The sequence below is a fragment of the Marmota monax genome, unplaced genomic scaffold, assembly GCF_021218885.2.
Source record: "Marmota monax isolate L192 unplaced genomic scaffold, Marmota_monax_Labrador192_F-V1.1 WCK01_AAM20220418_F8-fsc00011, whole genome shotgun sequence".
In the NCBI taxonomy this organism is placed as follows: Eukaryota; Metazoa; Chordata; class Mammalia; order Rodentia; family Sciuridae; genus Marmota; species Marmota monax.
Window position 1 is genome coordinate 22,936,319 of NW_026693082.1, and position 144,179 is coordinate 23,080,497.

A 144,179-nucleotide genomic window follows, 5' to 3' on the forward strand; every position below is an offset into this window, starting at 1 on the left:
ATTAATGTTGGTGAGGATGTGGGGGAAAAGTATACTCATACATTATTGGTGCAAACACTATAAAAAGCAGTATGGAGCTTTCCTCAGAAAACTTGGAACAGAACCACCATTTGACCAGTTATCCCACTCTTCGGTTTATACTCAAAGGGCTTAAAAGCAGCAAACTACAGTGACACAGCCACATCAGTGTTTATAGCAGCTCAATTCACAATAGCAAAACTATGGAACCAACATAGGGACCCTCCACCAGATGAATAGATAAAGAAAATGTAGTATATAAATGGAATATTATTCAGCGTCAAAGAAGAATGAAATTATGGCATTTGCAGGTAAATGGATGGATCTGGAGACTATAATGCTAAGTGGAATAAGGTAATCCCCAAACATGAAATGCCAAAAAACTACCTTTCCACCACATATAGATGCTATAAATGTTAAATAAGATCATGGATTTAAAGTGGTCAGCACAGTACCCAGTATATGGAATCACTCAATAAATGAAGGAATATCATAATTATTTCTCTCTGATATCAGATGCTGAATTACAGTAAGTGAAGTGGTGGGAGATAGAAGTAAGTTGGATTACACAAAGAGGAATAAAGGGAAGGGAGAAGGAATGGGAATAGGAAAGATAGTAGAATGAATCAGACATTACTTTCCTATGTGTATATATGATTACATGATGACCAATGTAATTCTACATCATTTACAAGCAGAAGAATGAAAAGTTTCTCTCTCTCTCTCTCTCTCTCTCTCTCTCTCTCTCTATATATATATATATATATATATATATACACACACACACACATTATACTGTCATGTATAACTAATAAGAACACATTTTTAAAATACCACATACTTCGTAACTTAAGAAAATTATTGTTTTTTACAGCACCAGAAGCTGGGAAGTTCAATATCAAGTTGTCAGCATTTGGCAAGAATCCTCTTGCAGCGTTATCCCACAGCAGAAGGCAAGAAGGTGAGAAGATGAGAAAATAAGACACTGATTTTGCAGCCTCAAGCTCTTTTATAATCTGAATTAGTTAATTCATGAGGGTGAAGCCCCACCTTCCAACACTGTGGCATTAGGTTTAAGTTCCTAACACATATATTTTGGAACACTTTCAAACCACAGCAACTTTTCCAAACAAACATAGCCTCCAAGTTTTTAATGGTGGCAATTATCTCTATGGTCACTACTCAAGGATGTAGGATGGTTTGGTTGGTTGGTTTATTTGTTTATTTGTTTAATAGTATGAGGAAAGAGATCCAGAAGCTTCTACTGGTGCCTATAATAGTCTGCTCTAAAGCAGTGGTTCTCAAATTTTAGTGTATATTTTAATTACCTGGTAGGAGGGCTTTAAACAGAAATTGCTCATTCAGTAGACCTAGGAAGGTTTGAGAATTGGTACTTCTAAAAATTTCACAGATAGTACTGATACCAATGTAGACTGTGCCTGAGGATTACATAGTAAAGAAATAGAAATATATTTTTAAAGGAATGTAGAGCCTCAAGGATTCAGCATTATAAATTATTGGTCACTTACAGAGAATGAAATGGAGGCAAGTGATGAATATGGTTCTGTGACAACTGGTTAATACAACCACCTTTCCACCACATATTGATGCTGTAAATGTTAAATGAGATTATGAATTTAAAGTGGTCAGCATAGTACCCAGTATATGGAATCACTCAATAAATGAAGGAATGTCATAGTTACTTCATTACTATTTTACTTTTCTCTTTATTAACTTAAAAACTCACCCAACACAGCTGACAACACTTCTATGTCTATTATTTAACCACTTTGTCACTGAGTTTGTTCTCTGTAAAATAAGGTGCAAGATAATAGATGAGCTTTAGTATTTTTTCCTAAATTTAAAAACCTCTAGTTTTACATCCATAGGAATGCTTTTCAACTGCCCTAAGTTTTACATTTACTGAGAGTATAGAAGCTATTGATGACCATGGCTCTGATATCCTAAAATCTTGTTTTTTACTTATCTAAAGTTTTCATCCTGTGGAGGAAGTAAAGAATAGATTGAACTTTCAGTAAGTTTCTACCTCTATTTATTCTTGGAAACACAGAACTGAGGTACTATAAAGAGAAAAACCCAAACAGGAAAGGTTGAGTCTTCTGTCCATTAGGATCATACTTTTCCCAACTGGGTTTTCTCTGAGGTTTTATTTTAGAGAATTATAGCCCCATTTAGCAGAAGTTCCACAGAAACAGAAAGGAAGCTGTTATTTTTTTAACTATATAGGTCTGATTATAATAATGTGATAGATTACTTATCATATACTGATGAGTAAGAGTTTCGAGTTATTCTAGGATTAGAAATGGCCAATAAATCATTAAGACACCAATGACTTCACTGGAAGGCCATTAAAAATTCTTCATAATAATCTTATTATCAGTGTAATTTCAAATTATATTGATGAGAAAGCACAACAGACCAGAAATAAAATGTGCACTTGCCAAAATGGTTAGTTTACCACTGATTTTACCATTGATAATCTGCCTTCTTTTGAAATGTCAAAGCGCTGAACTTTTTTAGTTGTCAATGGATCATTATTTAAATTGTATATTTATGTGCGGTGCTGAGAATCCAATCCAGTGCCTCACACATGCTAGGCAAGCACTCTGCCACTGAGCCATGGCTTCTGCATTTTTATAGGAGAAATGTGGTTCACATAGGCTGGGGATGTGGCTCAGCAGTAGAGCACTTGCCTAGCACACATGAGGTCTTGGGTTCGATCCTCAGTGCCACATAAAAATGAACAAATAAAATAAAGGTATTATGTCCAACTATAACTAAAAAATAAATATTAAAAAAATGTAGTTCACATGCACACTGAATCCCACTGCCTCTTCTCCATACTGCAACCTCTCTCTTTTTTGCATCACCAGTTTTCCTTCTTAACTGAATCTTTGTTTGCACATAAAAATGCTGTGGTTTCTTCAAGCTTGGAAAAAATAAAAAATTCTCTTGGTCCCACAGCTCCCTGTGGGTACTGCTTCCTTTGAAGCAATGTGCCTCAAAGGCACAGTGCACTTGCATCTCTCCATTTCCTCCTCTCCCACTCAGTCTGAGGTGATTCCAATCAGGTCTCTTCCAAGTCAATACAACTGCTGTTGCCTTGATAACCATTAATTTCCATGCTGCCAATCGAAAGGTCAACCCTCTGTCAATTATTCTCCTTTTTATACTGCTTTCTCAATTTGTCTTCCAGAACAACTGCACTGTTCTGTAGATGATTCCAAAATGTCTCTCTGTCCAGGCCTTCCCTGGCCATCCTGTCTAAATTAGCAACTCCTCCTGTTACTTTCTACCCCCTTTCCTTGCTGCTTAATGTTTCATCACACTAATCACTAAATTTTAGCAGTGACTGAACATTACATATCTATCCATGTATTCATTTCTTGGTCTCTCCCTGACAAGAATGTAAATAAACCTCATAGGGGAAGGGATTTGGTTTTGTTCTCAGCTATATCCCCAGCATCCACAACAGCATCTGGTATGGGAGATGTTAGGTATTTAATAAATATTTGTCAAATGAATAATTAGTGTCCAAATTTATTTTTGAAAATAATTTAACAGCTCCCCTGCCCACTTATTTTATATAAAAGTGTTGGACAAGGAAGAGCTTCAGCTCTCAGTGGAATTACCCCTGATTGCCTAAGGTGTTTACCACAGGGCTTGCCAACAGGAGGGAGGGCTGAGCTGAGGAGCACAGTGTTGAAAGGTTGGAGAAAAGGCAGCTACTCTAACTTGAATCCAAACCAGGGATTAGCAAGTCTGGTCTAGTTCAAGGCAGTTGAGGCTGGGACTGGGAAAACAATGGGAAAGGTGGGCTTCAGCAGAGAGATGTAGCTTTGTAACTATCAGGCAAAGAATGAAGAGAGTAGGGCTCCAAACACTGAACAGGTTATCCACCTGAAACTACAGGTGTCCTGGAACAGAAGACAATCTGCCACATCTGAAGGAGACCTATCACCCTGATGCCTATTTCCTTGATTTCAGTGCAAGATCAGGGCTACCTGCATGATTCATGTTCAACTTCACAGCAGCTACTAGGAAAGAACTGGAGCAGGTACAATTGGGAATGAAAAGACAAATAAAACATAATCTCTTCCTTCAAAGTATCTGTAGACTTTCAGGAGATAAGACACAGCCAATAGATGTAAGAGCATTACATAACATGTAATATGCTCAGCAGAGCATAGAATCATAGCAAATTATATCAGAAAGGAGGGTATTTATGGATTGTGTTTAAATTTAGTACTAGCCTCTTAAGTACAAGAAAAAGAACAATCTACCAGTCACACATCTCTTCATCTGCACAAAGTAGGATTTAGGCAGAATTCATTTTTATATTTCCTTCCAATTTGGAGTTACTGATTCATAATTCACATATGTGAAATCCTATGTAGATACAGACATAGACACAGATAATAAAATATCCTTCATTGGGACTATGTTAATTTGAGAATTTATGATCAACCATCAAAGTGTGGCTCATTAAGTTACAATCTTGCTTTATCAGTGACATTAGTAGCTTGTTGAGAAACACTAAAACAAATCATAAAAGGATTACCAGCTTTAAAGAAAAAACTGTTTTCAAAACATTTTAAGTTCCTATTTGTAAACAAATAACAAAAGTGGAAGTCAGCCACTTGGTAAACAGAAGTCATGTTTTGATGTACTTCAGGCCCCCTAGAGAGAAGGGTCCCTGACCCTTAGAGGACCAGGAAGCTTGTTGTGACAGAAGAAGCCAAAGGAAATCAGATGCAGAAGCACCATGGCCTGGCAAATTATCCTCTGAGCCCCTCTTGTATATCTTGCTCTGGCAGTAAAACACATTTAATGAAGTTATGCAATGAAGAAGATGCAGTCTTCCTTATTTACAGGTTATTATGTGAAATTCAGTCTTTCAGAAAGATTTATTGAATGCCTCCTTGCAAGATTTGCTATTATGTATCCTTACCAAATGTTGAATTCATCTACTCCTTTTCAGGATATGTTATATGAGTACCTCATTATTACACAGTTAACTCTAATGGGAGTTTAGTTACATTGCTTCAAAAGGCTGCATGTGGACCTCACAGGCAAATGGGATGTTACCAAAAAAGAGAAACTAGGGCAGTTAGAGAATACTAAAATTTATTAAATGATTTTAACACTAAGGCCTGAAAATCTAAAATTCAGAATGAGATTCAGATTTAGAAAAAACAGGTAAATGATAGAAAAACAACCTGGAAAACATATAACCAAAAATTTTCATTACACCTTAGGAAAACTATCACAAAATGAATGCTGAAGAGAATGTGGATGCTGGAGAGCAGCAATAGGAGTCAGAGAACCTATCAGATTCATTAAGTTACTCTAGCTGATTGGCCAAGGCCTTTCATCCCCCTTGAACTCACTGACATGGACTCCTACCTGTCCCTCATAATGCTGTTCTCTTTGCCCCATCTGACTTTTCAGAATCTGCTCATACTTTAGAGATTTGCTCAGCTATCCCCACTGCAGTCCTCTCTGGTTCCTCCTTACTCAACATGAGGCCCACTTTCTGCATGTCCCACAAACATCTTTAAACATAGCCATTTACTGCTGAATGGTTCTCTATTGGGTATTGAGTTCTGGAAGTCATATCTTAAACCTTTTGATGATTTATGAGTTTACATGTGCACAAAAGTCTTACAGATATAAAAATTACATTGTATCAATTACAGAGTGAACAAATTGCATTTGTTAAAATAATAAAGATGTACGAGAATGACACTGTTTTAGATATTTGGGAATCTATGATCCACAATCCCCACTGTTCCTAACTACTACAAGAAAGAAGGAACACATTTAAATATTTTTGCCAAATTGAAGAATGGTATTAAGGAAGTTTTTCAATACTGAGAACTTTCATTCTAACCCATATATTAATGTATGAAGTTAATTAATACAAATAATCAGACCAAAATATTCCCAAATAAACTCAACACATTCATCATCACCATCTCTAAGAACTACTTAGTTTCTGTATCCTCTCTCCTAATTAGTGACATCAGCTAGGAACCTGGGGTCCACCCAATCCTATCTCCTACTCCCATATCTGATTATTCACCAAATTCTGTTGAACCTTTCAGATCCATTCTTGCCCCTCCTTCAGCACAGCTTTTACCTTTCTTCAGGGCTTAACATCCCCACCCATCCAGGCTCTATGGTCATTTCTAATTGGTTGCCTAGTTGGTCTTACCCCTTTCTAATCCACACCACAATCAGGAAGGATCTTTCTGAAAGGCAAATCCGTTCTTGTCATTCCCCTGTTCTAAGTCTTGTAATAACTTCTAATGCCTACAGGATAAAGCCTTAACTTCTTTGCAAGCCAATCGAGGGTCCTCATAATCTAGTCCCTGCCTCTATTTTTTCTCTTATTTGTTTTGGTACTAGAGATTGGACCCAGCAGCACTTAACCACTGAGCCACATTTCCAGCCATTTCTTTCTTTCTTTCTTCCTTCCTTCCTTTCTTTCTTTCTTTTTCTTTCTTTCTTTTTTTTTTTTTTTTTTTGAGACAGGGTCTTGCTAAGTGGCATAGGGTTTCACTAAGCTGCTGAAGCTGGCCTAGAACTTGTGATCTCCCGCCTCAGCCTCCCAAGCCACTGGGATTCCAGGTGGGCACCCCCACACCCAGCTGTACCTTCCTAAATTGCCTTTTCCCACTTGCCTATGTGCAGGATACCTTCTACCCACCCTACCACTGTTAGGTTTTGAAGTGCCAAACTATTTCACCTCACTGTGTAGAAACATTTTTGACCCTGTATCCTTTTAAATTATTTGAATCACCTTCAGACTCCACACAAGGACCAGTCTTTTTCTTGACCACCTCTGCAGGATTGATACCTGGGTAACCACACTGCCTGGTAAAATGCCTCTAAGATGGCACATAGCCATTTGATCTACTAGACTTTCTCAAGTAGGGAGAGCTGGGAAGAAGATAGATTCTGTGTGAGGGTAGAAAATAGAGTTGGGCCTTTCCTATATTACTATCACCCATGTTTTGATATACTAAGATAGCTCTTTTCAGTTACATCTTGTATTTTAGCTGAAAAATAACTACTCAAGTGCTTGCTGAACATTAGTGACTTTGGACTCAGCTAGAGTGAGGTGATGATGGAGAGAGTTTCAAAGAGAAGGAATTTCAGGGAAAATGAACAGCAAGAGCAAAACTCAGAAGCAGTAAAATTGAAATACGCTGAGAAATGCACACAAGGTATTTTTTTTCTTTTCTTTCTGATATGGCTACATTGGAGGGTTTTTACAAAAGGGCTAAAGATGAGGAAAGGAGCCAGTCTGTACTAGCAGTGACTCATTAAGTAAGAGATGAAATAAAACAAAAATAACTCAAAGACTTTTGCCTGGGAAGCTGGAAGAATTGTGGTATCCTGATAGAAAATGATAAGCCTCAATTGCACATTCAGACCTGTTCTTATCATTTGAACTTGAAATGACATCAAGGAGGAAAAATTGGAGGGTCACCTACAAATAACCTACAAATGTAATTACCTACCTGAAGTCTTATGCCACCTGGTGGTAGTTTACTCATATTTCTATTTAATTACTAAAAGTGGTGCAAATTTGTACTTGCGAACTCTAGCATAGTGTCAGGCATGAAACAGCTCTCATAAACATTCTGTGGAATAAATGAATGAGTCAGATGTACAAATGTTTAACAAAGCACAATTCTGTAGAAAAAAGCTCTGATTTGGGGCTAGGGTTGTGGCTCAGCAGTAGAGCACTCGCTTATCATGTGCGAGGCCCTAGGTTTGATCCTCAGCACCACATAAAAATAAGTGAAAAAAAGGTATTGTGTCCAACTACAATGAAAAAAGAAATATTTTTTAAAAAGCTCTGATCTGAAGTTCAAGAGAGTCAGTATTTAATTCCACACTATTGACTGTGGAGTGACCCAAAGGAATACACCAGACCTCTCTGAGTCTTGTCCTGGTATATATAGAATCATTATGTAAGTGATATCTAAGGTTATGTCCTCCTCTAATGTTCTTGACTTTATAATGGGAATTTAGTTTGAAAAAAATGATAGGTAACCATCCCTTATAGTCATGGAATTGTTTGATAAAAACACACAAACCATGGTTTTCCTTGAAAGTTATTACCTGAGTTCAAAGCTTCTGAGAGAGTCAGAGCATAAGAAGAACTGTCAGAAATGACAAGGAAGCTTGTGGCAATTGAATTTGAACTCATAACTGGAGGAATCTTTCTGGTTCTGATCTAGCTTTCTGCTGATTATGTCATCATCTTTCCTAGAAATGACAAGGAAGCTTGTGGCAATTGAATTTGAACTCATAACTGGAGGAATCTTTCTGGTTCTGATCTAGCTTTCTGCTGATTATGTCATCATCTTTCCTCCTTAGCAAGAAGTTTCTCAAAAAGGCTTCCTAGATGCCATTCCTTTTGGCTTGACAAACCCCAGGATCTTCTCTTATGCACAGTTGATGCCTTCCTCAAAAACAAGCTTCACTCATGGACAGTAGTTGAAAGGTAAACAAATACGACATGACTTTTTTTCATTTTTTAAAATATGTTCATATTTTTGTGGGTTTTTCATGGTTGTAATCATACTTGACATGCACTTTAGTCTCTTGTACATTTTTTCTCCCCTCATTGAAGATAAATATTAAGGTTAATAAATGAAACTGAGATTATATATATATATATATATATATATATATATATATATAATCTGAATTTGAAATGACATCTAGGAGTAAAAATTGGAAGGTCACCTAAAAACTACCTACAAATGTCATTACCTACTTGAAGTCTTATATTTGTGTAATTTTTTCAGCTAAAATACAAGATGTAACTGAAAAGAGATGTCTTAGTAAATTGTATTTCTGCTCTTCCTGTCAAAGGCCTGAAGTGCTCTATGAAATGGCTTGCTATTCCCTTAACCCAGAGAACCCCACAAATTCAAGCAAATCAAACTCTTCATGTTCAATTGTTTTTAAAGAATGGTATTCCTAATACAAGTTCTTATACACAACAGACACACAATACTTTTTTCCCCATTTTTTAATATTTATTAGTTTTTTTTTAGTTTTCGCACAACATCCTTGTTTGTATGTGGTGCTAAGGATCGAACCCCAGGCCCGCATGCATGCCAGGCGAGTGCACTACCGTTTGAGCCACATCCCCAGCCCCACTTTTTTTCCCTTTTATTGTGGTACTGAGCATTGAACCCGAGGGTGTTTATCACTGAACTATATCCATAGCCCATTTGCATTTGTTAAGCTCGAATTCGGGACCCTCAAAAGACCACCAGAGACCCAAGATCCATGTAAGCAGCAAAGAGGTGTTTATTGCAAGCTAGCTCGGTCCTCCGTGTGCACACACAGGAACTGGTGATGCTGAGAGGCCCCGAGCCCAGGGTTTGCAGCAGTTTTATACACTCTTTGGAGAAGGCAGGGACTCCCACATACATCATAGCATCTCTTAGCAAATCGTCACACCGCGGGAAAATCAAATAACAACTCTAAAACATGATTAGCACATTCACTGGCGGGAACAAGTTGGGTAGGGGTGATTGGTTACTACAAGAGGGGGATTCATTTGACCTGATTGGTTTCAGCCAAAAGGGGTGTACATGCTGAACTACATGGTTTCCCAACACGTTATCAACCACCATAAACTACTGGGAGGGTCATCTGGCATCCCAGGTATTTCCCTGTCTCATGCTGATTGGTGGCTGCTAGGGGGTTGCTATGGATCCCCACCTAGCCTGACTGAGTCAGGGACACCTGGCACAGCAGATCTCTCCTGTTATTTGTAGATAAACATCTTAGCAGGGTGGGAATGTGCCTAGGAGTGCTCTGTGGGTCTTTCCAAGGACAAAGGTGATGTCCCTTCCTTGAACAGGCTTTGTTCTGAGGTAGAGGCTGGTTTTTCACATTTATTTATTTTAAGACAGGGTCTTGTTCAATTGCTAAATCTGGGCTTAAACCTGCTATTCTCCTGTGTTGGCCTTCTTAATAGCTGGGATTACAGCATGCACCTCTGTGCCTGGATGATACTCAGTTCGTTTTAAATTTTAATCTTTATTATGATCATCATACAAGGTTCAGCAATAGTGCACTTGCCTAGGCTGGGCAAGACACTGCTTTCAGTCTTCAGCAGTAATGATAATGATTATGATGATGATAATAAATTAAATAATCCACAAATTCTAGGACTTGGGTAGGGACTATATAAGAAGAATTATATCCATGTAGTCTCAGAAGGAAGATCTATAGTGTCAGAAATTAATGGAATGCTGGGCTCCATGGGCATGCCTGTAATCCCAGGTACTCAGGAGGCTGAGATAGGAAGACTGCAAATCGAAAGCTAGCCTGGAAAATTTAGCAAGTCACTGTTTCAGAGTAAAAAGTACTGGGGAATAGATTGCTGGCAAAGTTCTTGCTTAGTATGCCTGAGGGCCTGGGATCAAACCTCAGAAGAGAGACAGAGAAAAAAAGAAAGAAATGAGAGAGAGAGAGAGAGAGAGAGAGAGAGAGAGAGAGAGAGAAGAAAAGACAGAAAAAAGGAAGGAAGGAAGGAAGGAAGGAAGGAAGGAAGGAAGGAAGGAAGGAAGGAAGGAAGGAAGGAAGAAATAAAAGGGCTTAAAAAGTATAAAGAAAAAAAAAGTTATGTCAAATATAAATAGTAACCCAACTGGATAAACTCCAAATGAATAATCTGAGCAACAAAAGTAAAGTAACACTGGATTAATATTAAAAATAGAAAATACATATCCACCCAAAGGACTTAAAAACAGCATACTACAGGGACACAGCCACATCAATGTTATAGCAGCACAATTCACAATAGCTAAACTGTAGAGCCAACCTATATGCGCTTCAGTGGATGAATGGATAAAAAAATGTGTCATATATACATAATGGAATTTTACTCAGCATTAAAATAGCATAAAATCATGGTATTTGCAGGTAAATAGATGGTGTTGGAGAACATAATGCTAAGTGAAGTTAGCCAATCCCCCAAAAAACAAATGCCAAATGTTTTCTCTGATATAAGGTGGCTGTCTCATTGTGGGGTATGAAGGGAGAGCATAGGAGGATTAGATGATTTCTAAATAGGGAAGAGGGGTGGGAGGGAAAGGGAGGGGGCAGGAGATTAGCAAGGGTGGTGGAATATGATGGACATCATTATCCAAAGCACATGTATGGAGACTTGAATTGCATATCAACATACTTTATATGTAAACAGATATGAAAAATTTTGGTATATATGTGTAATAAGAATTGTAATGCAAAAAAAACAAAGTACATGTATAAAGGCATGAATTGGCGTGAATATACTCTATATACAAAGATATGAAAAATTGTACTGTATATATATAATAAGAACTGTAATGCATTCTGCTGATGTCATGTATTTTAAAAAATCAATAAAACTAAAAAAATACATATCCAAAAGTCCATACTAATATAAATGATTAAACAATAAATGGAGGAAAGCAGACAACTCTCCTATACAGAAGCATTTCAAATAATTTATGTAGACATCACATTGAGGTAAAACATAACTCTCCACTTAGCAAGTCTGAGCTATGTATACACTTTCAAACAGTGAGGAACAAAAGGAAAATGAAAGAGTAACTTTCCAGTGGAGGAACCTTGGAAACACTACTTCAGGCAGGTGACCAACAACACTGTGTTCTGTGGGCAGGACATAGTCTTGATAAAAGGTTACGAGAATGACACTTTACTTTTGTGATCTTCTCTCCAAAGTCTAAAATTCCAGGCTAATTATGAGGAAAATATTAGAAAAATCCTAAATGAGGGTCAGTCAACTTAATACCTGGCCAGTACTCCTCAAAGCTGCCAAGATCTTTACTAGGACTGAGAAACTGCCCCAGCCAAGAAAGCCTAAGGAGACGTGATGATTGAATTCAACGTGCCTTCCTGGACAGCATCCTGGAAAAGAAAAAGGACTGGACATTAGGTAGGGGAGATGGCCATCAGTTGGAAACAAAGGAAGTCTGATAAAGAAAGGACTTTAGTTAACAATAAGGTATCATTATGGATTCATTAACTGTGACAAAGGAGACAACTAATGTTAGAGGCTAGTAATAGGGGAAACTGGGCCTGGGGTTTATGGAAATTGTACTGTTTTTGCAATTCTCTGTAAAACAAAAGCTAGTCAAAATAAGAAATTTATTTTTTGTAAAAAAATAAGTCAAAGCTATTACACTCAGCAATAACCAGTGCTATGTGGATATTCAAGGAAATGTCAAAATACTACTAAGGAACTATGGGAAAATTAGCAGAACATACAAAGGAAGCAGAAGTTTTTAATCTAGGTAAGAGAAAAATTAAAGATGATTTAAGTATATTTGTAAATATTTTTCATTAAGGATAATATAGGGAAAACCACAAGATAGCAGAAAGGGGAGATAAAAGCTTTCACAACTCCATCTAGAACAACTATTATTAGGAATTTTTTTTTCATATTTTAAAATATGTCCATATTTTTGTGGGTTTTTCATGGTTGTAATCATACTTGACATGTACTTTAATCTCTTGGACATTTTTGCCTCCCTTCATTGAAGATAAGTCTCACATAATCCAAGTCAATTGGCCTCATTGTTCATTATGAAAAAAAAAAAATTGGTTTTAGTAAAAGGGAACCATATGACTTTCCAAGACTATAGGTAATGAAACCAGAATCTGCTGTTTATCTAAGACACAGTGCAGAGTCAGAGGAGATACATATGATATTATATGGGAACTCACTGGTCTATCTCTTGATTTCACTGTGGAGGTGGTATGATATTTAAGAAACTAAACAGAAAGTGGGGGGAAGCCCTCTGGCAGGCAAGAGCCACAGAAATAAGAGGTAGGGTACAGAGAACACTGAAGATGGCAAGTGGGCTTGAGGGATTTGGAAAGGGCATGTGTCTATTTCAGATGTGAAAATCTATACAATGGTGATGAAACTGAAGAGCATGTGGGGAAATCTATTTTGTACATGTGTGGTGTGTGAATTTGATAACAGAAGGGAGAATGTGTTGAGAGTAAATGGCAAGAAGTATTAACACTATTAAAATTCCTGTAGTCTCCTCTGGGGAGGAGCTTACATTCAAGACAATACGTTTTCTTAAGATTTGATAAGATGGCTATTTTCCTAGTCAAAAAGTTTGATATCTGAAATTCTGTTAGAGTGAGACCAGAAACAGTAAACATTCTAGAGCACATACTGCCACCCAGTGGATGAATGTGCATGATGCACAAAGCATTTGCAAAGGAAAAGACAAAGGAAGACAGCAGGGGGTTGCCTGATGTGAGGTTGAAGCCTTGTGTTCAATGAAGGAGGCCTACCATGTGATTTAAAACTGATTATGCCACTCAGAATGCCAGGCCAGGTTTTACTGTGGGAGGCCATCCTCGCTCGTGATTTGAGTTACCTCCCTGGCTGGGTGAGAGGTGCTTAAACACAGCTGTGTTGAAAGCCTTCCCCACCCTTTCCCAGGTCTGAGGGCTTGTCCTTGCAGAGGCGTGCCTGGCCATTGACATGAACACCCAATCATTGTCCTTGACCTTGGGATGCTGTTCCCCTTAACCTTCATTGGATGGGATTTTCCCTTGAATTTTTTGTTCCCCAATAAAAGCTCACTCCCTGGCATGCTCTCCCTCTTTTGCTAGTCTCTTCTGTAAACCTCACCACCGCATTAGGTGGCTGGAGGTGGGAGCTAGGAGAAGCCATCTTGGAGCTGGTGTTAAGGTAATGAGAGTCTGTCTCTTTAATTTAAAACTCACTAGCAATTTCTTATGAACTGAACCTTCTTTCATGAAGCTCCCACTGGTTGCGTGGCAGATTTTACTATATGTTTTCAAAGTATCCTGATAAACATTATCAGAGGCTTTGGCAATGAAAGAGAAATATTTGGGGATGTGTGTTTACCACCACACTAAATACTAAAGTCTCATTGACCATATCTGATTCTATGTGCCCTCACCTTCAAAATTGCTTTCCTCTGAACTTGTTTAAGAGTTACTTTCCCAAATGGACTATGATACTCCCAATGATGGTACAATACATTTAGATCAGACTAGAAAAAGTACTTTTATTTTAGAAATATACTTCTTAATTTTTTATTTATTTTTATTTTTATCAAACTATGCTTTGATGAGATTTCTTGGCAGTTCTGTTAGTTCTCAAAGCAAAATCCTGGTTTTTACCATAAACTGCCACTAAGTCATATATTTCTCTATTCCTATGGCAGAGAATGGAAACTCCATGTAGTGTTTTATCAAAAGAATTATTATGCAAAAGGGATTCCATTCATCACAGTAAAAAAGTGTTAGAGTGAGCTCCTTCTTTCTTCATCATTCAGTAGATCTAGCAGGAAAGTATATCTACTGTTGTCTTTACTTTGTGAATTATGAAACTCTTCTATATAAATTATTGGTTCTTTGTGTTAATATATATGGCATATGACTCTCTTTATTTCAATAGGTATCCAACAGTCAGATGCTTTTACCTATTCCACCATACACATAGAAAAATATACACAATGTGCACCTGTTGCTTTAAAAAAGGAACTGATATATATGGATGTGTGTGTGTATATATATATATATATATATATATATATATATATATATATATATATATTTTTTTTTTAAGAGAGAGATGTTACCCTGTTACTACTAGGAGTATAAGTTTAATTTTAAAAACAATATAACAACTACAACACAGAAAAATTGAGAAAATAGTGCAATGGACCCCCAGATACCATCACTCAGATTCCACAATTATCAAGATTTTGTCACATTTGTATCATCTGTCCCTGTTTTCTTTCTTGTTATTAATAACATTGAAGCATGTAGTAGCAACACTTAGATAACATCATCTCTAAATAGGTCAATATGTAGCAACATGGGTGCTTTTTACATAACTGCCATGCCACTAGCATCTAACAAGATTGACAATAATTTCTTGATATCATTTAATAGCTAACTTTACTCAAATTTTCTGAATAAATCAGTCTTTAGAGTTGTTCCAATCACAATGCAAACTAGATTCACTCATTGTATGTGATTGACAAGCTTCCTAAATCTTTGAATCTAATAGTCCCTTTGTCATTTGTTTTTTAATTTCTTGACTTTGACCATCTGCAAAAAGTCAATCTTTAACTCACACTCTAAATATGTGGTATCCTTTAACTTAATCCTCCTCCTCCATATTTGTTATAAACTGCAAAATTATTTCAAAGTGTCTTATGTACTTCTTATTCCAGCAGATTGAGAAGCAGCAATGTCTGCTTGCCTTACATGTATGAAATCCTGTCAAGAAATTATTGACTCTTTTCTTGAGCTAGCCTTCCTCACTCATTACCTCCTTCACTTTTTCTTTCTGTCCTCCCTCTCCCTTCCTCCTTCCCTTCCTTCCTTCTTTTTGTCAAGCATATATGTTGAATTTTGTTAAGACTTTTAGATACCTATAAAGACAGTTACATGATTTTTCTTCTTAAAAAGTATGGTATGATGAGTAGATGAATTATCCTAATGATTTTTCTAATATTGAACTTGTGGCATTTCCATAATGAATGCCATGTGCTTATGATATATTCTTAATATTTTGCATTCTATTTGACATTACAGATCCTATTTAACAGTATTTTTAAAAGATTTTGCATTGATATTCATAAATCAGACAGGTCTTAATTTTTTAGTACTATTTATCAGGCCTTCATTTTGACACATAATTTATAAAAACAATTTGGAAGTTTTCTCTTTTCTTCACTCTATAACAATTTATATACCACAGGGTTTATTAAATCATCCAAACGCTAACAGAATTTCTTGGTAAAGTCAATTAGAATGATTATCTAGAATGATTATCATGGGAGGAGGACGGCCAGTAGCAGAATTTTGAAAACTTTTTGGAGTTTTCAGGTAATTTTGCACAGAATTATTCCAAGTAGACTTTTACTATTTTCTGTTTCAAACATTATTTCACTGTATCATTTTGTATTTTGTGAATTTGTATTTTCACCAATTAGGATGATTCACACTTTATGTCTCTTCATTCTTAATCACCTTTTTTAATGTTTTATTTTGCTAAGTTGACAATTTCTGCGTTTTTTCTCGATTTCTTCTGCTTTATTTTAGTTTTCATTTTTGTATTTTTGTATTCTTTTGAATTTAATATTGAATTCAGTATTTTCACCTTATAAAGGTTTTAATGTAATAAATGTTTCTAAAAACACTGCTTCAAATGTATCCCATGAGTTTTGATGTTTTTTTTTTTTTTTTTCATTTTTATTATTTTCCTGAAACTTTGTAGTTTCCTTTTACTGTTACTTTCAGCAACACTTACAATACTGCTGTTCATCTTCATCTTGTTTAAGTCCTGCTCTTTTTGGTGATTTGGTCACATTCACCCATAGTCTGAGATTTGGAGGGATTTCAAGTCACCAACTTTTCTTGAAGATGCTATCCATGTTTTTTGTTTTGTTTTTTTTCTCTCTGCTATCTTGTTAATCTGTTTGAATTTCACAGAAGGAGTTCTGAAGTGATGATTCAAGACTGCTACTATGATCACTGATCTGGAAGATCTCCCAGGAAGAAAACCAGTGAGAATTATAGATACTTTTATGAGACCAAGGGTACTGTCACAAAATGTACTAACAACTATAGAATCTGGGTGCCTTTACAGGGAGGTTGTTTGTTAGAAACAGCTTTTGAAAGGATAGTTTTACAACCCAGAATCATTTCTTTTTATGCATCTAGAGGAGAATAATGGAATTTTCCCTTCATCCTGTGATTTTTTTTTTATTTCCTTTGCTGGCAGGTTTAAGAATCTACAGTTTCAAGATCAAGCACAAGAATCACATTAGCAATGAGAAGCTAAAAACTTACAACATGGAAAGTGAACATTACAACAAAAATTTTAACAACTGAAACCTGGAGAATAAAATGCTCCAATTATATTCCTAAGACCATAGCTTTGGAAGGAAGTGAAAGTCAGGAAGAAAATGATGACCATTTATGGGGCTGGGATTGTGGCTCAGTGGTAGAGCCTCCTCTAACACATGCGAGGCCATGGATTCCATCCACAGCACCACATAAAAATAAATTAATAAAATAAAGGTATTGGTTAAAAAAAAAAGAAAAGAAAATGATGACCACTTAGACCTTCAAATGAGTAAGATCTGCAACTAACCACTGAGTATTATCAAGGCCAGATTTTCTTCGTAGTCTTTAAATAGAGGTACTATGTAGAAGGTTATGCATTTAAATGTACATAAATAAAATAATATGACTAAAAGGGGGAGAAGGAGAAAGGATAAAGCTGGTACAGATTCACTTCATATAAATCTTTTTACAAAACTTCATCTAGGTTGGAAAAGAAAAGATGTGATTTTCTATAAAGTTAACAAAATGTAATGGGAAAATGTTTTCCAACTGTCCAGCTCTTTTTGAGGGGCCAAAACTGAGAGCGACAGCTCCACACTCTATAAACAAATGAACAAGCATAAAAAGAATTTGCTAAGAGGTGGGTCCCCAAATATCATCTGAGATCTCTAAAGCATCCTCTACCTACAGAGATTAAGGCTTGGGATGGGGGAATTTGGTAGGGCTTTTCTTAGTATTGTCAAGGTCTTGTGCATTTTGCTTCTGTCCTCAAAAGAATCCCCACTTTCCACCCTCAGCAGAGACAGGTGACAAAAGGGAACTAAATAAATTGAAGAACTTTTGCTAAACTTGACCCATGCTTCCCATGTTTGGGGTGTGACCTATGTTTACTCTTCCCTGTTTTAAGTCTAAAGGAAGAGGTTGGCTAATGGTTAGAACTCTCTGCAGTAACAAAGAAAAGAAAGAGGGCTATATATGAAGAATAGTCTGCACATCCAGAATTTCTTGGGGGCCAAAAAGCCAGCTTTCCTGTAGGCTTAGGAACCATAGCTAGGCTAGAATCTTTGAAGACTTTGCCCAAGACTCTAGAAAGAGGCTGTGTAAAGTGCTCTATCAAAGTAAGAGCTGAGAGGTACATAGAATGGTTAGCTGAACACCTTGTCTGAACATGTGTGTGAAGAACGTAATTGGGGAGGCCTCCCACTAACCCAGCCTAACTCTTATCTTTCCCTATTATCAAAACTCTGGCATCATTGAGTAGAAGACATTGGCATCATATGGAAAACAAACATATTATGCCTTATTCCAGTCCCACCTGGTAAGGAAAGAAGCTTTAAATTGAGATTAGATTAGACTTGGTAATATTCCAAACTTTACCACAAATTGGAAATAATTTAATGATAGGTAAAGAAACATGACCAAATGCCTTAAAAAAAATCTCCTTTGGAAGCATTCTTTGTTTGGATTTCTTTTAACATGTTGTTATTATTTAAATAAATTCAACTAAATATTAAATATATAAAAGCACCTCATTAACAGTAGTCCTCAAAATTGATTACACACTAAATTTATCTATTAACTTTTAAAAACCACTGATGCTTGTCCTACCCCAGATTCTGATTTAATTAGACATCACAGTTTCTAATGCTTACTAGATGATTCTATCAGGCAGCCAAAGTAAGGAATGACTCTAAAAATAATCTACCAAAAAGTATACATATATATCCCTACATTACTCTCAAATATCAAGAGAAACTAATGAAAAGGTGGAATTTTTCATGGAAAAGATCTACATATTTGTTTTCTCTCTGGACACTCTCCTAGAGATCTGCTTAAATAGTTTGTATTCATTTCATTAAAGGCATATTAATGAGTAAGTGCTAAGGACAGGGTGTAATATAATATAAACACTCAAAATATATTATAGAGGAGTGGAAAGAAATATAATTTTATAAAAATTAATATTGGTTATTAACATACAGGAATCTATAGAAAGCATGTATCTTAAAGTGGTCTGTAAAAGTTTATATTGGTATAAAGATATAAAAATGTCTAAGGATATATAAAAAAAATAAAAATGTCTAAGGATAAATAAAGAAACATGGCTGAATATCCTAAAACAGACCTTCATTAAGAGTATTCTCTCCTGAGAGTGACCTTAATTTTTCCCTATCATTTGAATAATTTCACCTAATCACTGAGAATATGATAGTACCTGGTGAAAATTAATAAAGCATACATACGCCAAAATAAAGTTTACTTGTTTATTTTACCATTCCAGACTGTGGAAAGCTGTTCTTGCACGTGATTGGGCACCTCCCTAACTGGGTGTGAGGTGTTCCAGCTAAACTGTGTCAGAACTAATCCCCACCCTTTCTAGGTGCAAGAGCCCATCGTGTGAGGGGTGTGACTGACCATTTACGCTGAGACCAATCACTGACCCTGACCTTGGAATGCTGTCCCCCTCGACCTTCATTGGATGGAATTTTCCCCTGAATTTCTTGTTCCCCAATAAAAGGCCATTCTCTGGCGTGCTCTCTCTCTCTCTCTCCTGCTAGTCTCTTGTGTAAATCTCACTGCCCCACTGGGTGGCTTGAGGCAGGAGCCAGAGCGGGAGTCGTCTCAGACCTGGTCAAAGAAAAGGGTAAATTGTGTTTATGTGTGTTTATTTTGATCTCACTATTTAACTTCTGCTGAGAGCCATAGCCTAGTCGGAATGACACATAGCATTTTTACCAGAACCAGAGTGGTTGAGAGGTGATGGCAGCAAGCCATTGAGATGATAATGGTTATGTTAAGCTGTGTATTCAATTGTATATTAGACCCCTGCTGTCCGCCTCAGGCACTGGCTACTTTGGAGTTCTCGCTCTACTTTGTAGTTCTTGCGGGAATTCCTGGGGAGTTCTTGTTGGTTGGGGAAGTGCCAGAGGAGGGATTTCCGGTTGGTGTGTGGTGTGTCCCAGGAGAAGTCCGTGTGCGTGGCGTTCGCGGGAGTTCAGAAATAAAGTTTGTTCCTGCTTGAGTGGCTCATGATTTGTGCCCAGCCAGACTGCGGCATTTGGTGGCCCATGCGGGAACGCCTGAAGCTCTGAGGTAAGTGAAATTGCTCGCCCCTGAGGAAAGGTGAGAGAATGGGTGACCATTTCAAAAAACAATGTGTTCTTGTTTTGATTTGTTTTGTTTTTGTTTCAAGCTGCCTATCCCTAGAACTTTCTCAGGCAAACTGGGAAAAATGGTTGGCTCAAGGTTTGAAGTTCTTCGGCCCTGAGGAAGAGATAGAGATAGACCACGAATATACATTTCAAAAAAATAGGAAAATTGATACAACGATTTTTTGTTCTGTTTTTGTTTCATTTTGCTTCAGTTTTGTTTTGAGTTATCTGTTTGAGTTGCGTTATCTTTGTAGCAGAAATATGGGGTCAGAAATTAGCAAAAAACAAACCGAAAGAATGTTAAGTAAATTGTTAGAGGAAGGAGGCACCCTAGTAAAACCAAAAACAGTCAGGGCATATGTTGATACAATACAAAAATGTAGCCCATGGCTTTTTAAGGAGGAGTTGTTGAATATATCACAATGGGACCATCATGGTGAAGATTTAAGGGACAGGGAAAAGAAAAACCCAGGAACTCTGCCAGTTGGCACACTGCCATTGTGGATGATGATACGATTTTGTTTGCCTAGTCCAAAGCTTTCAGTTCAGATTATGGTAGAAGACATATTAGATCAGGAAAAAGAGGAGGCCTCTCGAGATAATCAGGGGAAGAAAGTTTAGAACAGAAAAAGCCATCAGGGGAAAAGTTACAACAGGAGGCTGCTACTAACACCTTTCTATCACCAGAGGGTGTAAGTGTCCAAACAACAGCTCCATCTATGGGGCCCCAACCCCCGTAGTTGATAGATGGGATCCTGAGACAGGACCTCAAAGATTAGCATGCTCTGTATTTGAGGCAGCAGGAGGGCAGCGAAATCACCATGTTTTAGATTTCAAAACAGTGAAGCAGCTAAAAGAGGCTGTAACAACCTATGGTCCTCAAGCACCCTTCACTATAAGCTTAGTCAAATCCATTACCAATTTGAACATGACGCCAACAGATTGGACTAGTATGTGTAAAGCTGTGCTAAATGGAGGACAATACTTGTTATGGAAGGTTGCCAATGAGGAATTTTGCACGGAGACAGCTAGGTGAAATGCAGCAGCTGGTTGTCCTCAGAGAAATCTAGATATGTTTTTAGGAAAAGGATCTTATGAGGGTCACCTGCAACAAATTGTATATGATCCCTCTATATACTCACAAATTACTGCAGATGCAGTTAGGGCATGGAAGACTTTACAAGGACATGGAGATTTACAAGGTCAATTATCTAAGGTAATACAAAGAGCTAATGAACCTTACACTGAATTTGTAGATAGGCTTATTCAAAGAGCTACCAGAGTTTTTGGGGATACAGAGCAAGCAATGCCATTAATTAAACAGCTAGCCTTTGAACAAGCAAATCGTTGGTGCAAGGAGGCCATTAGACCATGGAAACATGAAGATTTAAACACATATATTAAATTATGTAGAGACATTAATGAACAAGGACTAGTCTTGGCAGCTGCAGTACAACAGGCTTTATATGCCAGGCCAAAAACATGTTACAAAATTGTGAACAAACAGGACATTATAAAAGGAGTTGCCCCATAGGAGGAGGGTTTAACAAAACTAGGTATCAAAGAAGTAGAATACCGGGTATTTGCCCACGATGCCCTAGAGGGAGACATTGGGCTAATGAATGCCGTTCTCAAACCACCATAGAGGGTAGTCCATTATCAAAAAATGGACAAGGACCAGGTGTTTACCCATGTTATCGTGGAGAAAAGCATTGGGCTCTATTGCCAAAAAATGGACAGGGGGGCCCAATGCTCCGGGGCCCAAAACCACAAATATACGGGGCAATGGAGGAACCCAGTAATACCATCAGGGTAGTGCCCAGGACACATTATCCATTAGATCCCTCATCAGACAAACCAGAGGGAGTGCAGGGTTAGACATCTGCGCCTCTGCCAGAGCAGTACTAACTCCAGAGATGGGAGTTCAAATCATTCCCACAGGAGTAAAAGGACCTCTTCCTCAAGGAACAGTAGGCTTATTATTGGGATGCAGTTCTTCTACACTAAAAGGACTTATGATAAGTCCTGGGGTAATTGATCCTGATTATGAAGGTGAAATAAAAATTATAGCTAGTTCTCCAAGATGTATATCAGTAATTTCACCAGGAGATAGAATAGTACAGTTATTAATAATACCCAGCCTGCATGATAAATTTTCCAGTGGTACTGTAGAAAGAGGTTCCAGGGGATTAGGCTCCACAGGTGTAGATTGAGCTATGCTGTCTTTAAATTTAGATTCTAGCCCAATGCTAAAACTAAATATTCAAGGACATGAATTTAATGGGATACTGGACACAGGTACAGACCTTAGCATCATATCTCGTCAAGAATGGCTGAAACACTGGCCATTACAACAGGCCACTCAAACGCTTTGAGGCCTAGGAGTAGCAACTAATACCCATAGAAGTGCAATGGTATTAGATTGGAAGGATCCTGAAGAATGTGAAGGAACTATACAGCCATATGTATTGGATCATCTTCCTATAAATCTATGGGGACCAGATGTCCTAGATCAATTAGGTTTGACATTAACAAATAACATCAATCCAAATGCACTCACTATTAGGGCTAGACAAGGTTTTAGGAAAGAAAAAAGATTAGGAGAACAAGAACAAGGCATAGCAGCACCAATTCAAATAGATCAAGGAATAAATAGACATGGGTTGGGTTTTCAGAAGGGGTCACTGAGACAATAAAAATTACTTGGAAATCAGAAAGACCAGTATGGGTTCCTCAGTGGCCCCTGACTAAAGAAAAAATACAAGTAGCCCATGACTTGGTCAAACAACAATTTGCAGAGGGACATATACAATCTTCCGTATCTCCCCATAATACTCCCATTTTTGTCATCAAAAAGAAATCTGGTAAATGGAGATTATTGCAAGATTTAAGAGCCATTAATAATGAGATGGTTATTATGGGACCTGCTCAATCAGGGATTCCTCAATTGTCTGCTTTGCCAAAAACTTGGTATGTTTTAGTTATAGATATTAAAGATTGTTTTTTTTTTCAATTCCAATTCATCCTGCGGATAGTCCACGTTTTGCATTTACTATCCCTGCACTGAATCATGAAGGTCCTGATCATAGATATGAATGGAAAGTACTCCCTCAAGGGATGGCTAACAACCCAACTACGTGTCAAATTTCTGTTAACAAAGCAATCCAGCCACTTAGAAATCAAAATCCTGAACTACAAATATTTAACTATATGGATGATGTATTATTAGCACATAAAGATAAAAACATATTGCTAGAATGTTATGCCACACTTACAAACTTATTAAAAAAATTATAATCTAGAGATAGCAATAGATAAAGTACAATTAAATTTTCCAATTAATTATTTAGGAGTTCTATTATCCTCAACCATGGTCCATCCACCAAAAATTCAAATATGAGTAGATTAACTCAAATTACTTCATGACTTTCAAAAGTTATTAGGAGACATAAATTTGATAAGGCCTTATCTAGGCATACCAACAGGAGAGTTGAGACCTTTATTTGATATCCTAAAAGATCCATCAGATCCAAATTCACCCCACATGTTACCGCCTGAAGCAAGAAAGGCATTAAAAATTATTGAAACATATATGGAAAGTATGCATTTTGATAGAATTGATATAAGTTTGCCTTTATTATTTATTGTAATACCAACAAAAAATATTCCTACAAGAGTATTTTGGCAAGAAGGTCCATTATTATGGATACATTTATCTTATTCTCCTAACACTATTCTTACTAGGTATCCTGAGGCTGTAGGACAATTAATACTCAAAGGAATAAAGGCAGCAAAGGGAGTGTTTGGAATTTCTCCCAATAAAATTATTACTCCATATACTATGGATCAAATTGATGAGTTAGCTAATGAGTTAAATACTTGGGCAATAATCAGGTGTAAATCTAATGTTTCATTTGATAATCACTTACCATCTAATCCTTTATTGTCTTTTTGGTCTTTGCATCCTGTAGTTTTTCCAAAAATGACAAGAAAAACACCTGTCATGAATGCTTCAAATATATTCACTGATGAGTCAAATAATGGTACAGCAGCAGTAGTTACCCCTGATCAAACTTTTACATGTCTAGTACCCAAACAATCAGCTCAAAAGGTAGAGCTTAATGCAGTATTACAAGCTTTCGTGAAGTTTAAAGATTCTGAATTTAATTTATTTTCTGATAGTCAGTATATAGTTAATGCTATAGTATCCCTTGAAGATGCTGGTAGGATTTCTCCTTCCTCTACTGTTTTCTCTTTGTTTTCTACTATACAAAGTCTAATCTGGGACAGAAAAGATCCATTCTTTATAGGACATATCAGGGCACATACAGGATTGCCTGGAGCCCTTAGTTTGGGCAATGATTTAGCAGATAAAACTATACATGACATACATATTTTCTCTACACTAGAAGAAACTATAAATTTTCATAAAAGGTTCCATGTCAATGCTAATACTTTACAAAAGCGTTTTAAAATAACTAAGGAACAAGCTAGACAAATAATAAAACAATGTCAAAATTGTGTGACCTTTTTACCACAAGTTAATCTTGGAATCAATCCTAGAGGACTGATACCTAACCATATTTGGCAGATGGACATCACACACTTGCCAGAATTTGGAAAATTAAAATATTTGCATGTTACAGTTGATACTTCTTCTGGATTTTTGATGGGCACCCTTCATGCTGGAGAAAAAACTAAAGATATTATAGCTCATTGCTTACAAAATTTTGCCACTGTGGGCATTCCAAAACAGTTAAAAACAGATAATGCCCCTGGTTATACTTCTACCTCTTTTAAACAATTTTGCTCATCATTTGGCATTACTCATATAACAGGAATCCCATACAATCCACCAGGATAAGGCATAGTTGAAGGAGCTCATCAAACTATTAAAATGTACTTATTAAAGCAAAAAGAGGGAATTGGAAAGGGGTATATATCCCCCAAAGATAAACTTAATATAACCCTTTTTACTCTAAACTTTTAAAATTTGGATTCATCAGGGCTTAGTGCTATGGAAAGACTTATGTATCCAAAAAATGTTCATAAGCCTAAGGTACTTTGGAAGGATATTTTAACAGGACAATGGAAAGGTCCTGACCCAGTGATTGTCTGGAGTTGGGGTTCTGTTTGTGTGTTTCCACAGGAAGAACAGCAGCCAATTTGGATTCCAGAGAGACTAACCAAAGTGATTTTTACAGACCAAAAATAAGATGATTTGATTCAAATCCATAACAGCTGCTATCCAGAGCTCCAGCTTGGCTATTCTTACATCTGTAACAGTGGTTCTCCCATACCTGGAGGCTAATGAGTAATGAACACCATTAAAGCCTATTTCAAATGTAAAAAAACCTTGGGGCTTGCTTGTGGGAATACCTTCAGACCCATTATGCAAGTTACAGGAAAAAGGATGGGATATCCAAAAAAGAGTCAAACCCAGGTGGTAACCAGGATGTCTTTTTCAATATCTATTTTATTATTGCCCTTTCCCACATCATAAAGTTCTATTTTATTTTTTGAGCTCATACAGACCTAGATTAATGTTTTTCTGATCAGTTTTATTTTTTGACTGTGGAGTTTTTAAACATTGCAATGGAGATTTCACCTGTGTAAAGCTACAAGACCTTTACTATTGTCTTATGTGCTGTATGTTATGTGTGCACACTTGTGTTTTGTGATGTATGTCTGTATGTGCATATGTCCATATATCATATATGAGGAGCGCTCATGAAAAAATGGATCCAAATATTTTCATTATTCAAGTGATTTAAATGGTTTAATTTAAATTGGGTAAACAGCTGTTGAGGATTGTTTTAATATGTGAACAAATAAGGAGGTTAACAGATCTGTTTGTTTACTTTCACCTTTCCTTTTCATTATATCTAATTCTATTCAGGATACTAAATTGTTTAGAAAATTGCTTTCTTTTAGTGCCTGCTGGAATGTTACATAGTTTTTTTTTAGCCATCATTGCCAGAATTCCTATCTTCATCCCAGTGCCAGTGAAGACAAAGATAAAACCAAACTACAGCTTCTGTGATAGCTATCACAACAAACTGTATAAACTGATGCATCAATGAATAATGTAACTCAACAAGTGATGCTCAATCAAGGAGTCAATTTACTTTGGGAGGAAATGAACATATTAATAGATTCCTCCGCTTTGAACTGCTTGCAGAACTTGCCTGGACTATGTATCACTTGTATGCATTGTGAACTATCTGTTGGTACAGCGAATTGTGGTAGTGCTGGAGTATCTTTGCTGATGGTGTCACTGGTGGTACAATTTTTCCAAAGGAGCCGTCAATTGGCTTGGTGTTGTGGCATTTCTGTATCCTCCTCCCTTCTGCTTGTGATGGTTGTTCAGCTAAAATTTGGGGGCCAACAGAGGTGAGGCAAAGAACCTCACCCCCCCACTGGCTCCAAGGCCAAATTTGGGGGCCAAGAGGGGTGAGGCAAAGAAACTCACCCCCCCACACACTGGTGAAAAGGCCTATCCACAAGTATAGCTGTATGCTGAACCAGAAGTCAATGACGGGTATGATCCAATTGCAATGATACCAACCTAAGACAGGAGGCTGATGCCTTGAGGTCAGCTCATCTGATGACGGGTAAGGACCATATGTAGAATTGGACAACCTAAGACAGGCACGGCCCCTTAACCACATACTTGGTGTTTAATTAAACAGAAGGGGGGAGATGCTGAGAGCCACAGCTGAGTTGGAATGAAGCATGGCATTTTTACCAGAACAGAGTGGTTGAGAGGTGATGGCAGTAAGCCATTGAGATGAGGATGGTTATGTTAAGCTGTGTATTCAATTGTATATTAGACCCCTGCTGTCCGCCTCAGGCACTGGCTACTTTGGAGTTCTCGCTCTACTTTGTAGTTCTTGCGGGAATTCCTGGGGAGTTCTTGTTGGTTGGGGAAGTGCCAGAGGAGGGATTTTCAGTTGGTGTGTGGTGTGTCCCGGGAGAAGTCCGTGTGCGTGGCGTTTGCGGGAGTTCAGAAATAAAGTTTGTTCCTGCTTGAGTGGCTCGTGTTTTGTGCCCAGCCAGACTGTGGCAAACTTCTATGCTTAGAACCTCTAAAATGAAGCTAGCGTGCTGGTTGCGCGCGTTGACCAGACCTTACATTACATCATTAAAGGATTCTTTCTCCTCCCTTTCTTCACTTTTTCCTTCCATAGAGCTAAGATGATTGCAATGTGAAAATCTTTGCTAGATCATAAAAATATGAAGATAATTAAGACATGGTCCTTACTCTATGAAGGTTATATTTAGTAGTAGACAGGCAAACAGAACAATATTTACAAATCAATTCATTAGGAACTCTAAAAATTGATGCTCAGAATGTATAATAATGAGGCAAACAGCCAAACAAAATGCTCTGGTAGAAGTGATCTCTGATCTAAATCTTTTTTTTTTTTTTTTATACTGGAGAATGAACCCAGGCCTTACACATTCTAGGCAAGCACTCTACCATTGTGTTAAATCTCCACCTCTGATCTGACTCTTAAAGGGTGGTTATGAGTTCTTCAAGAGAGTGAGGACTCAAGATGGCAGATTAGCGGAAAACTGAATTTCCAGTTGGTTCACGGCTCAGAATTCAAGCAGTGGGAGTATTACTTCAGTACAAAGTAGGTGAAAGAAGGTATTAACCCAATGTCGGGCAGAGTTCCTTAGAGACTCAGAAATTTGGGTGCATTGAACAAAGAACAAGAAGGAGTATGTTGGAGCCAAGTAGGCTGCAGCAGTGGCAATGAAGCTGGTTCACCTCAGAGAGGAGGAGTAATACAAAGACAAACACAGTGGACAAATTTGGCACATACAAAAAACTGTGTATCAGTAAAGCAGCCTGAACTTAGCTGATCCAGAGGCTGCATATCAAACTGGTGTCTGCAAAGTGGAGAGAAAGCTGAGGCCAGAGCCTTCTTGGGCTACACTGCAGCTGACTGCTGTAGAAACCTGGGAGACCAGAGAAAATGTTGCCATATTGTCCCAGCAAGCCCCTACCATGTGGCATAGGGTGTATTTAGCAGAAAGTGAGTGGCATGGGCAAAGGGGGATTTAAGTCATACATACAGAAGAGAACACAACTAACCTTCCCTTTGAGTCTGGAAGATCACATGACCAGCTGAAGAGGGTCAAGGAAACTGAACAGATGGGTGCTGATACACTCAGGGACTAAGCCTCGTAAGGTAGTATTTTGGGGTGGCAGAGTGTGCAAGATCTGTGGAGGATTAACTCCTATGTCCCACCAATAGAATTCTTGGAAAGCACCTGAGATCCTTACTCCCAGCAGGAATTGGTATCTGCTAGGCCCTTGGGGTATGTTGATCTAATCTCCCCAGAGCAGACCAACAAAGCCCCTAGGGTCTGATTAGACCTATAAGCAACCCCCAAAACTTCCCTCCCAGAATTCTGCAGAAGTATCATCCTGGAGTGCATTGATCTGTTCTGTGCAGACAAAACTCCAATCAACAGTACTTCCCATTCCATCCTACATTATACTGGCAAGAAGAGAAACTGAGAGCTACTTCAATCAACTTCAGGCTTAGGCCACTCCTATTGGCAGCTCAGTAAGCAACACAAAAAGAGGAAGGGTTTAACGAGCCCTTGGGATGTGTGCTCTCTCTCTCTATCCCTCTTTCAACATAGTCCAAGAAAAAAATAGAACAATCAGGTAGAGGCAGTAACTATTCGTCCATGTTGACAGTTTTGATTACCTCAGTAAAAACAATTCTTTCATTTTTCATTGTGTGTGTGTGTGTGTGTGTGTGTTTTCTTGCTGTGCTGATCAGTTTATGGACATATTTCTCTCTCCTTTTTAAAAATAGTTATTTTTTATTGTGTTGTCTTTTGATAGTTTTTTGTATATTTTGTTTTGTTTGATTCTCTTGTTTTTCTCTCTCCTTCTCCCGTTTAACAGCCAAATTCTCTTGTTCGTTTTCTTTCATTTTTTCTCCTCCTTTTTACCCATCACATGCTGCATCTCTTCTGCATTCTCTTCATTCCAAACATCCTAAACTTTCTTTTACTTTCCTGTCACATTTTTTTTCTTTTAATAAACTGTAGTTTCACAATCTCTTAGAACTATTTGGTTTATATAATTATTGCCCCCACCATTCATGTTGTTGCAATTATTAGTACTGTGGATGGTATACTTGACACCTATTGCTTACTGTGATATCAGATGTAGTTCATGGCTATTTATTGTTTTTGCTGTTGGCAATTGCTGACTCATCTTTCCTGTTTTTGTGTTAATTATTGTTGTAGATGTCACAATAGGCAAGAGGCATTTATATTGATGCTGTACATTGTTAGCTTTGGTTTTTGCCATTGTATTGTATGTTTCCCCCATTTCTGTGAGATGCTGGGAATCTACGGGTACACTATGAGCTCACAGGACAGAGGGAGGCATCACAATACCTTAGTTCAAATTACACTACAGAGGTATAGTAACAAAAAACTGCATGGTACTGGCATAAAAACAGACACACACTAATGGTAATAACAGAAGACACAGAGACAAACACACACATCTACAGCCATCTGATCCTTGACAAAGGTGCCAAAAACCTACATTGGAGAAAAGATAGCTTTTTAAACAAATGGTGCTGTGAAAACTGGTTATCCATATGAGGAAGAATAAGACTAGATCCTTATCTCTCACCTGCACAAAAATCAACTCAAAATGAATCAAAGACCGAGGAATCAGACCAGAAACTATGCAACTCCTAGAAGAAAACACAGGGTCAATATCCAACACGCAGGCATAGGGAATGACTTTCTCAGTCAGACCGCTAAAGCTCAGGAAATAATGCCAAGTGCTAATAAACAGGACAGCATCAAATGAAAAAAGCTTCTGTACAGAAAAGGAAACAATTAGGAATGTGAAGAGAGAATGTACAGAATGGAAGAAAATCTTTGCTAGCACTCTTCTGATACAGGATTAATACCTAGAATATGTATATATAAAAACTTAACATCAAAAAGAAAAAAAACCAATTAATAAATGGATAAATGAATTAAACAGACACATCTTTGAAGAAGACATACAAACGGCCAATAAATAAATAAATAAATGTTCAACATCATTAGTTATTAGGGCCATACAAACTATAATGACACTGAGATTTCATCTGACACCAGTCACAATGGCAATCATCAAGAATACAAAGAACAATAAGTGTTGGAGAAAATGTTGAGAAAAAGAATACTTTTCCACTATTGGTGTAATTGTAAAGTAGTACAACCATCTTGAAAATCAGTAATGAGGTTCCACAAAAAGTAGAAAAGGAACCACCATATGACCCAGGTATAACACTCCTTGGAATTTATCCTGAAGAATTAAAGTCAGCATACTATAGCAATACATGGATACCGATGTTTATACCATCACAATTCACAATAGCCAAACCACAGAACCAAGTTAGATGTCCATCAATGGATGAAAGATAAAGAAAATGTGGCATACATACAATGGAGTTTTATTCACCATAAAGAACAATGAAATCATGTCATTTCCAGGAGATGTGCATATACTATATATTTAAAAAAAATTTTTTGTAAGTTGTAGATGGGCAGAATGCTGTTATTTGTTTATTTGTATGGAGTACTCAGGATCGAACCCAGTGCCTCACACATGCTAGGCAAGCGCTCTGCCATTGAGCCCCAGCCCCAGCCCATGCATATACTATATTGACAACTGAATGTTGGCCGTACCTCTACAAGAAACTAGGGACACACATTGTGTTCATTCCCTTACATGTTTACATTGTATATACATGTCATTGCTATTAAGATGCTAATTTAGTAGAAAGACTAAGTGAAAGGAATCTTGAACAAAGTCTTGATTTCTAGATGGTCTTGAATGCAAACCAACTTCTGTGGTCTGACCTAGCTTACTGGCCCATATTGTAGGAATTGGAAAAGTATAGAGTGACTAGAGTAGATGGTGTAGAAAAGGGAGTGCAAAGTGAAGAAGTAAGCAAGGGTGAGCTCATGACTACATTTGCACATTTTAGTCAGCATGTTCATTTTGCAGGTGGTGGGAAAACCATGAAGTAATTTAGAAAAATATCCCGGGGCGATATTTGGATTTCAAAATAATCAATAATGGCAGGGTTATATGCAATTAGAAAAAAAAAAAGGCTTATCTAGTGACACAGGTGAGCGATGATGACCTGAATGTCTGGTGGTTGAAACAGAAGCATAGGAACAGATGGTAGACATACCGAGTCATTAGTGTGAGAAAGGAAGGGGAAAGGAAAGGGAGACATTCAGAGGAACTCCAGGTCTTCTGGCTGGACAACAAAATGAATAATGGTTGAATTCTCTAAGATAACATAGAGCATCAGAGAGAAGCAGGTTTCAGTGAGATAGAGTTAAGTTTGGAGGATGTTGTAATTAAGCGGCCATATAATATGGCCAACAAGCAACAGAGTCAAGAGTGGATATGTGTTTAAAAATAGAAAACTCAAAGAATGAAGTTCCCTGTGACTATGAAATATCAAGGATGAAAACAAGGTGATGGAGATAAGGAAACACAACCTTAAAGCATGTGATTCAGGAAAGCAGTGGGAAAGCATGGTAATATATAACTGAAGCAATGTATGATGCAAAATTTTAATTAAGAAAATGAAAGCTATTATAAACTCCATTGCCACCATCAGCAAATCTGTTTTCTACATGAAATGGGAGTACTCATTTGGTGTGTGTCTTGGCCGGGGGTGGCTGGTTGAAAAGGAATGTGGTATTTTAAGCTATAGAGACTCATGGAAAATTTGATCACTTAATAAAATGTGGTAACTGGACACTCCAGCCTTCTGAGAATTTGATGAAACAAATGAGCCTGCTCCTGATATACAAGGGACATGGTTCACCTCAGGCATCTGGCACAAGCCACAGGTAATGTGATGTAAGCACTTCTTTCTCTGCAAAGAAAATTTATCTAAATAAAGTATGAAAAAACTGTCTCAACACAGTAGACATGTAATCACTGTGAGTTCAAATTAAATGCGTCAATCTGGAAAAAGCTGTACTGGCAGATTTCTTTTTCCTTCATTAAGCAATGACCTAGCGTAGAACAATGCACTGCTTACAGCAGCTGTCTCATTCTTGAAATCACAAGCAAAGTTTAAAAAACACTGTCTATAATGGAAATGTGCCCTAGACCAGGTTACTATAAACACATCCAGTAAGCATACCTGTCATGCTTCCTATTCTTTGCTGCACAATTTATTTTAAAAAAAATTTATAGAAAAATCTATGATTTCACTGCAGCTAACATGTTTGTGCATATGAACTGACATTAGGTATAGCAATGAGGCTACACACCACACTTAACACATGCACATTTCTTGTTTGTACTTCAAACACAGAGATCCATGCATAACACACACACACACACAAAAAAAAAAAAACATAGATAATTGAACAATGTTTGTTTAAAAGTTCTGGGATTCCTTAGATTGGTAGCATTCTCTAAGAGTTCACAAAAGAATTAAGATGGATACATTATAAATATAAATTTAGGAGGCTGGGGTTGGATGCTGGGTAGGAGCCTCAGCACCACATGAAAGTAAATAAACTAAATAGGGGTTTGTGTCCATCTACAACTAAAAAAAAGAAAAATCTTTTACATATAAATTTAGGATAAATAAGTGAAAACATTTGAAATCCACTTTGAGATTAAAATATTGTAACTCATGTAACTCATATATTGCTGTCCTCTTACATTCCAGATTTTGAATTCATCATTAGTTTCTGTTTTCGTTTTGTAACACAGTATAAGCTTCTGAATTCCCCCAAAATATCAACTCACATAAAAGTTGTTACTAACAATTGTGCAGAAGATTAAGGGTTCCTAAATGCTTTTATCAACTTCAAGTAAAATATGTTGTGCCTAAAGTAAGAACAATACACTCAGTCATTTTAAACACCATCCTCTCCCGCCTTTTTTTCCACAAGAAAATTATAAATTAAATAAGATTGGTTCAATTTCATGCAAAGAAACAGCAGAGATGTTCATAGAAATTCTGCCATCTAGTGCTCAAGCCCTCTCTTTGCTTTATAAAGCACTAAAGTACAGCCACTATGCAATTCATCACAATTTGAATAATTAGATAAAGAAGACAAGGTTGTCTTATGTGACCTATTAAAATTGCTTCATAATTAATTAGTACTTCCATAAAAGTCATGCCATGAATTCATTTTATTTACCAATTTAATTCCTCTTACTAATAAAATGGCAACCCAAATCACCTATGTATAGTTAGTAGCGGTGCTTAAACTAAAAACAAAATTTACTAGAAATAACCATTGTTTTGTACCCTAAAAGTCCCAGAAACCTATATATATATGCTTGAGAATTATAGGGTCTTTAGAGGCAATAAGATATGATTATTTAATAACCTAGTAGTTCTCTGAGTAGCTGAATCAATTCTTCTCACTCAGTAAAAACAAGAACACAATTTGGTACAGATAATCCAAAATAACAGATAATAAAAATAATTTTATTTGTATTTTGAATGTAGTCATACATAGTGAAATGTGGCTCATACTGCCTAATACTCTGAAACTATACATGTCAAATAAAATAACACACAGGGAAGAATTAGAAAATTATCAATCTTTCTCAACAGTAAAATTTTTCCTTGATCTATATTGTTACTATTAAACAAAAGAATATTTTGCATGAGTTTGAAATTTCTATCCTGTGCTTTGTGTTCAGTACCTTCCCTGAATTGGTAAGAAATGAGTGTTTTTTTTTTTAAACTTCACACTGGTCTATCAAATGCACCGAAAAATTAAACAAAACAAGGTACCCAGTTGTGGCAATCTCCAAACATAGTATTAAAACTGCTGATCTATTGGCCACCAGTTTTCACTATATGAAACATCTTGGGGGTTGCAACTATATGTGTTTTAACCTATCCTAGTAGTACCTCAACAAAATTTTGACTGAATGTATGAATAAATGATATTAACAGAAAGTTGAATATAAAATTTAGATATCTTTAATTAACTATAAAATCTGAATGGAGATTTGGAGACACAAAATATGTGTTCAAATCTTATCTTAGGGGAGGCACACACCCCTGTAATTCCAGTGGCTCAGGAGGCTGAGGAAGAGGGTCGCAAGTTCAAGGCCAGCCTCAGCAACTTAGTGAGGCCCTAAGCAACCTAGTGAGACCCTGTCTCAAAATTTAACAAACAAAATAAAAATTAAAATAGTTCTGAGAATGTGGCTCAGTGGTAAAAGCCCCTCTGAGTTCAATCTCTACTACCACACACACACACACACACACAAAATTTCACAAATTTCATGATTCTGAACCCCACCTGAGTGCAGTTTCCCATCTGAAAAAAAGGGTAAACACCTATAGTATCTGTAAAGGCAAAATGAGGTAATAAATATGAAAGTCCTTTGTATGTATTTAAAAAAATGATATCTGAGCTAGGTGTGATGGTGCATGCCTTTAGTCCCAGTGGCTTGGGAGGTTGAGGCAGAAGAATCTCGAGTTCAAAGCCAGATGCAGCAAAAGCAAGGCACTGAGCAACTCAGTGAGACCCTGTTTCTAAATAAAACATACAAAGTAGGGCTAGGGATGTGGCACAGTGGCCTACTGCCCCTGAGTTCAATCTCCAATACCAAAAAAAAAAAAAAAAAGATATCCGCTGTTATTATACTACATTAAATACATGTAGAAAATACACACATGAAATTTACAAAATCTTTTAAGATGCAACATGACATCTTACATTTAAAATATTTCCCCAAATTAAATGAATCTTAACATTTCTCTTTAGCCTACAAATACATTCAACCAAAAAATGTGTGTGTATATATATATATATATATATATATATATATATATATATATATATCTTCCTTCAAGATGTAGCTCCTAGATTTTTCTCTTTTCAAGCAAATATTGTCAAAGATTGGACACCTATGCCTCCTCTTCCTCAATGCACCAACATCTGACCTGGCCACCATTGCTTTATTTTACACCTGAAGATTTCTTTTTCAGCACCTCTCATAACTATGTTGACTTCTTCAAAACAGCAAAACCTTATTTATTTCTATAATTATTTTTTGTAACTGGCTCAGCTTCTTGTTCTTCAAATGCAGGTGTTCTATGAGGTTCCATCCTTGTACCTCTATATTGCTCACCCTATTTTTTTTCTTAGATGATCAACTTGCTCCAACAGACTCAGGCATCCTCTTGACATAGCCAACTTCTAAATCCATGTGTTTGTCTCAAGGTACCTTCGAAATATTTCCATCTGCATGGTCTTCATTCTGTTTGAAGTGAAACTCACTACCTTTCTCCCTTTTCCAAAACCTCCTCCCTTCCTTTGTTACAACTCATGGTAGTTAGTGGAACAAAAATTCTAGAGTCATCAGTGACTTTTCCACTCTTCCACCCTTCTCATTTCCATGATCTATTCACATAATCTATTGATTCCAACTCTGAAGTGTCTCTCTAATGCATCTACTCTCTTTTCCATTTTAATGTCTACTGTCTTCATTGGGGCTTAGTTATTTCTTTTTTGAAATATTTTCACTGCCTCTTATCTAATCTCTCTGGTTTAGGTATCTCAAAATTTGAATCCATCCTGTGAATGGATGACAAGGAAATTAAAACACTCTTCTACTTTTGATGCTCACACACTATCTGGAAAATAAAGTCCAAACTCTTCAACATGGCATTTGGGACCCTGCTAATCTATTTCAAACCTGTTTTTTTCACTCCTAACTCTGCCCACACTGCTCTCTCTCTAGAACATGTTATAAACTTTCACAATTTCTGCCCTGGATTATGATGTTCCCTCTACCTATTATGGTTGTTCTTCATTTTGGGTCTATGTATGTCATTTTCTCTGTAATACTGTCTGTGTCTTGCCTTCTCTCATACCCTTCCTTCTCCTGTTATTGAAAGTACAGTTTAGTTACAGAATGTATTCATCTCCTCTACTGCAGTAGGCCCAAAGGGAAAAGTCTTACTCATTTTGATTCACTTTGGGTAACACAATATCTGACAAAGAGAGTATCCACTAAAATACTAAACAGACCTATTCCTCATTTCAATAGGCTATACCAAAGAATCATTCTCATCTGTAAAACATCATACTGATATTTTGTCAGTTATCATTACAATGTCTTTATTTCTTGTACTGAGGATTGAACCCAGAGGTGCTTTACCACTAAACTATATCCCCAGTCTTTTTATTTTTCATTTTGAGACAGGGTCTTGCTGAGTTTCGAAAGACCTCACTTAATTGCTGAGGCTAACCTTGAACTTGTGCTCCTCCTGTCTCAGCCTCCCCAGTCACTGCAGTTAGCGTTTGAGTTAAATGAAAATCATTTGGCTTTGATAATAATAGGGAAAATGTACCCTAAAGATGAATTATCCAGGGGCTGGGGTTGTGGCTCAGCGGTAGGCACTCGCCTAGCACATGCGAGGCCCTGGGTTCTATCCTCAGCATCACATAAAAATAAATAAATAAAGACATTGTGTTCAACTAAAAAAATAAAATAAAATATTTAAAAAGATAAATTATCCATTGTAATATTCTTGGTTTTACATAAATCAACTAGCTAAATTTCTCTCTTGCAGTCAGTTTGGAAGGACACAGGGAAGTTATTGAAAAATCCAGTCAAATGTCTGCAAAATACACAGAAACAAAATATAAGACCTTTACTAGCACTATTAGAATATCAAGGTAGGAATCATAATGCCTATGAATTTTTTGCATATTAAAAAGCTAAAGATATTGTAAAGTGTAAACATATTATTACTTCAATGAAAAGTAAACTTAGAGAAATTGCATATATGCTAAAGGGGCAATGTTAAATCAATGTTATGAAATATTTTTGTATAACTCTTTAAAAAAATCGAATAAATACTATTTTAATGAAATTTCCTTCAATCTTGATCTATTACTGTGTGTGAGGTGTCAGTAAACTATATCCTGTGAGCAAAATGTGGCTCCTCACCTGTTTTTTGTTTTGGAAAAAAAAAAAAAGTTTAACTGGCACACAGACACACTCACTTCCGTTCTGTCAGAATATGATTTTGCTCCACATTGGCAAAGGTGAGTAATTGAGACAGAGACTGAATATCACACAAAACACAAAATATTTATTATATGGCCCTTTAAAAAAAATCTGGTCAACTCTACTATAGATAACAGTTGGAAATCTAGCTGAAAACTAATCTAATTTGTTATTGTGGATTTCTTTTTATTCTAGAATTCAGAATCTTTATGCAAAGATATCATTTCAACAAATTTTTTTAAAAGGCATAAAGATGATATGATAGAAATGTACAGATATCAAGTATATAGTAAACACAAAGAACATACAGGATTTTTTAAAAACTAAATCAGTTTATTTTAGTTCTTTTAATATAAGCCTGCCTGATTACTCACTAACTAGGAAAAGGAATGGCTCATTTTTATAATAGAATATGTTACTGAAAATGAAGTTTTCTACTACTATGGTCACAATAAAAAAGAAAGACCAATTCTTTTTATAGAAATAAAAGGGTAAAATTAAGTATACTTAATTATTTTTTTAAATGAGGGGAGAAAAAGGCTAGAAGAGGAAGAAGAAGAGAGGGAAAAAAAGAAGGAGAAAGAGAGGGAGTCAGATAAAGAGGCAAGAGAGACTGGAGAGAAAAGGGAGAACCCAGTACCTCATTCTCTAATCCATATGAAGCCAATCTGTGTGTCAAAATTAAGACCATCTCGGACATGGGAGAAAAATTTGTCAGGATGGCAAGATGTACAAAAGTTGAAATTCTGGTTCAGGTCATGAATATTCTATGGAAGAATTCCTTCTTGTTTTAGAAGAATACTTAGGATAAAGATTTTTCGAAAGAGAGCAAGCATTTATTTTACCAAATGCCAAAGAAATATGAAAACAGTATGTACAACGATGTAAAAGGGTTCTATATAAAATCTGGTAGGAATAATGCAAATTGTTACTTATGTACACAACAAAGAATAGCTAAGAAATGGTAGATTTTTATCACCTAAGTTTATAAATGAACTCTATGAACTTCCATACTGTCCTGTAGACATAATCTAGTTACAGAATTTTATAATCAAAATCAAGGGCTTACTTAAGAAGACATTTTTCAAATACAAGAGTATTTTTAACTAAGATTCATTTGGTTTAGACAGAGTGTGCTTTTTAGTCATCTAACCATCTGGTCTTCTTTCCTTTTAATTAGCCATATTTTCACTGAAAACTTGCTTCCCTATAAAACTTGAAATATGAATGAAAATTAGTGATATTATTTGACAAGTGAAATCAAGAATCAATTCCAATTCTTTATACTTAGGTATTAAATGAGTAAGGTTTTACTGACTGGAATAGGAACACAATTCAAATCAGCTATCAATTTTCCTTTGTAGAAATAACAAATATTTTCCAATAGATATTAAAAGCAAATTTTTTTAAATTCAAGATGCATGAGACCACAAAAAAAGAAAAGTGGCTGTGTATTTATGTTACCTAATATTTTTTTGAAGACATATATCCTTCCAATTAATTAGAAAATATGAACAATTTTAAAATATTAGCTTTCTAAATGTTTTTATATTCTAGAGAGTTACCCGAGGAATGACTGTAATGTCAAGTAAATGCTAGTTAAGTTTAAGTAGAAATTGAAACTTTTTCAAGGCCAACTGTTTCTTCCTTCACTTTCAAATTAATGAGAGATACCATACAAGAAATTTTATGTCATTTGCACATGTTGAGAATAGATTTTATATTTAAAATGAGTTTTTGTGTAGTGTATATTGCAGTGTATATATGCCACCTGTCTTCTTGGAGTTAGCAACTGGTCTCTAAAATAATTTTCATTTCAGAAGCAATAAACAATAATCAAACTTGCAGTTCCACAGTGAAAATCAAACATACCTGGTGGCTTTAGGGATGTCAATATGGGGACTGGGTGAGTTAAAAAGTCATAGGCATTCAGGATGAAGATTATGAAGTGTGTTTGCTGATTCCCTGGGAAGAGTAAAACAGCAAGGTCCTACTGAAGGGACATACAGCAATAATGTCTTCTAAGCTACAGCCATATTCTGCTATCATAGCATTCACTGTAGCTATTGCAAACCTAATATAGTACCTCTCAGGCCTGGAAAATAGGAAGAAAAAGAGATAAGGAAGATTAAAACATAAAATTTCAACTCAATTTGTGTCTAAGTTAAAAATGAATAGATTCAGTTTCTGATTCACATAATTATTACACATAATACTTTTTCCAATGTGAGATGTACTTTTACAAAATACATGACACAGAACAGCTATTTAATGGGAGTCACTATCCTCTTCCTTTAAAAACTGTTCTATATGCTTCATTTATACTATCTTAGTCTTCTCTCTTTACAAAATATTAATTGTGGTAAGAAACATATAAAATGTACCATTGTAAGTGTACAATTCAGTAGTATTAAGTATATGTACACTGTTGCATAACCAATCTCCTGCAGAACTTTTTCATTCTGCAAATATGAATCTCTATATCCATTAAATAACTAATTTCTCCCTTCCCTCAGTCTGTGGCATCACAATTCTTTGTTTCTACAAATTTTATCACTCTAGATACTCCTATAACTGAAATCACATAGTTTTTATCTTTTGGGAAGAGGCTTATTTTATTTAGCATAACTATCTCAACGATGCATTATGTCAGAATTTCCTACCTTTTTAAGGCTAGATAATATTCCATTGTGGTATACCACAATTTGTTCATTTATTCACCTGTTATTGGGTGTTTTGTTTGCTTCCAACTCTTAGGTATTATGAATAATGCTGCTATAAACATGGGGCGGGATATGTCTTTTAGATTGTGCTTTCAATTCTTTTAAATGTATATTCAGAAATATAGTTGATAAATCATATGGCAATTTTATTTTGAAATTTTGAGGAATGGCCATACTGTTTTTGGAGGTGTGAGTCATTCAACATTGTTCCTTTTTTTTTTTTCCCCTGAGATTGTTGTAACTATCAGAATCCCTTTGAGATTCCAATGAAATTTTGGGATGGATTTATTTAGAAAAAAGTGCCTTTGGGATTTTATATGGATTGCGTTAAATCTGTAGACCACTTTAGGTAATGACATCAATATTAAGTCCTCCAATCCATGAACATGGGATTTCTCACCATTTGTTTGTTTCTTCTTTCATTTCTTTCAGCAGTATTTTGTAGTTTTCATTTCTACCTCACTTTTTACACATAAAACAAGTCTACTTCCATTAACTTTCCCTTTTACAAACTTCCCTTCCTCTTTGTTGGATTCTGTGGAATTCTAAGATTAAACCATTTACTTCAATCCTGCTTTCATCTACTTCCTGAAGACAAAAACCAAACAATGTTGCTTTTTTCCTTTATTCCCTATATTGGGAGTTAGATTCAGCTGATTAAGCTGGAGAGTAAGGAGCCCCCTTACTCCTTTCTTCAGCACTCCATATGTATATGCTTCTAAAACTAAGCACTCAGGAGAAGAGACCAATCTTTCCAGATAAAGGAAGAAGATGCTGAAAAGCAACAAATATTTAGATGATAAATTAAACTTCTGCTGGGAACCCATGAGATATGTGGTTATGGGAAGAACAGAATGAAATATCAGATTCTAGGTAAGTAAGTGGATGGGATATCAGTAGCCAAAATAGAAAACCAATGTGGTAAAGAAGGCTGTAGAAAAAACATATTGCATTTTTAACATGATGATTTTGAGCTACCTCTGAAATTAAAGGCAGTGATTTCAAAAGAAAGCAAATAGAAAAAAGTATTCTGAGCTAAAAAGAGATATTGTCAAGACTTTTATATGGACTAGAGCATCTCTCTGCCTTGGAGGCCATCCTTAATTATTCACATACCTATAATGTATTCATCCCCTATTTGTTTCTTTCCTGAAGGACATGCATATGCAAATATATACATCTGGCTGAGGAATTTTTATTAAATTCATCATATAGACTGCTTCATCTTAGAGATCTTAAAAATAAACATTTCAAAACATTATTAGTAAATAGTATTTCCTTTTTAAAGCCAAGAACTGAAATCCAAAACTTAAACAACTTTTGACAATGTCATATGATAACCCTGAATTCTCAACCAATTCCATTAATTTAGCTAGGTCAGAAGAAAAATATGTCACTTTTTTCTTTATAGTCTAAATATCAAAGTAGTCACAGATTTACAAGTAAGAAGGAATTCAAAACATCAGTTCTCATTTCACATAGAATCATAATCACAGGATAATTTAAATATTATTTTCAAATACCTTCACCAAAAAAAATTCTGTAACCTTAGTATAGCATCTAAAAGTACATCTGTGCTCTTCGGCAACAGTTATCGTTAAACACATGTAGTCGTTTAAACTAAATGCAGTTTTGCAAACATGTCTTCCTTTTTTTAACTCCCTACTTTTACATGGGCTGCTGCATCTGTGTGAATTTCTTTGTATACCATGCCTGACATTCCTACTCCCTGGTGCCTGAATATCAAGGGTCCCCAAGCAGAGGTAGCATTGTGTCCCTAGGCAGTACTTAGACAAGAATGGAGGGTTGCTGTTTGATTATTGCAATGACTGGGGGTGCTACTGGCATTAAGAATTGCAAGGGCCAAAGATACTTTCAAGGGCACAGTAGAATTATCTTACCCCTTAATGTTAATAATATCCTTGCTTACCAAGTCAGTGAGACCCTGTCTCTACATAAAATACAAAATAGGACTGGGGATGTGGCTCAGTGGTTGAGTGCTTCTGAGTTCAATCCCTGGTACCAAAAAACAAATCAAACAAACAAAAGGACTAGGGATGTAGCTCAGAGATAAAGTATCCCTCTAAAATCTTCTCATCTTCTCAGCTTTTAGAAAACCTTATTCCATGCAAAGATATTCTAAGACTTTTCTACAAGCCACTGCCAATACTTCTCCATTATCAAATATACCAGTTATACCAATTTACCTGCCCACTACATGTGAGAAGCAGTTTCATGCATCCAGCAGCACCCAGAGGCAGTGAAGCACAGTGGTTAGCAGCATAGGCACAAAGCCACTTCTGAGCTTAGTCTGGCTCTACCAAATACTAGCCACATGATCTTGGGTTAAGTTACTTAAATTGCTGTTCTTCAGTTTCCTCATCTGTAAAATGGGGATAATGGTAGATTTGACTACTTTCCATTGTTGGAAGGCTGACAGATGTTAAACACTTAACACAGTGCAATATAATAATGCTTAGTATGTGCTACACATTATGCCTGTCGATAGGTGAAAATGGTTTCTGATGTGAATTCCTTCTATAATTCATAAATGTTAAGCATTAAAAAAATAATAATATCCTTGCTTACAAACACTGACACTGAGCCAAAACCTAAAGACTCCTCAGGAATCTACCTAGGCACCATCTCCTTTGGGAATTCTACTCTAATTCATATCATTTGACTTATATATTCCCTTTATCTGCTCCTATAATAAGAGTATAGTACACAGGCCCCACCCCTATCATTACATCGATCACAAAGTAATATAATTAACTGTCACGCCCACTAGAAAAATTCATTTTTTCCTGCATTAAAAATTTATGAGAATCCTCAATGCTTAATTAAATATATTTACCAGAGTGAGAAACCCCACATGCTTTTTTGACAGGATCTGTGAAAACTATAGGTATGCAGTCAGCACCAAGAGCTGCTATTGTGACTCCTCTCTGGTTCCAGGTGAGGTTATTCCATCAAAAATTCAGGCTCCTCCCTTCTCATAATCCACACTTCATTGGCATGATCAGTATAATATCAAAGATACATGATAAAAAGATTTTGAAAATGGGGTTTCTCATAACATAAGCTTTTCTGAAAGCACTTATTTCAGCGCAAAATTATGTAACCAGCATAAATTACTAGAATTCAATAGGTCTATAATTTCAATACAAAACACTACATGCAATATCTCTGCATGTTTTACTTAAAGGAAACTAGGTTTTAACACTTAAGAGTTCAATAAAGCTCATGATGAATACCTCATACTTGAAATGGGTACTAGTCTTCCAAAAATTAGAATTTAACATTTTCAAAAGAAATTAAAATTACTTATCAAATTAATATTGCATTTATTTTTCCTAGACTCAAATAAAGCTAGAATTTTATAAGGAATAAGATATTATTCCTTAATTATGACGCTAGTATTTAGAAAATAATGGCTTTTCTTTCTTATAATTCAGGAATCTTTCTTCTACCTCAAAAAACGACAGTGTTACTATATGAAGTATTAACCATACTTTTAGAATTGAAGAGCTCCAGATGAAAAAAAAAAATCTGTGTGTGTGTGTGTGTGTGTGTGTATATATATATATATATATATATATATATATATATATATAATGAGATTTATATAAATATGAGATTTATGTAAATATATATTTATGAGATTTATATATCTCATAAAATTGATTTTTAGGCTATGATATATAAATCTCAGAAAAAAAACCTACTAAATTTTTAGATAAAACACCAGAAGCAAAAGAGAAATAACTTAATTAAATTCCATGTAGTTAATGGTGTGGTCTAAAAACATGGCTCAAAATATGAAACAAAATTTTACCTTTATTTGATAAAATTTTTCCACACTAAATCCTGCAGTATTTGCCAACCTATGTAGATTTTCTTGAACAACTACCTTGGGATCTCTTCGTTTGGAACTACTGAAGAGATTGAAAGAACTAAGAGTTGGTATATAAGATATCCCACCTAGTCTTACAGTAAATCCATGTATGAAAATATCTGTTGAAGACAAGTAATGAAGATTAAAAAGACGCTCTCCAAAAGACTACAAAGCAAAAAAAAAAAAAAAAGCAAAAAAAAAAAAAAAAAAAGACTACAAAACATTACAAAAGCCAGTCTCTCCAGCAGACCTCCCTGATCACTTCAACCAGCTCTTATTTATCTGGCTTCTAATTCTGACAGCAGTTTGTACCTCCATATGTTCTTATTACCTACTGCTGTTTACCTTCCATGTGGGATTACTGCTCTTCAAAGGGTATCTTCTGTCTCACCTGTCTTTTTGGTACCAACAGCATATAGCTCACAGTAAATATTGTCTAACCAAGAAGGAAGATTGACTATTTTAAATTTCACTCTTCTGGGAAAGTATTAATGAGTTGATGTTTTAGAACTTCTAAATAAAAGATTTCTAGTGTTATAAATTGCATCATAAAGAAGGGCTGGGAAATTTGCTTAAAGCTAAATTGGTTTAGAACAAATTTGTATATTTAGTATGGCATTGAAGGAGTCTTCTCTTGTCACCCCTGACCCACAAGGCCATGCATAACACACATTGCAAATGATGCTAATGAACAATAAGTGAACATAAGAAAGGATGGGAAGAGGTGAGCAACCTCTGAAGACAGACTGGATTTTCACATATACAGAAAAACAACAGAGAATGTTAAATATACCTGGGATCAAAGGAGATGTGATAATAGTTAATTCTCCTTTCAGTGCTGGCAGACTTCTCAAATATGTTTCTATTTCACTCTGGATTTCTTCTAGTTCATGAGCTGTGATTGTGTTTATCTCAGTGGACTGTTTCAAAAGGCCATCTCTCAAAGTCACCTATAAATCTTCAATCTCAAAATTGTAAACCCCAATGAAGCGATCAATAAAAGCCTTCATTAAGGTTTTCCTGTGTGCAGGTACAATTACCTTAATGCTGCTTAGATTTTTTTCATCTATTTTTTGTTTAATGGTATACAAAGAGGCAGCCATGCTGGGATTACTAACAGTCTCAAATTCTCTCAAGAGAGCTAATAATCCATTTCTTGTTTCTAGTTCACAATTATCATGTTTACCATCCCTTTCATACCTCATGTTACTTGCAACCCATTATGCAAAGGAACTTGACCTTGGCAGCAAGGTGGTATTGGATGGCATTCAATGTCTTCAATAATATCTCATGGCAGTTTTCCTGACAGGTCAATTTCAAAACAAAAGATCAATCAAAACTGCTTCTGCCATCCTTCAATAATACACAAAGTTTTTCAAAGAAGACTTCTGTGCCAAACAAATTACCTGAAAAAAGAAAAATTGGCACAAGTAAGAATACAAAATGATATCAGTTTTCTTACACTTTACAACAGAAATGTGTGGCAAATTAAAAAAATAATTAATTGTCTTGATCTCAAAAAATAATCAAAATAGGGTTGGGGTTGTGGCTCAGTGGAAGAGTGCTTGCCTAGCAAGTGTGAGGCGTTCCATCTACAACACCACATAAAAATAAAACAATACAATCATTGTGTCCATCTACAACTAAACACACAAATATATATATATATATATATATATATATATATATATATATATATATTATTTTTTTTAAAGTAACCAAAGAGTACCTATACCCCTTCCAGAAAAGAAAGACCACTATTAATCACAGGAGAAACATGCCAAAGTCATCTTTTATTCTTTTTTTTGTGAACATGTGGGTACATCTTTCCAGAACAATAATTCTTCTGCTTTATTTTCTTTACACAGGAAATTTCAGTAGAAAATCACTTGTTGCCTTAGAAAGTCCTGTTTTTTAATTACAGGGTGTCAATCTACGTGCTCTACCATTGGTTCTGCATAATTGTTAAATTGGGTCACATCCCCTCATATGAAACATAGAGAGGCCTTAAGTTTAAGAGTTTAACCTGAAAATCGAATTTTTGTGGGATGGAAGCTGAGGGACTAAGGGACTTCCCTCAGTGTGTGCCTTCTGGGCAAGGATCACGGAAGCGGCCGCCACTTGGATCCCAGGCGCTTCCTACCTACCTGGTTATTCTGGTTGGCGCCCAACTCCTCACCTTCACGCGGGGTTAACGGTCCCTCCCTGGTGACGCTTTGGGTGACCCCTTTGCCCCGACCGTGTTCTCCCTCCGCCCCTCGTCCTCTCCGCTCCCGCCGAATTTCATTTCGACAGCTGTGAGAGGGTGGCCACCCGCCTTTGCTGGACACCAGGGATTCCCACGCGGCATGTCTGTCACCGCGGAGTCCCTGTCCACTGTGTGGCGCTCGGCTCCAGAGCACGGGCGGCAGCTCCGCACCCGCCCGGCTGCTCCACCGACCGCTCCCCGCCCACTTAGGGCTTTGGGACCTGCGGACAGACTCGCAGCAGCGCGGTTCCCCTTCTCGCGCCTCACCCTCGGCTGCTCGGCCTGTCTGCAGGCAGCTCGGCCACGACCCGCAGCCTCCCTCGCGAGCCCCGAGTCCGCCCGAAACCCGGAAGCCGCTAGCCCCACGCACCTTTGCCCCTCACCGCGCCCTGGCGCCCCAGCAACCTCCGCGTCCGCTCCGGGTGGAAACCCGATGGCAGAGGATGGGGGCCGGGGATTCCTGGGACCGGTCCGCGCCGAGCGCCCGCCGCCGCTCAGCAGTTCCCAGTCAGGAGCCGCAGCCGCGGAGGACCCTCTGGCGGAGCCAGGCGGATCAGCGGGCCCGAGGCGGGCAGGCCGGACCCAGAGAGGGGGCGGCGGGAGCGGGGGCGGTCGCGAGGAGGGAACGGCCGGTCCTGTGAGGGCCGGGCGGCGGGAATGGCTGTCGTGGGGCCGCTAGCGCGCGGGGGGCAGGAGTCCGGGCTGCGGGCGAGTCCTCTGAGTGGGCTGGAAGTCCCCGCAGCTGGCGCTTCCCCACGACCCGCTGAGCCAGCAGTGGGGCGGGGACACTTGGTTTAAGGAGCCCAGGCTCGATCCTGTCAAGTTAGCTCTTAGCGACTTGTCCCCTCCAGGTTCAAGGAACGGGCCTCTAGGGGGCGATTGGTTAGTGTAGTTTTGTTTGCCTTTTGGTGATTCTGCCTTTCTTGAGAACAAGCCAATCCTCATGACAGCTCCCTCACTTTTATTGACTACACAAGGGTCGCTTATGCCCCTACCCCTTTTTTGCCCTTCTTTAAAAATAGGTGCCTCTAATTGGCAGAAGGCACCGATTCTTAGAATAGTGTTAAAGGTACAATTCAGCGTCCCTTACCTTTCCGCCAAGATTATGATTTAACAAATATTGAGCAGCTAAGGTATGGAAGGCATGTGATATGATAGTAAAGGGGAAAAAAAAAAATCCAGCCTCCTCAGAATAAGAGTCTCTGTAGAACTGGCTAAGATGGAAGAAGAGGTCCCCCTATTATTGTTCAGATGATAAGTGCTGAAGAAGCTTTGCATGAATGACAGAGAATCTCTTGGAGGTGGACACCTGCTTTTTCTTGACCAGAGACTGGGAGCACCAGCCCAGAATAGGAGCCCATTCTCCATTATCCCTGGGAACTGTTCTTGTTAAATTGGTATTTTCATTGGACATTTTTTAAAGAACTTTGAGTGGTAAGTGGTATCCCTAATCGAAGGTACACTATTTACCTCAAGCAATATATAGGTCTTTTAGTTATTAAAGTAAGTTTAATATATTTACTCCTGCTTTTATAGGCAGTGTTGAGAATTCATATTTTTTCATGCAACAGTAGTGGCAGTAAAGGACAAAAAGAAAATATTTCCAAATAGTGAAATTGTTAGGGAAGAGAGTTTGTTAAATTGTGTTTACAGTCCTTTCACTTTCTGGTACTAACTTCATCTGTCATTTCATTCTTACTCATCCTACCCCAGTGATTTTCAGTCCTGGCTACACATCAGAATTAAATAGGAAATTAAAAAAAATAATAATGCAGGGAACCCCACCCCAGATAAACATTGAATCAAAATCTCCTAGAGTTAGTCCTGGCATATTTTGGTTTTCTTTCTTTTTTTAATCTTTATAGATGGTTCCGATGCATAATTAGGATTGAAAAACTGCCTTCTTCCCAAGCCATTCAAATAAAGGCTGTTCTGTGGATAGGCCACATGACTTCATCTTTACATTTGCTGTTTGTTCTACTTAGGACACCCTTCTTTTTGTATGTGTGGTTAGGTAGTAAATGCTCCTTATTCTATCTTCAGGCTCAAATATAGCCTTCTTTGAATTCCCATCATAGATGCAGAATAGTTTCTTTAGCATTTTGTTCACATACCAGAAGCCCTGTTGTAGATGCAATCCAGACCTCCATCCAAATAATAAATTGAAAAAATTGGTTAAATATTGAATTGTAGACTACCACTGGAGCCATGATCCAGCCCAGACTGCCCACACAAGCTCAGGTTCCAGGCTCTCAGTAGGCCCGGTTCAACCCTCCCCCAACAGGGCAGACACTGGATAGAGCCTACCCTCTGGCATAAGATTGCCCCTTCTGGTAAAAATGGGAGTTCATAACCCACTTGAATCAAAGTGTGAAATATGATATATCAAGAACTATATAATGTTTTGAACAACCAACAATAAAAAATTTAAAAAAAAAAGATTGCCCCTTCCGACTAGCAGACCACCACTGGAGATCAAGCCCAGCAGCCCAGACCCACCCACTCCAACTTATGCAGGTCCCAAATCCAGGATGCAGTAGCATCCATTGAGGGACACCAGCAGGGTCTGGAAACCCAACATCAATGTAAGGTACAGACAATCTGCACAGGTAGTACAAAAATATAGGGAAGCAACTGTAATATCTCTGTAAGAGATATAACTGTAACTCTAAGATCCATGCTGCAAGAAAGGAAGACACATGGACAACATGAAAAAACAAGGGAGGAAAGTGCTCCAAACAAACCAGGACAGTATAATAACAGAACCCATGGACAGTGAAGTTGATGAAATATTAGAGAAGGGGTTCAGAAGGTTTCATAAATAAAATGATATGTGAATTAAAGAATGACCTAAACGAGAAAACACAGGCAAAGATTGATCACTACAACAATGAGAGCAAATACAGGTAGCAAAAGATTACTTCAAGAGAGAGAGACTCTGAAAAAAAAACAAAAACCAGAAATCCTTGAAATGAAGGATACAATAAATTAATAAAAAACTCAATAGAAAGCATAACCTACAGACTAGATCACTTGGAAGAAAGAATATCAGATAATAAAGATAAAGTATACAATCTGGAAAATAAAGATGATCATACAGTGAAGAAAGTTAGAAACCATGAGCAGAACATTCAAGAATTATGGGACATCATCAAAACACCAAATCTAAGAGTTATTGGCATAGAGGAAGGCACAATCTCTCCTATGAGATAATATCAGAAAATTTCCCAAGCATGAAGAACGAATTGGAAAACCAAATATAAGACGCTTATAGGACTCCATATGTATAAAATTACAACAGATCTACACCAAAGCACATTATAATGAAAATCCCTAGCATACAGAATAAGGATAGAATCTTAAAAACCACAAGATAGAGGAATCAGATCACATAGGGGGGAGACCAAATCGTATCTCAGCAGATTTTTCAACTCAGACCCTCAAAGCCAGGAGATCGTGAAACAACATATACCAAGCTATGAAAGAAAATGGATGCCAACCAAGAATATTATATCCAGCAAAACTAACTTTTAAATTTGATTATGAAAGAAAAATCTTCCATGATAAACAACAGAACATCATCAGCAAAATATTCCAAGAAGAGGAAATGAAAAAATAAGGCTGAAAATCAGTAGAGGGAGGGATTACACTAAAGAAAATCTAATCAGAGGAGAAACCAAGTCACAACAAATACCAAACATAAACAAAAATGGCTGGGAATACAAACCACGTCTCAATAATAACCCTGAATGTTAATGGCCTAAACTCACCAATCAAAAGACATAGACTAGCAGATTGGATGAAAAAAAAAAAAAGACCCAACCATATGCTGCCTTCAAGAGACTCATCTCATAGAAAAAGACATTCACAGATTGAAGGTGAAGGGTTGGGAAAAATCATACCACTCACATGGTCTGCAGAAGCAAGCAAGGGTTTCTATCCTCATATCAAATAAAGTAGACTTCAAGCTAAAGTTAATCAAAAGGGATAAAGAAGTACACTACATACTGCTCAAGCGAACCATACACCAACAAGACTTGACAATTATAAATATATATGCCCCAAAACAATGGAGCATCTATATTCATCAAACAAATTCTTCTCAAGTTCAGGAGTCAAATAGATCACAACACAATAATTTTGGTGACTTTAACACACCTCTTTCATCAATAGATAGATCTTTAAAAAAAAAAAGCTGAACAAAGAAACTATAGAACTCAATAATACAATCAATAACTTATACTTAACAGACATATACAGAAAATTTCATCCTTCAACAAGTGAGTACACTTTCTTCTCAGCAGCATATGAATCCTTCTCTAAAACAGACCATATATAATGCCAAAAAACAACTCTTAGCAAATATAAAAAGGTAGAGCTACTACCCTGCATTCCATCAGATCATAATGAAATAAAATTAGAAATCAATGATAAAATAAGAAATGCTACTACAACACCTGGAAACTAAATAATATGTTAATGAATGAACAATGGATGGCAGAAGACATGAAGGAGGAAATTAAAAATATTTTAGTATTGAATGATAACACAGATATAACATATAGAAATCTCTTGGATGCTCTGAAAGCAGTTCTAAGAGGAAAGTTCATCACATGGAGTTCATTCCTTAAAATAAGAAAAAGTCAACAAACAATTGACTTAAAGTTACATCTCAAAGCCCAAGAAAAAGAGAACAAATCATCACCAAAAGCAGCAGAAGACAGAACATAATTAAAATCAGAACTGACATCAATGAAATTGAAACAAAAGAAACAATTGAAAATATTGACAGAATAAAAAGTTGGTTCTTTGAAAAAAAATAAATAAAATTGACAGACCCTTAGCCATGCTAACAAATTGAAGGGGAAAGAAAACTCATATTACTAACTTATATGATGAAAAAGGAAATATCACAACAAACACTACAGAAATACAGAAGATAATTAGAAATTATTTTGAAAACTTTTATTCCAATAAAATAGAAAATATTGAAGGCATTGACAAAATTTCTAGAGTCATATAATTTGCCTAAATTTAATGAGAATGATATATACAATTTAAACAGATCAATTTCAACCAATGAATTAGAAGACACCATCAAAAGTCTATAAACCAAGAAAAGCCCAGGACTGGATAGATACATAGCCAAGTTCTACAAGACCTTTAATGAAGAACTAATACCTTCAATTTATTTCAGGAAATAGAAGAAGAGACAGTACTTTTAAACTCATTCTATGAGGCCAATATCACTCTGATTCCAAAACCAGGCAAAGTCACATCAAAAAAGAAAACTTCAGACCAATATCTCTAATGAATATAGATGCAAAAATTCTCAATAAAATTCTGGCAAATCAAATACAAAATATAACAAAGATTGTGCACCATGATCAAGTGGGGTTCATCCCAGTGATGTAAGGTTGGTTCAACATATGGAACTCAATAAATGTACTTCATCACATCAGTGGATTTAAGAACCATATGATCGTCTCAATAGATGCAAAAAGAAGCATTTGACAAAATACAGCATCCCTTCATGTTCAAAACACTCGAAAAATGAGGGATAACAGGAACATATCTCCACATTGTAAAAGCTATCTATGCTAAGCCCCAGGCCAATATCATTCTAAATGGAGAAAAATTGAAAACATTCCCTCTAAAAACTGGAACAAGACAGGGATGCCCTCTTTGACCACTTCTGTTTAACATAGTTCTTGAAACACTGGCCAGAGCAGTTAGACAGATGAAAGAAATCAAAGGGATACACATAGGAAAAGAAGAACTCAAATTGGCACTATTTGCTGATGATATGATTCTATACCTAGAAGACCTTAAATGTTCCACCAGAAAACTTGTAGAACTAGTAAATGAATTCAGTGAAGTGGCAGGATCTAAAATCAACACTCATATATCAAAGGAATTTCTATATATCAGAGAAAAATCCTCTGAAAGGGAAACAAGGAAATCTACCCCATTCTCAAGAGCCTAAAATAAAATAAAATACATGGGAATCAACTTAATGAAAGAAGTGAACGATCTATATAATGAAAATTACAGAACCCTAAAGAAAGAAATCAAAGAAGACCTTAAAGATGGAAAGATCTACTTTGCTCTTTGATAGGCAGAATTAATGTCATCAAAATGACCAAACTTCCAAAAGCACTATACAGATTTAATGCAATTACAATGAACAAATGACATTCAAAATCACAATGACATTCCTCATAGAAATATAAAAAGCAATCATGAAATCAGTCTGGAAAAATAAGAGACCCAGAATAGCTAAAGCAATCCTTAGCAGGAAGAGTGAAGTTAGCCAATCCCCCCCAAAAAGAAATGCCGAATCTTTTCTCTGATACAAGGAGGCTTACTCATAATCGAGTAGGGAGGGGGAACATGAGAGGAATAGATGAATTCTAGATAGGGAAGATCAGAAGGAGGGAAAGGGTGGAGGCAGGGGATTAGCAAGGATGATGGAATGTGATGGACATCATTATCCAAAGAACATATATGACGACATAAATTGGGTGTCAACTTATTTTATATACAGAGATATGAAAAATTGTGGTATATATGTGTAATAAGAATTGTAATGCAAAAAAATAACAAAGTACATATGTAAAGACATGAATTGGCATGAACATACTTTATATACAAAGATGAAAAATTGTGCCTTATATGTGTAATAAGAATTATAATGCATTCCTCTGTCCTGTATTAAAAAAGATAAGATCAATTAGAAAAAAAACAAGAATAAAATGTTCCAACAGGTAAAAACAAACAAAACAAAACAAATATCCTTTGGAAGAGTGAAGCAGGTAGCATCACTATACCAGACCTTAAACTATACTACAGAGAAATAGTAACAAAAACAGCACGGTATTGGCACCAAAACAGAGTGGTAAACCAATGGTACAGAATAGAGGACACAGAGACTAACCCACAAAACTACAATTAGCTTTTATTAGACAAAGGGGCCAAGAACATGCATTGGAGAAAAGATAGCCTCTTCAACAAATGGTGCTGGGAAAACTGGAAATCCACATACAACAAAATGAAATGAAACCCCTATCTCTCACCATGCACAAAACTCAACTCAAAAAGGATCAAGGACCAAGGAACAAAACCAGAGACTCTGAATATAATAGAAGAAAAATACTTAATATCCATCATGTGGGATTAGGCCCAACTTCCTTAATAAGACTCCTGTGTGTGCATAAGAATTAAAACCAAGAATCAATAAATGGGATGTACTCAAACTAAAAAAAATTCTTCTCAGCAAAAGAAAAAAATCTGTGAGGGGAAAAGAGAACCTACATCTTGGGAGCAAATCTTTACCCCTCACACATCAGTTAGAGCACTAATCACTAGGGTATATAAAGAATTCAAAAAGCTAAACACCAAAAAAACAAATAACCCAATCTATAAATGGGCCAAGGACCTGAATAGATACTTCTCAGAATAGGATGGACAATCAATCAACAAATATATCAAAAAATGTTTATCATCACTAGCAATTAGAGAAATGCAAATCAAAACTACTCAAAGATATCATCTCACTCCAGTCAGAATGGCAGCTATTACGAAGACAATAAGTGTTGGCCAAGGTGTGAGGGAAAAGGTACACTCATATACTGCTGGTGGGATACTGCAAATTGGTGCAGCCAATATGGAAAGCAGAATGGAGATTCCTTGGAAAATTGGGAATGGAACCACCATTTGACCCAGCTATCCCTCTCCTTGGTCTATACCAAAGACTTAAAAACAGCATACTACAGGGACACAGCCATATCAATGTTTATAGCAGCACAATTCACAGTAGCTAAACTGTGGAACCAACCTATATGCCCTTCAGAAGATGAATGGATTAAAAAATGTGGCATGTATACACAATGAAATATTACTCAGCAAAAAGAGAGAATAAAATCATGGCATTTGCAGGTAAATGGATGGAGTTAGAGAAGATAATGCTAAGTGAAGTTAGCCAATCCCCAAAATCCAAATGCCGAATGTTTTCTCTGATATAAGGAGGCTGATTCATAGTGGGATAAGGAGCAGGAACATAGGAGGAATAGACAAATTCTAGATAGGGCAGAGGGGTTGGAGGGGAAGGGAGGAGGCATGGAATTATTAATGATGGTGGTATGTGCTGATCATTAATATCCAAATTACAGGTATGAAGACATGAATTGTTATGAATATACTACGTAAAAGACCAGAGATATGAAAAAAATTGTACTCTATATGTGTAATAATAATTGTATTTCATTCTGCTGTCAAATATAAATAAAAACCCCAATGTTGGCTAGCTAAATGTGCAATTAAAAAATTTAAAAAAGAAAACATTGAATTGTATACTTTATTAGGATTAACTTTGTGTTATATAAAGTATATCTAAGTGAAACTTTTTAAAAATAGAAACAGCAGTTAAACTAGAGAGTCATGAAAGAGTGTAACATAACAAACTTTTATTTTAACCTAAAACAGCTGTAAGCTCATTTTCCAATCTATTAAGAAAGCCCAGGGCCTTTTATTTGCACATGGTCTAATGATTGGAGTTCTGCATTTTATCTCTTGCATAAACCATACAGCTAACTCACTAGTTAGATTTCCCAAGATTTTGTTCCTTTAAGAGGAGAATAATTTAAAGGTACTTGTGAAGCAATCTGAGTGTAATTTTAATCGTTATAATCTTCAATAGTTATCGCACACAGCTTTATTGGATCTTTCCAAAATATTAAACATAGTTTTAAAGAAAAAACAAACGTTATTTCCATGCTATTTCATTTAATTATATAATTTTAAGTTATGTTATAAAATCACTATATCAAATACAAGTGGCATAAACAGATTGGAAACAAACACAAGTAACTCATAGGACCCTACATCTGGTAGTGCAGAAACAGGCAGCCTCGTTGGAGAGTACTTTGGTATCCATGAGCATTAAGCATGATATGGGAATTAGCCACTTAAGATTTACAAAAGAAATAGGGTTAATTGCTTAGAGATCAAATGTAGATAGGCTAGGAGAGCATCTACTCTGCTTCTCCATTTTAATTATTTGACTATATGTGTTCTTCCTCATAGAGATTTAGAACATTTATTCTGAAGACAGAGATTGGGCCTATCTTTTCAGGGGAACTGCTGGGGAAATCCCCAGACATTCTTGCCCTAACATGCAAATTTCATGAAAACAAGTGAAATTTTTAAAAATTATTAACAGTTTTTTAAGGCATTTGCACTACAGTTTATGAATCTTTAATGAAAAGGCCATGTAACAGATAAATTTTACCTTCTTAAAGCTTGAACTAGTTTCCTAGGACTGTCATACCAAATTACCACAAACTAGATGGTTTATAATAACAAAGTTCCCTCACAGTTATGGAGGCCAGGTTATAAAACAGAGGTGTTGACAGGACTGTGTACTCTTTGAAGCTTTCCTTGCCTCTTCTATTTTTTGGTGGCTCCAGACATTTCCAGCCTGGTGACTACCTGACTTAGGGGTCTGTGCCTCCATCTTCACTTGGTCTTTCTGTGTGTCTGAGTGTTAGAGTGTGTAAACAAGTCAGGATGGCGCCTGGCATTTTGCCAGAGGGAGTGCTTTGTGAAGTAATGCCAGCGAGCCATTAAGTGTGGTGATTCCTTATTGGTTGGCTGCTGTATCTATTTTATGTTAAATAAGATAAGCTGTGTGGAATGTATATATACCCCTCCTGTCCTACAATAAATGGCTCCTACTCCTGCTGTATCAATCTACACAAGTTCCTCGTCACCCCCCGGCAGATGGTGGCCCGTACGGGGAGCCCCGGGACACTCTGGGGTAAATGACGAAAAAAAGCTGCCCGTCCAAAGATAGGACGGGAGCAAATCTGCTCGTCCCTAGGCAGATAGGGCGAGAGGAAAAATGGCCATTTTGAGAAAATGGAGAAGATTGATACAGTATGTTTGTGTCTTGTTTTGTCTCAGTGTATTGTATTGTGTTTGTGATGAAAATATGGAAGGGGTGTTAAGTAAATTGATAATGGAAAGAGGCACCCCAGTGGAACCAAGAGCAATTAGGGCATGTGTTGATGGAAGCCCAGGAACTCTAGTCAGAAAGAAAAAGAAAGTTAAGAAGAAGAAGGATTATCAGAAAAAAAGTTGCAACAAAAGGCTATTACTGAATACTTTTTGTTACCGGAGGGTGCGTGAATCAGTGCAGTGGCCGCCACGTGCGCGAGCCAGTCATGGCGCAGCAAGGGCTTTCCAAGCAGCAGCAGCCGGCTCTTCCCTGCCCCCCACTCAGGGGAGTGGGACGCCATTGCAAGAGCCCAAATCTAGACCTGACCTGGAGGCACAGTCTTGCAGGCTCTTGCTCCCTGTGCCCAGTAGCAGTTTGAGTCCAGGACACTCTCCGGGGCCATCTGGGGCTGCCCAGGACACTACAGCCAGCAGAAGACGCTACCGGCATCCCTGGTGTTTGGTCATTTTCAGTGCCAATAACTAAGCTACAATAGTTCTCCCACACCTGGAAGCTAATGAATAATAAGCACTATTAAGGCTTATTTCAAATGTAAAAAACCTTGAGATAATGTACTAAATTGTTCAGAAGGTTGTTTTCTTAGTGGAATGCTACAGGATTGTCTTTAGCATCATTGCTGGAGTTCCTGCCTTCATCCCAGTGCCAGTGAGGATGAGGGTGGAAGAATTTCCAGTGTTGCTGAAAACTGGACGAAACTTCGGCTGAAAAACGGACGAGACTTCAGATCAAGCTAGCTGCCTGCAGAACTTACCTGGACTGTGATTTAAGCTAGCTGCCTGCAGAATTTACCTGGACTGTGATTTACCTGGACTGTGAGTTAATCTATTGAGACACTGCTTTACCTGGACTGAGACAACAAACTGTATCTTTGCTAATGGTGTCATTGCTGGTATAATTTTCCAAGGGCTTCTTGCATGGAGCCATCAAGTGGCTTGGTATTGTGACATTTTGTATCCTACCCTTCTGCTTGTAGCAGATTATTTATGGTGTTTGTGTAAAAACCACTATGGTCGTTATTTAAATTAAACAAAAGGGGGAAATGTTAGAGTCTGTAAACAAGTCAGGATGACGCCTGGCATTTTGCCAGAGGGAGTGATTTGTGAAGTAACGCCAGCGAGCCATTAAGTGTGGTGATTCCTTATTGGTTGACTGCTGTATTTTATGTTATTTAAGATAAGCTGTGTGGAATGTATATATACCCCTCCTGTCCTACAATAAATGGCTCCTACTCCTGCTGTATCAATCTACACAAGTTCCTCGTCACCCCCCGGCATCTGAGTATCAAATCTCTCTATATATTTCTCTTATAAGGACAGTTTGAAAATAAATGGAAGATCAACCAAATGAGAACAAGCAGAGACTAATTGTTCAGAGGTTGCAAGGAAGTCAGCTACCATCTGCATTTTAGCTGAATCAGAGGCAGGAAGTGGAGTGGGTATGACTTGATTGTAGGTATAGACATAGGGAAGCTACAGGCAGGCTAATTAGAAGTGAAGCATCCAATGTGATTCATCAGGGGTGTTTTGGTTTGGTGTTTTCTGGTTGGTCCCAAGTTGGAAGCAGAGATAAGAATTAGGGAAAATATCATCATTAATCAGGGAGTGACTATTTGGGGGCACTTGTTATATTTGGTTTCCTGGGTTGTTACTAGAGATAGTGTTCTGACTTCCTACATGTCTGATTTATAAATAACAAATTGGCTTCTTGACTGCTTACTATAGATAGTGAGTTGGCTTCCTGGGTAAGTTGCTGCAGATTGTTTCTCAGAGTTCTGATTTTTATTTTAATCGTCGGGCCATTGAATGGTTACATATTTATTCTTACACCTGCCATTGAATTTAGGGCCCACACAAAATCCCTTAACCAAATCACATTGGCAAAGATCTCTTCTTATTCTTCTTCTTTTTTTTCCACATAGGGTAACATTCGTGGGTTTTGAGCATTAGGACACGGACAGACATATCTTGGGAACCACCATTCAAACCACCAAAAACTCTTCTTGGGGCTGGGGATGTGGCTCAAGCGGTAACGCGCTCACCTGGCATGTGTGAGGCCCAGGTTGGATCCTCAGCACCACATACAAAACAAAAGATGTTGTGTCCACCGAAAACTAAAAAATAAATATTAAAATTCTCTCTCAATTCTCTCTCTCTCTCTCTTTTTTTTAAAAAAAACCCTTCTTGGTTTAGAAATGATGCTTACTTGTTCAGAGTTTTAAAACAGAACAAAACAAAAATCTTGTCCCTTAGTGTCCTAAATAGACAGGCAGGGGGGGTATGACTAGCTTTTACCAAAGACCTATTATTTCTGTCACAAAGGCAGGGATATTTAAATTGCAATGGTTGCCTGGGCATTCTTTAAAGCATGATTGGAGTTCCAGACCAGTGCCTTTATGTCAACACTCCCAAATGAGATGTTGGTAGATACTAACAAAACATGTCTATATACTGAGAGGAAACTGTACTTTTGGTAGAAAGCTTGAAGCAATGTGGATAACATATGAATACTGCCTGCATTATCTTAGAGAGCTAAGGAACAAAACAAACCTTTTCTGTTTCTTTCTGTTTACAATATCCTGAAATTGTAATTTCAGTGCTTGGTCATAAAAGGGAAAAAACACTAGTTTCAGTAAATCCTAACACTGGGATATAATAGCTATCTAATAAAATTTTAATGATTTGATTTATTAATTCCTTTTGGATGGCGGCTAGCTATGTTCTAACTTCACTTAAAAACATGTTTGAAAGTTCTGGTCTGGGGCTGTAGCTCAGTGACAGAGTGCTTGCCTAGCACATGTGAGGTGCCAGGTTCAATCCACAGCACCACATAAAGATAAATAAATAAAATTAAAGTATTGTGAAAAAAAAATTCTTTAAAAAAAAAGTCCTTTAGTCTTGGCTCTGAAGTTCAATTCCCATTGATTTATGCAATTCTAATGAATTATCAGTAGATGGCAGTACATTGTTTCCAATCTATTGTGTAGAGATTCTGAAAAAGCTCAAATACCCAATTTTACAGCATATATCCTTTTATGATTAGTTGGTTTAAATAAATGCCATGCAAGAGTCCTTCAGCTTACATTGCTTTAGAAATAGGGATCAAGAAGTACCAGTAATTTTATTATTTTCATTGAATAAATCTATTTGCTTCATTCTTTAAGTTACTTCATCAAATATTCTAGGGAATACAAAAATGAGTAACACATTGTATTTGCCTTTTTGCAGCTTATAGTCAAAGAGGAAAGATAGTATAAAATAATGAAATTAATAAGAACAAATATGTTAAATACTCACCATGTGGTGGGAATTTGCTGAGGGCTTTATATGCATTATTTAATTTCATACATTGTCCTTACAGTAACACTAATGAGGCAGGTACTATTGTTTCCATGAAGAGATAAGGAATCTGAGGCTAAGGTTAGAAATAATTTACCTAGTAAGCTATAAAGTGGCAGAACCTCGAATCAAAATAGCTTTATCCTACTCTAGAACCTGTAATGTTATCTATCATCATTGTGAGACAGAGAAACAATTGAGTTAAAGACAGAGATCATATATTCCCAGAAAGATTAAGAAAGGTCTCTTAAAATGCCACTCCAAGTAGAGTTAAAAGATTGGTTTTGATGTTGACATGACCAGAGAGTGTCATAGAGTAACACATACAATGTGTTACTCATTTTTGTATTCCCTAGAATATTTGATGAAGTAACTTAAAGAATGAAGCAAATAGATTTATTCAATGAAAATAATAAAATTACTATATTCTGTCAGAATAGGGTAAATTGGAATAGAGGTTGACCACAGTTAGACACCTATTCTGTGCCAGGAAGTAGTGGGTCTCAGTTCTCATGGAGCTTACATAAGTTGAAGGATAAAGAAAATATATAAATGTAAAAGATGTCAGTGGTAACGTAACAGATGTCAGTAATAATAAATGCTATTAAGCAAAGCAAGGAAACAGAAGATGAAAGAATAAGGTCATGTTTTTAAGAGCATTATCAGGAAAGACTTCTCTGCTAAGACAGTTATTTGGGGGTGGGTAAGGAAAGATTACATTCCAATAGAATTTAAAAATATAATCAATTAATGAAAAAAATTGCATGTATGGTAATAAAATAATCAAGATACTAGACTGTCTCAAGTATAAGACAATTGGGGCAACATCCTTAGACAGCTTACCTGTGGGGTGTCTTCAAATATTTCCCAAAGGGTCTATGAAATGACAACAATGATCTCTCCTTTATGACTATCTGGGGGCAGGTCTGGTTGAATTGCCCTGAAGTTTCTACCTTTCTAGATACCTCTTTGATAATTAATCTGGAGGTTTGGCTTTAACAAGAAAAATAAACTTGTAACTTACTGAGATGGAAAAAAAGTATGAAAGAGCAGCTTTAGTGGTGGTGATTGAGTGGAAAAAGGAACCAGAATTCAATTTGGAACATATTAATTTGAAATGCCTTTTAAATTCCAAGTGGAGATAACAAGTAGTCCATTTGGCCTGAGTCTGTACTTCAAGAAGGACATTCAGTCTACAGATACAAATTTTGGAGTTGTTAATCTACAAATGGATTTTAAAGCTGTAGAACTGGATAGTGGGTGGCACAACCAATAACATGTATATGAGAAAAGTAGATGAGAACTAAGCCCTGAAACATTCCAACAAGTGAGAAAGATGAGAAGGAATCAGCAAAAGAAGCTAAGTGTGGTTTTTCAGAGAAGGTGGTCAGATCAAATTTGTCAAATGATGCTATTAGGTCAAGGGAAAGGGAGATTGAACTTACCCTTTGGATGTTACAACATGGAAGTCAGATAAGAGCTTTAAAAATGTAGAGTGGAAACTGTTTGATTCTACTGGTTTCAAGTAGAAATGAAGGGAAAAGAATTGAACAGAATATTTGTTGCCTATACATGGAAACAAAAAATGGTTGATTAGCTGACAGGAGTTACAGAATCAAAGCAAGGGTGCTGGTGTTGGTAGGTGGGAGTCATTCAGGATGACACATATGGCCAAATAAAGAGGGGGATTATGTTGAGGGAACATTCAAACAATGTCCTTGAAAAGATGAGAAAATCCAAGAGCAGAGGACTGGCAAGGATGCTTTATTCATTGTAAGAAAAGGATAGACTAGTATGGGGGTACAGGTTCAGAAAGACTAGTAGATGAATAATTTAAAACTTCTGATATTTTCTATTATATGATATTTTTATTATCTGATATTTTCTATTATCTCAGTTAAATAGGAAGGTAGGTTATCAGCTGAAAAGGGAAAATAGATGTGGGAGGTTTGAAGTCAGAGGAGGAATGAAATAACCATCCATAAAATTCGATAAATTCTAAGGGTCTACAATCCAGGGCCCACTTGACATGAATTGCTTTGAATTTAAAAAGAGAACATAGCACATTTGTGTGTGTTTTTTTAAACATATTCAGCTACTTGAGCATAAGTGAAGCAATTGTTTGGATTTTTCCAGGAAGAAGGTCAAGGAAAGAGCTCTAAGGGAAGTGGCCGGGGTGAATGCAAAGGAATCTAACCCAGATAAGGAGGTAAGAATACACAAAGAGATGAAGGATCAGGCAAAGATAGAAGTGTTAATGGATTGGAAGTCTTGGTGTGATTCAACAACTCTTAAAATACTGAATGGAATGAATTAGAAAATTAATTTCAAATTGCATTTGAAATAATGTATGAGGTACTATTATAATCTGTGGGTGGCTGGGGAGAATGGATGAAAGAAGACATCAAGGAACTCAGGCCAGGGTATTTGATTTGCCATCTGTGTGACATGGAAACTCCAGGGAAATGTAAAGGGGAAAATGATGCAGAAACAGTCAGAAGTTATAATCTAGGAGTAAGGAGGAGAGAAGTAAATATCAATAACAACAATGCAAGTAAAGCTTAGTATGATGGCATGAACTTCAGAGAAACCAGAGGTTTTAAATAGAAGAGAAGGATACTAGTTTGGCAGTGCCTACAGGGAACAGGAACAATGCCTTACCTACAGATTTAGTAATGATTTGAGGATGAAGAAGCAATATCTTTAGATTTCAGTTAAAGCCAAAAGGTGAAGGGAAAGTTCACTGAAATTGTGAAAGATAGGATTTTTGCTGAAGATGGACCTTAATTTCAGAGACTACAATGAAAGCATTATAAAAAGGTTGGGGAGTAGGTAACACAACATCAAATTCAGGTACTTACCAAATGAATATGGATGGGTCTTCATGACCAGGAATGAGCCCTAGGGAAACAGAGTATAATGGGAACAGTGATCACAGTGTCTTTGATTATGGAAATGACACTGATTTGGAGGAAAGAGAAGGGACTCACAAGAAAGCAATTTAGGTAGCAAGAACTTAGGAGGAACATGCAGAACTCACTGGGTTCCCTCTTCAGTCATGGAAATTATGATATTGAGGCCAGGGAAAGTCTCCAGGAGCTGCAGCAGCTCCATCCCTGCACTTTATTGAAATATTTCCCCAAAGAAGAAAAAGGTGTAGGAAAGGGAATAGAAAAAAGGAAGTTGGGGACAGGGAATATATGGGGATGTAGCTCAGTGGTGGAGTTATGTTCTTACTAGGCACAGAGGCTGCAACTTCAATCCCCAGTAATGGAAAAAAAATTGATTAAAGAAAAACAGTGACTACAAAAGAGTAGTTCAATTTGATTCTGGAGGGATAAAGATATAATTCTGCCCTTAAAATATATTCCTGGTAGTTTAGTTTAAGAGCATAAACTTTGGAGCCCAAAATAACTGAATTTAAATCGCATCTCAATAGCTACCTGGATTCAATTAAGTTTCTTGATCTATTTGTGCCTCACTGTACATGTCTGTAAAATGAAATTATAATAACAATGATAATATCTACATCATAGAGCCAATTGAGTTAGTATTTGTAAAGTTCTTAGAATACTGCCAGGTACAACATAAACACTATGCAATATAGTTTTGTTGTCATTATTGTTGTTGTTGTTTTATCTAAACCACTCGTAACAATGTCTGGCATAAAGCAAGCATAATATAAATACTTATGGAGAGAACTGTCTGAAAGTATAAAGGTGCTGCAGTCTGGCTAGGCACAAAAATCACGAGCCACTCAAGCAGGAACAAACTTTATTTTTTGAAACTGCCGCCAATGTTGTGTACGCCCCCCCAGGAAGATTGCCGATCCACACACGCGGTGTTCTCCCCGAACCCCCAGAGGAAATTCCTCCCCCAGAAATCCCTCCTACTGTACTTCCCCAACCAATGGGAACTCTCCAGGAGTCCCATAGCAGGCTGAGGTGAACAGCAGGAGTCCAATATCCATATGAATGCAAATCTTAACATAATCATATCATCTCAATGGCTAGCTGGCGTCACCTTTCAACCAAAAATGCCATGCATCATATACTTGGCTGACTCTTAGCATCTCCCCCCTTCTGTTTAATTAAGCAACAAGCAATGTGGCTAGGGACCATGCCTGTTAGGTTTGTCCAATTCAACATATGGTTCTTACCCGTCATTGGAAAACTGACTTCTAGGCATCAGCCTCCTGTCTTAGGTTGATAACACTGCAATTGGATCATACCCGTCACTGACTACCAGTCCAGCATATAGCCATACTTGTGGATAGGCCTATGAACCAGTGGGGGGGGGTGAGGTTCTTTGCCTCACCTCTGTTGGCCCCCAAAATTAGACCATCACTAGTAGAAGGGAGGAGGATACAGAAATGCCATGACACCAAGTCAATTGATGGCTCCTAGGAAAAATTGCATCACTGGTGACACATCAGCAAAGATACGCTAGCACTACCATAATTCGCTGCATCAACAGATAGATCACAATGCATACAAGTGATACATAGTCCAGGCAAGTTCTGTAAGCAGTTCAAAGTGGAGGAATCTATCAATATGTCAATATCCTCTCAAAATAAATCGATTCATTGATTGAGCATTACTTGTTGAGTTATTAATCATTGATGTATCAGTTTATACAGTTTGTTGTGATAACTCTCGAAGAAGTTGTAGTTTGGTTTCATCTTTGTCTTCACCGGCACTGGGATGAAAATAGGAATTCTGACAATGATGCTAAAAAAAAATATGTAACATTTCAACAGGTACTAAGAAAACAATTTTTAGAACAATTTACATTATCCTGAACAGAATTATTAAATATAATGAAAAGGAAAGGTGAAAGTAAACAAACAGATCTGTTAACCTCCTATTTGTTCATATATTAAAACAATCCTCAACAGCTGTTTACCCAAATTAAATTAAACTATTAAAATCACGAGAATAATAAAAAAAATTCGGATCCATATTCATGAGTGCTCCTCATATATGATATATGGACATACGCACAAACAGACATATAACACAAAACAGAAGTGTGCACACGTAACATACAACACATAAGACAATAGTAAAGGCCTTGTAGCTTTACCTAGGTGAAATCTCCATTGCAATGTTTAAAAACTCCACAGTCAAAAAATAAAACTGATCAGAAAAACATTAACCTAGGTCTGTATGAGCTCAAAAATAAAATAGAACTTTATGATGTGGGAAAAAGCAATAATAAAATAGATATTGAAAAAAGCATCCTGGTTAATCACTGTCGCAGATGTAAGAATAGCCAAGCTGGAGTTCTGGATATCAGCTGTTATGGATTTGAGTCAAATCATCTTCCTTTTGGTCTGTAGAAATTGTTTTGGTTAATCTCTCTGGAATCCAAATCGGCTGCTGTTCTCCCTGTGGAAAAACACAAACAGAGCCCCGACTCCAGACAATCACTGGGTCAGGACCTTTCCATTGTCCTGTTAGAATATCCTTCCAAAGTACCTTAGTCTTATGTACATTTTTTGGATACAAATGTCTTTCCGCAGCACTAAGCCCTGATGAATCCAAATTTAAAAAGTTTAGAGTAAAAAGGGTTATTTTAAGTTTATCTTTGGGGGATATATACCCCTTTCCAATTCCCTCCTTTTGTTTTAATAAGTACATTTTAATATTTTGATGAGCTCTTTCAACTATGCCTTGTCCTTGTGGATTGTATGGAATTCCTGTTATGTGAGTAATGCCAAATGATGAGCAAAATTGTTTAAAAGGAGTCCCGTAGCAGAGGTGAACAGCAGGAGTCCAATATCCATATGAATGCAAATCTTAACATAATCATATCATCTCAATGGCTAGCTGGCGTCACCTTTCAACCAAAAGTGCCATGCATCATATACTTGGCTGACTATTAGCATAAAGGCATGCATTTTCACGTTAGGTAGGCAGAATTAAGGATGTTGTCTGTGAGCATGAGAGGCTAACTAAAGAGTTCAGGAGAAAATCAGATTTGGATTTGTTAGCACTGATCTGGGACAGTTCTGTGTGCTAGGAGGAAAGGACTTAGAATAATGACATGAATGGAGTAAATGGACTCAGCATCAGGAAAGACTTCAGTAAAGTGGTACATTTGAGGTGATATATGAAGGAAGTGACCTGAAGAGACAGGAAAGAATCATAAATTCTCAGGGGTGATTATAAAAATCTGCTAGTTAAGCTCTCAGACTTTCTTTTGCATGGTAGGATATTCTGAATAGACTTAAATCTCCCCAGGTAGGAAGCAATTTAACTATATTTTTCTCTCTTTTTGTTTATATATCATGTTTTAATCCTTTAAAACATGTGTGACTAATACATGAGTACTTTGTCTATAATTTTTAGAAAACATATTTAGTGATTTTAAACATTTACTAGCATGTTTCTTACTTTATGATATTTCTTTCTTTCTTTTTTTATTCTTGCAAAGCTTGTAATCACCTGAGTACAATTTGTGAAGATGCACAGTTTCTATATAAATCAATGAAGAGTTTTTTAAGAAGGATCAGTCATCTGAATAGAAAAACCCTTATGTTTAATGGGAGATGGCAACTTCCAATTTCAAAAGTACTTATTGACAGTGGATTCCATTTACATATCATAAAAAATTGAACCATTTTCTCTGAGTAGGAATGGACAGGCAGATTTGGAGACCTTTTGTCCTAAAGCCAATAATGCCCTTACTTCTGCCAACTCAGCATTGTTGTGTTGGAACAATTTTCTCTTCATCTTTCAATGGAGAAAAATATGTACTCCTTCATCTTATCAGTTATTCCTAACTCAAGTACACTGGCACATGATTTTCAACCTGCTTAGGTCTTACCCTGACCAAAATGACACTGGACAGGAGTGCTATTAGAACTGATTCTCACCAATTGTGTGTGTGTGTGTGTGTGTGTGTGTGCGTGCGCGTGTGTGGTAATTATTACAACAACCCTATGAGGGTGTAGAGATGAGGGCACTGTGAATCAAAGAAGAAAATTATTCCGAGTCATAACAGCTGAAAAGCAAGAGAACCAAGATTCAAATACGGTTCAACTTTCCTTCCCAAATCTCTCACTTAATCATTGTCTTTTAATTACTGGTACCAGGAGTGAAATGTCATTGCATTCCTGTGACATGTTTGACAATTTATAACATATAGATGTTTTTGTAGGAATAAAGAAGGTGAGCCAGACTGTGGAAAAGAGGAGATTACAGACAATGAGAATGTCAGGAAGTAAGGAAAGGAAGAGTGAAGGAATTCCTAAAGAAGGTAGTGAATCAATCTTAAGAAATAAATAATTAAAAGATCATCAACAAAAATTGTACAAAAGGATAATTATATTAGCAGGAATAATAAATTAAAGTAGAAGGAGGCAGTTATATTTCACCAGGAAGAAACATACTCAGTGTTTAGAAAAGGCATAACAACCTGAAAATACAGGCTTATGTTTAAAATCCATCAACTATAATTGCTATTGAGTTGTTGTGGTGGCGCTATAATTATAGTATATGTGCAAGTGGTCCAGATAAAAAAATATTAGGACAATCAAAATATTTATACTCTTCCATAAAAGAACAGTTATGGCATTTGCAGTAGGCAACTTTGAATTTCCTACTATTATTGTCTTTGATTTTTGTTTTGTCTAGAATCAGGGAGGATTACCAATCCTAAATGTACTTTTCTTATAAATCAGAAAAAAAACACCTAATTTTTCATGTTCCAGTAAAGAAATATAAGTGTCTTAAAATGTCTGTATTTAGTTCTTCTCATACATTTTATTCTTTTGTCTAACTGTGGGTAAACAAGATATACATCATCATTAACTGAAGTTGTAGAGCAAGTTGCAAAACAACAACAATCATAAACATCAGAAATAGAAAGAAACAAAAACGTTCTGTTTCATTTGCAGGTAACTTATTTCATATAATCTTTTAAATGTCTTCAAAATATTATTAGTTTCAGAAGGTTTTAAGAGAACTTCATATTGGGAATCAATTTCAAATTCCTACTCATTCTTTCAGTTTTTCTGTTCTAAGTAAAATCCATATGAGTATTCCAGGTTTATGGAATATTTTATATTTCCAATACAGTATAAAGATTCACCAATGTCATTGTAACTATAGAAAAGTGTATGAAACCTAACATGTCATATAGAATCATTTTAAATTCATTTAATTTGATAATTTTTCCTAAAATACTGAATTTAATGAAGCTTACATTGTAAGCCAGTGTTTTAAAAGGTATGGCTTGTGAAAAATTAGTTGTCAGTGAACATTTCAAGCACCCTCTCCCTATCCCTTGCCTTCTACAATATATTCAACAGCCCACTATCAGGAACATGGAAGCCATTCTTGGTCTTTGCATGCAGCATAACTAAATGTAACTGCATTTTGTGAATATGACTAAATAAATGAATATAAAACCATTGTCTTTCTATATATTGGCAGAAATATATAAAATTCTATAATTTTCAGAAATTAAAAATTTAGAATAAATGCCACTTACAATAATACCAAAACTATGAAATACTTAGCGATCATTTTGACATAAGGTTTATCAAATCTATATGTTGAAAATGCAAAATAATGATGAGAAAAATTAAACAACACTTAAATAAATGGAGACAGACAGTATGCTGTAAATCAGACACCACTGCGTTATGATGTCAGTTCTCCTAGGTTTACTTATAGATTAAAACTAATACTAGTCAAAATACCAAAAGGTTTTGTTGTTGTTTGCTGGCTCTTTGTGTAATTGACAGGCTGATTTCTAAAAGTTGTATGGAAATACAAAAGAGGACCTAGAACACCAAAATAATTTTGAAGAACAATGTTGGAAGTCTTATACTACTTTGGATATTTTCCAACACAACAAACAATTTTCTGATTCCCCCAATCCCAACTGCATATTGAACAGTTCAATTAAATTCTTATATTATTTGGGTTAGCATCAGATCTCACAAGTTAAAGGAATCATCCCCACAAGGCTTCCCGATTTCCAATGTCAATTATAATTCCCAGACTACTTATACACTCATCTGACCAACTGACTATAAATCAGGGGTATTTTAGTCAGTTTTTTTTTATCACTATCATAAATACTTGAAAAAAATAACTTAGAATAGGAAAGCTTTGTTTTGGCTCATGGTTTCAGAGGTTTCAATCCATGGTCAGCTGGCTCCAAGGCAGGAATGTCATGGAAGAAAGTGTGGCAGAGGAAAGGTCCTTATCCCATGGCAGTCAGAAAGCACAGAGAAAAGTAGGCGCCTAGGATGGATAGTCCCCAGGGCGTGCCCCAGTGATCTATATCCTCCCAAATGCCCCATCTTCCTTTAGTTTCTGCCACCTCCCAGTAGTCCATGCAGCTGTCTGTGGATTATTCCCTCCATGACATCAGAGCCCTCACCATCAATCATTTTCCAAAAGCCCACCTCTGAACCTTGCTGTACTGAGGACCAAGCCTTCAAGAAATGAGACTTCAGGGAAAATAAAGATCCAGACCACAACGAGGGTTTCTCATGTCTACCCCCCATCCATACTCAAGGCTTAATAATTTGCTAGAGTGAATCACAGAACTCAGGAAAGCACTTTACTTACTATTACTAGTTTATTATAAAAGATACAATTCAGGAACAGCCAAACCGAGAAGATGCACAGGACAAGGTGCTGGGAAGGGACTTGCATAGAGCTGCCATATGGAGCACACCACCTTCCCAGAACCTGGAGGTGTTCACCAACCTGGAAGGTCTCCAAAATTCATCATCATTTAAGAGATTTTTTTTTATGGAGTTTACATCATGTAAGCTTGATTTATTATTAGCTCAGCTTCTAGCCTCTCTCCTCTCCCAAGAGGTTGGAGCAGTGTAGATAAGGCTGAGTTCCAGAACTTTAATCAGGTCTTGGCCTTCCTGATAGCCAATCCCCATCCTGAAGCTATCTAGAATCCCATTGAGAGTTACCTCATTCCAAAAAAAAAAAAAAAAGAAAGAAAGAAAAAGAAAAAAGAAAGAAGAAAAGAAAAAAATTCTTTATCAGATACTAGAGGAACACTTGAATAACCTCATGCCAGGAAAATTCCTTGGAAGGAAAATTCCTAGGAAGGAAGGAAGTTAGGTAAGAAGGAAAACGAAAAGAAAAGGAAAAAAAAGGGAGAAAATGTTTGGGGGTAATGGATATGTTTATTTTCTTAATTGTCATGATGACTTCATGAACATAAAAAACTCATCAAATTCGAACTTCAGTATGTATGGTTTCTTTATAGCTATTTTGCCTCAAAAAGCTAAAGCAAAGGAGCAAATAAGAGTGAGAAAAAGGAGACGATAAAGCAAAAAGAAGAGGAGGAGAGGATGAAAAAGAAGAGCCTGATTAAGAGGAGGAAGAAGAGGAAGGAATAGTGGTAGTAGTTTAAGGATGGATGTATTGAAGGAAAAAGATCTTAAAGCTAGTAATAAAATTTAACAACCTGTAACATTAGTTCAGAAAAGAGAGAGTATGATGACCAAAGTAGTGTTCATCTCCTCTCCCTGTATTAATAAATAGAGTTGATATCCTAATGTGACTGACAGAACACTTGTCTCTTTCCTGACCATATGCATCACTCACTTAATAAACACTTACTGAGTACCTACTTTGTGCTAGTACTCTCTTAAGCATTGGAAACATGGTGATAAAGACAGAAAAGATTCCTACAGCTGGAGAGTTACTTTATAGTTAGGGGAGACAAAAAATAAAGAAGTTTTCTTAAAAAATATATATATATATATAAAATTTTAGAGACTGATGGGTTCCAAAGAAAATAAAATAGGGTAATGTGTAGAGAGTAACTTGGGGAGGAGAAAGGGTGGTTAATTTATATTTTTGAATCAAGGAAGACTATTTGGAGGAATAGTAATAAAGCTGAATTGTGACAAATACCCAGTAGGGTTAGAGAATTTTTTATAATGTGGTGCTAGGGATTGAACCCAGGGCCTCGTGCTTGCTAGGTAATTGTTCTACCACTGAGCTATATCCCCAGCCCAGGGTTGAGAATTTTAAGGTAGATGGATTAACAATTACAAATTCTCTTAGGAAGGAATTAGGCATATTTAATAAACATAAAGGGGGCTAAAAGAAGGGAAAATAATAGATGGGAAAGATAGCAAAGTAGATAGGTACTAGAGCATATAAGACCGTATAAGCCATTTCAGTGAAATTGAATTTTATTATTAATGCAATGGGACACCACTGGAGAATCTTGAGCACGGAAGTAGCGTCATATGATAAATGTCTTAAAAGATCCTTCTTCCTGATAAATGGAGCCTAAGAGAATGACAAGAATGAAAATAGGAAGATGAACTAGAAATTAGGCCATACTACAAAGATTGTCCAGAAGTAAATGTAGGGATTTATGTTAGAGAACCAATTCTCACATTTTGTTGGGAAGTAAATTGTGGAGTAAGGGAAATAGAAAAATTAAGAATAACTTTTTGGCTTTTGAGTATCCAGGTGGAAAATGGTGCAGTGTATTGGAATCAGAAGGACTAGAGAGGGAACTTGTTTGGTGTGTGGTGTGGTTTGTATATAAGGTGTTCCCTAAAAGCTCCTGTGTTAGTGCAGGAATGTTCTGAGGTGCAATGATTGGATTGTGAGAGCTTTAACCTTCTAATTGGTCCGTCCTAGTGTGAATGGATTGCATGGTAACTGTAGGCAGCTGGGGTTTGGCTGAAGGAGGTAGGTCACTGGGGAAGTGCCCTGGAAGGATTCATCTTCCCTGTGACTTCCTTCCTACTTTCCTCTGTCTCCTTCCTAGCCTCCATGTCTTCCACCACCCGCTTCTATGATGATTTGCTGCCTCAGTTGGGCCCAGAGGAATGGACTAGACCTCTGAGACCATGAGCCAAAATAAACTTTTACTCCTCTCCATTGTTATCTTTGGGTATTTTGGTCAAACCTAACACAGTGTGTACATTAAATATTTTCTGAATATATCTAACTGAAGTGTCTATTAGACACCTAAACAGAAATGTCAAGTGGGCATTTGAAATATTAGCACTGAAGACAAAAATTGAGTTTCACCAGTGTACTGTACTTTTCAGTGTACTTACCTTTTTTTGTCTCTGTCAGAAAAAGAATTGAAGGACATTGCCTTTTTAATACAATACCTTCCTCCCAACATTAAAACTTTATTTAAAGAGAATGAGCATCTAGACAGAAAAAAAGAATGCAGATGGCCTGCAATTATTTTGTTTGGAGGATCTATAGAATTTGATGAACAGTTAGATATAAAGTAAAGGAGAAATTAAGTACATCTCTCAAAGTCTTACTGTTAAGTACTTGAGGGACTATAAGGTTATGTTAATTTGCATTTTTGTTCCTAATTTTTATCCATACCCTTTCCTATATCATCATAATGCTCTTGGCTCATGGGTAGACATACTTCTACCCCTTGACTCTGAGTTTGATGATGTGACTAACTGGGGTATTAGCAGATACTATTCTAGCAAAAGCTTTTTTTTAAGTTTTTTAAAATGTATATATATGACATCAGAATACATAACAATTCTTATTACACATACATAGCACCATCTCTGGTTGTATATTCACATCAATTTGTGTCTTTCTACATGTACTTTGGATAATAATGATCATCACATTCCACCATCATTAATAACTCCATGCCCCCTCCCTTCCCCTCTAACCACTCTGCTCTATCTAGAGTTATTTTTATCCTCCTATCCTCCCTCTCCCTATCCCACTATGAATCAGCCTCCTTATATCAAAGAAAACATTCGGCTTTTGGTTTTTTGGGATTGGCTAACTTCACTTAGCATTATCTTCTTTAACTCCATCCATTTACCTACAAATGCCATGATTTTATTCTCTCTTATTGCTGAGTAATATTTCGTTGTGTATACGTGCTACATTCTTTAATCCATTCATCTACTGAAGGGCATCTGGGTTGGTTCCACAGTTTAGCTACTGTGAATTGTGCTGCTATAAACATCGATGTGGCTGTGTCCCTGTAATATGCTGTTTTTAAGTCCTTTGGATATAGACTAAGGAGAGGGATAGCAGGGTCAAATGGTGGTTCCATTCCCAATTTTCCAAGGAATGTCCGTTCTGTTTTCCATATTGGCTGCACCAATTTGCAGTCTCCCACCAGCAGTATATGAGTGTACCTTTTTCCCCACACCTTTGCCAATACTTATTGTTGTTTGTCTTCATAATAGCTGCCATTCTGACTGTAGTGAGATGAAATCTTTGAGTAGTTTTGATTTGCATTTCTCTAATAGCTAGTGATAATGAACATTTTTTCATATATTTGTTGATTGGTTGCCCATCATATTCTACGAAGTGTCTGTTCAGGTCCTTGGCCCATTTATAGATAGAGTTATTTGTTTTTTTAGTGTTTATCTTTTTGAGTTCTTTATGTATCCTAGAGATCAGTGCTCTATCTGATGTGTGAGGGGTAAAGGTTTGCTCCCAAGATATAGGCTCTGTATTCACCTCACAGATTGTTTCTTTTTCTGAGAAGAAAACTTTTAGTTTGAGTTCATCCCATTTATTGATTCATGATTTTGATTCTTATTTTTTTTAATTTTTTTATTGTTGGTTGTTCAAAACATTACAAATTTCTTGATATATCATATTTCACATTTTGATTCAAGTGGGTTATGAACTCCCATTTTTACCCCATATACAGATTGCAGAATCACATCAGTTACACATCCATTGATTTACATATTGCCATACTAGTGTCTGTTGTGTTCTGCTGCCTTTCCTATCCTCTACTATCCCCCCTCCCCTCCCCTCCCCACCCCTCTTCTCTCTCTACCCCCTCTACTGTCATTCATTTCTCCCCTTTGTATTATTTTTCCCTTTCCCCTCACTTCCTCTTGTATGAAATTTTGTATAACCCTGAGGGTCTCCTTCCATTTCCATGCAATTTCCCTTCTCTCTCCCTTTCCCTCCCACCTCTCATCCCTATTTAATGTTAATCTTCTTCTCCTGCTCTTCGTCCCTACTCTGTTCTTAGTTACTATCCTTATATCAAAGAAGACATTTGGCATTTGTTTTTTAGGGATTGGCTAGCTTCACTTAGCATAATCTGCTCTAATGCCATCCATTTCCCTGCAAATTCTATGATTTTGTCATTTTTTAATGCAGAGTAATACTCCATTGTGTATAAATGCCACATTTTTTTATCCATTCGTCTATTGAAGGGCATCTAGGTTGGTTCCACAGTCTTGCTATTGTGAATTGTGCTGCTATGAACATCGATGTAGCAGTGTCCCTGTAGCATGCTCTTTTTAGGTCTTTAGGGAATAGACCGAGAAGGGGAATAGCTGGGTCAAATGGTGGCTCCATTCCCAGCTTTCCAAGAAATCTCCATACTGCTTTCCAAATTGGCTGCACCAATTTGCAGTCCCACCAGCAATGTACAAGTGTACCCTTTTCCCCACATCCTCGCCAGCACTTGTTGTTGTTTGACTTCATAATGGCTGCCAATCTTACTGGAGTGAGATGGTATCTTAGGGTGGTTTTGATTTGCATTTCTCTGACAGCTAGAGATGGTGAGCATTTTTTCATGTACTTGTTGATTGATTGTATGTCCTCCTCTGAGAAGTGTCTGTTCAGGTCCTTGGCCCATTTGTTGATTGGGTTGTTTGTTATCTTATTGTCTAATTTTCTGAGTTCTTTGTATACTCTGGATATTAGGGCACTATCTGAAGTGTGAGGAGTAAGATTTGTTCCCAGGATGTAGGCTCCCTATTTACCTCTCTTATTGTTTCTTTTGCTGAGAAAAAACTTTTTAGTTTGAGTAAGTCCCATTTGTTGATTTTAGTTATTAACTTTTGTGCTATGGGTGTCCTACTGAGGAATTTGGAGCCCGACCCCACCATATGTAGATCGTAGCCAACTTTTTCTTCTATCAGACGGCGTGTCTCTGATTTGATATCAAGCTCCTTGATCCATTTTGAATTAACTTTTGTGCATGGCCAGAGAAAGAAATTCAGTTTCATTTTGTTGCATATGGATTTCCAGTTTTCCCAGCAACATTTGGTGAAGATGCTGTCCTTCCTCCATTGCATGCTTTTAGCCCCTTTATCAAATATAAGATAGCTGTAGTTTTGTGGATTGGTTTCTGTGTCCTCTATTCTGTACCATTGGTCCACCCGCCTGTTTTGGTACCAGTACCATGCTGTTTTCGTTACTATTGCTCTGTAGTATAGTTTGAAGTCTGGTATCGCTATACTGCCTGATTCACACTTCCTGCTTAGCATTGTTATTGCTATTCTGGGTCTTTTATTTTTCCATATGAATTTCATGATTGCTTTCTCGATTTCTACAAGAAATGCCGTTGGGATTTTGATTGGCATTGCATTAAGCCTATAGAGAACTTTTGGTAATATCGCCATTTTGATGATGTTAGTTCTGCCTATCCATGAACAGGGTATATTTTTCCATCTTCTAAGATCTTCTTCTATTTCTCTCTTTAGGGTTCTGTAGTTTTCATTGTATAAGTCTTTCACCTCTTTTGTTAGGTTGATTCCCAAGTATTTTATTTTTTTGAAGATATTGTGAATGGAGTGGTTGTCCTCATTTCGATTTCAGAGGGCTTGTCACTGATATACAGGAATGCCTTTGATTTATGCGTGTTGATTTTACAGTCTGCCACTTTGCTGAATTCATTTATTAGCTCTAATAGTTTCTTTGTAGACCCTTTTTGGGTCTGCTAGGTATAGAATCATGTCACCTGCAAATAGTGATAATTTAAGTTCTTCTTTTCCTATTTTTATGCCTTTTATTTCTTTCGTCTAATTGCTCTGGCCAGTGTTTCGAGAACTATGTTGAACAGAAGTGGTGAGAGAGGGCATCCCTGTCTTGTTCCAGATTTTAGAGGGAATGCCTTCAATTTTTCTCCATTCAGAATGATGCTAGTCTGAGCCTTAGCATAGATTGCTTTTACAATATTGAGGTATGTTCCTGTTATCCCTAGTTTTTCTAGAGTTTTGAACATAAAGGGATGCTGTACTTTGTCGAATGCTTTTTCCGCATCTATCGAGATGATCATATGGTTCTTATTTTTAAGTCTATTGATGTGGTGAATAACATTTATTGATTTCCATATATTGAACCAGCCTTGCATCCCATGGTGAAACTGTTGTGTTTTTGAAATTTTTTTTCCCCTATATATTTATATTGCTCTTGTATAGTTGAAAAGTCTCCCTTGCAGGGTCGGGGGGCGGTCTGCCTACCTTGCTGGCACGGGTGGCGGCTCTGCTCTGCCCTTACTCCAATTGGGGTGTTGTGACTACCACGCCGGCAGGTCACTGGGCCTGTCCCGGGCACGGGCGGTGTCTCTGCTCTGCCCCTACTCCAATTGGGGTGACGTGTGTACCATGCCAGCAGGCCACCGGGCCTGATCCGCCGGTCGGTCGCAGGTCTGCCTACCTTGCGGGCACGGGCGGCGGCTCTGCTCTGCCCCTACTCCAAATGGGGTGACGTGTCTACCACACCCGCAATCCGCTGGGCCTGTCCCGGGTGCGGGCGAAGGCTCTGCTCTGCTCCTACTCCAATTGGGGTGACGTGCCTACCACCCCGGCCGGCCACTGGGCCTGTTCCACTGGTCGGTCGCAGGTCTGCCTACCTTGCGGGCACGGGCGGCGGCTCTGCTCTGCCCCTACTCCAAATGGGGTGACGTGTCTGTCGCACCGGCAGGCCACTGGGCCTGTCCCGCTGGTTGGTCGCAGGTCTGCCCACCTTTTAGGCATGGGTGGTGGCTCTGCTCTGCCCCTACTCCAATTGGGGTGCCGTGACTACCACGCCAGCAGGTCACTGGGCCTGTTCCTGGTACGGGTGGCGACTCTGCTCTGCCCCTACTCCAATTGGGGTGACGTGTGTACCACGCCGGCAGGCTGCTGGGCCTGAACCGCCAGTCTCTCACAGGTCTGCCTACCTTGCAGGCACAGGCGGCGGCTCTGCCCTGCCCCTCCTACCATGCCCGCGGACCGCTGGGCCTGATCTGAAGGTTGGTCACAGGTCTGCCCACCCTGTGGGCACGGGTGGCGGTTCCGCTCCGCCCCCACTCCAATTGGGGTCACGTGACCACCACACCGGAGGGGCCTGATCCGGGCGCGGGCGAAGGCTCTGCTCTGCCCCTACTCCAGTTGGGGTGACGTGTGTACCACGCTGGCAGGCCGCTGGGCCTGACCCGCCAGTCTGTCACAGGTCTGCTTACCTTGCAGGCGCGGGCAGCGGCTCTGCCCTGCCCCTCCTACCACGCCCGTGTACCAGTGGGTCACAAGTCTGCCCACCTTGCGGGCGTGGGTGGCGGCTCCGCTCCGCCCCCTCTCCAATTGTGGTCACTCGACCACCATGCCGGCAAGCCGCTGGGCCTACTCCGGGCGTGGGCGGCGGCCGGGCTCCTCCCCTCTGGCTCGACAACAAAGCGAGAGAGACTCGGGTGTCTGTGACTCACCCTCCCTACCAGGAGACCAACTGTTTCTGTTGCCGCTGTTATTGATGAAGTTCTCTCCTCCGCCGCTTTCTGATGACATCAGATCTCTGCCATGTTGGTATCCTATGCGAATGGCAGCATTTCGTTCCCTTTGCCGGGTATCCAAAGCAAGGGTGAGTCCTGACCGGCCCTCACAGGCCCCGTCTCAGTCCTGTTGCCAATGCCCACAAAGGCTCGGTTGGTATTTACCTCCACAGTACTCAGCAGGACCTGGACCGAGAAGCAGTTTCCGCGGGCTCCTTAGCCCTGGGCCAGAGCAGTTCCGGGAGCCGGAACTCGGCCGCTCCGTGCTCGGTGTATGCTCTGATAAGAGCAGGCTCCAAGAAGCAGTTTCCGCGGGTTATTTAGCCCCAAGCCTGAGTAATCTGTCTGCAAGCCGCAGGCGAATGGCAGCCTGAAATTACCTGTTCTATGGCTGAATCTTGATTCTTTTTTTAATTGTATCTCTGATATTTTGATTAACAAATATTTTATATATTTTTAAAAATTTATTTATTTTGCATTACGATACTTTTTTTAAAGGAGAGAGAGAGAGAGAGAGAGAGAGAGAGAGAGAGAATCTCTTTTGTAGATGGACACAACACAATGCCTTTTTATTTATTTATTTATTTATTGTGTGGTGCTGAGAATTGAACCGGGGTCCCTCCCGTGCTAGGTGAGTGCTCTACTGCTGAACCACAATCCCATTCCAACATTACAATTCTTAATACACCATTATAAAATAATTTATTATATCTGATTATATATAAAGTATGTTGACATCAAATTCATATCTTCATACATGAATTTTGTATAATGATGAGAATCTCCTTTCACCATCCATGCTATTCTCCTTATCCCTCCCTTTCCCTCCCACCCCTATTCCCTATTTATAGGTAATCTTCTTGTGTTGCTCTCCCTCCCAACCCCATTTTGAGTCACCCCCCCTTATATCAGAGAAGACATTCGGCATTTGTTTTTTTGGGATTGGCTAACTTCACTTAGCATAATCTGCTCTAATGCCATGCATTTCCCTGCAAATGCCATGATCTTATTATTTTTTATTGCTGAGTAATATTCCATTGTGTATAATTTGCCACGTTTTTTCTCAATTCATCCACTGAAGGACATTAGATTGTCTCCACAGTTTAGCTATTGTGAATTGTGCTGCTATAAACATTGATGTGGCTGTGTCCCTGTAATATGCTGTTTTTAGGTCCTTTGGGTATAGTCTGAGAAGAGGAATAGCTGGGTCAAATGGTGGTTCCATTCCCAGTCTTCCAAGGAATCTCCATACTGTTTTCCAAATTGGCTGCACCAATTTGCAGTCCCACCAGCAAAGTATGAGTGTACCTTTTTCCCCGCATCCTCTCCAGCACTTGTTGTTGTTTGTCTTCATAATGGCTGCCACTCTTACTCGAGTGAGATGGTATCTTAGAGTAGTTTTAATTTGCATTTCTCTGATTGTTAGAGATGATGAGCATTTTTTGTATCTTTGTTGGTTGATTGTATATCATCTTCTGAGAAGTGTCTGTTCAGGTTCTTGGCCCATTTATTGTTTGTATTATTTGTTTTTTTTGGGGGGGTGAGGGGGGTGCTTATCTTGTTCAGCTCTTTATATACCCTAGAGATTAGAGCTCTATCTGATGTGTGAGGGGTAAAAATTTGTTCCCAGGATGTAGGCTCCCTATTCACCTCATATATTATTTCTTTTGCTGTGAAAAAAATTTTAGTTTGAATCTGTCCCATGTGTTGATTCTTGGTTTTAATTCTTGTGCTATAGGCATCTTATTAAGGAAGTTGCAGCCTAGCCCCACGTGATGGAGATTAGGGACTACTTTTTCTTCTATTATATGCAGAGTCTCTGGTTTAATCCCTAGATCCTTGATCCATTTTGAGTTAACTTTGTGCATGGTGAGAGATAGGGATTCAATTTCATTTTGTTGCATATGGATTTCCAGTTTTCCCAGTACCATTTGTTGAAGATACTATCTTTCCTCCAGTGCATGGTTTTGGCACCTAAGGTAGTTGTAATTTTGTGGGTTAGTCTCTGTGTCCTCTATTCTGTACCATTGGTTTACTAGCCTGTTTTGGTGCCAGTATCATGCTGTTTTTGTTACTATTGCTCTGTAATATTGTTTAAGGTCTGGTATAGTCATGCCACCTATTTCGCTTTTCCTGCTTAGAATTGCTTTAGCTATTCTGGGTCTCTTATTTTTCCAGATGAATTTCATGATTGATTTTTCTATTTGTATGAGGAATGCCATTGGGATTTTGATCAGAATTGCATTGAACCTGTATAGTGCTTTTGGTAGTAAGGTCATTCTAATAATATTAATTCTGCCTATCCATGAGCAAGGTAGATCTTTCCATCTTCTAAGGTCTTCTTCTATTTCTCTCTTTAGGGTTCTATAGTTTTCAGTGTAAGGATCTTTCACCTCTTTTGTTAGGTTGATTCCCAAGTTTTTTTTTGTTTTGTTTTGTTTTGTTTGTTTTTTTTTAGGATATTGTGAATGGGATAGTTTTCTTCATTTCCTTTTCAGAGGATTTGTCACTGATATACAGATATGCCTTTGATTTATGGTATTGATTTTATATCCTGCACTTTGCTGAATTCATTTACTAGTTTGAGAAGTTTCTTGGTAGAGTTTTTTGGGCCTTCTAGGTATAGAATCATATCATCAGCAAATAGTGCTAGTTTAAGTTCTTCTTTTCCTATAGTTATTCCTTTAATTTCTTTCATCTAATTTCTCTAGCCAGTGTTTCAAGAACTATGTTGAATAGAAGTGGTGAGAGAGGGCATCCCTGTCTTATTTCATATTTTACAGGGAATGCCTTCAGTTTTTCTCTGTTTAGAATGATGCTGGCCTGAGGCTTCTTATAGATAGCTTTTACAATACTGAGGGAAGTTCCTATTATCCCCAGTTTTTCTAGTGTTTTGAACATAAAGGGATGCTGTATTTTGTCAAATGTTTTTCCTGCATCTATTGAAATAATCATATGGTTCTTATCTTTAAGTCTATTGATGTGATGAATTACATTTATTGGTTTCTGTATGTTGAACCAACCTTGCATCCAGGTGTTGAATCCCACTTGATCATGGTGCACAATCTTTTTGATATGTTTTTGTATCCAATTTGCCTGAATTTTATTGAGGATTTTTGCATCTGTATTCATTAGAGATATTGGTCTGAAGTTTTCTTTCTTTGAGCTGTCTTTGTCTGGTTTTGGAATCAGGGTGATATTGGCCTCGTAGAATGAATTTTGGAATTTGAAATAGATTGTAGAGTATTGGAATTAGTTCTTCTTTAAAGGTATTGTAAAGCTTGGCTGTATATCCATCTGGTCCTGGGTTTTTCTTGGTTGGTAATCTTTTGATGTCTTCTTCTATTTCCTCTCTTGATATTGGTCTGTTTAAGTTGTGTATATCTTCCTGACTCAATCTGGGCAGATCATATGAATTAAGGAATTTATCAATGCCTTTACTATCTTCTATTTTATTAGAATATAAGGTTTCAAAATAATTTCTAATGATCTTCTGTATTTCTGTAGTGTCTGTTGTGGTATTTCCTTTTTCATCCCATATGCTAGTAATTTGGGTTCTCTCTCTCCTTCTCTTCGTTAGCATGGCTAAAGGTCTGTCAATCTTATTTATTTTTTCAAAGAACCAGCTTTTAGTTTTGTCAAATTTTTCAATTGTTTCTTTTGTTTCAATTTCATTGATTTCAGCTCTGATTTTAATTATTTCTTGCCTTCTATTGCATTTGCTACTGATTTGTTCTTCTTTTTCTAAGACTTTGAGATGTAGTGTGAGGTCATTTATTTTTTGGCTTTTTCTTTTTTTAAAGAATGAACTCCATGCAATGAATTTTCCTCTTACTACTGCTTTCATAGTGTCCCAGAGATTTTGATATGTTGTATCGGGGTTTTCATTTACGTCTAAGAATTTTTTAATTTCCTCTTTGATGTCTTCTGTAACCCATTGTTCATTCATTAGCATATTGCTCATTCTCCATGTGGTGCAGGAATTTTTCTTCCTTATTTTATCATTGATTTCTAATTTCATTCCATTATGATCAGATAAAATGCATGGTAGTATCTCTACTCCTTTGTATTTGCTAAGAGTTGCCCTGTGACATAATATATGGTCTATTTTTTGAGAAGGATCCATGTGCTGCTGAGAAAAAAAGTGTATCTGCTTCATGTTGGTTGATATATTCTATATATGTCAATTAAGTCTATGTTATTAATTGTGTTTATGAGTTCTATAGTTTCTTTACTCAACTTTTGTTTGTAAGATCTGTCCAGTGGTGAGAGTGGTGTGTTAAAATCACCCATGATTATTGTGTTGTGGTTGATTTGACTCTTGAACTTGAGAAGGGTTTGTTTGATGAACATAGCTGCACCATTGTTTGGGGCATATATTTTAATGATTGTTATGTCTTGTTGGTGTATGGTTCCCTTGAGCAGTATGTAGTGTCCTTCCTTATCTCTTTTGATTAACTTTGGCTTGAAGTCTATTTTATTTGATATGAGTATGGACACCCCTGCTTGCTTCTGAGGTCCATGTGAGTGGTATGATTTTTTTCCCAACCTTTCACCTTCAGTCTGTGTATATCATTTCCTATCAGATGACTCTCCTATAGGCAGCATATTGTTGGATCTTTTTTTAAAATCCAGTCTACTAGCTTATGTCTTTTGATTGTTGAGTTTAAGCCATTAACATTTAGGGTTATTATTGAGATATGGTTTGTATTTTCAGCCATATTTGTTTATTTTTGTTATTTAACTTGATTTGTTTTTCCTCTTTGATTAGTTTTTCCTTTACTGTACTACCTCCCACTGTTGTTTTTCATTGTTATTTTTCATTTCCTCTTCATGTAATGTTTTGCCAAGGATGTTTTGAAGTGCTGGTTTTTCTAGCTGCAAATTATTTTAACTTTTGTTTATCATGGAAGGTTTTTATTTCATCTTCAATCTTCAAGCTGAATTTTTCTGGATACAAGATTCTTGGTAGGAACCAATTAACTTTCAGCATTTGAAATTTGTTCCAGGATCTTCTAGCTTTCTGAGTCTGTGTTGAAAGATCAGCCATTAACCTAACCGGTTTACCCCTAAATGTAATCTGTTTCCTTTCTCTTGTGGCTTTTAAAATTATCTCCTTGTTTTGTATGTTGGACATCTTCATTATAATTGTCTTCGTGTGGATCTCTTGTGATTTTGCACATTCAGCCTCCTGTAGGCTTCTAGAATTTGGATTTCTGTTTCATTCTTCATGTCTGGGAAGTTTTCTAATACTATTTCATTGAACAGTTTGCTCATTCCTTTGGTTTGGACCTCTATACCTTCCTGTATCCCAATAACTCTTAAATTTGGTCTCTTTATGCTATCCCATATTTCTTAGATGTTCTGCTCGTGGTTTCTTATCAGTCTTACTGTGCTGTCTACAGTCTTTTTGAGATGATATACTTTGTCTTCATTGTCTGATATTCTATCTTCTAAGTGTTCTACTCTGCTGGTAATACTCTCATTTGAGTCTTTAATTTGGTTTATTATTTCCTTCATTTCTAAGATTTCTGTTCGGTTTTTTTTTATAACCTCTATCTCCCTGTATAGTTGATCTTTTGCTTCTTGGATTTATTTATGTAATTCATTGTCAAAGTGGTCGTTCGTTGTCTGCATTTGCAGTCTAATGTCTTCCTTGAGACTCCAGATCATCTGAACCATGTATATCCTGAAATCTTTATCTGACATTCCTTCTGCTGCAGATGTTACCTCTTCTAATACTGAATTGTCCTGCATCATTTGTGGTACTTTCTTTCCTTGTCTTTTCATATGGCTCATGCTTCTTTCCAGCTCTGTGTGACTGTTGTGTTAATGTTTTTCCCTTATATATTTATATTGCTCTTATATAGTTCAAAATCTCTCTGATCAGCTACAGAACCATGCTGGTAGCCCTGCCCACCAATAAATGGCAAGTAAGATTTTCCAAGATGGATTCTGTCTTTTTCCCGCCTAGGGTGTTTGATGTGGTGGGGGGTGCTGGGGTTACCTTGTTCTGTGTTCAGAGCTCAGTCTGGTGACCCAAAAGCAAAGTCTCTGCATTCTGCACTGCACCCTTGATTTTAATTATTGCACCACAAAATTGTTATTAAGGAAGGGGGCTAATCCCACATGATGGAGATTAGGGCCTACTTTTACTTCTATTAGATGCTGGGTCTCTGGTTTTGTTCCTAGGTACTTGATCCATTTTGAGTTGAGTTTTGTGCATGGTGAGAGATAGGGGTTTCATTTCATTTTGTTGCATGTGGATTTCCAGTTTTTCCAGCACCACTTGTTGAAGAGGCTATCTTTTCTCCAATGCATGTTCTTGGCCCCTTTGTCTAATAAAAGCTAATTGTAGTTTTGTGGGTTAGTCTCTGTGTCCTCTATTCTGTACCATTGGTTTACCACTCTGTTTTGGTGCCAATACCATGCTGGTTTTTTTACTATTTCTCTGTAGTATAGTTGAAGGTCTGGTATAGTGATGCCATTTTGACTGGAGTCAGATTAAATCTTAAGAGTAGTTTTGATTTGCATTTCTCTAATTGCTACTGATGATGAACATTTTTTCATATATTTGTTGATTGACTGTGTATCATTTTCTGAGAAGTGTCTCTGTAGGTCCTTGGCCCATTTTTTGATTAGGTTATTGTGTTTTTTTTTGTTGTTGTTGTTGTTGTTTGTTTGTTTTGTTTTTATTTTTATTTATTTATTTTTGATGTTTAGCTTTTGGAGTTCTTTATATACCCTAGAGATTAGTGCCCTTTCTGATGTGTGAGGGGTAAAGATTTGCTCCCAACATATAGGCTCTCTATTTATCTCACAGATTGTTCCTTTGGGCTGAGAAGATTGACTTTTGTTTGAAGTCTACTTTATTTGATATGAGGATGGAAACCCCTACTTGCTTCCGCAGTCCATGTGAGTGGTATGATTTTTCCCAAACCTTCACCTTCATTCTGTGGATGTCTTTTTCTTTGAGATGAGTCCCTTGGAGGCAACATTTTTTTTAGTACAATCTGCTAGTCTATGTTGTTTGGTGATTTTAGGCTACTAACATTCAGGGTTATTATTGAGACATGATTTGTATTCCCAGCCATTATTGTTTATGTTTGGTATTTAACATGACTTGTTTTCTCCTCTGATTAGATTTTCCTTTAGTGTAATACATCTCTCTGCTAATTTTTTCATTGTTTTTTTATTTCATCTTCTCGGAATATTTTGCTGACAATGTTCTGTAGTACAGGCTTTCTAGTTGTAAATTCTTTAAACTTTTGTTTATCATGGAAGGTTTTTCTTTCATCATCTATCTGATCCTGGGTTTTTCTTGGTTGGTAGGCTTTTGATGGCATTTGCTATTTCTTTACTTGAAATTGATCTATTTAAATCATGTATGACCTCATCCTAGGTTTGGGTAAGTCATATTTCTCAAGAAATTTGTTGATGTCTTTGATATTTCCTATTTTATTAGAGTATAAATTTTTAAAATAGTTTCTAATTATTTTCTGTATTTCAGATGTGTCTGTTGTGATGTTTCCTTCGTCATATTGTATTTTAGTAATTTGAGTTTTCTGTCTTTTTCTCTTCATTAGCATGGCAAGGGATTTATCTATTTTATTTATCTTTTCAAGGAACCAACTTTTTGTTTTGTCAGTTTTTTCAATTGTTACTGTGGTTTCAATTCATTAATTTCAGCTCTTATTTTAATTATTTCTTGTCTTCTACTGCTTTTGGTGTTGATTTGTTCTTCTTTTCTAGGGCTTTGAGATAAAGTTTTAGGTCATTTACTTGTTGACTTCTTATTCTTTTAATGAATTCACTCAATGCAATAAACTTCCTTCTTGGTTAATTGGGAGAAGATGGCCGCTGTGCACGGGGGTTGCTGAAGTGCTGAGCGTGGTGCTCAGAGCAGCGGCTTTAATCGAGATTTCGCACAGCGTGTAAGAGCTCCTTTCACCGTTAATCTGTAGTGGACCACTTTGCCAAGCAGCAGGAAGAACAAAGAGATCGAAAAAGAGACGCTTGGCTCCCGGACGCTTTGCCGCCCAGAGCCACGGGCGCTTTGCTCCCATCTGCTTTCTCTTTCGCTTCGCTCCAGGCAGAGAAGGTGAATGTGTAATCAGCAGTGGATTGTAAGTACCCTAGGCAAAGAAAGCTCAGTGCGCCCCGCATTTATTTTTTTTGGAATATTTTTTATACAGGGAGAGTTTGTGGATTGGGATTGTTGGCTGGGCTGCGGTTTCTGTGCCGAAAATCCACTCCGTGGGAGCTGCCATTTGCTCTCTGCTAGCTGTCTTGATGGCTATGTCTACATTGTCCGGCAACCGCACCTAGAGGTTGGAGCTGGGCTGCGTGCCGAGCCCTGTCCTCCAAAGGCTGGACTGCAGCCTTGAGCGCCTGGGTTGCCTGTTCGCCGCTGCACCCTCGGGCAGAGCCTGCTCTGGGGTCATTCTACATCCCCCTGCGAGGGGACCCGTGCACCAGAGGAGGGAGCCGGAGAGCTGCGGCGGCAGCCGCTTGGGCCCCGGGGGCTGGGCACCGGTCGGCGGCGCAGCTACGGTCGCGGACGAGCGCGGCGCCCCTGAGCATGGCCCCCGGGGAAGAGGCGACGGCGGCAGGGTTTAATTTCTAGAAATCTGGACTGGAAACAGAAGCACCAGTTTGTATAATCCCAAGAACTTGCTTATGCCAGGAAGCTATAAGGGCAACATGAATATCATTGAGGAGATCTAACATGGCAGCGGGCAGGGAGAGATCAAGTCTCTGACCTCTTCAACTGCGCGGGCATAGGGAGCTGTAAATTGTATAAATGCTGTTTGCTCAGGATCACTAGGCAATGCTGAGCTGACGTGGATCTGGGGTGTACAGTCTGGGCCCATCAGAACACACACACCGAGCCCGGATCGGTTGCATCCAAGCTCCGGTTCGACTGCTTCTCGTGACTCAGCACTAACAATCCCGCTGAAATAACTGGTTGGCCCTTAGGAACTTTCAGATGTAAAAACCAACCGAGCCTTCATAGGCAGTGGCCACAGGATAGAAACGGGGATTGGGAGAGACAGTCAGGACCCACCCATTGCATTGGTCACCCGGCAAAGGGAACGAACGGTCACCATTTGCATGTGATACCACCTTGGCAGAGAACTAACGTCACGGGCGGAGGAGATAACTGCATTGAAACCAGCGCAACAAGGCTCCCAGGAGCAGCAGACATGGCATGTAGCCAGTATTGTGGTGAGCGTCACAGGTGAGCGCGGCCTGGCTTGAGGAAACACAAGAGAAGGCCCTAGGCACTCAGGATTGGAGACCCGCCCAGTCTGTGAGGAAGAGCTGCTACACAGTGATTGGTTCCCACCTAGTGAGAGGAGAAGCTTGACCCAGTGGGCACAGCTCCACCTACTGGAAGAGAAATGAATCGAACTCTATGACTGCATTTATTATTATTATTATTATTATCATTTTTTTTTCTTTTTCTTTTTTTTTCTTTTTTTCTTTCATTTTCAATTTTTTTGTTGTTGTTCTTTAACTTTTTTTTAATGTTTCTAATTTTTTTTAATTTTTTTATTTTTATTATTATTATAATTTTTTAAATTTTAATTTTCATTATTTTTATTATCATTATTATTTTTGTAAAAAAATTTTTTTCTTTTCTTTCTTTCTTTCTTTTCTAACTTTTTTGTGTGTGTTTTGTTATTGTTTCTTTTGTCTTTTCATTTCTTTTCAATTTTCTTATTCCCCCTTCCTTGAATTCTACCTGCCTACTCTCATTCTCTTTAGTGACTTCTTCCCTTCCCTTCGAATATCTTTCCTACCAAGCATCAAATAAACTTATAAGAGTAAACAGTAACTCAGCAGTCAAACAGAACAAGAAGTAACATGAGCAGCATAAAAAAGCAAGGAAGAAAAGGGGTACAAAAAATGAAGGACAGCCTAAATATTCAGGAGGACCTAGACTCAGCAGAATAATGGTCATATAAAGAACTCAAGGAATACCTTAGACAGATGGAATGGAACCTTAAAGAGGATACGAGACAGCAAATCCAAACAGTGAAAGAACACTTTAAAAATGAATTACATAAACAGATAAAAGAGGAAGTTAAGCATCTTTATCAGGAGATAGAGATTATAAAAAAAAATCAAACAATAATTCTAGAAATGAAGGAAACGATAAACCAAATTAAAAACTCAATTGAGAGTATCACTAACAGAGTGGAGCAAGTAGAAGCCAGAACGTCAGATAATGAAGACAAAATATATCATCTTGAAAAGAGCCTAGCCAACTTAGAAAGGCTGGTTAAAAATCACGAGAGAAACATCCAACAGATATGGGATAACATAAAAAAACCAAACCTACGAGTCATCGGGATAGAAGAAGGTACAGAGATTCAAACCAAGGGAATGAGTAGCCTGCTGAATGAAATAATTACAGAAAACTTTCCAGAAATAAAAAAGGAAATGGATATACAAATTTTAGATGCATACAGGACACCGAGCACAAAAAAATCACAGTAGACCAATGCCAAGACACATTGTTATGAAGATATCCAATATACAGAACAAAGAGAAAATATTAAAAGCTACAAGAGAAAGGAGGCAGATTACATTCAGGGGTAAACCAATAAGATTAACAACGGATTTTTCATCACAGACTGAAAGCGAGAAGATCCTGGAACAATGTATTTCAAACACTGAAAGACAATGGGTGCCAACCAAGAATTCTGTATCCAGCAAAATTAAGCTTCAGGTACGACAACGAAATAAAAATCTTTCATGATAAACAAAAGCTAAAAGAATTTGCAGCCAGAAAACCAGCATTGCAAAGCATCTTGAGCAAAACACTACACGAGGAAGAAATGAAAAACAATAACCAAAACCATCAGTGGGAAGTGCCTCTATAAAAACAGAGGGCGGGGGGAAAGCTAACCATGGAGAAACAAACTAAATTAAATTAAAAAAAGAAGATAAATAATCAAACATGGCTGGAAGTACAAACCATATATCAATAGTAACTGTAAACGTTAATGGCTTAAACTCTCCAATAAAAAGACATAGGCTGGTAACATGGATTAAAAAAACAAATCCAACAATATGCTGCCTCCAGGAGACACATCTGATTGAAAAAGACATACACAGGCTGAAGGTAAAAGGTTGGGAAAAAATATACCACGCACACGGTCCTAGTAAGCAAGCAGGGGTGGCCATCCTCATATCGAATAAAATCGACTTCAAGACTAAGTTAATCAAAAGGGATAAGGAAGGACATTATATACTGTTAAAAGGAACCATTCACCAACAAGAAATAACAATTGTCAATATTTATGCACCAAAAAATGGTGCTGCAACATTCATAAAACAAATTCTCCTCAAGTTCAAGAATCAAATAGACCACAACACAATAATTATGGGTGACTTCAACACACCTCTCTCACCATTTGACAGATCCTCCAAACAAAAGTTGAATAAAGAAACTATAGAACTCAATATCACAATCAACAACCTAGACTTAACTGACATATATAGAATATATCAACCATCATCAAGTGGATATACTTTTTTCTCAGCAGCACATGGATCCTTCTCAAAAATAGACCATATATTATGCCATAGGGCAACCCTCAGTAAATATACAGGGGTGGAGATAATGCCATGCATTTTATCTGATCATAATGGAATGAAACTGGAAATCAATGATAAAAGAAGGAAGGAAAAATCCTACATCACATGGAAAATGAACAATATGTTACTGAATGATCAATGGGTTACAGAAGACATAAAGGAGGAAATCAAAAAATTCTTAGAGATAAATGAAAATACAGACACAACATATCGGAATCTATGGGACACAATGAAAGCAGTTTTAAGAGGGAAATTCATCGCCTGGAGGTCATTCCTCAAAAAAAGGAAAAACCAACAAATAAATGAGCTCACACTTCATCTCAAAGCCCTAGAAAAGGAAGAGCAAAACAACAGCAAATGTAGCAGAAGGCAAGAAATAATTAAAATCAGAGCAGAAATCAAGGAAATTGAAACAAAAGAAACTATTGAAAAAATTAAGAAAACTAAAAGTTGGTTCTTTGAAAAAATAAATAAGATCGACAGACCCTTAGCCATGCTAACAAAGAGAAGAAGAGAGAGAACTCAAATTACTAACATACGGGATGGAAAAGGAAATATCACAACAGACGCTACAGAAATACAGAAGACAATTAGAAATTATTTTGAAAACCTATATTCCAATAAAATAGAAGATAGTGCAGACATCGATAAATTCCTTAAGTCATATGATTTGCCCAGACTGAGTCAGGAGGATACTCACAACTTAAACAGACCTATAACAATGGATGAAATAGAAGAAGCAATCAAAAGACTACCAACCCAGAAAAGCCCAGGACCGGATGGGTATACAGCGGAGTTTTACAAAACCTTTAAGGAAGAATTAATACCAATACTTTTCAAGTTATTTCAGGAAATAGAAAAAGAGGGAGCTCTGCCAAATTCATTCTATGAGGCCAACATCACCCTGATTCCGAAACCAGACAAAGACACCTCAAAGAAAGAAAACTACAGACCAATATCTCTGATGAACCTAGATGCAAAAATCCTCAATAAAATTCTGGTGAATCGGATACAAAGGCACATCAAAAAAATTGTGCACCACGATCAAGTAGGATTCATCCCTGGGATGCAAGGATGGTTCAATATATGGAAATCAATAAATGTTATTCACCACATCAATAGACTTAAAGATAAGAACCATATGATCATCTCAATAGACGCAGAAAAAGCATTCGACAAAGTACAGCATCCCTTTATGTTCAAAACATTAGAAAAACTAGGAATAACAGGAACTTACCTCAACATAGTAAAAGCTATCTATGCTAAGCCCCAGGCTAGCACCATTCTCAATGGAGAAAAATTGAAGGCATTCCCCCTAAAATCTGGAACAAGACAGGGATGCCCTCTATCACCACTTCTATTCAATATAGTTCTCGAAATACTGGCCAGAGCAATTAGACAGACGAAAGAAATTAAAGGCACAAAAATAGGAAAGGAAGAACTTAAATTATCACTATTTTCGGGTGACATGATTCTATACCTAGAAGACCCAAAAGGGTCTACAAAAAAACTACTAGAACTAATAAATGAATTCAGCAAAGTGGCAGGATATAAAATCAACACGCATAAATCAAAGGCATTTCTGTATATCAGAGACAAAACTTCTGAAACGGAAATGAGGAAAAACACTCCATTCACAATATCCTCAAAAAAAATAAAATACTTGGGAATCAACCTAACAAAAGAGGTGAATGATTTATACAATGAAAACTACAAAACCCTAAAAAGAGAAGTAGAAGAAGATCTTAGAAGATGGAAAAATATACCCTGTTCATGGATAGGCAGAACTAACATCATCAAAATGGCGATATTACCAAAAGTTCTCTATAGGTTTAATGCAATGCCAATCAAAATCCCAATGGCATTTCTTGTAGAAATAGATAAAGCAATCATGAAATTCATATGGAAAAATAAAAGACCCAGAATAGCAAAAGCAATTCTAAGCAGGAAGTGTGAATCAGGTGGTATAGCGATACCGGATTTAAAACTATATTACAGAGCAATAGTAACAAAAACAGCATGGTACTGGTACCAAAACAGGCGGGTGGACCAATGGTACAGAATAGAGGACACAGAGACTAATCCACAAAGCTACAACTATCTTATATTTGATAAAGGAGCTAAAGCATGCAATGGAGGAAGGATAGCATCTTCAATAAATGGTGTTGGGAAAACTGGAAATCCATATGCAACAAAATGAAACTGAATCCCCTCCTCTCGCCATGCACAAAAGTTAACTCAAAGTGGATCAAGGAACTAGATATCAAATCAGAGACTCTACGTCTGATAGAAGAAAAAGTTGGCTCCGATCTACATATTGTGGGGTCGGGCTCCAAATTCCTTAATAGGACACCCATAGCACAAGAGTTAATAACAAGAATCAACAAATGGGACTTACTTAAACTGAAAAGTTTTTTCTCAGCAAGAGAAACAATAAGAGAGGTAAATAGGGAGCCTACATCATGGGAACAAATTTTTACTCCTCACACTTCAGATAGAGCCCTAATATCCAGAGTATACAAAGAACTCAAAAAATTAAACAATAAGAAAACAAATAACCCAATCAACAAATGGGCCAAAGACCTGAACAGACACTTCTCAGAGGAGAACATACAATCAATCAACAAGTACATGAAAAAATGCTCACCATCACTAGCAGTCAGAGAAATGCAAATCAAAACCACCCTAAGATACCATCTCACTCCAGTAAGATTGGCAGCCATTATGAAGTCAAACAACAACAAGTGCTGGAGAGGATGTGGGGAAAAGGATACTCTTGTACATTGCTGGTAGGACTGCAAACTGGTGCGGCCAATTTGGAAAGCAGTATGGAGATTCCTGGGAAAGCTGGGAATGGAACCACCATTTGACCCAGCTATTGCCCTTCTCAGAATATTCCCTGAAGACCTTAAAAGAGCGTACTACAGGGATACTGCTACATTGATGTTCATAGCAGCACAATTCACAATTGCTAGACTGTGGAACCAACCCAGATGCCCTTCAATAGATGAATGGATAAAAAAAATGTGGCATTTATACACAATGGAGTATTATACAGCACTAAAAAATGACAAAATAATGGAATTTGCAGGGAAATGGATGGCATTAGAGCAGATTATGCTTAGTGAAGCTAGCCAATCCCTAAAAAACAAATACCAAATGTCTTCTTTGATATAATGAGAGCAACTAAGAACAAAGCAGGGAGGAAGAGCAGGAAGAAAAGATTAACATTAAATAGATACATGAGGTGGGAGGGAAAGGGAGAGAAAAGGGAAATTGCATGGTAATGGAGGGAGATCCTCATTGTTGTACAAAATTACATATAAGAGGTTGTGAGGGGAATGGGAAAATAAACAAGGAGAGAAATGAATTACAGTAGACGGGGTAGAGAGAGAAGATGGGAGGGGAGGGGAGGGGAGGGGAGATAGTAGAGGATAGGAAAGGTAGCAGAATACAACAGTTACTAATAGGGCATTATGTAAAAATGTGGATGTGTAACCAACGTGATTCTGCAATCTGTATTTGGGTTAAAATTGGGAGTTCAAAACCCACTTGAATCAAATGTATGAAATATGATATGTCAAGAGCTTTGTAATGTTTTGAACAATCAATAAAAAATAAATAAACTTCCTTCTTAATACTGCCTTCATAGTGCCCCAGAGATTTTGCAATGTTGTATCAGTGTTCTCATTTACCTCTAAGAATTTTTTAAATTTCATCCTTGATTTCTTCTACTATCCATACATCATTCAATTGTGTATTATTTAGTTTACACTTGTTACAGTAGCTTCTATTTTTATTTTATCCTTGACTTCTAATTTCATTCCACTGTGGTCTGATAGAATGCAGCATATTATCTCTGTTTTTGTTTGTTTGTTTGTTTGTATTTACTAAGAGTTGCTGCTCTGTGGCATAAGATATGGTCTATTTTAGAGAAGGAGCCATGTGCTGCTGAGAAAAAAAGTATATTTGTTCATTGATAGATGAAATATTCTATATGTATCTGTTAAGTCTAAATTATTGATTGTATTATTTAGTTCTATTGTTTCTTTACTTAGTTTTTGTTTGGAAGATCTGTCCAGTAGTGAGATAGGTGTGTTAAAGTCACACAGTATTATTGTATTGTGGTCTATTTGACTCTTGAAATTGAGAAGGGTTTGTTTGATGTATATAGATGTTCCATTGTTTGGGGCATAAATATTTATAATTGTTATGTCCTGCTTATATATAATTCCCTTAAGAAGTATGAAATGTCCTTCTTTGTCTCTTCTGATTAACTTTGGTTTGAAGTCTACTTTATCTGAAATGAGAATGGAAACCCCCACTTGTTTACACAATCCATATGAGTGACAAGTTTTTCCCATCCTTTCACCTTCAGCCTGTGAATGGATGTCTTTGCCCATGAGGTGAATCTCTTGAAGACAGCATATTGTTGGGTTTTTCTTTTTAATCCAATCTTCCAGTCTGTCTTTTGATTGATGAGTTTAGGCTGTTAACATTCAAGGTTATTATTGAGATATAATTTGTATTCCCTCTCATTTTGATTTTTTTCTGGCTTTTGATTTGTCTTAGTTTCTCATTTGGTTGAATGTCACTTTAATGTAGATCTTCCCTTTGCTGGTTTTTACTTTTTTTTTTCACTTCATCCTCATGGAATATTTTGTTGAGAATGCTCTGTAGTGTAGGCTTTCTAGTTGTGAATTCATTTAATTTTTTTTATCATGGAATGTTTTAATTTCATCTTCAAATCTGAAACTTAATTTTGCTGGATATAAAATTCTTGGTTGCATTCATTTTCTTTCAGAGTGTGTAATATATTATTTCAGGACCTCCTAGCTTTGAGGGTCAGGGCTGAGAAATCAGTTGAGATCTGAATTGGTTTCCCCCTATAACATAATTTGATTTTTTTTCTCTCACAGCCTTTAAAATTTTATCTTTATTCTGTATTAGTCATTCTCATTACAATGTGTCTTGATGTGGGTCTGCTATAATTTGTACTTTTGGGGTACTGTAAGCCTCTTGTATTTGATTTTCCATTCCATTCTTTAGGTTTGGGGAATCTTCTGCTATTATATCATTGAAAAGCTTTTGCATTCCTTTGGTCTATATCTCTGCTCCTTAACCTATTCTGATAACTCTTAAATTTGGTCTTTTCATGTTATCCCATAATTCTTAGATGTTCTGTTCTTTTTTTTTTTTTTTTACCATCTTCTCCACATGTTCAACTCTTCTTTCAAGGTTATAAATTTTGTCTTTATTGTCTGAGGTTCTATATTCCAAGTGGTCTAATCTGTTGGTGATGCATTCTATTGAATTTATAATTTGGGTTACTGTTTCCTTCATTTCAAGGATTTCTGCTTGGTTTTTTTTCCCACAGTCTCATACACTTTATTGAAGTGGTCTTTCACTTCCTGTATTTTTTCTTTGATTTCACTCCTTATACTATCCTTTTCTTCACATATCAGTTTAACTATATACAATCTGAACTCCTTCTTGGACATTTCTTCTACTATGTTATCAGTGGCTTCTGTTGTTGAAGCATCTTTGGTTTGTTTGTGGTGCTTTATTCCCTTGTTTTTTCATGTTGTTAGTGTATTTTCCCACTAAAAGTATGGATTCAATGCAAGATAAATTCTATCCTGTAGACCTATAATGTCCCTGAAGGTTTCCAGTGCTTTGCCTTTACTGGTATATATTGTGTTCATTGGTAGTATCAATACCACCCAATGAACACAATATATAGCCTTAAACCTAATAGTTCCCACTAAGGTGTCTATTGATTTCTCACATTGAACCAAAATGATGAGTTCAATAACTATCTATAGTATAAGCAGAATATTTGTTAAAATGATTTACAATTCCAAATGTTGGATGAGAGAACAGAGGTAGTGTAGTATGCAATATTCCCAATGGAGAAAGGTAGAAACTAGAAGTAAAAATTCACAGGAAGAGTGGAACAGTAGCTGACAGAGATTGGCTGTTGGTTGGAGAAAAGTTGGAAAGAAAATCCTAGAAAATATACTAGAGAGAGGAAGAATATGAACAAAGAGAAAAGATTAAAGACATAAGAATACAACAAAAATGCAAAACACCAATCATATATCATTGTCCTCCATAAACTGATGCATAAAAAATTTTGTTTCAAATATGGTAGAGAGATTAGTGAATCAAAAAATAAAATAAGTCTTGCTGGAAAGTTGAACTGTCTCTGTCAGTGTTCAACAGTTTCTCAGCCTTGTCCCTGGCATCTCTTGGGATCACTAAACCCAGATGATCCCTCATAAACCCAGTCTCTGTCCTACTGATCTGGGATCTAGATACCTCAGGATTGGCCATGTTGCAGTCTCAAGATCTCAATGCTGCTCCTACTTGCAGAGAGACCACTAGGGATACACTCATGCAAAGAAGATGCAGCAGCAAGACAATGACCACCAGTGCTCTCAGCAGGAAGACCCTAGGCTCCCCCAAATCTGAGGAACCCCCACATTGGGCCTGCAGGTCCCATCTGGAGTCCCCAGACTGAAGCTCTTGTGGTGGTAAACCTGCTGGCATCCAGGCTCCAGGCCCTGGCTGGTGTCCCAAAATGGATACAGTCACATTCAACCAAACCTGGAGTGTTCCCCGAAGCAGTCCTCTAGGCCGTGGTAGCAATGGTAGTGGTGGTGTTGTTGGCATCAGGCAGTGGGTCAGCAGTAGCGTGACTGAGACAAAGCTACAATTGCAGCTGTGGGGCATTGTCTCCAGGCAATCTCCAAGGGTCAGCAGTAGTGTTGGCTTCAGTTGCATCCATGGCAGTGGTTTCTTCTGTGGGAGCAGCACTCAGAAAGAAGACCTCCAGGTGATCTCAGGCTGGCAGCAGCAGAATCAGAGGAAGCAGCAATGGCTGCAGCAGTGCAGGCAACAGTTGATTGACAGGAAACCTCCAGTTCAGCAGTGGCGACCACAGAGGTAGCTACAGAAGTGCCTCCGAAGTAATGGAGGCTGTGCCCAGAGAAGAGACCTGATGGCACTGCAGCAGGGTCTCTGGCAGCAGCCCAGTCTTTTAATTCTTAAGTCAGGGTTATATCATTTTTATTATATTGTCTTCCTTGACACCCATAAATATATTCTTTAAATGTATTATTAAATGATTTTAAGTATTTTTACAGGTAAAATGTTAAAACAAAATGATGAAATTTTAACATTTAGAATTAGATGAACATTAAAATGTAAGAAATATATAACTCTTGGTTCTTTCTTAGAAAGTAATTGTCACATTATTACATATTTCCTTCTATTATGCATCAGTTTTTTTTCTATATCTCATAAGTGTATTTTTTTATGTAAAGTGATTTTCCTACATGCATTATGGATCAAAACAATTACTTTCCTCTTATGCTAAATACCATGAATTAATAATGATAATGTTGAACTATATTACAGAATGAACTCATGAGCTTAAAAAACAAATAGCAGCTGTCTCTGCAGAAACTAAAGTAATGGAGAGGCAAATTTATTAGGAGGATGCTGCCATAGAGAATTCCAGACTTCAATGTGGAAACCCAGAATCTTAAAACAAGTCCTTATATACAGACAATGTGAAGCTTAAGTTTGGTATCAAAATCTCCCAAGAAGATTTTCAGGAGCACATGATAAAATATAAGATTTATTATGCAAAAATAAAAGCACATAAAGATAGTTTGGGGGAGATAGAAATCCAATGGTCATTTATAATTGAACTCTGTGAAAAACAAGATCTAGTTAAAAAACTAAAGACAATGAAAGAGGAACTTATGCAAGATCTCCAAAATCCAGGAGGGAACCAAATGACACAAGTACATGTTGAACTGTTACTTATCAAAACTTTTTCTATTATTCACATTATAAGAATATATTAAATAATACATTTATTATTAAGTTAGTAAAATGCTCTCTATTAACCTTCAGAAACTATTTTCACAATTTTTAAGTACTTCGATAAGTACATGAGTTAGATAACAACTATCTCAAATGTGCAAATGCATAAAGGAAATATTTACACTGTATTTCTAAAAATATATAGTCAAAATCACATTGAACACTTAATTCATTTGTTGCAGAAATTATAATTCAGAAAAAGTTGAATCTGAATTAATAATTGTACCTTAAGCATCTTTGTATTTCTCTTACTGTTATTTTAAGACCATAAAAAGTACAAACTTAAAGTATATATTTTTTGCTAGATAATTAAGTATCCTTTGCATTGTTGTCAGGCAAATGCCACCATAAATACCACTTTCTTTTGTCTTAATTTGTTTTTACTTCTGAGTTTTCAAAATAAGGTAGCTTTGTTTGAATAGCAGTTATTTGTCCAGTATACCTATAAAAGTAACATTCTAATCCAATGTATCAAAATTAAAATTTAATTTATCCAGCTTTCTTAAAATATGGCAACACTGAAAATTGTGGATTTATAGTATTGACCATTCTTTTATGACTTGTATATTTTAAATTTAATAAATATACAGGAAGATATTTCAAAGCTAAAGAATGAAATTATAATTGTAAAGGAATCATTGAAAAATGTGTTTTCTTGAAGAAGAAAAGAGGAGACATGAAAAATAAACAAAAGAAATAGAGGTATGTGTTAATGGTTGAGATTTCAATGTTCTATAAGATCATTTCTTAATTTTCTGCTATATTCATGTTTCCATAGTTTACTCTTCATTATCAAAATAGTTAGGGGACAAAAATTGTAAAATTCAGTAGATAAATACATATTATTAATAGATAGACCCCCTCATTCAAAGATGTTTAAATATGTAAATATATTCAAACAAAGCAAGTACTTCTATTTTAATATATCTTAGAATTCTTTCAGGTCTCATTGCACCAACAGCTTGATACCTGCTTAATGGCAAGACAGCAAAGGTTATAATCATAGAAGATGACAATTCCTAGACACCAGATACTCCTCAAAATAAAGTGAAACACAATGGAAATTATCCTCATTCTAAATCTCTCTGATTACATATTTGTAATTCTCAAGAGCCATGTTTAAAAAAAGCAAAATGCAAAACCAAAAATGAGACAAATTCTCATCAACTGCTGTGGTACCACCTACAGAATTTTATAGTCAATTATTATTTACATGAATGGAGAACAAATATGGAAAAGAACATGCTTTTAATAGTAAAAATAATTTCCACCATTAAAGCATTAATATGGAAACTAAGAAGATGCATATTTTCACTTGATTATAACTAATTTGACACAATATGAAAAGCATCTGAAGTATTAAAGATAAAAATCCCCACCTTTACATATTCTCTATCAAGAGATACCATGGAAGTACACCATAACAATAGAGAAGACAAGACTCAACTCTTAAATTTCTTATTGAAGCTGGTAAGGTGTAGAACACCTGAAGTTTTAAGCACTATTGGTGTGAGTATATGTTGTTAAAAGCATTTTGGAAAGGAATTTGAGATTACCTAGTACTATTCTTATGCTGAAATGCTTTATCAAGGCACAATTGTCATAAGTCCACAAATTGCAAATGTTTGACTTTTTTATTTTTATGTGTTTTTTTTAGTTATACATGACAATAGAATCCATTTTGATATATTTAGACAAGTACGGAATAGATCTTATTCTAATTAGGATACCGGTCTGGTGCATGTACAGGATGATGAGATTCATTATGGTATGTCCATATCTGTACATAAGAAAGTTACATCAGATTCATTCCAGTGTCTTTTCCATTTCCATCTCTCCCTCTCTTCACTTCATTCTCCTTTGTCTAATGCAATGAACTTCTTTCTTCCCCATCCCATTATTGTGGGTTAGCATCCACATATCAGAACATTCAACCTTAGGATTTGGGGGATTGGCTTATTTCACTTAGCTTGATAGTCTCCAGATCCATCCATTTACTGGCAAATGTCATCAAATAATTCTTCTTTATGGAGGAATCACATTCCCTTTTGTATATGTACCACAATTTCCTTATCTATTCTTTTTCTAATAAGCTTCTAGGTTGTTTCCATAGCTTAGGTATACTGAAATGTGCTGCTCTAAACATTGATGTAACTTGTCACTGTAGTATGCTGATTTTAACACCTTTGGGTAAAAACTGAAGAATGGACTAACTAGATCAAATAGTGGTTCCATTCCTAGTTTTTTGAGGAATCTCATTCTGTTTTCTAGAGTGTTTGCATTAATTTGCAGTCCCATCAATAATATATGTGTATAGCGTTTCCCCCACATCCCACCAACATTTGTTTTTACTTGTATTCTTGATAATTGCCATTCTGGTTGGAGTGAGGTGAAATCTTAGTGTTTCTTGTTTTTGAGTTTCAAAGTGTATTTTGACATTTTTTTCTCTTTGGTTTGCATTTCTCTAATGGCTAGAGATGCTCAACATTTTTTAAATATATTTTTTGACTATTTGTATTTCTTCTTTTGAGAATTGTCTTTTTAGTGCCTTTGCTCACTTATTGATTGTGTTATTTGAATGTTTTTGTTGTGGTTTTGGTTTTGGTGTTAAGCTGTTTTAGTTCTTTGTGTATCCTCATGTGAGGTGTGGTTGGCAAAGATTTTTCTCCCATTCATAGGCTCTCTCTTTACTCTCTTGATTGTTTCTTTTGCTGTGAAGAAACTTTTTTTGTGTGATACCAACCCATTTATTGATTTTTATTTTACTTCTTGTGCTTTAGCAGTCTTATTAAGGAACTTGATTCCTAAGATGACATGTTGGAGTGTTGGGCCTACATTTTCTTCTAGTAGGTGCAGTGTTTCTGGTCTAATACCTCCTAGGTCTTGATCCACTTTGAATTGAGTTTTGTGCAGGGGGAAATATAGGAATTCAATCTTATTTTACTCCATATGGATTTCCAGTTTGTTTGACCTGATTTTCATTTTGATTAATGTAAACTTGCATCTGTGTTACCATAATCTAGACCAAGACTTTCCCAGCATGTCCAGAAAGTTGTTTTGTGCCCCTTTCATAGCAAATGCAATTTCATCAGCTGAGTTTTGAAAGGAGATTTACTGAGAAATAACTCATGTTCCATTCACCAAAGCATTTAATTCAGTGGCCTTTAGTGTATTTATAGATCCATGTAACCATCATCCAAATTAATTTTAGGAGTTTTCTTCAACTCAAAAAGAAACCCATTACTTTCTCTATGACTTCTCCATCTGTCCCTGTTTTATACCTAATTTTGTTCCATCTTGCTTTTTCTTCCTTCCTGATAATTCTAAGATTCCTTCTTTTAGTTTCCTTTCTCACTAGAAAACTAGTTATCACTCTCCTAGGGTAGGTCAGCTGGTGACAAATTCTTTTATTTATTTATTTATTTTATCTGAGAATGTCTATATTTCCCCTTCTTTCCTGAAAAATGTTTTTTCCATATATAGGATATAGAACTGTGGGTTAACAGTTCTTTCCATAGTTGAAAAATACTGTGCTACTGGAACCCTTCTGACTTCCATGATTTCTGATGAGAAATCTTTGTAAGTAAACATTTCTTCCCACACCAGTGCTTGTTTCTTGTTTCTTCAGGATTTTTATGTCTCTGGTTTTCATAAATTTTATTACTATATGTTTAGACATACATCTATTTAAATTTAACTATTGTTGTTCTCTCACCTTTTTGATTTTAAAAGTTTATGTCTTTTGCCAAATTTGGGCTTTTCCATTCATTATTTATTGGAATATTTTTTAAGTTTCTCTTTGTCCTCTCTTGCAGGACTTGAATGACACAAAAGTTATATCTTTTGTTATAGTCTCATGGGCCCTTGAGACTCTGTTCCTTTCCCTTTTCAATCTATTTTCTATCTATTGCTCCAACTAAGTAGCTTTTAGTGCTCTTTTTTTCTAGTTTATTAAATTCTCTTGTTACCTCTAGTTACTGTTGAAATCCATGGACATTTTTCATTTTGTTTATTTTATCTTTAGTTCTTTAATTTTTATTTTGGTCTTTTATCTTCTATTCATCTGCCAAGACTTTCTCTTTTTCCACTTTTTTAGGCATGTTTGTAATTGCTTGTTGAAACATTTTTATGATGATTGATCTAAAAATGCTCATCAAGTAATTTTAACTTCTGTGTTATTCTGCTGTTAGTGCATGTTGATTGTCATTTCTTAGTGAGTCTGAGATCTTCCTGGTTTTTGGTATGATGAGTGGTTTTCTATTGAAATATGGACACGTTGAGTATTATGTTTCAAGATTCTGGATTCTCTAGGTAGTAAAGAAAGTCCACATTCTCCTATTAATGTCTGTTGACACCCTCAGAAGGGCAAGGGCTTCTTGTTACTGCTTAAGTGGGGGGTGTTGGCTGGGTTCTGGGCCTCTGCTCATAGCACCCTGGCTTACTATTCCCCAAATAACCTCCACCACACTCTTTGGCAGTGGTCTTTTTACCACCGAGTAGTGGTGAGAGCCCAGACTCTCTGGGCCTCCTCTGACATTTCTAAAGCAAGAAGAGGAATTATCACTATTGATGAGGGCAGAAGTCCAGGTTCTTCAGATGGGCTCTGCTGATTACCTGATGTGGCTTGCTACTGCCCATCAGAGGCTTGAAATTCCTGATTCCACAGTTAGCCCTCCAGTTCCACCCCAGAATCAGGATTTGGGAAGCTTGTTATAGTTAGCAATGATAGTTGTTTACACTTTCCACTGAGTCTTCACCAGTGTGAAGAGGTTTTTTGTTGTTGTTTGTTTTGTTTTGTTTTCTCCCTGTGGTATTTGACTGAAGGAGTTATTGACTAAATATTTTGTTTTACTAGGCTACCATTTTCCTCATCTGTTGGCTAGAGAAAGCAGGCTTTCCATGGAACTTTCATTATCTGCCTTCACTGGCATTTCCAGAATATTCTCTAGGATATGTAGGAAAAAAGGAAAACCCATGCTATTCCTTGTGTACTGAGGTCCCTAGGCAGTTTGCTTTCTTCTCTCCAACTTTCAGAAAGTTCTTATATTTGTATTATACATGATGTCTAGGGGGTTTAGTTGTACTTATCAGGAAAATAGATACATGAAGTAAATCTCTATTTGGCCATAAGCAGTAGTGTAAATTGGTATTTTTTTAGAGAAGAGGATCAGTTCAAATACCAGAAGATTTTTTATTACTTATTTCTTATTTTGAGTCCTTTTTTTCTGTCCTTTCTGAATATCTGATGGCCTTGGTACAGTTCAAAGGTCATGTTTTGCCTGTAAGATGGCATTCTTTTTTCCTAATTTTTAATGCTTTCAAATATGCACGGTTTTGTGCATTACATAATTTAGATTTTATGTCAATATTTCTTTTTTATTTTTTGGTTCAGAAAAATTAAAATGGTTTTTAGATTTCAGTGTTTTTTATATTCTGTCAAATAAATATTTTTAGTATTTCTACATCATTCCTAAATGAAAAAAAATTTTTTTCAAATATTTATCCCAAAATGTATTTTTTTTAGTTTCCTCTATAAATTTTCTTTCTTTTTTTTAAAATTTTTTATTGTTGGTTGTTCAAAACATTACATAGTTCTTGATATATCATATTTCACACTTTGATTCAAGTGGGTTATGAACTCCCATTTTTACCCCATATACAGATTGCAGAATCACATCAGTTACACATCCATTGATTTACATATTGCCATACTAGTGTCTGTTGTATTCTGCTGCCTTTCCTATCCTCTATTATCCCCCCTCCCCTCCCCTCCCCTCTTCTCTCTCTGCCCCCTTTACTGTCATTCATTTCTCCCCCTTGTATTATTTTTTCCCTTTCCCCTCACTTCCTCTTGTATGAAATTTTGTATAACCCTGAGGGTCTCCTTCCATTTCCATGCAATTTCCCTTCTCTCTCCCTTTCCCTCCCACCTCTCATCCCTGTTTAATGTTAATCTTCTTCTCCTGCTCTTCGTCCCTACTCTGTTCTTAGTTACTCTCCTTATATCAAAGAAGACATTTGGCATTTGTTTTTTAGGGATTGGCTAGCTTCACTTAGCATAATCTGCTCTAATGCCATCCATTTCCCTGCAAATTTTATGATTTTGTCATTTTTTAATGCAGAGTAATACTCCATTGTGTATAAATGCCACATTTTTTTTATCCATTCATCTATTGAAGGGCATCTAGGTTGGTTCCACAGTCTTGCTATTGTGAATTGTGCTGCTATGAACATCGATGTAGCAGTGTCCCTGTAGCATGCTCTTTTTAGGTCTTTAGGGAATAGACCGAGAAGGGGAATAGCTGGGTCAAATGGTGGCTCCATTCCCAGCTTTCCAAGAAATCTCCATACTGCTTTCCAAATTGGCTGCACCAATTTGCAGTCCCACCAGCAATGTACAAGTGTACCCTTTTCCCCACATCCTCGCCAGCACTTGTTGTTGTTTGACTTCATAATGGCTGCCAATCTTACTGGAGTGAGATGGTATCTTAGGGTGGTTTTGATTTGCATTTCTCTGACTGCTAGTGATGGTGAGCATTTTTTCATGTACTTGTTGATTGACTGTATGTCCTCCTCTGAGAAGTGTCTGTTCAGGTCCTTGGCCCATTTGTTGATTGGGTTGTTTGTTATCTTATTGTCTAATTTTCTGAGTTCTTTGTATACTCTGGATATTAGGGGTCTATCTGAAGTGTGAGGAGTAAAGATTTGTTCCCAGGGTGTAGGCTCCCTATTTACCTCTCTTATTGTTTCTTTTGCTGAGAAAAAACTTTTTAGTTTGAGTAAGTCCCATTTGTTGATTCTAGTTATTAACTTTTGTGCTATGGGTGTCCTATTGAGGAATTTGGAGCCCGACCCCACAGTATGTAGATCGTAGCCAACTTTTTCTTCTATCAGACGGCGTGTCTCTGATTTGATATCAAGCTCCTTGATCCATTTTGAATTAACTTTTGTGCATGGCCAGAGAAAGAAATTCAGTTTCATTTTGTTGCATATGGATTTCCAGTTTTCCCAGCACCATTTGTTGAAGATGCTATCCTTCCTCCATTGCATGCTTTTAGCCCCTTTATCAAATATAAGATAGCTGTAGTTTTGTGGATTGGTTTCTGTGTCCTCTATTCTGTACCATTGGTCCACCCGCCTGTTTTGGTACCAGTACCATGCTGTTTTTGTTACTATTGCTCTGTAGTATAATTTGAAGTCTGGTATCGCTATACCGCCTGATTCACACTTCCTGCTTAGCATGGTTTTTGCTATTCTGGGTCTTTTATTTTTCCATATGAATTTCATGATTGCTTTATCTGTTTCTAAAAGAAATGCCGTTGGGATTTTGATTGGCATTGCATTAAACCTATAGAGAACTTTTGGTAATATCGCCATTTTGATGATGTTGGTTCTGCCTATCCATGAACAGGGTATATTTTTCCATCTTCTAAGATCTTCTATTTCTCTCTTTAGGGTTCTGTAGTTTTCATTGTATAAGTCTTTCACCTCTTTTGTTAGGTTGGTTCCCAAGTATTTTATTTTTTTTTGAGGATATTGTGAATGGAGTGGTTGTCCTCATTTCCATTTCAGAGGATTTGTTGCTGATATACAGGAATGCCTTTGATTTATGCGTGTTGATTTTATATCCTGCCACTTTGCTGAATTCATTTATTAGCTCTAATAGTTTCTTTGTAGACCCTTTTGGGTCTGCTAGGTATAGAATCATGTCATCTGCAAATAGTGATAATTTAAGTTCTTCTTTTCCTATTTTGATGCCTTTTATTTCTTTAATCTGTCTAATTGCTCTGGCCAGTGTTTCGAGAACTATGTTGAACAGAAGTGGTGAGAGAGGGCATCCGTGTCTTGTTCAAGATTTTTAGAGGGAATGCCTTCAATTTTTCTCCATTCAGAATGATGCTAGCCTGAACCTTAGCATAGATTGCTTTTACAATATTGAGGTATGTTCCTGTTATCCCTAGTTTTTCTAGAGTTTTGAACATAAAGGGATGCTGTACTTTGTCAAATGCTTTTTCCGCATCTATCGAGATGATCATATGGTTCTTATTTTTAAGTCTATTGATGTGGTGAATAACATTTATTGATTTCCATATATTGAACCAGCCTTGCATCCCATGGATGAATCCTACTTGATCATGGTGCACAATTTTTTTGATATGTTTTTGTATCCGATTCGCCAGAATTTTATTGAGGATTTTTGCATCTAGGTTCATTAGAGATATTGGTCTGTTGTTTTCTTTCTTTGAAGTGTCTTTGTCTGGTTTAGGTATCAGAGTGATGTTGGCCTCGTAGAATGAATTTGGAAGTTCTCCCTCTTTTTCTATTTCCTGAAGTAGCTTGAAAATTATTGGTATTAGTTCCTCTTTAAAGGTTTTGTAAAACTCTGCTGTATACCCATCCGGTCCTGGGCTTTTCTTAGTTGGTAGTCTTTTGATGGTTTCTTCTATTTCCTCAATTGATATTGGTCTGTTTAGGTTGTCTATATCCTCCTGACTCAGTCTGGGCAGATCATATGACTTAAGAAATTTATCGATGCCTTCACTATCTTCTATTTTATTGGAGTATAAGGATTCAAAATAATTTCTGATTATCTTCTGTATTTCTGAAGTGTCTGTTGTGATATTGCCTTTTTCATCCCGTATGCTAGTAATTTGAGTTCTCTCTCTTCTTCTCTTCACTAGCATGGCTAAGGGTCTGTCGATTTTGTTTATTTTTTCAAAGAACCAACTTTTAGTTTTGTCAATTTTTTCAATTGTTTCTTTTGTTTCGATTTCATTAATTTCAGCTCTGATTTTCATTATTTCTTGCCTTCTACTTCTTTTGCTGTTGTTTTGCTCTTCTTTTTCTAGGATTTTGAGATGAAGTATGAGATCATTTATTTGTTGGATTTTTCTTTTTTTAAGGAATGAACTCCAAGCAATGAATTTTCCTCTTAGAACTGCTTTCAATGTGTCCCATAGATTCTGATATGTTGTGTCTGTGTTTTCATTTATCTCTAAGAATTTTTTAATTTCTTCCTTGATGTCTTCTATAACCCATTGATCATTCAGTAACCTATTGTTCATTCTCCAAGTGATGCATGATTTTTCCTTCCTTCTTTTATCGTTGATTTTCAGTTTCATTCCATTATGATCAGATAAGATGCATGGTATTATCTCTACTCCTTTATATTTTCTAAGAGTTGCCCTGTGACATAATATATGATCTGTTTTTGAGAAGGATCCATGTGCTGCTGAGAAAAAAGTGTAACTGCTTGATGTTGGGTGGTATATTCTATATATGTCAATTAAGTCTAGGTTATTAATTGTGTTATTGAGTTCTATAGTTTCCTTATTCAACTTTTGTTTGGAAGATCTGTCCAGTGGTGAGAGAGGTGTGTTGAAGTCTCCCATGATTATTCTATGGTGGTCTATTTGACTCTTGAACTTGAGAAGAGTTTGTTTGATGAACATAGCTGCACCATTGTTTGGGGCATATATATTTATGATTGTTATGTCTTGTTGGTGTATGGTTCCCTTGAGCAGTATGTAGTGTCCCTCTTTATCCCTTTTGATTAACTTTGGCTTGAAATCTATTTTATTTGATATGAGTATGGACACTCCTGCTTGTTTCTGAAGTCCATATGAGTGATATGATTTTTCCCAACCTTTCACCTTCAGCCTATGTATGTCGTTTCCTATCAAATGCGTCTCCTGTAGGCAGCATATTGTTGGGTCTTGTTTTGTGATCCATTCTACTAGCCTGTGTCTCTTAATTGGTGAGTTTAAGCCATTAACATTTAGGGTTATTATTGAGATATGGGTTGTTCTTCCAGCCATATTTGTTTATTTCTGTTACTAAACATGGTTTGTTTTCCTCTTTGATTATTTTCCCCCCCTTTACTGTCCTACCTCCCACTGTTGGTTTTCATTGTTATTTTCCATTTCCTCTTCCTGTAATGTTTTGCCGAGGATGTTTTGAAGAGATGGTTTTCTAGCTGCAAATTCTTTTAACTTTTGTTTATCGTGGAAGGTTTTAATTTCATCTTCCATCCTGAAGCTTAATTTCGCTGGATACACAATTGTTGGTTGGAACCCATTTTCTTTCAGTGTTTGAATATGTTATTCCAGGATCTTCTAGCTTTCAGAGTCTGTGTTGAAAGATCAGCTGTTATCCTGATTGGCTTACCCCTAAATGTAATCTGCTTCCTTTCTCTTGTAGCTTTTAAAATTCTCTCCTTATTCTGTATGTTGGGCATCTTCATTATAATGTGTCTAGGTGTGGATCTCTTATGATTTCAGCGTCCTGTAGGCTTCTAGGATTTGGGATTCTGTCTCATTCTTCAAGTCTGGGAAGTTTTCTCGTATTATTTCATTGAATAGATTGCTCATACCTTTGGTTTGGAGCTCTATACCTTCCTGTATTCCAATGACTCTTAAGTTTGGTCTCTTGATGTTATCCCATATTTCTTGGATGTTCTGCTCATGGTTTCTTAACAGTCTTGCTGAGCTGTCTATGTTCTTTTCAAGTTGAAATACTTTGTCTTCATTGTCTGATGTTCTATCTTCTAAGTGTTCTACTCTGCTGGTAGTATTCTCCATTGAGTTTTTAAGTTGGTTTATTGCTTCCAGCATTTCTAGGATTTCTGTTTGTTTGTTTTTTATAACATCTATCTCCCTGTATAGTTGATCCTTTGCTTCCTGGATTTGTTTGTGTAATTCATTGTCGAAGTGATCTTTCATTGTCTGATTTTGCTGTCTAATGTCTTCCTTGAGACTCCAGATCATCTGAAGCATGTATATCCTGAATTCTTTATCTGACATTCCATCTGCTGCAGCTGTTACCTCTTCTAACGTTGAGTTGACCTGCATTGCTTGTGGTCCTTTCTTTCCTTGTCTTTTCATACTGCTTGCATTTCTTTCTGCCTGGTGAAACTGTTGTGTTTTTGAAAAATTTTTCCCCCTATATATTTATATTGCTCTTGTATAGTTGAAAAGTCTCCCTTGCAGGGTCGGGCGGCGGTCTGCCTACCTTGCAGGTGCGGGCAGTGGCTCTGCTCTGCCCCTCCTCCAATTGATGTGATGTGTCTACCACACCCGCGGACCCCTGGGCCTGTTCTTCCGGTCGGTCGCAGGTCTGCCTACCTTGCAGGAGCGGGCGGTGGCTCTGCTCTGCCCCTCCTCCAATTGGTGTGACTTGTCTACCACACCCGCGGACCGCTGGGCCTGTTCTGGGCGCCGGCGAAGGCTCTGCTCTGCTCCTACTCCAATTGGGGTGACGTGCCTACCACCCCGGCCGGCCGCTGGGCCTGTTCCACCGGTCGGTCGCAGGTCTACCTACCTTTGGGCGCGGGTGGCGGCTCCGCTCTGCCCCTACTCCAATTGGGGTGTCGTGACTACCACACTGGCGGGCCGCTGGGCCTGATCCGGGTGCAGGCAAAGGCTCTGCTCTGCCCCTACTCCAGTTGGGGTGACGTGTGTACCACGCTAGCAGGCCGCTGGGCCTGATCCGCCGGTCTGTCGCAGGTCTGCCTACCTTGCAGGCGCGGGCGGCGGCTTTGCCCTGCCCCTCCTACCACGCCCGCGGACCCCTGGGCCTGTTCTGCTGGTCATTCGCAGGTCTGCCTACCTTGTGGGCGCGGGTGGCGGCTCTGCTCTGCCCCTACTCCAATTGGGGTTACGTGACTACCACGCCAGTGAGCCGCTGGGCCTGTTCCGGGCACAGGCGGCGGCTCTGCTCTGCCCCTCTGGCTTGATGACAAAGTGAGAGAGACTCGGGTGTTTGTGACTCACTTTCTTTACCAGGAGACCAACTGTTTCTGTCGCCGCTGGTATTTATGGAGTTCTCTCCTCCGCCGCTTTCTGATGACATCAGATCTCTGCCATGTTGGTATCCCATGCGAATGGCAGCATTTCGTTCCCTTTGCCAGGTGACCAAAGCAACGGGTGAGTCCTGACCGGCCCTCACAAGCCCCGTCTCAGTCCTGTTGCCACTGCCTATGAAGCCCAAAATGTATTTTTATTCCCCTGTCCATTGCCTGTCTTTATATATTTTGGGAAGAAGGGAATGGAAGATAAGAGAGAGGAGAATAAAAATAATCTTTGAGTCATTGAGGGAAAAAAATTGAGGAAGCAAAATACAAAGTATACAAACACAAAGATTAAAATACAAAGCATTGAACACAATCACTGATTTTTAGTTCAAAGTCAAAAAAAAAGAAAGAAAAAATAAAAGTGTTATTTGCCAAATTCAGGAAGAGACTGGAGCATTTCAGACATTTTTATCAAATAAGGAGTGCTGCAAGCAGTGTTTTGTGATAACACACATTGTGCAAAGCATTGATGGTTTACTCTTGCCTAAATTTTGTACAATCTGAGCTCAAAATTTGAAAAGATAGGGGGGAAAGTGATGCACTTTCAGAGCTCCTGGAGATCATGAACAAAGCTTGTATAACTTGAAGATACAACATGTAGCTGTACAGCTGACAAATGCATTCATGTATTAATGTCGGCTGCAGAATGACTACACAGCTAGACGCCAGTCCTATGAGAAAACCCCAGAGAAACAAGGGAGAAAAGGAGACCTAAAAGGCACCATAAGATTTGTTCCAGTAGATAGCTAGAAAACATGGTAAGAAATTATTCCGTTTTGTAGAAAGTAGAACAAATGTTAAGCATTATTATTTCTTGATATCCTGTATTTATCAAGCACTTTATTTCTAACTCATTTAAATCCTCATATCTTACAGAATTTCAAAAAATTTAAATAATGCATACAAAGTCATACAGCTAAACATAAGTGATAGAGCAACATATGAATTCAGATCTGTTTGGATTCTTTTTCTCCCAAGTTTACTTAAAAATGTTTTTTATTTCTAGGAATACATTCTTCTTGTTAAAAATTAAATATTAGAGGTAAGGCTATAGTTCCTTAAAAACTACTTCCTTTCCCATTACTCTTTCTCATCACCCTCCCCTCTTATTAGTGTACACACAAAAACATATACCTTCAGCACCACCCTATGGGTATGAGATTATATAAATGTGTGCGTGTATGTGTGTATGTGTGTATGTATGTGTGTGTGTGTGTGTGTGTGTGTATATATATATATATATATATATTTTTTGCCACTGATTAACTTAAGAATTTCTCTTGTAGATTTTTTCTAATTTTTTTAATTCTCTTTTATTGCTGAGTAATATTCCATTGTGTGAATATTTAAACAGTTTCCAGGTTTTCTTTATTAAGAGTTGTATTTTTCATTATTAATGTTGAGTGAATAAAACAGAATACACATTATTTTCACCAAAAATTAGAATTATAGTCATAATGGTTATATAGTCTAAGCTCTTTCTGTTATTTAAATTTTTATTCTATTGTCCCAGATGTGGAACACCTAGAAAAATTTACATTGAGCAATAAATAATAGCACTTATGATAACTCTGAAATAATGTCTGAATACTTACTATGTTGGCAGAATTGAAAATTTGGGAGCTAATGAGTTAATACTTGCTCTTAATGAAGACGAAAATAATATCTTGAATTTGAAATAATTTTATTCTGTTTTATCGATTCTTAGTCCTTTCTTGTGAAATTGATTGGGTGAATATTAATATTAGTCAATTTTAATATGGGGAATTTCAAGTATCCATATTAATTCCTTTCAAATCCTTGCCGGTAACTTGAACTTTATGTGCCTAGGTGATAAAACTCCAAGGAGCACAGTTAGGAAACAATAGTAAGAATGCTGATGAGCTGAGTAAAGTCTCAAAGTTCAGGATGATCCACCAGTCATTTAACTGTTCGAACAAAACATAACACTTTCAGAGGAAAATAACAAAATCCAGAGTTTACAATTCTGGTTATACACAAGGTTTAATTACTATTCCAACAGTACTAGATAAGTTAAGAAACTGAAAAATATTACCCATAGATACGAAAATAATAAAATAATCACTAGAGCACTATTTGACTCAGAAATTGTTAAAGACTGAATACAGGTAAAGATGGACATATTGATGGATATAAGGGGTAAAATTAAGAATGAAAATCTAAGCACTGAAAAATAATATGTTGAAATAAGTATTTTCTTTCCTTGAATTATTTGAAAGTCAATAGATGCTTCAGAATGTATTTTGAATTTTATAACCTACATACAGTAAGAGATATCTCAAACTTTTTTCATTATAGAGTGCTTACATTTATATGAATTGGTATAATTTTAATTGAAGACAGATTATGATATTTTAAGGGTTCACATTAAAATTCCTATAGTGACTTTTTAAAATGACTTTTTGTTTTACTTTTACTTTTATTTGATACATAATAATTACCCCTATACAGGGTACAATGTGATGTTTTAGTTCATGCATACATTTTTAATGATCAAATCATGGTGATTACACATTTAACATTTATTCATGATATGAACATTCAAAATCCTCTCTTCTAGCTATTTTTAAACATACAGTGTGTGTCATTAACTGTAGTCATCCTACACATTACTATACAATACTGCACAATAGAACACCAGAACTTATTCCTCCTAACTATAACATTGTACATATTGACTAACCTTTCCCCACCACCCCTCTCACTTTTCCCAGCCTCCAGTCACCACGATTATACTGTCAACTTCTATGAGGTCAATTCTTTCATATTACACATGAGTGAGATCGTGCGATATTTATCTTTCTATGCCTGGTTCATTTCACTTAATGTCCTTTGGGTTCATGCATATGGTTGCAAAAGGCAGGATTTTATCCTTTTTGTGGAAGCAAAGAACTTCATTGGATATATATTCAAATTTTCTTTCTTTTTTTAAGAGAGAGAGAGAGAGAGGGAATTTTTTATTTTTTTTTTTTTTTTTTAGTTTTCGGCGGACACAACATCTTTCTTTATATGTGGTGCTGAGGATCCAACCCGGGCCGCACGCATGCCAGGCGAGCGCACTACCGCTTGAGCCACATCCCCAGCCCCTCAAATTTTCTTTATCAATTCATACATTGATGGATAGTTAGGTTGATTCCATATCTTGGCTATTGTTAATTGTACCTAGAACAACTTATTTTTAAAAACATACATGGATATAGGCATAGCAAAACAGACAAAGGAAGAATCAGATGGAACAATAAAAAATATTAACTCAAAGAAGACAGAAAAAAAGGAGTAAAATGAAATAATGAAAGAAACTAATAGAAGACAAATATTAAGATGGTTGTGTTAAACCCCTCAAAACCAATATTTGTGTCATATGTAAATAGACTAAACCCTCCAACTAAAAGGGAGAAGTTTCAGTCTGGATTTTAAGAAATGAATTGCAAGCATAACCTCATAACCTCTTCAAAAAAGATGCACTGTTAATATAAAGGCACAGGATAGACTGAAAGTAAAAAATAAACTATAAAGCTACCAATCCTAAGAAACCTGGTGTGACTGTGTTAGTATCAAATCAATTGCAAGATATGAACTATGAGTTCAAGAGACTTGTAAATTCACCAAGAAGTCACACAATGCTAAAGGTGTATTCACAGTCTAATAACAGAGCTGGAAAATACATAAGCAAAAACTTCATAAAATTAAAGAAAAAAAAGAAAAACCTATAATAATACTAAGAGATCTTTACCTTTTGAATACTTGTGTGTGTGTCTGTGTGTGTATGTCTGTTTGTGTGTTTAAGTACCAGGGATTGAATTCAGGATCATTCAACCACTGAGCCATATTCCCAGCCCTATTTTGTATTTTATTTAGAGACAGGGTCTCACCAAGTTGCTTAGTGCCTTGTGGTTGCTGAGATTGGCTTTGAACTTTTGTTTCAGAAACAGCAAAAATAAAAATTCAACCCATTTATAGTAATGACTCTCAGAAAATTAAGAATAGAATGAATCTTCCTCATCACACTTATTCAACATACTATAATCCTAATCAGTGTTACAAGGAAAGAAAAAAAATAAAGTTATAAAGACCTGAATGAGAGAATTAAAATAATTTTCACATACAGCATAATGCTTTAAATAGAAAATCCTAAGGAATCTGCAAAATGATTATTAGAAATTAATAAGTGAAGTCAGTAAATTAGGAATTATACCTTAATATTAAAACGTTAGTATATACCTACAATACCTCACACCAATTCCTCTCCTAGCTGTTTCCTTAATAAAAAAAATGTAAACATACCTTAAATTTTTTTGTATGATCTTATAGCAGCTCTATTCTTAATACCTCCCAAATAGAAACATCCAAAATGCCCCTAAAAAGGAGAGGATAAATAAGTTGCACCATATTTATATATAGAATACACATATGCTATACATATTATACTACAATGAGCTATGGATACACACGTTATGGGTGTTTAAATTTGAAAGAAATCATTGAACTTCACACTTAAATGTCTGTGCATTTATATCTCCATCAAAACATTTAGTTGTACTTTTTTGATTTGACATCTGAAACAGAGATGTTAAATGATATTTTCAAATAATAGCAAAACTTACATTTTTTTTAAGTGCAGCATTTTCTCCATTGTAAATAATGATATTGTGTGTATGACATATATGAAGAAATTCTAAACAACATAAATTTCAGCCGTATATTTCTTGTAACATTCTACGAATTTTAGTGTAACAATTCCATTAACTTATAGGTCTTAAAGTAGTGCAATTCTTGATTTACAAGAACTGCCTTGTTTTATTCATTTACTTGTTAATTCATTCAACACATTTGTTGAGTGATTACCACATGCCAATTACTCTCTTAGATTCTGATGATAGAGTAGTGGAAAAAAATTAATAAAAATCTCTTTCCTCATGGAAACTGCACTGTAGTTGGAGAGATAGGCATAAATAAGTTATACAAAACATTTTAGATGAGAATAGGATTAAGGACAAAAATATGGAGAAGGTCTCTTGGGGGAATACCCTGAAATATGTGAAGGAGATAGGTATATAAACATCTAAGGAAGAGCTTTTTAGGCAAAAGGAAAGGTAAGTGCAAAGATTTAAATTGGGAACATGCCTGGGCTCAGGGCATAGAAGCACAGTGTGTCCAGAGAGGAGCAAATGAAGACCTAATTAATAGGAAATGAGATTGGAGTGTTATTCAAGTTATATACGTTCTTGTTCACTGTTTTCAGTGTGTTTTGTGAGTACCACACCTATTTCTATTGGTTTTATTTCTGCTTGGCTGGTAACAATAACTAAGTAAAAGTAACCATCCATGTCCCAGGAGCAAAAGCTTTTTCTTTTTTTCTTTTTTTAGTTGTAGATGTACACAATACCTTTTCTTTCTATTTATTTATTTTATGTGGTGCTGAGGATCAAACCCAATGCCTCACATGTGCTAGGCAAGCACTCTACCACTGAGCTACAACCCCAGCCGCCATAAAGGATTTTTCTCTATTGAACCTCTATATCCTAAGCAGCTTAATGCTAATCAAGTTTGAATTTTAGGACACATATCAAAATCACAATGCTACCTGTAGAGGCTCAGCAAATGACTGGCCTCTAAGAAAGCTCACAAGGTGACCTTTGCTTCATGAAATCACCTCTGAGCCCAAACTGCTTTTTAGCCTTGTAAACTAGAAACATGAACTTGTTAGTGTCTCAGTCAGGTAGTCATGGAGAGATGCTGATATAGTTTGCAAGTAACTGACATATAAAACTCAAATGCCAGTTTATTAATTTATAACAATAAATCTTTCAAGGAAACCAGTCACCTAAGTCAGTGATCAGTGCTGCTTCTTCCTGTAGGGAAACTATGGCTTTGGAAGCCACTTTATCACAAGATTGGGTAGTGATCATGGTAATTGAGTCAGTCATCTGAGTGTGAGTGTTCTTAACCTCTGGCTCTGTGTGCTTAAGCTCCAATCTCCAACACAAAGCTATACTTGTCAAATAGGACCAGGACAGAACTTCCAACACATATTCCTTACTTGTCTATTTTTGTAATACCCTTCTTATGAAACTCTCCCAAAGATATATTCTTCCTTTAGATGTATTAATGCCTTATTTAAGTCTGACTATGGTTAGTAATCTAGAGTTCCACTAATGTGACTCTGCACATTTTTACTCTGAACCATTGTAAATTAATTCATAGCTTAATTATTGGAGGATAATTTTAGAAGTGGACCAATTTTCAACTGACCAAATTTACTAACCAAAAATTTGCTCTAGATATCTTATTACTATTAATAATCTGATAAAGATGAAAGATGAATGTGAGCATATTCAGTGACATGTTTTTATTAATATATAGAGAGAGACATGTTTTTATATATATATATATATATATATATATATATATATATAGAGAGAGAGAGAGAGAGAGAGAGAGAGAGAGAGAATGGATATGATATGTGTAAATGGATACATATCCTCTTGAATATATTCAATGTATTTAAAACTTCTTTTGGATATAGTTTCATTATTAACATATTTTAAAATTATACTAATTTATTTCTAATATTTTAAGAGTGTTTTATTTTTTGCCCATAGATCAACAAGACTAGTTCACCAGTTGGAATAAATTATCTACATTTGCAGAAATAACAAAAACTGAAAACTTAAAAAGATATAAAGTTCATAGCAATTTTTGTGAAATATTAGTTGACAGATTCTCACTTTGTTTTTATAGCAGTATTTTTAAATGCTTAGATTGTTTCTGTCCCAGTTTCTTTGCTCCTGCTGCAGAACTGCATTTCAACATAATTGGTTTCCTCTGTAATTTTGTGTTTTATTTTATGAATTTAACAAAACATTCTGCCAAGGAGTCCATAATTTTCATTATGTTGTCAAAAGGACTCAAGGAAAATCAAGGTAAAGAACTCCTGGGCTAAGGGAAAGGTGGGAAAGAGAGAGAGAACCAAAGAGGAGATTCAGCAGATGGCCTGATCTGGTCCTAGGAGGAAGAGAAAATGAGGGATAGAGAGAATGGTGCATGGTCCTAAGTCCTCAGAAACTAAGAAGCGTGGCTCCTATATGGTTTTGCCAAATCAGTTATTTTAATACATTTGTAAATTAACATTTTGGTAACTTGATGGTTCTTTGAATTGACCAAAAAAACACCTTCCTGACTTGCTAGAGCACCTCTAAAATATATATGAAATGGATAGCTTTCTTAGGTCTTTTATTTCTTTCATTGTATTGGTTCATGTAAAAATAGATGTTTTGCTATAATGAGATATCTGTTCATACCCCTGATGACAGGCATGACCAAAAAAGGCAATATAACGATAACAAAGATTTGAAGAAATTAGAAGCTTCACACATTACTCTTGGGGATGTAAATTGTGTAGTCATTTTGGAAAATAGGGCACTTCTTCAAATGATTAAACATAGTTATCATATGCATCAGTCAGCTTTTCAATGCTGTGACTAAAAAATCCAATAAGGACAACTTAGAGGAGGAAAAGTTTATTTTGGGTTCACACTTTCAGAGTTTTAATTCATAGTCAGTGGACTCCAGGGTTGGGGGCCTAAGAAAGGGCAGAACATCATGGTAAAAGGGCATGGCAGAGGACTGCTGCTCAGCTCACGGCATTGAGGAAGCAGAGAGTGGGGAGCCAGGGACAAAATATAATCCCAAGGGTGTGCCCCAGTTACCTGCCCTAGACCTACTTCCTTCAGTCACACCCCACCTGCCTACAGTTACCACCCCATAATCCATTCAAATTATTAATCCAAATGGGTCAATCCACTGATTAAGTTACAGTTCTCAGAATGTAATCATTTCATTTCACCACTCAACATTCCTGAATTACCTAACATCATGTATTTTTCAGGGCACACTGCATATTATATATATGTTGGTAATATGGTGTTATCAAGTCATAAGGTCATGTTACCTACTAATTCTCCTATTCATATGCCCATGAAAGTCAAAAACACACGCACAGGAACTCTTACGTGTAAATGTTCATAGCAGCATGATTCATAATAGCTAACAAGTGGAAACAACTCAAACATCCCTCAAGTGATAAAGTGGATAAATAAAATGTGGTAGTTTATATAATGGTCTATTATTTGACAGTATAAAGAATGAAGTACTAATGCATACTACACCATAGACGACCCTTGACACATTATGCTAAATGAAAGAATTCAGTCACAAAAAACAACATATGTTTCCATTATAATGAAATTGCATAAAAAGAGAAAGTAGATTAGTGGGGATACTAATTAATTAGTGGGGTATTTTGGACTAGAGAGAGAGGAGAGAAGGGAGGGGAAGTGGCATGGTAGTAGGAATGATAGTAGAATGAATTGGACATTATTACCATATGTGCATATATAATACACGACCTATGTAACTTTACAACATATAAACCAGACAAATGAAAAATTATACTCCATTTATGTATGATGTGTCAAAATTTGTTCTATTCATGTATAATTAATTAGAACAAATAAAAATATATTAAAAATCATTGAATTATACACTTCAAAGGATGGAAGTAAAAAATAAAGATGTGTGTTCCTTGTGTAGTTTACACTGACATCGGGAATTTTGACCTTTTTATTTTTTTATGAAAGGACACCAACAATCTTCCAAATTTCCATTGTGCTTTATTGCCTTGGGTGTTATCATTGTCTGGTTCAGCATAGATACTGATTCACTTAATAGTAAAAAAATAAACTATGTTATCTCTTAGAGCTTTAGATCGATGTATGGATCTATTTCAGTGAACCACTGGATATGAGAAATGGAATCCTTTCTATTAACTGGTGGCAAGAAAAAACAGCAGAGGTTCAGGAGATCCTTTCCATAATGTGAGCAGGTAGCATTTCTGGACAGAAAACGAAAGTGAGGTAGAGAAAATTTTGATTGGTCACTGCTTAATGTTGGCCTCATTTGAACACGTTCTGATCAAGTGGAAGCCTGTGACTGACTGAAGCATGGCTACAGTAATTGTCTGAGACTCGGCTATTTATTACAAAAGTATACTCCTATGTTAGATTTTCTGTTCGTCTAATATACTGTATTAGTCAGCTTTTCATCACTGTGACCAAAATATCTGACAAGAACAACTTTGAGGAAGAAAAATTTATTTTGGAGCACAGTTATAGAGGTCTCTGTCTATGGTCCTCTGACTCCAATGCAGAAACATGACAGAAAAAGACCTTGTGGAGAAAACCTGCACAACTCATGGCAGTCAGGAAAGAGAGAGAGAGAGAGAGAGAGAGAGAGAGAGAGAGAGAGAGAGAGAGAGAGAGAGAGAGAGAGAGAGAGAGAGATCCACCAGGAGAAGAGAAGAGGGGGCCAGGGAGTAGAAAAACCCTTCAACTAGGTCCCACCTCCCAGTAATACATTTAGTATCAATGGATTAATCCACTGATGAAATCAGAGCCCTCATGATCCAATCATTGCCTAAAAGTAAAAGTCTCACCTCTGAATCTTTGCATTGGGAACCAGGCTTTCAGCACACAAGTTTTTTGGGTTTTTTTTGGGGGGGAGGGGTGAACATTCCAGATCCAAACCATTACACATACTAACTTAAGTTGCAGTTCAGAAATGAGAGTGAGCCTCAGAATGAATTTAGTTTAATTTAATACTGGGTAGCTGCCTTGAGAAACAGAACGTATTTCATTAAGGATACTTCACTTGGGTTCAATTCTCAAACACCATCAGCACTTGCTAGCTATAAAAGCTTGGACCAATGACTCTTTGATCTTTGGTCCCTTCATGAAAAATGAAGATAATAATACCCCCCATCATAAGGTGTTCTGAGAATTTAATTATATGCAGAAAGCTCTTGGCACAGCATCTAACTTGTAATAAGTATTGAATAAATAGTTATTCACACAATTACTGTTTATATTTATTATCATGATTATTTACAACAGTTTCTAATCAAATGCTTTCCTCTTAGAGTAGGCAAAAGATCTTTCATGGCTGTTGACTCTTCTTCTCAAGCCCTGTTGATGTGTACTGTCCTCTTCACAGATATGACATAAAAGATATGATGCAATTCTTAAGCGTTTACATTGTCAGTTGAACAAGGTTCAGTCAAATAGAAGATAATGGCGAAGGAACATTCAACAGCTGGAAAAAACTGCAGCTGAACTAAGAAAATGTGTTTGAAAAAAAGAGTGACATTGCCATTGGGCAATGTGTAACACAGACCATGACAACAAAACTTTGGGGACAGAATTTTAAGAAAACCCTTTGGTTGCTTAACAACCAGCATCCACTGGCAGAGGCCTGTCTTAATGACAGATATATTTTATCTTTTTTGAATCAGTTATCTGTTGTTTAAAGTACTTTCCAACCTTATAACAGGTGGCACTAGATAGACAAAAGCAATGCTTACAAGAAAATAGTGGAAGAACCTGTGTGAACATTTCAAGTGTGTATAATACATTACGCTTACATTTTAACAATGTTGAATTCACTGTGCTACAAAGTAAAAACTTAGAAGAAGAGAAACAATAGAATTTTCAATAATTTAAATTGTTGAGATAGTAAAAATGGTTGTTTTCAAATTTTTATTGGATCATTCTTTTTACTACTGCCATATTAGCCCACAAATATTAATATTCACAATAATGTTGTTATATGTTTAATGCTCCAGATATTTCACTCAGATTTGTCTTTTAGAAGGTAACAATCATTTTTATTTCTTATTAAATAACATATTTTAGAGTATTGCAACACGTAATAATTTTGTTCCTTTTTCTGGCTATAAATTCTTTATTTCTACTGTGACTAAATTAAAGTTACAACATCATGTAAGGCAAACATACAAGCAAGTTCTTGAAAGAAGTTAACTGGTATAGACAAATATATTTTTATTCTCCTAGAAAAGCAAATATTATGTCCATGGCAATAGATCAAATGTTAGCTTTTTCTTTTAAAATAAAGGTGCTCCCTTTCATGGCTCCATTGAGTCAAATACTTAGTAGCAAAAACAAAATATTAATTATTGCCGAGACTGTTTTAAATATTCACTGTAGGACAAAATGATTTCAAAGCAACATCAACAACACATTTAAAATCCTTTTTCTCCTCACCTTTCTATATGCCTGAGATTCAATAAAAGTATAGTTGATACAAAATCTGATATAAATAATCTCATTATGTCTGACATTAATAGTCTTATCATGGCTTAGCATGGCTTACTATGGTTAACACTTCAAATAGCTTATCCTGTAACATAATCAGCTTTGGACCATGACTCAGAAACACAGCTACAAATGAAAATAGTTGAACCTACAGATTGTAGAGAGTACCCACTAAGCTAAGCTGGAGATGAGGCAGAAACAGATGCTGATCATATAAATATATTTTAATATAATTTGTAGGTTAAGAATTCTTATATTGACACTTCACAATTTTAACTATAGCTTATGGAAAGAAAAATTTTCTAAACTTTAAGTTTATAATAAGATTCAAAATATTTATACATAATAAATAATACCTTATATAGTTTCAGGAAAATCCAGTGTCTAAGAAGTGACTGCACTAGGTGAAAGTTGTCAAGAGACCACAGAAAGGGGCAAATAGATCCAAAATTGCACAGAGTACACATTATGGGGGACTCACTGACAGAACCATGGTCAAGGATGACGATAAGACTAGTGGACCCAGGGCTGGGGATATGGCTCAAGTGGTAGTGTGCTCGCCTAGCATGTGTGAGGCACTGGGTTCGATTCTCAGTACCACATAAAAATAAAATAAAGATATTGTGTCCACCTTAAACTAAAAAATAAATATATAAAAAAAGACTAGTGGATACATAGCAATATAGGCTTAAAAAGAGTGGCTTTCACCCATGTAGAAGTATACCTGGATTTATTGGAAGCTAACATCAAAGATGTCAAGCATATTCCTGGAGCTGACAGTGCTAGGGTCTGGTCGTAAAGCTCCACATACCTCTCTAATGATTTTATTGATCTGTCATAGTCTGGGAAACTATATAAGGCAAACAGGCCAGAGGTTTTTCAGAGGCAATCATGGTGGCTACAATTCAAGATGGTTGCAGTCTGGTCAAGCTGGGTCCCTACAATCATATGTGTGGAAGTTCATTTTTAAATTCAGATTAAAAATATATAGGTCTAATCTGCTTCAGATAACGTAGTTTTTAAAAATATCATTAATAATACATGCAATTATTTTCAATTTTGTGGCAGCTAAATTATTTGAAAGCATTTTCCTTTCTCTTTCTAATCTTTAAAATGATTTCAGATAGTGGAGATTTTAATATTAATCAAGAATAACTAAAGCATGAGGTGACCTCAAACTTAATGAATTGGTAGTCATGATATTTCAGCCCCATCATAAAGCCTAAGGTTGGAAAATTAAAGTTTTTAAATTTTTATTTCTGTATAACTGAATCTAGCTTAGAATATGAGATCTCTAGCCGAGTGTTCTGTTAGACTCTTTTCTGTTACTATAACAGTATATCTGAGGCTGTTTAGTTATCAAGAAAAGAAGTTTAGTTATCCCATAGATTTGGAGGTCAAAAGTCCAAATAGGATAGCACCAGCTCTGGCAAGGGCAAGGGCCCCTCTTGCTACATTACCTCATGGCAGATGACATCATGGTAGGATTCGGTGTAGGAATGACAGATCACATTACAACATGGGAATCCAAAGATCCACTGTGGACTACTTGAGGTGCTAGGAGAACTATGCAATCTCTGAGGACCTAAGGACTTTCCATTAGGGCCCACCTCTTAAAGGTCCCATCTCCTAGACATTACCACATCGAGGACCAAAGCTCCAACATATAAACCTTTTGGGGACATAAATTATATACAAACCATCTCATGGTCTTTCTCACATATTTCTTGTTTAAAACTCTGTCTCTTTAGGGTCAACACTCAGTTCATAATTCTCATCCTCATTTTCTTCTCCTTAGAAATGGCAAGTCCCTGGAAGGCAAGAGTTGGTTTCACAAAGATGTAAGCAGAGTTCAGAGATCATCCAAAACATCTACACAACTTGAAGCTTCAGAGCCAGCAAAAGTACCACAGGGATACTCTCAGCACAGCAAAATAGAGACAGCCTAAAAGATCTAGGTCAGCCTTGGCCCAGATCCCCACTGACCTGCATGGGAGCTTGGGCCCAAGGTAGGCCAGAGTCCATCCTGCCACTGGCAGACATCAGCTGAAGCTCAAGATCCACCCAGGACCACCTTCACTCACAGGCCCAGGACTCCCTCTGTCCATCAGTAGACACCAGCCAGAGTCAGGCTTAGCCCAGATCTGCCTCACTGATCTTCAGCGGGAGCCAGGGCCCAGGGTAAGCTTGGGTCTACCCCCACCTCGAAGACCAGGTGTAACCCAGTTTCATCTTGAGACACTGCAGCCAGCTCCATAGCCTTCACCATGCAGTAGCCTCTACCTTGGGACAACAGAAAGGGCCTAGAAGCAGCTGTATCCTGGAGCAGGCATCCCAAAGCCACCTGTTCAGCCCCCATCTCTGAAAGACATTGCATCCATCTTGGGGCACCTCCACTGCTATCTCCATTTTTGTCCTGCAATTACCACCACCACCTACAGTTGCAAAAGCATCCATCCTGGGACACCAACAGGGTCTGGAAGCCCAACACCAAGGTGAGACACAGATAATATGCACAGATACTACAAGATTATAGGGTAAAAATTGTAATACCTCGGATCCACACTACAAGTAAGGAAATCAAATAGAGAACATAAAAAAGCAAGGGAGGAAAGTGCCCCAAACAAACCAGGATACTATAATAACAGAACCTATGGACAGTGCCATTCATGAAATGTCAGAAGAGTTAAGAATGTTAATAATTAAGATGATCTGTGAATTAAAATATGTTCTAAATAAGAAAATACAGGCAAAAATTGATCACTCAAAAAAGAAGAAGGAGGAGGAGGAGGAGGAGAAGAAGGAGGAGGAGGAGGAGGAGGAGGAGGAGGAGGAGAAGGAGGAGGAGGTGGAGAAGAAAAAGACGGAGGAGGAGGAGGAGGAGAAGAAAAAGAGGAGGAGGAGAAGAAGAAGGAGGAGGAGGAGGAGAAGAAGAAGAAGGAGGAGGAAGAGGAGGTGGAGGAGGAGGAGAAAAAGATGAAGGAGGAGGAGGAGAAGAAGATGGAGGAGGAGGAGGAGAAGAAGAAGATGGAGGAGGAGGAGGAGGAGGAGGAGAAGAAGAAGGAGAAGAAGGAGGAGGAGGAGGAAACTTTTGAAATTCACACAGGAAACTTCAATTGATTTGAAACTAAGTTCCTTATCATCTTATACTGAACATGGGATTCACTCTTCATCCATAAAACTTATTAAACTGCTATATGAATACTACAGTTACTTGAGTCTATTGGAAGTGGCAGTCCTTGATTCAGAAGAATGTGTGGTTTTGATTTGCTAGTTACTAATATTTTACTTGCTCATATTTTCACTATTATATTTTATTTTTCATACTAAGCTAATGCTTACTAAAGCTAACGATCAGAAGCTAGAAGTTACGTGCCTATCAAAAATAACCTATGTTATTTGAATTCATAATAAGCTTCTAAGGAAAGTGTTTTTCTTTGCTGATAAATTTGGCAATGTAAGAAACAGGTCTTCTATATGATATTAGCTATCATATAATACTTTCTCTTGAACATTACTGAACTATGACTAAAACCAAGAAAAGTAAATTAAAATAGATACTAATAGCACAATAGATTTATTCAATACATAGCTAAGAATGGGATGCTCCAAATTGCTTTCTCTTTTTTGCAATGTTCCATTTAAATGATGGCTGTGAGCTCTAAATCTTTAGAAAAATAAAAATAGCATATGAATTGGTAATGACAGGGTTGCTGTTTACATAATCCAGTGAAGACTGACATGAAGTAATGAGCCTCCAACCTCTTAATTAATGAGATGATGTATTCCAAAAGCAAAAACCAGAGTTCGGGAGAGAAATTGTTTTAAAAGTCTTCTTACCCAGAAAGCTCTCTGGCATAAAAATCATGTCAAAATTGGAATAAAACACTTAAATTACAGAAATTTGCCAGCATTGCTCAAATCACAGAGCACAAGGTAATTTAGAGGCTGTGATAATACACTGTCAGTCTAAGATATAAATTTTCCATTATTTTTTCCTAAAGTAAATAAGTCAAGACACATCATCTACTTCATTTGCTAATATTTATTGTTCCCCTGACATTAGTCTACATAGAATAGACCCATGTAATCCTTGTGCTTGTGTTGGAGAAGCCTCCTTAAGGTGTTTTCAAAACCTTTTTCTCCCTGAATCTATAGTCCTTCTTTCTATATGTGACATGGAAAAATAGCAAAAATTTGCATGGGTTGTTTTGTCTTCCATGACTTAGCATTAACTAGCTCATGCACAGATCTAGCCCCATGTCAGTACGTCTACTTGGCTGAAAATATCACAAATTTTCTCTTTGTCCACCTTTTCCAGAGACTGACAGCCACTTCACTTGTTTGTCAATCCTTAAGGTGAGAACTATCTGAGAGCATCTCCATCCCTTAAATGTACTATGGACTTTGCTAGACAGCTAGATAACATAGATATTATTTTATTTTAATTTGTGGTTCATATAAATTTGCATAAAACTCTCAATTCTCAAAAGACCCATTTTTTCCTAACCTTTTGCTAATTTAGATTATTCATCTAAGCCTTTCAGTCTCAATCTGTCCAAGTAGTTTACCCATGCACAGGTTTAATAATTATTGTAATTCTCTCATGTTTCTTTTATCTATTTGCATCAAAAATGCCACTTCCTCACTCAGACTTTTTCCTTTTTCTGTCCCTGAACATCCCTAAATTTTATTGCCTTCAGGCTTCAGTTCTCAATTTTTGGAACTCCAAAGCTTCATCTACTGTTCTAAAGTGAGATCCCAAACATTGAAAACAGTTTCTTCATTTCCAACTGCCTTATGCAAGACAATCTACCGTTACTTCAGAATGCTTCACTAAGAGAAGCTTTCTCTGGAACATAGTACAATAGACACAGTTAATGTCCCGCCCAGATCCCCTCAGACTTTGTTTTCTCTTTCCCAAGCAGCCCTCTCCCTTTTGAGGCATGCTTTTACCTCCAATTGCTCTTACCTGAGACTTTTCTTGGAAGGTTTGCTGTCCTCAAAAGGACTTTGCCTGATACTGCAGTTTGGCTTTGCTTTTTTTTTTTTTCCTTACCAGTCTTGCTTCCCATTCTGATCTCTCCTAGGAAGCCTTTAATAATAAACAACTAACTCAGGAATCTCCATCTGAGTCCACTTCTGGGAATCCCAAACTAAGTCACCTTGTGAAAATAATCACACAATGAAATCTTCATTTTCAAGAGATGACTATTGTTCTATTCCTGTTTCTCCCTCAACCCAGATCAATTCCACTAACATTAGCAGCCAAAATTAAAAAGAAAAGAAAAAAGGAAGACAAGATAAGAAACAAATGAAGGAATGAGTTAGGAAAACTTCAGTATCTTTGAAATCTATTCATGGTTCCTCCCCCATTTGGAGTAATTTGATATGATTTATTCACTTTTTTAAGCAAACATACCAAAAGACACAAATTTTATTACATGTATTTAGTCCATCACTCAAAGTACATATTACCTATCAAAATAATAAATCATTAGTTTGTATTATTAATCTTTTTATGTTAATACCCTTAGGAACTACCAGGTGCTACAAACAACAAATTCAATAAATAAATCTTGCTTCTGTTGAGGTCACATGACATTAAACAGATTTACTAGAAGACTCAAACAACTAGACAAAAAGTTCATATTCGAGGAAAATATTCTGGCTGCTTTCAATTCCAACTAGAAAACAAAGACAGGGACAGGGACACAAGTAAATCATGTGCATATCCACAGAACTTATGTCATCATCTAATCATCCTCGTTCTCACAAACCATTCTGTGCTATCTTTTCTATGCTTTAAAATTAGCAGTTCCCCCTTTAGTCATTCAGTGTTCCAACTCAAGAACACTAGAGTAACCACTTGATACAAATCAAGAGCTAATAAGTCAGAAAATTATAAGGAAAAGTGGAACTACAGGACAGAACATTGTAAATGTAATAGTATGACTATGCAATTGCCATAATTTGCCATCACAATTACAGACAATTTATAGTAACTTTAAAAGTATTTGTTATTGGGCTGGGATGTAGCTCACGTAGTGTACTTGCTTCCCATGGTGGAACCCTGGGTTCAATCCTTAGCAACAAGGGGGGTGGGGGGTGGGGAGAAGAGTATTTATTTTTAATAACAACATACTACCTTCCTGAAATCTTTATAATGTCAAAACTTAAAATTAGTAATAATTTATCAAAAACAACAGTCTTTTGAAAATGGTTTTATTTTTCGTGAAAGTCAATATAAATTATTTTTGCATTTGAACTGACAATAATCATAAACATTGATGTTGCTAGTCCTCAAAATTTATAGCTTTTATATAAATAATTTAAAACTGGTACACAATGTTACATACATGCAGAAGTAGGGGACAGACATAGGAGAATATTTTTAATATCAACTTTTGTTATATAGCATCAAAAAGTTCACTAACATGAATTAGGGTTGAAAACAGGAAATTGATGATAAAAAACTCTTAAACATTTCACATGTTATAAGTCCTCTGTGTTAGGTATCTGCAAAAAATAAGAATGAGACGATTCTTTCCATTCTATCGGTCAATTTAGCTGCCAAGAGGGACATACTCATGTATATAATAGATTCAAATAAATTGTAGAACATCCTATAACAGAAGCATAGACCAAGCCCTTATTTTATTTTGGAAACAAAATAAGGAGCAATATATTCCAACTAGGGAAGTGTTGATTAAAAGAAGAGATGACTTTTGAAGTTTGCTTCAAAACAAATTCTCATTCTTAAAGTTCTTACAGTATATGTTTCCTCTCATTAGACTTTGAAAGCTCGTATTTTATTCCCTTGAATCTCTGCCAGCTAACAGACATCTGGCACAGGATAAATGTTCTGATGTCTCTTGAATGAATTCATGAATAAGATAATTAACAAATCAGTCATTCAACCACAATTTCTTGTTACCAAAATCTCCCAACCTTTGTAACTGAAATCTCTCCTAGATGTGATTTTATTGATGTATTATTGCTTTATTAAATTTTTTAAAAATCTGGCACGTAATGCTTATTCTAAAAAGAAAGAAATTTTTTAAATCTTTCCCTGGGCACAAAATCCATTTCATAAGTGAACAGTAAACATTTTTTTATTAGAACATTATAGTTATAAATAGTAGTTGGGTTTATTTTGACAAAATCACACATGCATGGAATGTGATGTACTCTATTGCAATCACATTTTCCTCCTCTTTTCCCTCTGCATATTCTATGAATCTTTTTTTCATTCATTCATTTATTTATTTTTGATAATATACATAAAGGTGAAATTCCCTTTGGAATATATATATATATATATATATATATATATATATATATTTATTATAATTATTATTATTTATTAACAGATTTTGTTAAATTGATTTCTCATTTTCTCTTTCCCATCCCATCCCTCTTCCCTCTCTCTTAATCTTCTTCTCCACTCATCTTGCCTATATCTTTATAATATCAGATTTTCCCATTACTTCTTTCCCTTATTTTGCTCTAACTTCCACATAGAAAACATTAGATCCTTGATTTTCTACATCTTGTTTATTTCATTTAGTATGATATTCTCCATTTCCATCTTTTTTTTATTGGTTGTTCAAAACATTACAAAGCTCTTGACATATCATATTTCATACATTAGATTCAAGTTGGTTATGAACTCCCAATTTTACCCCAAATACAGATTACAGAATCACATCAGTTACACATCCACATTTTTACATAATGCCCTATTAGTAACTGTTGTATTCTGCTACCTTTCCTATCCTCTACTATCTCCCCTCCCCTCCCCTCCCATCTTCTCTCTCTACCCCATCTACTGTAATTCATTTCTCTCCTTGTTTATTTTCCCGTTCCCCTCACAACCTCTTATATGTAATTTTGTATAACCATGCGGGTCTCCCTCCATTCCCATGCAATTTCCCTTTTCTCTCCCTTTCCCTCCCACCTCATGTATCTGTTTAATGTTAATCTTTTCTTCCTGCTCTTCCTCCCTGCTTTGTTCTTAGTTGCTCTCATTATATCAAAGAAGACATTTGGTATTTGTTTTTTAGGGATTGGCTAGCTTCACTAAGCATAATCTGCTCTAGTGCCATCCATTTCCCTGCAAATTCCATGATTTTGTCATTTTTTAGTGCTGCGTAATACTCCATGGTGTATAAATGCCACATTTTTTAAATCCATTCATCTATTGAAGGGCATCTGGGTTGGTTCCACAGTCTAGCAATTGTGAATTGTGCTGCTATGAACATTGATGTAGAAGTATCCCTGTAGTACGCTCTTTTAAGGTCTTCAGGGAATAGTCCAAGAAGGGCAATAGCTGGGTCAAATGGTGGTTCCATTCCCAGCTTTCCCAGGAATCTCCATACTGCTTTCCAAATTGGCCACACCAGTTTGCAGTCCCACCAGCAATGTACAAGAGTACCCTTTTCCCCACATCCTCTCCAGCACTTGTTGTTGTTTGACTTCATAATGGCTGCCAATCTTACTGGAGTGAGATGGTATCTTAGGGTGGTTTTGATTTGCATTTCTCTGACAGCTAGAGATGGTGAGCATTTTTTCATGTACTTGTTGATTGATTGTATGTCCTCCTCTGAGAAGTGTCTGTTCAGGTCTTTGGCCCATTTGTTGATTGGGTTATTTGTTTTCTTATTGTTTATTTTTTTGAGTTCTTTGTATACTCTGGATATTAGGGCTCTATCTGAAGTGTGAGGAGTAAAAATTTGTTCCCATGATGTAGGCTCCCTATCTACCTCTCTTATTGTTTCTCTTGCTGAGAAAAAACTTTTCAGTTTAAGTAAGTCCCATTTGTTGATTCTTGTTATTAACTTTTGTGCTATGGGTGTCCTATTAAGGAATTTGGAGCCCGACCCCACAATATGTAGATCGGATCCAACTTTTTCTTCTATCAAACGCAGAGTCTCTGATTTGATATCTAGCTCCTTGATCCACTTTGAGTTAACTTTTGTGCATGGCGAGAGGAGGGGATTCAGTTTCATTTTGGTGCATATGGATTTCCAGTTTTCCCAACACCATTTGTTGAAGATGCTATCCTTCCTCCATTTCATGCTTTTAGCTCCTTTATCAAATATAAGATAGTGGTAGCTTTGTGGATTAGTCTCTGTGTCCTCTATTCTGTACCATTGGTCCACCCGCCTGTTTTGGTACCAGTACCATGCTGTTTTTGTTACTATTGCTCTGTAATATAGTTTGAAATCTGGTATCGCTATACCGCCTGATTCACACTTTCTGCTTAGAATTGCTTTTGCTATTCTGGGTCTTTTATTTTTCCATATGAATTTCATGATTACTTTATCTATTTCTACAAGAAATGCCGTTAGGATTTTGATTGGCATTGCATTAAACCTATAGAGAACTTTTGGTAATATCGCCATTTTGATGATGTTAGTTCTGCCTATCCATGAACAGGGTATATTTTTCCATCTTCTAAGATCTTCTTCTACCTCTCTTTTTAGGGTTTTGTAGTTTTCATTGTATAAATCTTTCACCTCTTTTGTTAGGTTGATTCCCAAGTATTTTATTTTTTTTGAGGATATTGTGAATGGAGTGTTTTTCCTCATTTCCGTTTCAGAAGTTTTGTCGCTGACATACAGAAATGCCTTTGATTTATGCGTGTTGATTTTATATCCTGCCACTTTGCTGAATTCATTTATTAGTTCTAGTAGTTTTTTTGTAGACCCTTTTGGGTCTTCTAGGTATAGAATCATGTCACCCGAAAATAGTGATAATTTAAGTTCTTCCTTTCCTATTTTTATGCCTTTAATTTCTTTCGTCTGTCTAATTGCTCTGGCCAGTGTTTCGAGAACTATATTGAACAGAAGTGGTGATAGAGGGCATCCCTGTCTTGTTCCAGATTTTAGGAGGAATGCCTTCAATTTTTCTCCATTGAGAATGATGCTAGCCTGAGTCTTAGCATAGATAGCTTTTACAATGTTGAGGTAAGTTCCTGTTATCTCTAGTTTTTCTAATGTTTTGAACATAAAGGGATGCTGTACTTTGTCGAATGCTTTTTCTGCGTCTATTGAGATGATCATATGGTTCTTATCTTTAAGTCTATTGATGTGGTGAATAACATTTATTGATTTCCGTATATTGAACCATCCTTGCATCCCAGGGATGAATCCTACTTGATCGTGGTGCACAATTTTTTTGATGTGCCTTTGTATCCGATTCGCCAGAATTTTATTGAGGATTTTTGCATCTAGGTTCATCAGAGATATTGGTCTGTAGTTTTCTTTCTTTGAGGTATCTTTGTCTGGTTTCGGAATCAGGGTGATGTTGGCCTCATAGAATGAATTTGGCAGAGCTCCCTCTTTTTCTATTTCCTGAAATAACTTGAAAAGTATTGGTATTAATTCTTCCTTAAAGGTTTTGTAAAACTCCGCTGTATACCCATCTGGTCCTGGGCTTTTCTTGGTTGGAAGTCTTTTGATTGCTTCTTCTATTTCATCTATTGATATTGGTCTGTTTAAGTTGTGAGTATCCTCCTGACTCAGTCTGGGCAAATCATATGACTTAAGGAATTTATCGATGTCTATCTTCTATTTTATTGGAATATAGGTTTTCAAAATAATTTCTAATTGTCTTCTGTATTTCTGTAGCGTCTGTGGTGATATTTCCTTTTCCATCCCGTATGTTAGTAATTTGAGTTCTCTCTCTTCTTCTCTTCGTTAGCATGGCTAAGGGTCTGTCGATCTTATTTATTTTTTCAAAGAACCAACTTTTAGTTTTGTTAATTTTTTCAATAGTTTCTTTTGTTTCAATTTTGTTGATTTCCGCTCTGATTTTAATTATTTCTTGCCTTCTGCTACATTTGCTGTTGTTTTGCTCTTCCTTTTCTAGGGCTTTGAGATGAAGTGTGAGCTCATTTATTTGTTGGTTTTTCCTTTTTTTGAGGAATGACCTCCAGGCGATGAATTTCCCTCTTAAAACTGCTTTCATTGTGTCCCATAGATTCCGATATGTTGTGTCTGTATTTTCATTTATCTCTAAGAATTTTTTGATTTCCTCCTTTATGTCTTCTGTGACCCATTCATCATTCAGTAACATATTGTTCATTTTCCATGTGATGTACGATTTTTTCCTTCCTTCTTTTATCATTGATTTCCAGTTTCATTCCATTATGATCAGATAAAATGCATGGTATTATCTCCACCCCTTTATATTTACTGAAGGTTGCCATCCATTTCCATTTCTTACCAACAAATACTCTTGTAAAATTTCATTCTTCATAATTACTGAGTAAAACTCCATTGTGTATGTGTTCTACATTTTAAAAAAATGTTTATTTTTTAGTTGTAGTTGGACACAATATCTTTATTTCACTTATTTATTTTTATGCGGTGCTGAGGATTGAACCCAGGATCTCAAACATGCGACGCAAGCACTCTACCACTGAGCCACACCCCCAGCCCCTCCACATTTTCTTAATCCATTCACCTATTGTTGGGCATTTGGGCCGATTCCATAATTTGGTTCTTGTGAATTGTGCTGCTATAAACATTGAAGTGACTGTACCTCTACAGTAAGTTGATTTTAGTTCTTCTGAATAAATACTAAAGAGTGGGATAGTTGGATCCTATGATTCCTACATTTTTGAGGAATCTTCATACTGTTTTCCAGAATGATTGCACTAATTTGCAGTCCCACCAACAATGTATGAGCAAACCTTTTGTTCCACATCTTTGCCAGCATTTATTGTTACTATTTGTAGTTGATCATTGTCATTCACTGCAGTGACATGAAACCTTAGTGTGGTCTTGATATGTATTTGCTTGAATATTTCTTATTTGTTTGTTGGTCATTTGTGTTTCTTTTGAGAAAGATCTATTTAGTTATTTTTTTCCACTTACTGATACTTTTTTTGTTAAGTTTTTTTTATATATTTTGGATATTAATACGATGTCAGAGAAGCATCTGGCAAAGATTTTCTTCCATTCTGTGGACTCTCTCCTCATGTTTTTAATCATTTTATTTGCTGTGCAGAAGTTTTTAATTTGATGGCATTCCACTTATTAATTCTTGGTTGTATTTCTTGAGCTTTGTGTGTGCCTGCACCTATATAATTGAATGTTGACCCTAGGTATTCTTCTAGCAGTTAACAAAATTTATAGTCTAATTCCTAAGTTATTGATCCCTTTTGATTTGACTTTGGGGCAGGGTGAGAGATAGGGATCTGGTTTCATTCTTCTACATATGGATATGCAGTTTTTCAGCATCATTGTTAAAAGACTGTCTTTTCTCCAGCATATATTTTTGGCACCTTTGTCAAGTGTCAGATGGCTGTATGTATGTGAGTTGGTCTCTGTGTTGTGTATTCTATTCCACTGGTCTTCATTTCTATTTTCATGTCAGTACTAGGCTGTTTGTTTCTTTTTACTGTAGCTCTGTAGTATAATTTGAGATCAGGTATTGTGATACTCTTCTTACTTGTGAGCACTCTTCTTGCTCAGAATTGCTCTAGCTATTCTGTGTCTCTTATTTTAGGACAAATTTTCTAGTTCTGTGAAGAATGTCATTGGTATTTTTTTATTTATTTTTTATTTTTGTTACACGTGACAGTACAATGATCTTGACAATTCATACATTTGAATCAAATGGGGTATAATTTCTCATTTTTCTGATTGTACAGGTTACAGAATCACATTGGTCATACAGTCACCTATATACATACAGAAATAATAATGTCTATTTTATTCTGCTGCCCTTATTATCCCCCTTCCCCCCTCCCATCACATCTCTCTACCCAATCTAATGTGACACACTTCATTTTTTTCTCCTCACATCATATATGTATTCTGTATAACAATGAGTGTCTCCTTCCATCTTCCATGAAATTACCCTTCTCCCTCCTTTTCCCTCCCACCTTTCTTCCCTATTTAGTGGTAATCTTCTTCTCATGCTCTTCCTCACTATCTCTGATGGGGAAGGCAATGAATATGTATATTGCTTTTGGTAGTTAGGACCTTTTAACAATATTAATTCTGCCTATCCAAGATCATGGGAGGTCTTCCATTCTCTAAAGTCTTTTTATATTTCTATCTTCAGTGTTCTATAATTTTTATCAAGCTATCTTTCACCTCCTTGGTTAGATTAATTCCCAGGAATCTTTTAGGATATTGTGAATGGGATGGTTTTCTTCAATTCTTTCTCAGAAGAATCACTGTCTGAATATAGAAAAGCTATGGATTTATGAATGCTGCTCTTGTGTCATGCTACTTTGTTGAATTAATTTATCAGCTCTAGTCATCTGATGCAGTGTTTAGGGTCTTCTAAGTATAGACTCATGTCATTAGCAAACAGAAAGTTTGACATCTTCATTTCCTATTTGTAAACCTTTAATTTCCTTCTCTTGCCTGATTGCTCTGGTTAGGATTTTAAGAACTATATTGAATAGAAGTGGTGAGGGTGAACATCTTTGTCTTGTTCCTGCTTTTACAGAAAATGATTTCAGTTTTTCTCCATTCAGTACAGGATTTGGGTTTGTCATCTACAGCTTTTGTAATGTTGAGGTAAGTTCTTTCTTTTCCTAGTTTCTCCATTCATGTTTTTAACATGAAGAGGTGTTGAACTTTATCCAAGGCCTTTACTACATCTATTGAGATGATTATGTGATTCTTGTTCTTAATTTTGCTTGAGTGGCAAATTACATTTATTGATTAGCATATGTCAAATAAACCTTGCATGCCTGGGATAATACACTTAATTATGGTCTATTATCTTCTTGATGTGATTTCTAATGTGACTTGCTAATATCAAGGATTTTTGTGTCTGTGTTCATCAGTGATATTGGTCTGTAGTTTTCTTTCCTTGATGTGTCTTTGTCTGGTTTTGTATCAGGATTATACTGTGTTCATAGAATGTATTTGGGAATGTTCCTACCCTTTCAATTTCATGAAATAATTTGAGAACGACTGGTATTAGTTGTTCTTTAAAGGTCTGGTAGAACATGGCTGAGAATACATCAGGTCCTGGGCTTTCCTCTGTTGGAAGGTTTTGTACTGTTGCAATTTCACTACTTGATATTTGTCTGTTTAGGTTTTCTATGTCTTCCTGGTTCAACTTGGGCAGGTCATATTTGTACAGATATTTGTTAGTATCTTCTGGATTTTCCAGTTTTTTGGAGTATAAAGTGTCAAAATAGTTTCTAATGTTTATGTTTTAGAAGTATCTGTGATGATATCTCCCTTTAAATCTCTAATTTTGTTTATGTGGGTCTTCTCTCTCTTTCTTTTGGTTGATTTTGCTAAGGGTTTATCAATCTTATTAAGCTTTCCATAGAACTCTTTATTCCATTGATCCTGTATATTTTTATTCTCTATTCATTAATTTGGACTCTGATATTATTTCCTGTCTTCTGATCATTTTGGAGTTAATTTTCTCTTCCTTTTATAAGGCCTTGAAGTGGAACATAAGTTTATTTGGGATCTGTTTTTTTGTTTGTTTGTTTTTTTAATGTAGGTACTCATGTTTTTTTCTTAGAACTGCTTTCCTACTGTCCAAGAGATTTTGATGTCTTCTATCTCTTTTCTTATTTGTTTCCTAAAAATTTCTGGATTTCTTTTCTCATTTATTCTATGATCATATTTTATTTAAATAGTGGTGTTCAATCACCATGTGATTATATAGTTCCTTTTTTGCTGTTTTTTTCTAGTTTTATTCGATTATGATCTGATGATACACACACACACACACACATACATAGTACTTGTGACTTATATAGAGACCTAGAAATATATATTTGTGACTTATATCATGACCTAGAATATGGTCAATAATGGAAAAGATTCCATGAGCTTCTGAGAAGAAGGTAAATTCAGCTGTTTGGGGGTGAAATAGTCTGTAGATGTCTATTAGGTACATTTGATTTATAGTATTAAAGTCAGAAAAATCCTTATTAATTTTATATTTGGATGCCCTGTCTGCTGGTGAGAGGGGTTGTTGCAAACAACATTTAGTTGGATCTTGTTTTCTGATCCAATCCATTAATCTGTGTCTTTTAACTGGGGAATTGAGACCATATGCATTCAGGGTTATTATGGATATGCGTTTGTAGTTTTCTGATATTTTGGTTTATTTACTACATTTAATTCTGTCTTAATTTTCATTTAGTTGGTTGCTCTTCTCATGGTCATCATCTATTTAGGAGCTTTGGAAGTTATTTTTGGGTATATCTTTGTGCAGTGTATCTTTGAGTATTCTTTGTAGTGCTTCTTTGGTGATCATAAATTCTTTTTGCTTATCCCTGTCATGTAAAGCTTTTCTTTCTACATCGATTTTGAAAGAGCTTTGCTGGATTTAGAAAGTTAAAATTTTTCCTTTAAGAGCTTTCTTTAAATATCTCATTCTGGGCCTTGTTCTTCTGTAGGATCTGAGTTCAGAAGCCAGAAGGGAGCCTTAGTGTCTTGCTCCTAAATGAGACCTGATGGTTTTCTTTTGCAGCCTTTAGTACTCTTTCCTTCTTTTCCATGTTAGGTACTTTGATTATCATGTGTCTTAGGTTCTATTTTGACCTTGTCTATTTGGGGCTCTATATGTTCCCTCTATGTGGATGCTCCCTCATTTCTGATATAAGGACATTTTTCTTTTACTATCTCATTGAAAATGTTCTTAATGCCGAAACCTGTATTTCCATGTTCTTTTCTATCCCAATGACACCCAGGTGTGTTTTCTTAATCCTGTCCCACAGTTCTTGTGCATTCTGAATATGGTGTTTTATTTTCCCCCTTTATTACATGCTGAGTATTCAAGTTCCTTTACCCTGTCTTTTTTTTCTTTGACCCATTAAGAATAAATTATTATTTTTGCCTGTAAAGAAATGCATCACACAAATTAGATTAAAATAATAACTTTATTATAAAGATAATATTTGATGAATAGGATAAAACTTTCACCGAAGGAAAACTGAAGGATGGGGTTAGGAATATTTAGCCAATACATATTAACTTTCACAATGTGATTTTGGAAATTCCAATTTGTTTATAACTCTACTTTGAAAATTCCAATTTGTTGAAAAAATTTCTCTCTAGTTGGAGCCAGACCTCTTTACATATTTGGACTAGCCTTGTTTTCAACTTTTCTGACTATACAAATTTTCTATTTCAAAGGCATATCTAATTTACAAAACATGCAAGAAATACCTCTTCGATGTACAACTTAAAACTGTAAATATGAACATCCTCATACAATGAAGCGTCAAGTCAGGACTTTTTATTATGGGCTCACTAAAAAAATTAAGAAATACACAGGTTCCCCCAATTCAATTCAATTTTTTAATAAACCATACTGTCCTTTCTCTGCCTGTGCTCCCCCCTTACCCCCAGCAGTCGCCACCAGCCAAGTTGGCCCCCCTCTAACATAAAATTTTTCATATGATTTTTCAAGTTTCTGACTTCCCATGTCTCTGTGGTTTCTTTTATGCTCCAGTATAAAGTTTCAGTGAGTTCCCTTAGTTACCCACTTTGCTGAGGAGCAGTCTTCCTACTTTGTTAAGTCTGGTACTGAGGAGCTTCTGGGACCTGTACCCTTCCTCTAATCTGCCATCTTCCCATCTTGGAGCAGCAAACAGAGATCTGTCTGCAACCTCCCTGTTCATTCTCATATTTTCCTATTCTAGCAAAGAAACCCTATGCTTCGCCAGAATAAAATTCTAGCTCTTCTATGATCATGTGTTTTCATATATTATTCTATCTGCCTGAAAGTTCTCTCTCCTACTTCCAGGAGTTAACTTCAACTCGGCCTTCAGGATCATGTTCAACAATTACCGCTGCTTTAGCACTTAAAATGCCTCAATTTTTCTGCAATGCCATAATTTAGAAATACTAAAAGATCTATATTATGAATTCTTAATAAAAAATTGGCTTACCAGTTAAAGAACTTATGTAGTTGCTTGTTTGGAATATATTAAAATGATTTTTAGTGTTTAGATATTGTGCTTCATTATGGATAGTCTGGCATTTGATTAATGTAAGAGGAAACCAAATCTTCCTACTTTCTAAGTCTACTTTCATAATTTTAAACCAAAGTTCATGAACAATTATAAAGACCAAAGACTTTTTAAAAATGCTTTTCTGGAACATTGAATGATACTTTAGGTAGCTCTAATGAAAATAGACATACTTAACAAGCATGCTTTTGTGTTCTTTTGTTATAAACACTTTGAACTATGCTTTTAATATATTGAAACTACACTTTTCATATATTGAAAAAATATGTAAAATATTCTACCCTTTAAATGAGAAACGTATCATAAGCTCCATGAAAATATACCTAAATAAATGGGACTTCATGGGGATCAACAGGAAAAGTCTTATTATTAATTATATTCAATTTTTCTGAACATTAGAAGTTAATTACAAATATGATGAGTATTTAGGATGATTTGTGGAATTTTCATTTTGTTTTACTGTTTCTACATGGTTGGGAATGGTTATGGAATTTTACTGTAATTCTAATATCATTTTTCTCAGTGACACGCTTTATATCTTTTCTAATTACGCCTGTAGCACAATTATTTTCAGGAACCCAGCTTTCTGTGTATGGTATATTATTTTTTGCACTACTGAAAATAACTTCATTTATGTCACTTTCAAATAATCTTTACTTTTCCCCTAAAATTACAATATTTCATTAGTTGATGCCACAAGAGTTTTAAGTATTTCTCTGAGTGTTGACATCAGAGGTATCCTTAACCATGCTTATTAGGCCTTAGAGAATCCTAACTTCCTTGTACAAAGGGAGTTTTGAGCTTTCATTAGGATGTTTCCCAGATGCTTTAATTTTCAGATGCACTTTAGTACAATATGGCTGCTTTAACCAAGGATATTTGAAAAAAAATATACACAGAAAAATGGAAAAGTAATAAGTAACCAAATATTAACCAACCATAGGAATATGGCTTATATATCCCATATCCAATAAAGAAAATGTGTATTATATGGTGTAAACTATGTAATTGCTAATACATACATCATAATTTAGGCAAATAAATTCAAGAATACCAAAATCTCTGAAAGCTCATGCATTCTTTGAATCTTAATTAAAAATATAGTACTATTCAATAGGGTAGGCACTAGAGTGACACAAATAAAAAATGAAAGTCAATTATAAACTATAAACACACATGGAAAAAAGCATTTATAAAAATGCATATAACTAATAATATGAACTCATTGAATGAGTTAAGAGAAAAAGTAGATTATAAAACATTATTAATAATATATTCTGATTATATTTTTTTAACAAAGTAGCTATGTTTGTGTTTCAAGGAGCTGGAAATATTTAGACAAATCAGACACTGTTTTCTCTGGGCTAAATATTCCCAGTTCTTCTCTCATAACGTATGTGGCTTAAGTTCAAGCACTTTCACCATACTACTCACATCTCTTTGGATATATTCTGCCTTAACATAATCCTATAAAAGATGAATAATAACAAAATGGCCCATTCTGTTTTATATAGGTAGGCTGTTTTGTAATAATGCAGCTGAAGTTGAGAAGGGCTTTGTACTGTAGTCATATTGTATTGTTCACTCATATTAAACTCATTCCTCTAATCTGACAGATTACATTGACACACACAGGTTATACTCCAGCATATGCCAAATATGTTACTGTTACTGTCATTTCATAACATATTCCTTACTTGCCCCTCCTGGACTTTACGGAATAGTGAATAGAATATGACATTTGAGAATAAAATTTAGTTTAGGATAGTGAATATTTTAAGTTGAAACCAAATATGTTCTACATGGGAAAATAAATTTTGAGGATATTCTCACTGTCATGTACGTTCTTTCTATAACATCTTCAAAAACAGAGTATATTCTTCAAAAAGATGAATTATACTCAGGAGTCTGAGTCAGTAGGAGTCCATGTTCCAGAAAAAAGTAAAAAGGAAAATGGAGATGGGAATGTAGCTCAGTAGTAGAGCATTCTTGGGTTCAATCACCAGCAACACAAACCACCATCACCACAATAACAAAAAACAACAAAAAAGAGTAATTCTAAGAGTTTGTATTTATTGAGACTTTACAGTGAGCCACAGTAACACAGTGAAGTAGATCACAAATGCATTTTAGAGATGAGGAACTGATTATTTGCTGTGATTCTTACATAAAGAATTGTTAAAATTTATTTTTTATTGTTTTGTTTGTTCTGAGTAGTTATGCATGACAGTAGAATGCATTTTCACACATCACACATAAATAGAGTATAACTTCTCATTCTTCTGGTTGTACATTATGTAGAATTACACCAGTCAGGTAATCATATATACACATATGGTAATAATGTCCATTTCATTCTACTATCCTTCCTACCTCTATACCCCCTCCACTCCTCTCACTCCCCTCTGTCTAATCCAAAGTACCTCTGTGCTTCCCTAGCCTCTCCTCTGTCTAATCCAAAGTACCTCTATGTTTCCCTAGCCCAACCCCCTTACTGTGAATTAGCATCCACATATCAGAGAAAACATTCAGCCTTTGGTTTCTTGGAATTGGCCTATTTCACTTACTATGATATTCTCCAGCTCCATCCTCTTGACCAGTGGGAGCTTCTTCAAGTTAGCTTCTACATCCTTTTGGCATAACCCCAAGTTTTCTATGGCTTACCCCATGTAAGAAATTGATGAATTGTCCCAGAGTTATGGTCCATATTCACTGCCTCAGAACTGAAACCTGCCACTCCACCATGGAGCTCTTGTTTGTTTATTAGAGAATAATATTTAGAAACCACAAGCCAAGTGCTAGGATGGTTCACTAAAACTAGTTTTTCACTTTTCCTAGGACTTCTAGGACTATTCATAGGGCAGAAGTAGGTGATATCAACATTTTTTGGACTAAAAAATCAGTTTATATGGTATTTTCAAGTCAAATTAAAGAGCACATGAAGTTTTACTTAACATCTTCAATTTATGTGTGTATAAATTGAAATCTTAGTTCCTAAATAACATTAACATAAATGTGGACTGGGGTTGTGACTCAGAGGTAGAGCACTTGCCTAGCATGTGTGAGGCACTGGGTTCAATCCTCAGCACCACATAAAGTAAAATAAAGACACTGTATATACCAATAACTAAAAAAAAATTAAAAAACCATAAATGCTTGTCACTTCAAAGTAACAAAATAACAATAATAATTGCTTCAAAATAATAATAATAACTTTGTTCACAGTAAGATAGTTTCAAAAATTGTAGTTGTTTTTGTTCTTGTGATATTCCACTAGCAATGAACAGACAAAATATGCATTCTTAAGTCCCTTAATTATTGTCTATGTGGTTATGCCTTTGAATGATATACACTTAAATTCATTCATTCTCTTTGCTAAATAGTTTAAGAAACTGCATTTTTAAAAAATCTCCATTTCATCATTTTATGTGAGATATTTGCAAGATTCCAAATACAAACTATAAAATAAAATAAATATAGAGATGTCTGGATTCTATACCTGTTACTCTCCTTGTTTTCTTTCTCCCCTTATACCAAGAAATTGTATCTAGTTTTAGATTCATTTAGATTCATTCTTTCAATGTTTCCTTTTAAATATAATACTATACTGTATTACACCATTATGAGGGGAAAAGTAGCATACTCCACTTTTAAATTTTGTGGGTTTTTTTAATTGGGGGAAAGTCAACTAAAGATATCCTGTAGATACTTGTATAGCAGTCCACAGAAGTCTTCCTACTTTCTCATTTATAGCTATGTAACTTCGCACCATAACCACTTTTCTATTTTTGTCTCTATGAGATTACTCTAGGAACCTCATATAAATAGAACCATATAACATTTGGACTTTTTTCACTTGGCACAAGGTCTTCCAGTTTAATGGATGTGTCAGAATTTCCCTCCTTTTGAAGATTGAACAACATGTCATTGTAGGCATGTACCATGTATTGCTTATGCATTCATTTACCAATGGACACATGGGTTGTGCCTACATTTTAGCTATTATACATAATGCAATTATGAACATGGGTTCATAATTTCTTTTGGATATACATTATTATGGTTTGCCTTTGTACCCTAAAATTCATGTGTTGAAAACTCAATCCCCAATGCAACAATGTTGGGAGGTGGGGCCTAATTGGAGGTGTTTAGGTTGTGAGAGCTTAGCCCTCATGAATGGACTAATGCCATCATAGAAAGGGCTTGCTAGAATGGGTTCACCTTCTGCTCTTTTGCCATGTGGAAACACAAAATCTGTCGCTCTTTTACCTTTTATCTTCTGCCATGTGAGAATTCAGCAAGAAGTTCCAGCCCTGGCTTATGTCTTGGACTGCCCAGCCTCCAGAACTAAGAAAAAATATCTGTTCTCAGGTATTCTGTTGTAGCAATACAAAACAAACTAGGACACATACCCGGAAGTGTATTGTATGGTAATTCTATTCAAGCATATACCTGTGGGAATGTATGGTAATTCCATGTTTAAGGTTTTGAGAAGGCACCAAACTTTTCCCCCTATTTACTGTACCATTTCACATTCCCACCAGCAAAGTACAATGGTTTCAGTTCCTTCACACCTTCACCAACACTTGGTGTTTTTTTTTTTTTTTAATAATGGCCATCTTTATTGGAATGAAGTAGGATCTCATAGTTTTGATTTGTTCTCTAAGTGATATTGGACAACTTTTCATGATCTCATTAGCCATTGGTAATAAAAATAGAAATGTCTATTTAAATAGACAGGTCTATTGAAAAACATAAATAGACAGGTCTATTTAAGTTCTTTGCCCATTTTAAAAACAGGTCATATTGCACTGTTATTATTGCTGTGGAGTTCTAACAGTTCTTATAATATTCTAGATAGTAATTCCTTATCAGGAATATGATTTGCAAATATTTTCTCATATTTTGTGATAGTATTGACACATAGAATTTTAAAATTCCTATGAAGTTCAATTTATTTATTTATTTTCATAGCCTGTGCTATTGGTGTCATACCCAAGAAATCCTTACAAAATCCAGTAACATGAAGCTTCCCTCCTGGTTTTCATCTGAGGTTTTCATTGTTTTGTTTCTTATATTTAGATCTTTGATCCACTTTGAGTTAATTTTTTTGTATGGTCTATAAAGAGAATCCAACATCATTGTTTTATGTGTAAATATCCAGTTTTTCCAGCATCACTTGTGGAAAACTCTGTCTTTTCCTTATTGAGTGATCTAAACACCCTTGTCAAAAATCACTTCATCATATATTTCTGAGAACTCATTCTACGCATTAGTCAAGATTATTATCTTGGGACCATATTAAGTTTTTGTTTGTGACCAAAGTGGCAAATATTTTTTTTCAGTTTGTCCTTTGTTTTTCTACTTTGTTTATAGTACCGCCAGATAAATTTTGTTATATATTTTGTATGGAGTTAATTTCTCTTTTTTTTTAAAAAAAAATATTTTTTAGATGTTGATGAACCTTTATTTTATTCATTTAAATAAATGTGTGGTGCTGAGAATTGAACCCAGTGCCTCACACGTGCTAGGCAAGTACTCTACCACTGAGCCACAACCTTAGCCCTGTATGGAGTTAATTTCATCAGTTTTTTTTTAATTATACTAGCTTATAAAGGAACATGCTGATGTTTCCTTCTAGAACATGAGGAATACCATGTCAATCCATCTAATAATTATTATATTCAATTCTACTTTAATGTTCAGAGAAACTGAGAGATTGGCTGCTTTTAGTAAATCCATGATAAAAAGCCAAATTAAAAGAGACTACAAAAGGACACCAGCCAAGTTAGGATGTAATCTTTTGTTTATAGTAACGATGGCACTAATAGTGATGATGATGACAGCTACTATTTAATGACTTGGGAGACTGCATAAAGCACTGTGCGAGGTCTCTGCATAAACCAACTAGAGGCAAAGAAGCAAAGCACCGTTTTTAAGAGCTTTAACTTCAGAGCTACATAAACCTGAGTTCTAATTGTTGCTATACTAGATTTGATTCCAAACTCGGTCACTGACATGTCGTATGGCTTTGGGCAAGTTTCTTACATTCATTAAGTCTCAGTTTTTAAATCTGTGAAGTGAAAATAAAATCAGATTCACTTCATGAAGTTGTTATAAGATTAAATAAGTCTATGAATATAAAGTCCTTAGGGATTAGCATGCAATACATGTTGGTCACTGCTAGTCCACAATTTATAAATGAAATTATGAAACTGATGAGAAATCAAATAACATCATATACTATCATGTGTCAGAACTGGAATCTATTTTCACTCCAAAGCTCTTCTCCTTCCTTCTACTACATCAGTAGAAAGTAATTTTTACATGAATGCTGACTTTTAGAAATGTCTAGAGTAAAGCAGACTTGTGTGTTAAGGGAACTCTTCTTGATTAGAAACAATGGTATTTACACAAGGAATTTAGTGTCCAAAAGCAACGTGCACAAACCCATCCTTACAATCAAATGGAAAGTATTTAAAGTTTTAGAGCTGAGAAGTCAGAGAAGAAAAGGACTTAGGCAGTGTCTCTGTCTGGAGATGGTTAAAATGTGCCTCTGATTCCTGCATAAACTTCTATGTCTCTGGGGGGGAAAAAAGAAGAAAGAAAAAAGAAAAAGAAAAATGGATGGAAACAGGGTCATTAGATTATGTGTTACAAGCCATTCACGGGCTGTTTGTATGAGCTATATGCATTGGAGCTATATGAGGGGACAGGTCTGGTTTTGCATGCTGAGTGGGCTATGCGACACAAGTGCACCTTTCTTCTCGATCTGCCTGTGATCCCACACAGCACCTGAGATGGGTGTGACTTGCCAAGATGTAAATCAATATGCTGACCACAAGACATCACAAAGCAAGACTCCACCTTTGAAAAACATTATCCCTTGCCTTATTTGGTGCAGAATATTTCATCGAATCTCCTTTTGGGTCCCCCCTATAAAAATAAAGGGATTCCAGGTGCACGCTCTCTTTCTAGTGCTGTCCATCTTGGAAGCTGACCCTTACAGTTGCAGAGCCGTCCTACCCTCAACATGATAACTACTTCTGTGTTGCATTATTTCTTGCCGTTTTCGTAGCTCTTTTGAACCTAGATCATCTAGTCAGCGTGGGCAGCTGGTGGGAATTGGGTAATTAAGATCTTGTGGTTGATTATTGGGCAGAAATCATGGTGTGTGATTAAGGAGTGAGTATAGACCAACATCAAGGCTGGTACAGGCTAGATGGGTCAGAGCCAAGATTAGATAGACTTCTGGGACAGAACAGGAACTAGAAGAAGCCCCAGTAAGAAGGCAGAAAATGGATAGTGGGGACCATTTATTCCCCATGACTCACACTTCCATGAAAGGAAATGTATTCTCCAGGAATGGAAAATTATGGTAGGAATGTTTCCAGCTTATCTCCAATCTTTCTTTTTTTTTTCTCAAAAAGAGTGGCTTGTTCTTTGTAAATTTGGAAGAAGGCTTAGCTCCTGACTTTCCCATAAGGTAGTCAAGTGCAAACAAAGTGCAGAAGATTCATTCTGGGCTGTTCTTGAAAGAGAAAAATTCACTATAACAAGGATTTTGACCAAACACCTAAATACATATTCTCCAATCAGTCCTATCAGTAGTGGTGTTAACATTTTGATGTCGGTTTATGCATTGAAAAATAAGATAGTAAATGAAAGGCCAGAAATACAACCATAACTTACAGGGTAACAGGAAGGGTCAAGAGAAAACTTTTCTAGAACTTGGGAAATCTGACCATTAAA

General features: G+C 36.5%; 1 protein-coding gene, 1 long non-coding RNA gene and 1 pseudogene across 2 annotated transcripts; 2 read left to right on the top strand and 1 right to left on the bottom strand.

The window, feature by feature from the left end:
* Positions 1–892: 892 nt before the first annotated feature.
* On the top strand, positions 893–17,188 carry LOC131424537 (uncharacterized). Its single transcript, XR_009227785.1, has 3 exons — positions 893–979; positions 8,434–8,560; positions 16,877–17,188. It is a non-coding gene; the product is annotated as an uncharacterized LOC131424537 (long non-coding RNA).
* Positions 17,189–35,010: 17,822 nt separating this feature from the next.
* On the bottom strand, positions 35,011–45,137 carry LOC124099027 (purine nucleoside phosphorylase LACC1-like; annotated as a pseudogene).
* Positions 45,138–60,503: 15,366 nt separating this feature from the next.
* Positions 60,504–118,469, top strand: Ccdc122 (coiled-coil domain containing 122). The gene is given in 9 exon segments (XM_058582619.1): positions 60,504–60,646; positions 61,523–61,660; positions 66,551–66,613; positions 67,187–67,276; positions 83,407–83,420; positions 95,936–96,333; positions 97,000–97,049; positions 97,051–97,111; positions 118,332–118,469. Coding segments are annotated over 9 exon segments (1,095 nt in total).
* The last annotated feature ends 25,710 nt before the right edge of the window (positions 118,470–144,179 follow it).